At 39.7% G+C, this 143,064-nt stretch overlaps 2 protein-coding genes across 2 annotated transcripts; one reads left to right on the forward strand and one right to left on the reverse strand.

The window, feature by feature from the left end:
• The first annotated feature begins 3,836 nt into the window (after positions 1-3,836).
• Positions 3,837-17,600, forward strand: chpfb (chondroitin polymerizing factor b). The gene is given in 5 exon segments (XM_036569838.1): positions 3,837-4,173; positions 5,667-6,234; positions 15,158-15,175; positions 15,177-15,341; positions 15,921-17,600. Coding segments are annotated over 5 exon segments (2,331 nt in total). The 5' UTR covers positions 3,837-3,856; the 3' UTR covers positions 17,184-17,600.
• Positions 17,601-25,852: 8,252 nt separating this feature from the next.
• On the reverse strand, positions 25,853-117,520 carry asic4b (acid-sensing (proton-gated) ion channel family member 4b). The gene is made up of 10 exons (XM_036569839.1): positions 115,990-117,520; positions 54,157-54,301; positions 51,700-51,827; positions 49,218-49,371; positions 36,305-36,358; positions 34,612-34,765; positions 31,462-31,553; positions 31,159-31,238; positions 29,579-29,758; positions 25,853-26,612 (listed from the first exon to the last, which is right to left on the reverse strand). The coding sequence occupies exons 1-10, from the start codon at positions 116,863-116,865 to the stop codon at positions 26,505-26,507; spliced, it is 1,971 nt and encodes a 656-aa protein (XP_036425732.1). The 5' UTR covers positions 116,866-117,520; the 3' UTR covers positions 25,853-26,504.
• Positions 117,521-143,064: the final 25,544 nt, after the last annotated feature.

A 143,064-nucleotide genomic window follows, 5' to 3' on the forward strand; every position in this document is an offset into this window, starting at 1 on the left:
TGTCTCCTTCATTATGAAAGTGGATTATCTAACCTTGAAAATTTCAAACCAAAAGAAACAGGACCAAAAGAAATAATTCAAAATGAATGAAATCATTTTATATTAACCTTTTAATGTTTTTTTCTGTCTCTTGTAAAGTTACCATTCCAAAGAAGAGGTTATGTCATGAAAGCGACATGTCCTAAAACTGTATAAAAACAAACCATGTGTGCAAATGGGGGGGCATTTGTGAGGTGGGGGGTGCTTGGGGTGGCGTGGGTGCTGGTGTACAGGGAGGCTGTTTCACAGAGAAAACCGCTCATTGGACTAGCAGATGATTGGTAGCTCCACCATTCTCCTTGTTTCTAGAGCGGCAGTTTAAAATGGGATAATCAGAAGCAGACCCTCTACAGGAGGTGGCAGGCATTTGTACGTGAGAGAGAACAAGAGAGAGAGAGAGAGTCCACGTATATAAAATACAGTTAATAATAACACTAAACAAAACAGGACCTGACTTTCAGCTCAATAGCTCACTCACTAAATGGTAGAAGTCTTTCCACTGACCGAGGTAATGCTTTCTTTAATGACCAGTGGCCATGACCTGTAGCCTATGAGCCGGCTTTGGGTGCCAAGACTGGCACTGGGAGTTTCAAATAATCATTTAGTTTACCTATCTGGATATTTTGGAAAGATGGAAACTATTTTGGACTGTTAAAATTTAGTGTAACTACTTAAAATCACAATTTTGCCTCTGCTGTATTGACTAGACTTGAGGCCAACAGACTGAATCCCAACACATCATCATTAAGTTCTCAGCATGATGTTCAGTGCTTTTTAGAGTGTTTTTGAAAAGTGTGATCACTTCAGGCTGTATTCCTCGAAACCAGACAGGGATGCACTCACTTCCCATCTTGACAGATGGCCCTGCGCTGCCTCGAGGCAAACTATAAACTTTCCAGCTGCTTTCCAGGATATTTCCTTAGGCGAAGGACCATATTCGCTTTCTCTAAAGGCTAAATTACAGCGTTAAACACAGCACAGTGCTCAGCCCTCTTACTGCTCTGCACATGGCAGCAACTCGTCTATAAATGCACTTCTGCTATAAGGCTATGTTCACATTTTAATAAAAATACATCACATTTTCATAAAAATACATTTATTTGCCTAAAACTGACACAGATTTGATTTCTACGAATCTGTGTGAACACAAAAAAATTATATTTTTAAATCAGATTTGAACCACTTTCATATTGGCTATAGATCAAGGTACAGATCTGATACATGGTCCTGCAACCTTAAAGCTGCACTTTGTAAGACACCAAATTTGGGGCAAAATATGTAACAGCATGAAATGTGCAGAAAGACATTGTGTAATGTGGGTTGAATGTGATCTGTGGTGGTTGTGTTTATGAAAGGAGACAGATGGTAGCACTGGAAATTATCTGAGAATAATGGTTAGCCTGGTTTATCAAACAATAGAGAATGAACTTTAAAGCAAAAAAAGACACTTTTAGCAAAGTAATAGGCTAATATTAGTGAATTAGTCTGCTAACGTAAGCTATACATCTAAAACAGCTTCACACTTACCAGGGTACATGCATTATGTTACATTAGTAACGTTAAATTACACAACAGTAATAAGCTAGCTAGCAATCAGCCAACATAATGTATCTGTCCAGCATTAAAAAAGCCAATTTAGCATCACTCCTGAGTCCCTTCAGGTCAGAGAGCTGTTGTCACCTCTGAAAAGCCAAGCAATTGTTTATTCTGGTCTTAGCTCGAGCTCTGTCGCTCTCCTCTTCAGCTTGCCTGCTCTCAGTTCTATGCTCCTTTGCTTTGACCACAGGTGATGCTGCAGAGCATGACTGGGTTTGCTGTTTCGATTTCTCCATATTCAGCGATATCTCTCTTCCGTTCACTAACTTTCAGCACTATGAGCAACGCCCCCAGCAATGTTGCTAAAATACCCGGCCCATGTTGAGCTGGACCTTCTTTTTGGGTCTGTGTGTGTGACGTCAGTACATAAAGACGTCTGACGTGGTTTGCAAAACTCCCGCCAAATCTGACATGACAGCTCTGACTTTTGAATGAACATTTCAGGCTCTACAGCCCCTGTGTCAAACACGAGCCAGATCAGGCCGGCCATACAATCCTATCCGGCTCACAAAAGTATTTTCTATTAATATTAGCCAGTTTCACAGTATGCTGCACTACAGTCCCCAGCATGCACTGCAACGTAAAGTGCTCTGACTTACCTACCCCAACAACAATCTATGGGACACTGGTTACACCTCAGTTCTACACAATTCTGCACAGTTCCACACCAGCCTTACCACCAAACGTACCAGCTGCAGTTCAGCCTATATAAACACTTAACGTCAGCTCAGTAGTTCAGAAATTGAACCCAAGTCTTATTGAACTTGCAGCAAAGAAACAATGCCAGGTGTCTAGTTCAAGCAAATACAAGACCTGAGTCCTCTCTCTTTGAACGGAGAGACCAAAATACTCAAAACTGAAGGTCAAATTATTGTTTAAAAAAACATTTAAAAACACTGGTAAAATACGACAAAGTAAATTGTAGTATTTGGCTCCATAGCGCACAAAAAACGGGTTGCTCTGGCTACTGCGCTTGCGCAGATCTCCACAAGGAGAGGTCTTTCCACGCTCGCGGCGTAACCAGCAAGCTGACTCGTTCTTTTTATCAAAGGGCAGGACTTTCTCTGTAAACAGACGCCATGTTGAGCGTCACCCATTAAACTTTCTCATTGATTTTTATTTAGCGACTGCAGTCTCCTCTACGGAGCCCTGCTGGTGACATCTTGTATAAATAAAAATAATGCGTGGCCACGACTTAATCATCTCATTCCCCTGCCTTACTAAGTCGTGGCCACGCATTAGGATCTCGTTCCCACGTGTTAATAAGGCGTGGCCACGCATTATGTTTATTATGACTTAGTACGGTGTGGGAATGAGATCACGGCTTACTAAGTCGTGGCCATGCATTAGGATCTCATTTCCATGCCTTACTACATGGTGGCCACACCTTAGGATCTCGTTCCCACATTTTACTAAGTCATGGCCATGCATTATTTTTATTTATACAGAATGTCACCAGCGGGGCTCCGTACTCCTCCTTTATAAAGGCTCTGTTGTTACTGTTGCTGGTGTGAGCAGCGATGTTGATTCAACGTCATACGCTGAGCTAGGTGTTGAGAACATAATCCCTTATAGGAATTCCCCGTTAAGGGAATTCTTTTGATAGTAGGACATGAGAAATTCCGAGTTACTAACTTCAGTCAAACGCTGCCATTGTCTTAATGACTGCTTCGTGAACACCACACCACACCAGAATCCCGAGTTTCCCCACTTTGAAAACACGACATTGTCTACAATTTACAAGTACGGAGCCCTGATGATGACATCCTGTATAAATAAAAATAATGCGTGGCGACGCCTTATTAACGCGTGGGAACGAGATCCTAATGCGTGGCCACAGAGTCAGATCTCGTTCCCACACTTTACTGAGTCATGGCCATGACTTAATCATCTCATTCCCACGCCTTACTAAGTCGTGGCCACGCATTATTTTTATTTATACAGGATGTCACCAGCGGGGCTCCGTAACAAGTGCAGCTAACGCTAAATCCCTTTTGAGTGAGTAGGACAGTAGTGTGCCCTACACTGAGGGCGAGGTGCACTGCTCAATTGGGAACCGTACCGCTTTCCCCCGTGCGTGCTTCCGTCAGACGCCAGCGCACATGGCGTGACGTCAGGGCAGAGGCGGAGCCCCGAGCGGTGACACGTCAGAGAGCAGCGGGGCCGAGCTGCTGGGGAACGCTCGAGCTCCGTGTTTGTGTCTGGCGAGTCTCGCCGAAGCATGAGGCTATCGATGCTCATCGCGCTGGTGCGGCCCATGGGGCCGGTGATCGTGGGCATCTCTCTGGGCTTCACCCTCAGCCTGCTGAGCGTCACGTGGGTGGACGAGCCGTGCGACGGCGGTGGCGGCGGCGCGCTCGGAGCCACCGAGGGGATGCTGATGATGGCTCAAGCGGGCAGCCTGAAGGGGGCCCGCAAGCCCAACTCCATATCCACCGGGACGGCGGAGCACGGCGACGCTGGCGGAGAAGATTTCGAGCCCAGGATAGTCCCGTACAACAAACCGGCACAGCAGGGTCCTCCTAAAAAAGTTTTCAGGTATGCGAAGCGCCTCGAGCGCCTCCTCATCCACACCTCGAGTCCTCGGGCTTGTGGTTCGGTTTGGTTCTTTTTTTGGTTTCGTCCACACCCGTCTGCCGACCAAAGCCTGAGCCCACGCCTGAGCTGTGTGCGCTGTCTCTCTTTTTCAGAGGCTTTTTTTGTTCTTCACGCCTTTATAACTGTTTCAATCGCGCCCGTTAGTTATTGCAGACGTTTTAACTGCACCAGCAACCCCCCCACCCCCACCCCGTTCCCCGTTCCCCAGTGTATTGGTTTTTAATACGTTTTGATTCAGAGAGTTTTAATGTCCACTTTTCCTCCTGTTGTTCAGCTCAGCGCTCAGCTGTGCATTAAATAAGATGTTAGGGTTCCCTTTGCCAGCTCTCATATTTCTCCTTGTTTGAGGCACGAGGGACAGTTCAGAACGAGCACTGGTCAGGAGAGCTGCGTGACCATTCCACTCCCACTCCCAGTAGAGACAGAACCTTGATCCTTATCCTCGTTTCTCTCACGCACTGGCCTTCTAATGGTGTCATCGGGTCACATTAAGTGAGCTGTCAGTCATGGCTCAACGGTTTAGCAGTGGAAGCCTCCAACATGTGGTCTAAATATTGGATTCTGTTTACGTGGGCTTAATCAATCACTCTGAGCAGAGAAGAACGTAACAAAGAGACATCTGAGATATCGATCCGGAAGCGCCTGTCAAAATGTAAAAAGTTTTGCCAAAGCTGTTTTGCCAGTAATATGACTCATGCTGTTTGCTAAGAGGAAAAGGCCCATGCATGAAAAGTGTCAGAAAACAATGGGTACAACGTGTCAAAACAAGATAAAATTCCTTGTAATATGCAGAGCTGTTTACTTCCAGTGTACCGTGGGACTCAGTTGTTGCTGATATAACTCTGGAAGTTCGTTACTGTCGGTAGAAGAGAAGCTTTTTTTTTCTCCTTCTGTTTCTGACAGCAGTCTGTTAAAATTTCTTATCTTAATATCTGAAAATATTGACTTACTATGTTAAAATGTTGACTTACTTTCTTGAAATGTTGACATAGGATCTCAAAGTGATGACTTGCTATGTTGAATGTCTACGAAATAAATAATTATTTGGGGATAAAAAGTCATTATTTTGAGATAATAAGCCGAAAGTTCAAGAAAAGAAGTCGTTGTTTGAAGATACCAAGTCAAATTCTGACTTACTGCTGCCAGAAAAATCAGGAATGGGCCTCTATAAATAATTCCAGAAATAATAATTTTTCAGTTTCTGATTTTTTTTTTTTATTATTGGACAGATGATTCAATTTGACCAAATGTTTAGGAGATACTGGTGTTGAAACATTTATTAAAATGCTGTTTGAAAAAAAAAATACAACAGCTGCCCTTTACATTGTGTGAAACATTTTATGATGAATGGACCAAAAGAAAAGGTTCTTTCTATGACTTTTCTATTACTTTGTTAGTTTACATTTTTTTTGTTGTTATTTTTACCCTTTCAGGGCCAAATATGCCAGCACAGAGCTGGGGATCCGTGAACGTCTCTTTGTAGCAGTCATGACATCTAAGAACACCATGAACACACTGGCAGTGGCCGCCAACCGCACACTGAACCACCACCTGGAAGGCCGTCTCATCTTCTTCACCGGCACTCGCAACCGCAAAATCCCACATGGAATGTTTGTGGTCGCCCACGGTGACGAGCGTCCAGTGCTGAACATGTTTCAGACTGTGCATTACCTCCTGGAGCACCACATTACAGAGTACGATTGGTTCTACCTCGTCCAGGACGATACCTACACCCAGCCTGATAGGTTGAAGACGCTGGTGGACCACTTGAGCATGGACCACCAGCTCTACATGGGCCGCCCAGGGGAGTTCATTGGAGGTGAAGCACAGGGGAGGTACTGCCACGGTGAGTCCGGGTTTCTCCTGTCCAGGGCTTTGCTGCTGAAGCTCCGGCCCTTCCTGGAGCAGTGCCGGATGGACATCGTTAGCGTCAGGCCTGACGAGTGGCTGGGACGCTGCATCATTGATTACGCTGGCATTAGCTGTGTGGAGGAACATGAGGTAAGATGGATTGACTAATGTCACTATTGATTATATTAGTAATTGTGTAATCTGGTGATTATTTTGGAGAATAATCAAAGAATCTGTGTTTTCTGTTTGTTTGTGTGTGTGTGTGTGTGTGTGTGTGTAATTTTAAGGCAGTAAAAATAGTTTTCACTGAACAATAACATACGATGCAATGATGCCAAAATACTTAACTGAAAAAATAAAAAAGGCTGTTGAAAATACTTGGTGGTGCAACTGTCCAACCATATATGATGATTAAGTAAATGAATTTAAAAAATGCAATTTAATCCTTAATTTAAACTCAAAATAGAATGGCATGATATTATGTTTGAATACTTTTAAATAAAACCATGTTGCAAAATAAGGTAACTTTAAAAGTACTCAACTCACTGAAAAACCTTTGTCTGCAAGTTCTTACCTCCTCAAATGTCAGGCGGTACAACCTAAAACAAAGGACTTTTATTTTGATGTGCTTTTACAAAAGAGAGGTCAGGCTATTGTGTCATAAAGAAGATCCCAAGTGACCTTTATGGTGCAATGCCAAGGTCAGTAGCCCTTTCACTAATTTTGTAAAAAAATGTAATTTTGGAGTCATGAATGGTTAGAATGGTTCAATTTACCATGTCAGGTGGCATGACCTCAAGAAAACCCTGAAAATGTGTAATAAATGTATACATTTAGGTTTAAGGACAAAGGTGTCTAAGTAGATGCTTGTTTAAGTTGAAATTAGTCTGAAAAGTCAGGTGGCACAACTGACTCTAACCTTAACTGAAACAGGCAATTAAAAGCTCTGATAAACAGTATTTTTCCATATTACTCAAAGTGTTATAATAGCAGGAAGTAAATGACCTATACATTTTACATTTTTTGTGTACTGCCCCCTAACCACCTTTTGAGAATTACACTTTATTTGGTATAATCTTAGACGTCACAGAAATCACATCGATCACATTGATAATCGATCACAGCGAATCATAAGCTACCTTGTGTATAGTAACACTGACGTGGTGGTGGTGTGTTAGTGTGTGTTGTGCTGGTATGAGTGGATCAGACGCAGCAGTGCTGCTGGAGTTTTTAAACACTGTGTCCACTCACTGTCCACTCTATTAGACACACCTGCATTGCTGGTCCACCCTGTAGATGTATATACTATAGCTCATCTGCTGCTGCACAGTTTGTGTTGGTCATCCTCTAGTCCTTCATCAGTGGTCACAGGACACTGCCCACAGGACGCTGTTGACTGGACATTTTTGGTTGGTGGACTATTCTCAGTCCAGCAGTGACACTGAGGAGTTTTAAAACTCCAGCAGCGCTGCTGTGTCTGATCCACTCAGACCAGCACAACACCCACTAACACACCACCACCACGTCAGTGTGACTGCAGTGCTGAGAATGATCCACCACCCAAACAGTACCTCCTCTGTGAGGGTCTATGGGGGTCCTGACCACTGAAGAACAGGGTAAAAGGGGGCTAACAAAGTATGCAGAGAAACAGATGGACTACAGTCTGTAACTGTAGAACTACAAAGTGCACCTATATAGTAAGTGGAGCTGATAAAATGGACACTGAGTGTAGAAAAACGAGGTGGTCATAATGTTATGCCTGATTGGTGTATGTTCTAAGTAATGAGACCAAATCAGAATGGCTCAAATTACTTTCTGGGGTTGAAGTGACTCAGAGTCGTTGGTGACACCCAGAGTTTGTAGCAAGCATTTTGTGGCCAACTCATGAAAATTGGGCTCAACACAGCTCCAGATTTCACAACCAACTTAAGCTGAAAATAACAGAAATTTCCTGAAACTGGAGGCAGCGTGGAGAGACGGTAAATCTTTATTGTTAAATATCAGTAACAGCAATGAGAATGTAGCAAAGTGTGCAGGCTAACTAAAAATAAGCTGATTTTGTTATCTAACAGTTCATCCAGCTTGCTTGCCGTTGTTACATTAATGTTAGCTACCTGCCATCAAATATTTTGCAAGACAGCTACACATTTATTGTTATAACATTTATATGATACAATACACTTTTTTTGAAATTGCTAGTAGTCATTGAGTTTAAGGTGGAATGGGAGAATTTGAACAGGAAGCTGGTGAATTAGAAGCTGATTTCAGCTTCATGTTAACACTATAATTTAAATGCAAAACCTTTGATTAGCTGGCTAACAACCAGAAATCTAAGGTGTAGGCACCTCAGTTTGGTTCAGGCTGGAAAGCGGATAACGAGGATGAACCTGAAGAGAGAGATGTTGAACATGTACCTGGCCTTGTGGCAGCTTCTCAGTAACACTGTCTGTGGTCACATTTGTTAGCCAGCTAACCAAAGGTTTTGCATTTCTACCAGCCATATTGTTACACAAAGCTGAAGGCAGCTTCTAGATCACCGGCTTCTTGTTCGAATTTGGTGCAGCAGTTACAGTCAGTCTGTGCCCACCCATCCAGGTGGTAATGTTTGATGCAGAAGCTGTCAATCAATCTGCTGGGGTCCATGCCTTCACATCAGAATGGTAAAAGGCAAAAAAAGGAAAAACAAAACGCTCCTTTTAATGCCGCTTTTGGGGAAAAAAATGTAAGCTAATTGGAATATATATGAAATTGTTTGTAAAATATTTATTTTTCATAAATTATAAAAAAAAAAACTGATCTAAAATGAGAACAGATATAAACGCAAACGTATATGCAAATACATAAATGCACATTGTGTCCTTTTCAATAAGAATTTAATATTTTATTGACCAGGGTATCTTTTGGTTTGTCCATCTGAATTTACATGACCAAATCGTAAGGCAAATTATTCAGTAACTGCATGAAATAAATGTACATTTTTATTTTATTTATTTGTTTTTGTAAAAGCTCCCCTCAAAAATATTAACAGAACATGTGTTTTATGATCACACATATCGCTATATGCTTACAATTTACTGCTGAAAGCCAAAAATCTTAGATGCTCTTTGTATTATTTTATAAAAATAATTTTTACAGAGCAGATCACTGAAGAGACGCCATCTGTTTATAGTTTATAGCGCAGATTTGTGGAAAAATGGGTCGACTTTCAGTAGACAGAAAAATTCAGCTTCTTTTATTATAAGGGTTTAAAATTACATCACCCATCTATTTGACTGGAAAGAAGACAGTTACAGCTCTCATGCGACCCCCACCTTTTGAATGTAGCTTATGAAATATGAAATATGAAAGTTATGAAGAATATGACGAAGTGCGTTTTGGATCCACTGGTGGTTTCAAGGAGTTGAAAAGGTTAAAAAATTGTACTAAAAATCTTATTTGTCACTGACCCACATATGTGTCATCAGTACTAATACTGATATCGACCTGGTACCATGTTTGTTTACTCGTACTTATAAAAGTTCACCGCTACCTGCTGTGACGTAAGCCGACTGTACGCTGCTGCACTAATGAGCAAACGACTCAAGCTGGCAGTGAAGTGGGCTCTGCTCTCACAGAGAAGAGTTACTGACATGCTTTGGTGAGATCCTGCTGGTGTGGGTTACCTCTCTTTAAGTGATGTTCACCAAAGAGACTTGAGTGCTAACAGCTCACCTTTGGAAAACATTCAGATTGCAAATTAGCTCATCAATCCTGTAAATTTTAATCTATTATTTTTTGTTGTATTTTCCTACCCTTTAAATTCATCTTTTTCATCATCTTCCTTTATGGTCTATTTACACCAAGGAAAACATTTTTAGCCAAAAAAGCATAAGAATCTGAATGTAGTGGGAGCTTCACACCAAATCTGATGCCAAGAAGAAATGGACTCTTGAGAAGCAGCAATGATGAATTCATAATTTTTCTTTCAAGCACTGCAACTAAACGATGCACATACTTAGTTTACGTCATTGTTTTCGAGGCTCTGCTTCTGATGGTTGCTCTACTTGTTTTAAGAAGCATTCATAAGCGAGGGAAGCTAATAGTTTGTAGATATTAATGGGCATGACAGCTATAAAATATATATATATCAGTTATAGGTCTTTCACCTATATATTGGTTTTGCATTTTTACAGTCAACATGTTGCTTGTCGTTTAAGCTTTTGTGCCACATTACAAACAAGATTGACTGTTCTGCCGCCATACTGATATACACGTGTCTGATCTGCAACCATGACAACGGAATTCTGATTGGTCAGCCTAATTTTTTAATGCATCCATACCATGCAGAAAATCAAGCAGTTGTTGCACAGTTGTTGCACAGTTGTTGCACAGTTGTTGCACTGTTGTTGCACTGTTGCACAGCGTTGCAAGCCATCTCTTTGACACTCTGTGAAAGACAGCATAAAAATATATATATTTAAAAAAAACACTTTTTTGTGAACAAAAGCATTAATTTAATATTATTATAAACTATCAATTTTAATTTATTCTAACATTCAAAAATCAATGCGAATGAATCACCATTTTCAGTATTTATGAAAGGTGTAACAGTACAAAAAATTCCAAATTTTCTTTGATACGATACAGAGGTGTGTTAATTCAGTACATTTTTCAATACAGCAAAAATAAGGAGTGGCTGAAAATGTGTCTTGCATTAAAGGGGACTTTCCAAAATTTTCAAAATAATACAATTATTAAGATGTAAACAAAGTCATACAGAATGGTTTGATGTGAAACGCTCAGTTCCACGGTAACGGTCGTGGTGATTGGACCAAGAAGTCTGAAGAGTTTAATGGCTCTAAAAGCTACAGCACAGAAAATGTTTACACAGAATTGCTGAAAATATATTGCTTGAAGGCTGAGATGTTTTTAATGATAGGCCTAGTTTTTAATTTTAGACTTAAACAGGTTTTTAAATTCTTTCATGGCAGGAGAGGTACATACAGGGCAATGTGAGGTCGAAAATGTTTATTTTTCACATTTACCACTATTTTACTCTAACATTACAGATAAAAACTCAAATGTAGGTTCACTTGTCATTTTGTATAGTAAATAAAATATTTTTGTGCTGTAGAGATCACAACCCCCGTCACCACCACTGTAAAGAAATCTGACTTGGTAAGTTTCTTTAGAACAGAGCATTTCACATTAAATCACTTGTCTTTGTGTACATCTCTTAACTATAGAATTATGGAGAAGTTGTGAAAAATCGGTGGAGTTAGTCTTCAATATGTTTCCATTTTCAGTTTATTAGAGTACTCAACATTAATTACAACATAAATGATTGTTACATCCCAAACATTTATTAACTCTTAAGTTTAAGTTGTGCTAGTGTGTGTATAGTGAATGAAATGCCTACACTGCACTGTATCTTCAGAGCCTCCTCTGGCCGGACCAATTACTGAAGCACTTTCAATTCATTCTCTTCATGAGACTCGAATTAGCCATGGCTGAAGTAGCATGTACAGCGGTGTAGAGAAGACGTGAGCTGGACGGGCAGTAGAAGGAGAGCGTGCCTGCTTGTAACCTGGCATAGATCATCCTGCCCAGCTCCAAAAGCAGACCAGTGTAGATAAAGTAAACTTTTCATGTTGCTGGTTTCCCTGAGAGGACGGTGTTTATGTTGGTCACAAGTGACTTCATTTTTCAGCTTCAGCTCTCGGGTGTCAGCAGGAAACCACATTACCCAGGAGTCTCTGCCTCTTATGAGAGGGTGCCCTGTTTCGTGTCGAGATGCAGAAGGGGCACAGAGCTGATCCAGGTGATCAGCGCGGACTGTATTTTGGGCTTCAGTCCCAATTTCTGATACAGATGCGCTTGCTGACACGTAGTCATGTGATTGCGAAACTTCTGAAAAATTGCTTTTCCACGCATTGAGTCACATCCTCGCATTCACAGAACATGTCACGAGATGCACTGCGTTACGAATTGTTTACAGGGTGCTGTATTAAATGGGATTTGACGGTGTTGTGTTGGCTGGCTGCTCAAAGGATTATACCGACTCCACTGCTTTGGCATGGAGGCTTGAACCTTTGTGTTCTAAATAGCTTCCACCATTCGACTTGACTGCACTCTTAAAAATAAGGGTACCTAAAGGGTTCTTTGGAGCGACGCCAAAGAAGAAACAATTGTACTGATTCAAAGAACCCTTTAGTGTGAAGTTTTAAATGTTTTAAGAATGGATTTTTGTAAAACCTTTTTATTTAAAGCTTAAAGAATCTCCACACAATGTAAAGATTCTGTATTAATTAAAACCTTTTCTTAGCGCCATGCATCCAAGCCAAGAACTATTTAGGAACATTTTTATTTATTTTTAAAGACCACATATGCTACAATTTTGTTCTCGGCCTTTTTAAGGTCCACTTATGACATTTGTGAGACTTTAAGTACCAAAAATAGTCATTCATTTTTACATGGCCATCTCTTCTGTTCTTATCCCTTAAAGTTAAACAGGCTGTTTTTGTTACTGTGCCTTTACGACTGACTGATATATCGCTGTTGACCGAAGAAAACCTTGTATCTCCAAAATGGTAACTTTACAGGAGAAGAAAAAAACATACTTTACTTTTAATGTAAGTCAATGGAACCAGAATTCTTTCTAAGTCATTTTGGGCCATTTCTTTTAGTCCATTCATTGTGAAATGTACACACAATCTAATAGGCAACAGGCATTTTCAAATTATGTAAAAAAACTGAAAAATGACAAAAACGAAGATATGAAGTTTTCTTCCGACAGCAGTGATATGTAGATTATCTCTATTCTGATTGGCAGTCCTGACTAAAGCACCCCTTATAACTTCAGCATAAATGGGTAGAGCTAAACTGCTGTAGTCTGAATAGATGGATTTCCTGAATCTCCAAATTGTAAACTCTACAGGTGAACCTTCTTAATTTTCAATGAAAATTAATTTTCAATGAAAATTAAGGTAAAGACGATTGACTAAAAGTAATTTAGGAACATTTTAATTGGTTCATTCATACTACAACAAATTTTATTCAAAAAAGCAAAGTTAGCTTTCCATGACATGGCTCCTTTAATAGTGTAGATGCTCAACATGGCGCAATACCACTTTTTCTTTTCCGGTACTGATACCGAAACCTCGGGTATGGGTCAATACTGATCCGATCGTTTTGTTTTTTAGATAATTTTAACTGAAACACTTTGCTTAGGACAAACATCTAAAGGTAGGCTTGCTCAAATCATCAGGTTTTCTATGTCCTGCTCCTCACTCACATATCAGAGAAAGCGTGGTCTATATCTGCTCAACATGATCTATTCTTATGATATTTATTTTAGGTCTTGATCGTGTGGACAAGACACTACACACTTCATTTCATTAATTTATGGCCGTTATTAAACGAAAAACATTCAGTGATTTTTTTCGTTTATTGTTCATCACGATCTTTCCCTGTAGACATTGTCATATGCCAGTTAGGGAGGCACTGCCCAACCCTACTAAGCTCCACTCGTCATGTTTCACTGTTCATGAGATAACCAATCAAAAAAGTGCAAAAAATATCAGTCATCTCAGTGATGTTTTTAAACATTCAAATAGCAAGAAGTTTCCAATTGTTCTTTTTCTGCTTTCTGTAGAAATGGGGAACAGCATAGAAAAAATAAATGAGTTTAAAGATTAGGGATAAGGTTTAACTTTCAAGTGAACTGTTTTGGGTGGATTCCTGGTGTTTAATCAAAGCATTAATGATTATAAGGTCCGTAATGAACAAGCAAGCCTGGTTCAGTCAAAAACAGTGTTGTTGGCAACATGCAGAAATTGAGTGTCCAAGTCGAGTCTCGTGTCACTGGAGTGCAAGTTTGAATCAAATCTCAAGTCGTAGGGGTACAAGTTCATGTCGAGCCGTGAGTCCAGTTAAGTCAGTGGGGTTTTAGTCGAGTTTTGAGTCTTTGATTGATAATTTTAGTTTAGTTATCAGCTGTCAGCTTTAATAAATGTTGTAGACCTGCAAAAAAAAAAATGATCAAGCTAAACGTCCCATTTTTTTAAATGCAGGAAATGCACTAGTAGATATCCTGAACTAGCTCTCATAGTGAACACACAGCCCTTCACATTTCACCTGTTCATCCATCACGACAAAGACAGATACAGTTTACTGACAGTGATCCCAAACAAGGGTTTGGGATGACCCAATGCAGAATCACTGTTTCTCATTTGGAGAGGCAGCTGTCCATCTTGCAGAGACAGCAGATCACTGGCGGCGGACAGAGAGCCGTCACACTCCAGACAGTCTAAACTTTGTTTATTCCCACACACCGTGACATAAACGCAGTGAACCGAATGCAAGCATCTCATTTTGTTCCCGACCCCTCGCAGAGGTCTGGATCTGAAACTGAGCTTGTGAGCTGGATTACTGTAGCTGACTGACCGGCCCCTGGTGCGAGTCAGCCCGAAGCGAGTGGACTTCCTGCTCTCGGCAGGCTGGCCCGCCGAGAGTCGTTAAGTTAATTAGGGTGATTAGGATGAGACATTTAAAAACAGCATTACTGCTATCTCCAGGGGTTTTACTGACCGGGGCAGTTCTCAGGGCATAGCCATAAACCAACAACGAGACATGTTCCTGTTAGTCAGTAAGGCTGTAATTTAGCACATTGTCGCTGTTAGAAAACCCTGCAATTTTTTTGGTTTGTTTATTATTTTAGATTTTTACACAATTTGAAAATAAGAGCTGTTTTTTTTTTGAGTGAATATTTTATGACGACAAGACCAACTAAAATGTTAAAAATATTCTTAAAAATTATTAAGAATTTTTCCCTCTTCTGTAAAATTACAATTTCAAATATGATTTTTTTTGTTTGTTTTTGTAAGATAGCAATGAATTTAAATCTATGCAGTATAATATTTTTTTAATAAGAGTTTGATATAGACATTAACACTGTTTGTCCTCATAATGTCCTTATAGAGAAACTAATCTGTAAAAAAGGCCAGTACTTTTGAGATGCCACTCATTTATTGTATGTATATTGTATTGTATTATATTGTATTGTGTTGTGTTTATATGTTGTTTTGTATCACAGGGGCTTCATTATAATTACTTTCGAGATGGAGAAGAACGTGGACCTGAATGGAAAGGAGAGCCTGGACTTCCAGAATGCCCTCTCAGTCCATCCAGTGAGCAGCTCAGAGCAGATGTATCAACTGCACAGATACTTCACTGAAAGAGAGCTGCAGAAAACATATGAGGAGATCAAAAAACTACAAGTGAGGAGGACTAGTTCTGTTTCATCTCTCCCTTTATCACTAGCGCTGTCCCTCTTGAGTCATCTTTCTTCTTCTGTCCTTCTGATCCTCCCTTCTGCACTCTCAGCTCTGATTCCTCTCTGTCCCAACCTCTCTGACTTCATCATAAATTCAGTCATGCTTACTTGTCCTGCTCTCTTGCTCCTGTTCTCCTATATGTACACCTATATGAACACTTGCTAGAAAATATACTAGGGCAAGTGTCTAGGTGATCTCCCTACTCTAATACATCTTCTGAAGACTTGGCAGTCAACATATGAGTTGAATCAGGTGTTCTTCAGCAGGGAAATCACAAAAGTGGCCCTTAAAGGCATAAAATTGAATACCCTGGATAAAGCAAGTGGCTCGAGAATCTTGTTTCCACTGTTGGTGTTCAGTTATTGACTGTGTTACTCAAAAGCCTAAATTCCGTCTAGCTAATCAAGTCCAGTTTTCCGTTTCTTGAAGATTATTTCCAAGTTCCGACAGTGGAAACATGGCATCAGTAATGCCTCAGTTCCTCTGATAATTCTTAAATGTTTTGGTTTGTGTTTTCCCCAGGCAGAGATAAAGAACATTAGTCACGTGGCTGTGGACGGAAACAGGAGCGCTGTTTGGCCCGTCGGCATTCCGCCTCCCTTCCAGCCCAAGAGTCGCTTTGAGGTGCTTCGCTGGGACTACTTCACCGAGGAGCAGCTGTTCTCCTGTGCCGATGATTCTCCCAAGTGTCAGCTGAACGGGGCCGACCGCGAGGATGTGGCTGACGTCATCCAGGTGGCCGTAGCAGAGCTGAATAAGAAATACTCTCCTGTGTTACAGCTGAGCGCTCCACGGCTAGTCAACGGTTACCGCCGCTTTGATCCAACACGAGGAATGGAATACACTCTGGACTTGCAGCTTCAGGCCATGACTGAATCAGGCTATGGGCAAGCCATTGAGCATCGCGTCCACCTAGTGCGGCCCCTTAGCCAGGTGGAGATCATCCCCATGCCCTACGTTACTGAGGCCACCCGGGTACACGTGGTCCTTCCACTGACTAGCCCTAATCGACCTGTGGCACTGCACTTCTTGGACCTCTGCGCTTCCAACCTGTTTGAACAGGGCGAGAACGCCGTCCTCACCTTCCTGTTCTTGTATGAGCCTGCCGAAGCCCAGAAGGTGGGCACCACTGACGTATTTGCTGAAGTGAAGGCCAAAGTGGCTGCTGTGGAGCGCCGGTACCCCAACGTGAAGATACCATGGATTAGTGTGAAGACTGAGAATCCAGGCTTCTTGCGTGTCCTGGACATTGTCTCCAGGAAACACCCAGTGGACACACTCTTCCTCCTGGCCACAGCTGACACAGTGCTGAACTCTGAGTTCCTTAACCGCTGTCGGATGAATGCCATCAGCGGCTGGCAGGTCTTCTTCCCAGTCCACTTCCAGGACTTTGACCCTCATGTGGCCTTCCCAAACGGGCCTCCCCAGGCTACTCCAGACCTGGTGCGCGAGGCGGGACACTTTGACCGCTATGCCTTTGAAGAAGCATGCTTCTACAATGCTGACTACATGGCCGCTCGCACGCAGATGACCGCCGACACTCAGGAGAATGAGGAGCTGCTGGAGAACCTAGATGTGTATGACGTTTTTGTGCAGTACTCAGGCCTGCACGTCTTCCGTGCCGTGGAGCCGGCCCTGCGCCAGGCCTACCGCAACCGGACCTGCGACCCGCAGCTTAGTGAGGAAATGTTCCACCGCTGCCTCCAAAGCATCAATGAGGGTATAGGCTCCCGATCCCAGCTAGCCATGCTCATGTTCGAGCAGGAGCAAGGCAACAGCACTTGAGCTCTTTTCAGGAGTTGACAGGGCGGGAATCACAGACTGGCTTTGGGCTAGCGAGTATAACTGCTGCAAGGTTTCTACGAATCATCAGATATGCTAATAAACAGATGCTGGCCGTTCTTTAATGCAAGCCACTCTTCACCCAACCGATGAGCAGGTCAGAACTCTGCATTTGAGGGACTGCTGGAGTTTGAGAGTGTGTGAAAAGGAATGTCTCAGAGGTTCTAGTGGAGGACCTTCTCCATGGTGAACTGGTGACCCTGCCAGCAGTGAGAGGAATGGGGAATTAAACAAAAAATGTTTACAGCAAAACCAGAGACCTCATAAATGGTGGAAGCATCCAGTTCCAAGAATTTCCATAATGCCAGTGTATTTGAATCCACCCACATTAGAAATGTATTCCTGTCTCACACCCATACTTCCTTTTCCTGCTTGCTGTGCTTGTCGGGGGCAACCAGCTGAGTATAGCCTGTGTGCCTTTAAACGTTCTCCTTCACTCCTTCACAGTACCATGTATTTCACGACTTGTAAAGAATCTAAAACAAAAGTATTTTTCAGTGCAGTACTTCAAATTTGTCCATCTGTATGTGTGTGCATGTGTGCGCAGGTCTCATCACTCTAAACTCATGACTTTGTCATGATTTACATAACAAACTTCATAAATGCACACAAGATTTGAATGTATACATATCTGCATGTGTGTGTGCTGCGAGTGCCTCATGCTGACCTCTGTGGTACTGACATACTGATGCTGAATGAGATTAACTGTATTATGTAGGTCAGTATATATCTAAAAAAACATGTACAGTACTGACCACCAAAAGACCACCCTTCATATATTTAATTTCCAGTCACGATGCCCATTAAGTACTGTTAATTTTTCAGTATCAGGAAAAAAAAAAGAAAAAAGTATAATTAAAAGACAATTACACAAAAGCCCCACTAACTAAATATATCAGTTTCTGGGATATTTTTCACATCTCCAGAGTTCAGTCTTGGATGTTGGTTGCGTTTTCTGCTTCTCTCAATTCAAGTACTCTCAAACATATCAATTGATGTTGAGGTCTGGACTCTAGGATGGTCAGTTCATTGTTCTGAGAACACCAGCAGCTTCTTTGATTTGCAAATGTTATTCCTTCAGACTAGGGCTAAAAGATTAGTCATTTTATCTAATCTTTTAGATCATGATCAGGGGTGCCCAATCCTGGTCCTGGAGATCTACCACCCCGTAGAGTTTAGCTCCTAATGTAGCACACCTGATCCAGGTACTGAAAGCCTTTAGAGGCACCTGAGTATTAGAGCTAGCTAAGTGTTTTGGACCTGAGCTCTCCAGCGTGGTAGATCTCCAGAACCAGGATTGAGCATCACGGAGCTACAACAGCGCTTTAAAAATCCCAGACGCTGCAGGCACTGTACAGTCCCTCCTTATGACCATCGTCTGCCAACGTTGATGAAAACTCGTCAGAAAATAAATAAAGAGACAGAGCTGAACGCGTCTGTTGTATCAGGAGGAATAACGTTAGCGCGGTCGGCTAAGCGTTTGGGAAACTGAAACTGGAGCGGCAACACTCTGATAAACAGCACGAAGCGCTGTCACAACATTATAAACGTCACGTTTATCGTGTTTTAGTTTTGTTTCACATTTTTTACCTCAGTAACGACAGATAACGTTAGCTGTCTGGCTAATAAACTCGACTTTTTTGCTTACGTGTTTAAGTTTCAGCTGGGCGCGTATGGTCGGTTGCTAGGCAACAGACGTGACAGTTGATTGTCGACTTCGATCGAGGAAGTTCCTAACTTGAGATGCTAAGATAAGATTCCTACATAAAGATAACATTTGCTTCTACGGAGGTTACAAAAAAAGTTAATGACATTGCGTTCCCTCACAAAAAATTGCGTTCCCTCGCAAAATATATGCTTGTCAGACAGCAAGCAAACGTAGGAACAGAGGTGCCCAGCGACGTTGCCTACATTAGAGCTTTGTTTTCAGCATAGCTAACGTTAAAAGCTGTTTTCCCAGCTTCGCCAGTCTGTGCTGAGTTTATTCAGCACTGTACGAGGACACTCGACCTCAGTCTCAGTTTACAGTCACTATAATCATGTTTGATTTTGAGAAATGACACTGTGTGTTTATATTCCAATCCAAGATCAACGTAAATTCAACGAGCTGCTCCATGTCTGAGCTTAAGCAAAGCACAGCTTTTGCAAGCAATTGCAGACCGTTTGTATCGTAATGCAAAACATTTGCGAGGGAACAGTGTCATTCCATATGCTTCTGCAATACGAGTTTGTGAAAAACCTTATCTTGACCTGCTACATCAAGCCAAAAAATTCTAAGTTTCTGTAATTAAACCCCTGATTTCCTCAGAAATGAATAACTTGTACTTATGGGCTGTTTTGTCTCGAAACTGAATAAATGAAGGGTGGTCTCGGACTTTAGCACAGTACTGTATATATACTGTATGCAGCGTGTAGCCACTGCTGTTGTTGAAGTAGAGAGGACCTTTATTTTTCTAGGACTGACGATGCTGGTGTTAACAGCTGACAGGCCCTGTACATACAAAAGAATAAGAGCGTGTTGACTGTTATTTAACAATAATGATACAGTATGTGCAATATTAAGACCAAATTCTCAGTTTGTTTAATCAGTAGTGTATTTTATGTGCAATACAAAGTTTTATGAATATTCAAATACTTTTAAGATGCTAATTTATAATGGGATTTTTTACATGAACATGGTTTGGGGGAATTAAGCCAGTGTTCCCCAGTAGAACAACGCTAAATGCAAATAGGTATTATATTGAGAGCTCCTTTCAGGGGTTTATAGGCATACAACAGCTATTACCCCTTGTGCATGTAGGTCCTAAAGAAAAACATGCAGCGGTTATAAATGGCTCATTTTTAGCAAAGGCCTTCTCTCCAAACATCTCATCTTCAGCACACACGGTCCTGATGACTGCACTATTACTGGTCTTTCTGATGTAGCTCCACTAGTCTGGGTGGTATGAACCCATGTTATGTGCTACAGAACGTGTATTAGCAGCCTTTCACCTGCCTTCAGTAGTCGCTACATGATATGGGAAGAAATAGTGTAAAGAAATCATTTCACCATGAAAAATACACTGAGATCATATTGTATGTCAAAGACCATGTTAGCATGTTAGAGTCTGGAGAGCGATTTGTTTGACTTGTATTTTATTTGTGATAAAAATATAAATATCACATAAAAGTAACAGATGTGGTTTGTTGTTTTTGTAGTTTTAATACTGGTCACTAGGTGGCAGTAAAAGCAAATAGAACATTTCCCAGGCTTTCCTAGCATAGTTTAGTTTCCTCCATGCAGACAGTGCTCCCTCTGGCTGGTCCAAGACCAGTTACCTTTATTTAGTTTTTACCGTTTCATATAACAAAATTATCTTAAATTCACTACTAATATACACCACAGCTCATCACTGTCCTAAAACGCTTCACAGCTGTGTGGGGCCGTGTGGTGGTCTGGTGCTATTGAGGCTGGATTTACACCTTGGGATTGAGCCATCAACACGTCCTTCAGACCCTGTTGACAATCAGTTCACACCACAGGAAACTGGTGGAAAGCAACAAGCGTCAGTAATGTTACTGTACTAATGCAGCAGGGCAAACTGTTCTTCTTGTTTCTGATTTCTGTACAGCCAAATTAGCCAATACCTGACTTTCATCAGCCCCTTTTTAACCCAAAGCTCGAACAGTGTGGGCTAAACGAGCACATGAAACACATTATCACATTTCAGTACATTCTGTTTGCAAATGTCACAACATAAATAACTTTATTTGCTCTTTAAAGGGCCAACTGGCATTTTAAATGAGTGAAAAATATGCTGCCTGTTACAATAACCTGAATCAGATCATGTGTCAGGGTACAGTCACATGCAAACGTTTGAACACACCTGGTCAGATTACATATTTTCTTGATTTTCTGAGTGAAAATTTGACAGATCCAACTTAATTATGGCTTTTTTATGCAATTTCCACATCACATAGTTTCACATAAATAAATAAAACCTATATCGCTGCTGTCTGCGTTTTTGTCGTTTTCCAGTTTTTGACATAATTTGAAAATACCTGTTACCCTTTACATTGTTTGCAAATTTCATGATGAATGGACCAAAAGAAACGGCCCAAAATGATTGGAAAAAAGTCTGGTTCCGTTGACTTGCATTAAAAGTAAAGCAGGTTTTTCCTTTTCCTGTAAACTTACCATTTTGGAAATACGAGGTTTTCTTCCGACAACAGCGATATGTAAACTAATATCTCTCAATATTTTAAAGGGTCCATATCATATTGAAGACCAAACTTTTCTTGCTTTTTAATAAATAAAAGAATTTGAAATAATATGTAAACATTGCTTCAAAACCGTTCATTCCTTTATATATGGAAAATAAGCTGCAAAAATCCCTTATGAATTTATTGTTTCTGTGTTGTCATTACAATTGGAAATGCTAAATTGCCCCTAGGTGTGAATGTATATGTCTGTGTGTCAGCCCTGTGACGGACTGGCGACCTGTCCAGAGTGTTTCCTGTCTTCCGCCCAATGACTGCTGGGATAGGCTCCAGCTCCCCCCACAACCCAGAAGGATAAGCGGCTTAGAAAATGTGTGTGTGTGTGTGTTGTCATTAGATCGAACTCATTTACATATGTCCACCCTGTCCAGCCTACAGCAGTTTAGCGCCGCACACTCAACTGGAAGTTTTAAGGAGGGTTTCTGCTCTGAACGCTTTCTGAATGAGGCGGAATATGGGACAGCCAATCAGAACAGAGGTCGTTTACATGTATCAATCTTAAAGGCACAGTAGCAAAAACAGCCTGTTTAATTATAAGGGCCAAAGAGAGGTTGAAAAATGGTCATGTCAAAATAAATTAATGAATTATGACTCATGTCTGTCCTAACTTTAAGATAAACCCCAGAGCGTCTTAACTTCTGTATTAACCGTCAGTTTCTCTCGTTTTGTGCAGTGACAGGCAGCACAGTTCACTAATTAATTAACACAGCATAGTGACGCTACAGTGCTAACAGTGCTTTTGACTTGTGAGGTTTTTTTTCTAACAGTATTTTAAAACCCCAGACACTGCAGACTCAATCTCCACCGTCCCCACTTATTACCTTCGTGTGTTAATGTTGATGATGAAATATTACAGTGAGGAGACAGAGCTGAATGTGTGTCTGTTTATTAGGAGGAATAACGTTAGTGCGCTCGGCTAAAGCGTTTGGGGAAATGGAGACTGAAACTGAGGAGCGGCGACGCTCTGATAAACAGCAGGGGGCGCTGACACAACATTATTAACTTTCAGTTTATCGCACTTTAGTTTTATTCGACCTTCTTTACAGTAACGGTTACAGCTTTACAGCTTTATCAGTAACGGTTAGCTGTCTGACTAACAAACTTGATTACGTATTTGTGTTTCAGCTGTGAACGTATGGTCAGTTATTAGGTAAAAGACATGACAGTTGATGGTCGAATTAAGGAAGTTAAGATTTCCTAACTTCACATAAGATAAAATGCTGTAAGATAAAATGCAAAATCAACATTATATTATGAAGATGTGATGACAACAGTGTACACACAATGTGAGTGTATTACAACAGTAATACACTCACATCCTTCAAAAAACACATCCTTCACCAAGTTTTGACTGAGTTCTCTCTTTGAATACTCTTTCAACACGATCACAATCATCAGATTCATACACTCGCGGGGCACAACTAAGGATACAAAATGTTCCTCCACACATTGCATGCAATTACACATTTTCACCAGAGAGGTCTCCAAATCCCCAAATCTTACAAAGTGCCGCCTTAACCCTTTCCTTTTAGACTAGCTCGGGGGCGTCCTCTAGCATTTGACATGCCCAGAAGACATTATTGATCGACAATACTGTTTACTACAAATTCTCTGGTTATAAAGACTCTCAGTGTGTCCCAATTCAGGGGCTGCGTCCTTCGGAGGCTGCGTTTGAAGGCCAATTGTGTCACAGTGGCACGACTAGGCTGTCCATTTCGAATCCTCCTTTATACGCAGCCGAAAAATGTGTCCTTCTTTTCCATGACAACGAAGAATCCGACGGGTGGATCCTTCACCAGCCAACATATCCCGAGGTTCATTGCTTGCTGGTGAGGATTCGAGAACATAGTGTAAGCAGCTGAGGAGACACTTTTAAATATAAGTATAGGGTTTAAACTGAGGCGAGTAGCTAATAACACAAATGTAAATCTCATCAGTAGCCAATGGTGAAGCATCTCCATGTCTAATAATTAAAAAAATAAAACTAAAAATCAAAGTTTCTGGCTCTATTTTTAAAGAACTTAAGAAAAAGAACTTGACAGGAGCGGCGTTTCTTGGTGAGGGCGGGAACAACAGTGCTGTGACGCAAACAGGAAATCCGTCATAGAGCAGATCGTCTCATTTCCGGTTCAGTCTTTGTAGACCTCGTCCTTTGAAGGACACAGCCCCTGAATTGGGACACACTGTCTGTGTTTAGTGAGAATTTCAGCGCCTTCCCGGTCTCGTGCTTAATAGCGTGCCTTGGCAGGGCACTCACGTTAAGACACTCATTATTCGGAGTACCGCAGGTAACATGAGCTGCATCCAAAGCACCTCATGCTACCATATTAAATAGTAGGCCATTTCCTAATGTGTGGTATAGTAGTATGTAGTCTTGGGTGCTGCTATAATTACCTGCAAATAATGTTACAGGCAAATCCATTATGGTTTCATTGAACTGAATTGTTACTTGTCTTCCCATGATGAAATGGAGCGAGTATCCAAATAGTAGTTTTAGTATCTGAATACTAGCACTGTTAACTGAATACTCCAGTACCCATGAACATCCATATTTCACACCTCATTTCCAAGCGTATCTTTAGCAGATGTTACTGATACATAATGCTAGAAAAACAAATGAAATCCAGTAACTAAGACACCTTCCTCACAAGCTTCACAAATGACAGGGGAAAAAAGGCAGTTTATTCATTAATATTTTAATGCGTGTTCCCTATAAAATGGAATTAGAGTGACTTTCACATGTCCTTGGTTATACAAAAAAAGTGAATTGATTTACCATTTTTTGTCTCCTTTCTCATTTGAATAGAGATGACTGTCATGATGGCTGTATTCAGAGGCGATTTTGACCATACAGTGATTTCCCTTGGATTTTTCCACTGGCTGTTATCCGCGCCTGGCTCTCAGAGACAGGCACTGTAGGCTATTGTTCCATTCCCAGAAGCATGAAACAATGGAAAAGTAACATAATATGATTTAGCCGAACACTTCGCCAACTCGGAGAAACAGTGGCATTTTTTCTTTCCGATTGGGTTCGAAAAGAGGACTGTGTGTTTTTTTTTTTTTATCTGTTGAGAAGAATATTTTCTAAATGGTTCCTGGCGTAAAAAAGTCCAGTTCTAGGAGAAAAATAAAACTGTAATTGTTTTAGGATCTTTACATTATGTGGAGGTTCTTGCACATTGCATTTACACAAAGATTCTTTAAATAACCATCCACAGAAAGGTTTTTTTTGGGAACCAAAAATGGCATTTCCAAATAACCCATTTGGAACTTTATATCTTTAAAGGGAAATTCCAATGATTTTTCAAACTTTCTGCATAATTAAATCGTTAAGGTGTAAATAAAGCCATTCAGAGTGGTTTGGTGTGAAATGCTCAATTTTTAGAGAAACTTATCAAGTCAGAATTGTTCACAGTGGTGGTGATAGGAACCAGGTGTCTGCAGAGTTTGTCTTTAAAAGCTACTTCAAAGAAATTATTCCATGAAATGAGTAATGAGATATTTTGAGATAGGATTTTTGACTAAAACACCTTTTTTTAAATCCAAAGAGGTACATGCAGGTCCAAACACATGCACAGATAGACCCCTTTGGGGGCTTGAGCCCCTGTCCCTTTTGTGCTCACCCTGAGTAAGTGCCCTCTTGGTCAGCCTTGGTCAAGCAGAGAATTACAGTCTGTAATTGTAGAACTACAAAGTGCACCTATATAGTAAGTGGAGCTGATAAAATGGACAATGAGTGTAGAAACAAGGAGGTGGTCGTAATGTTATGCCTGATTGGTGTATAGTAGTTGTGTTTAATATGGCCAATCTTGAAGATCGGTTTCAGCAAGGCTCCGTTTAATTTCACCCCAGGAAGAGCTTGTGGCCCTTTTCCCCTTTGAGTGTCTACCCTCTAAAATGTCTTAGCAACGGCCTGTGCAGGGCAAAATAGTCCCTAAAGGAAAGGTTTACCACTAAACTTAATGAGTCTGAATTGTTCACAGCAGTCGTGATGGAAACCAGACATTCAAAGGATTTAATGCCTCTAAAAGCTACATCACAGAAAGTTACTACAGGAATGTTGCATGATGACTGAGATGTTGAGACGTTGGCATAAAACTCTATTTTTTTAAATGCGCTCATGACGGAAAAGTATATTAAGGCAAAATAGTTCCTAAAGTAAACTTTTTTTTTGTATTTAATTATTTTACCATTATTAACATTACATATGGAAAATGAGAAGACACATGTAGGTCACTGGTGATTTTGGGTAGTAAATAAAATGGTTATATTTGTGTGGTGGACGTAGTGACCCCTGGTTCTTATCACCACCACTGTAAAGAAATCAGACTCAGTAAGTTTCTCTACAATACGCCATTCTGCATCAATCCACTCTTAATAATTTTGTTTGCATCTTAACTATTAAAACGTGGTCATTTTGAAAAATCAGTGGAATTTCTTTTTGAGCATATTCACTATGAAATCATCAGCGTCGCTACACTTGTGAACATCTGCTTCCATGAGTGACGTGTCCAGTCTGTGCTCATCGTCTGCCCAGCAGGTGAAAAATAAGAAGAAACTGTGCTTGTGTGAGGTATTGAAGGTGATATGCAGACATGTGTCATGTCCATCACAAGAAGTCCCTCAAAGAAGACTGAACACCTTGTGTCACGTGAGATATTCAAGAATGTAACACCTACACATTGGCTTGCAGTGTAACTGGCACATGTGAAGCACACTGGGCTTGTTCTTCTGGTGCTAATGCAGGATGATGCTAATACCACTGTTTGCTGATGTAGTGGAGCCAGTTTGAGCCGGTTTGACCCACACCTGGACACATGCCAAGCACCCACTGAAAGGGGGCATTCAACGGCATGCGGTCCTCACGGGTTTGACTTTGGCTGCAGCTTTTATAGGTGAGAGATGTAAATGTAGCCTACGAATCAAGTGCATGGTTCCATCCAAGGGCCTAGAGTCCAGTGATAAATTATTGTAGATAGTGAGAAGACTAAGACAAAACTTCTTCTAGCAAGCAAAGTCCTGCTGTACAGCTGCCTGTGTATGGTGGTGGTTTGGCAATATCGAGGCTGGATATACGCCGTGTGCTTGAGCCATCATCACGTCCTTAGGGTCCTGTTGACAAAGAGGTTGCACTTCAGAAAACAGTCAGGACATGGTTGACATCTGCAAAAGCCAGAGACCACCCTTTATTTATTTAATTTTCAGGAAAATGGCCATTAATTAGAAGTTTATTTTTTAGGAGATATTTCGGTAACACTTTCTATGAATGTCACCTTTGCAAGCATCTATAAACACATTTATAACATATTATAATGTATTCATAAGGCATTATAAACATGGTTATAAAAATGTATGTTTAATTATGTTTAAAATGTCTTATGAATGCATTATAACATGTTATTGATGTGTTTATAGATGCTTACAAAGGTGACATTCATAGAAAGTGTTACCGATATTTCTTAGGAGAGTAGATATAATAAATCCACATTCATAAGGAAATGGAAAGTTCCTTAATATTAGAAGATACACTGTTAGAAGTAAAGGTTCTGTGCAGGTACATTTTTTGTTCATCAAGGTACAAACAATGCAGTTGTGGACCTTAAATATGTTTTTCCATGTGAAAAGTACATATTTGTACCTCATCATAATTACTAATGTTTTAAAACAGAACCAAAAATATAAAACCTAGAGACGGGATGTGTGGAGTTAATATAACTTAGAAAATAATAATTTTAATGGATTATGGTACAATTATGTTCCCTGACTAAAGGAACTGAGATGTACCATTGAGGGTTCCACCCCAGTGACAAGCGGGGAACTGATCCAGTGGCAGTTTAGTACCTTTTTCTCTGAGTGCATAGTGAAAGAAGGACTCCAAACAACCATGCAAGACAGACCACCTAAACTGACCCCAACAAATAAACAGGACTAACAGTAGAGAAAGGAGAAAATTCAGCTGCTTCAGATCTGAAAACATCCACAGGTGTTTCTGTCCATCCTTCCACTGTGAGAAGACGACTCAGCGCTATGGGTCTGAAAGGATGTGTAGCTTTTAAGAAGATTTTACTTAGAAAAAGTCCAGATCTCAACAACACTAAATGTGTTCGAAATTACTCAGATAATGAGAAGCAGAAAATGCAACCAACTTTGACTCAACTTTGAAAGTGTGGAAAAATGTCCCTGCAGATTTCTTTGAAAAACTGAAAGCAAATCTCTTGAAAAGAATAGAAGCTGTAATAAAGGCAAAAGGTGGACACACTAAATACTGAAAAATGGATAACTTGTACTTAATGGCCGTTTTGACTGGAAATACAATAAATGAAGGGTGGTCTCTGACTGTGCTGTACATTATTACCATAGAATTTATAAAAATGGAAAAAATTCATGGCTGCTTTTACTGCTTTTACACATGCTTTGTACACATTAGCTTCCGTTACTTGTTGTTAGGCACATTGTGTAGCTCCAGTGCAAAAAAAATCTAACTTCACATGCCAAACATGATTATTTAGATTTGGATTAAAGACAGAACTTCTGCAGTTTGACATGTTGCTGAATTACTGCTTTAGGCTGCTTTTTGGAGAATCTGTGCTTGACTTATTCTGCTTTAGGCAAACGTTCCAATGCCATTTGAATGAAAATATCCACTTTTTACTCTAAGGCATGCAGTTACTTGAAGAAATAAACTTATAAAACTTATAAAATATTCTATTTGAGATTGTAGGGACTGGACTGGTGGAGTAAAGTTTCAAAGACCTGAAAAGAACTATAGTGGAAACGTTGCGACAGTCTATGGTCACATTAATTTGTAATTTGTGAGTCAAAAATGATTTTTTAATTGTAAAACAAACAATCAAGCAAGCAAACAAACAAACAAAGCCTTTGAATAGGGCTGGGCGATAAACGATAACGAATTGCGAATCGCGAATTGATGATACTTTAGGTCAAACAAGACAAAAAAACACCGATTTCAGTTCTAACGTACCTGAAAGGAGGACTTTGTTTGCCTGGTGTGGTTCTTCCACCCCTCAAACTACTATGATAGAATACAGAAATCCAGTACTAAGCTGATGTTGCTGAGAAACTAAACAGTTTAAAACTCGTCACCAGACATCTAAAATGATCTGTTTTCTTTCTTAAATTATGAATATTACAAAAATTGCGGCCGTGCTTTTCCAGCTGGTAAAAACAGCCAACCAGAACCTTTTTCCCACTCTCCCATGACAGATCTGTGAAATGTTCCACTGTTTGGTGAGTGTTTGTCATGTTCTGACCATAAATAGTAGTTTAAAACAACAATCAGCCAACAATCAGGAGCAAAAATCAGCCTTCAAACTAAAAAATAATGCTTTCACATTTATATGTATATGCGATGTGTATCGATATCAACTAATATGAAATTTTGTTTATCGTGAGAACATTTTTGGCCATATCGCCCAGCCCTACCTTTGGAACATAAATAAGTTTAAGTGAAAACGGAATTCTGTTTATTGTTATTTCCCCAAAATTCTGGGTAATTCAATCATGGAAATGTAAACAAAGTCATTCAGGGTGTTTTGCTGGTACAGTGTAGAGAAACAGACTCTTTACTGATTTATTTACAGTGGTGGTGATAATAACCAGTGGTCTACAGCGCAAACATAGCTATTTTATTTGATCTGTCCAAAACAAGTTGTGAACCTACACGTCTTCTGACTTTCGTAAGTATTGTGTATGTATATGAACTTTTCTTTGGCTACTACTTTTCCTTACCTCAACCTACATGTACCTGTCTACAATATATGGATTTTAAAAATGACATTTTAGGCCAAAACCATTGTAACCTATTAAATGCTTGCTTATTAAAGGATGTCTGGTTCCCATCACCACTACTGTGAACAATTCTGACTCAGTTTCTGAAGAACAGAGCAATTCACATCAAACCACTCTAAATGACTTTGTTTACATCTTATCCACTTATTATTTACATAATTATTAATTATGCAAATAATCTGTGGATTTCCCCTTTAAGTACTTTCACTTAAGCAGAACTTTTAAGGCCTGCCTTTCACAGAGGAATTTTCCCAATTCTCTGCTCTTACCTTGGCTTTGACATCCTCTAGTCTGACTGTTGCGATGGTGCTAGCTGCTAGCTGAGCTCTAAGGTTCTGTTCTCGGAGGTTCTTTGTTCCCTGAATCTGGTTCTGAATCTGGTTCCTCTGGTTCTGTTGGTTTTGGTTCTTTTGTGGCCTCAGAAGTCTCTTGAGTCTGTACTTGACAACCTTGGAGTGAGAAAAAATATGACAGTAAGAAAACTGAGATAATCACAAGACCATGCAGAGACCGTACAGGAACTACTACACCAGAAGTAACGTCTCAAGAACAAGTAAAAGTATTTTTTTTTCAGTGCTGATCTTCTCCTTTTTGGACGCTTTTGATCTAAAATAAAATGCTGAAGCTTGAAAGTGAGAGATGTGAGCAATAGCAAGCTAGTTTAGGTGCTGAACCAACAGAATAGAATGAAACTAATGTCTTAAACCACAGGCTTATTATTCAGTTATAAATCCATCCATCATCTAAACCGCTTATCCTTCTGGGTCGCGGTGGGGTGCTGGAGCCTATCCCAGCTGTCATTGGGCGGAAGGCAGGATACACCCTGGACAGGTCGCCAGTCCATCGCAGGGCAGAAAGACAGACATACACAATCACACACACATTCACACCTAGGGGCAATTTAGCATGTCCAATCAGCCTGACTGCATGTCTTTGGACTGTGGGAGGAAACCGGAGTACCCGGAGGAAACCCACACAGACACGGGGAGAACATGCAAACTCCACACAGAAATGACCCTGATCACCCAGCCGGGAATTGAACCCAGGCCATTCTTGCTGTGAGGCGACAGCGCTACCCACTGCGCCACCGCTACCCACTGCGCCACCAGTTCTAAATGAAAACCTAAATTAAAAACTAAAACTAATTGCAGTTATTCAATAGCTGCTACCAAGATAGCATTAGATTAATCATAATTATTTAGTAGCTACTAAGAATTATTTATAAGCTACTAATACAAAAATGCAAGTAATATAAGTTATTACCCACACACTATAAAGTGAGTAGAACTAAAGGATATGGCACAAATCTGGTCCCAGTCTGGCCCAACTACATTATTGGTCCACAATATTCACGCCAGAATTGTCCCACAAATGTAGGCATGAGGCAAAACAGTATGAAGCTGTCCAAGATCTGGCCCTATTCTGGCCCGCATGCATGACATCTACCCAGTAGTCAACCAACACTCACATAGGAAAGCCAGAATCGGCCCAAAGCTTTCTGCTATCTGGGATGCTAAGTTGGTTGCATTTATTAGCATAGAGATCAGTAACTAGGATAGCAGTCAAGATTGGTTGACACCACAGGGATTTCCAATGGTTGCATGATATATTTGCGTAATGAATGCCAGGTGTTGTAGTGAAAGAATGTTCTCGAACAAAAACAATATAAAATTGTCAATTATGTCAATGAAGCATACAATCCTGTGCTACAGAATACTACAAAGCGTGATAAATCACATGAAATTATAGTTTTAAGTCGAAGTGCCCATTCAAATACATGTGCTCACTGGTTACAGCCTACCTCTGTACCACATGCTTTTCATTGGAGTGCAGGAATGATGGATTGTACCTCATAGATGTAATCAAGTATCTCCAATATTGTGAGAATGCTGGCTCCAATAAAGAGCCCCATCTGGCCTCCAATGTCTCCTGAATATCATAAGGACAAAAAGCAGGAAAGTGCTTTGTGAGACTGAAGGCAAAAGCATGTATGTTCTCAACCATTCAGTTTCCGTTCTTTACATGCACTTAGTAAGGCTTCGGTTCAAAGAACCGCATAAGGGGCTGTTTCTTTGAAGGCTTTATAAAAACATAAAAACATCTTGAGCAACATAAAAACATCTTGAGCGAGCATATATGTGACGAACCCTACCTAGCAGCCCGGCTATGTCGTACGCTTTCTTCTGCTCTATCGTCTCGTAGTTCAGAGCTTCAAAGTAGATGTCCAGTATGAGGAAGTTGTCTCTGTAATATCGGAGATAAGTGAGCAAAACAATAGCGACATTCAGTTTCCTGTTGGGCTGACAATATGGAAACAAGCTACTTATTGTTTGTGTTATATGAAAAGGGATTGTCTGTACCAGATACAGGGAGAAAATAATTAGCAGAAACAACATAATCTCATTTAAGGGCAGACTATTTAAAAAAAAGTGCTACTTCATTTGGCTTATGAATGGAGGAGCAAAAATTACATTTTCATTTTCAGTATTGCAATTTTACAAACAATAGTGGAGTAAATTGAGAAGGACATGATGTGATTATCAGAAAGGCTCTAACGGAGAGAAAAACAGCTCACAGTGCTGTGGACATGCTATGCAGGGTTTTGCTTTATTGCATGAAAACACAGTTAATTATTTTCAGGGACGGAGCGTTTCTATCATATTAACCAGCTAGAAGATGAGATGTTTCTATGTGTGCTGCTGAGAGTGAGTCTGAGTCTGTATGCTTGTCTGTATGTGCTTGTCTTTCTATACTTTTGAGGACTGTTGGCTGCTTTCCATAAAACATCTTCAGTAATTATATTAAGCTAAATGCATAAGGGATATACTTACAGCTGTACATTTAGATTTAAATTTTGTATCTGATAAAAACTGCAGTGCTGAATTATGGATTTTTTTCATTTTCCAATTAAGCATTTCTTTAAAGAGCTTTTAAGCAGGTAAAGGGGAATCTTAAAGGGCCCGTGTTCCACATTTTTCTTGATTTTTATGTTCTAGAAAATCACTCAGTAAATCACTTACTCAGTCTCTAACTCACTGACTCAATCACTCTCTCAATCAGTCACTCAATTACTCATTCCCCAATCACACACACACACACATCATCTAAACCGCTTATCCTTCTGGGTCGCGGTGGGGTGCTGGAGCCTATTCCACAATCACTCACTTACCAAATCACTTTCTGATTCACTCACTCACTCACTCACTCACTCACTCACTCACTGTCGGATTCACTCATTCAATCACTAAATCACTAACTCAGTCACTAGCTCACTCTCTCAATCACTCCCTCACCCAGTCACTCAGTTACTCACTGACTCACTCACTCAATCATGCAATCACTCAATCACTTGATCATTCACTCAGTCAATCATGCAGTCACTGAGTAACTCAATCACTCACTGATTCACTCAATCACTCTCTCCATCAGTCACTCAGTTACTCATTCACTCATTCACTCACTCACTCACTCACTTACTCAATCACTCCCCAATCACTCACTCAATAAATCACTTTCTGATTCACTTACTCGATCATGCATTCGCTCCATCACTTGATCATTCACTCAGCCAATCATGCAGTCACTGAGTAACTCAATCACTCACTCATTCACTCGATCACTCTCTCAATCACACATTCATCCAATCACTCTTTCAATCACTTAGTCACTAAATCATTCACTCAGTCACTCACTCAGTCGCTCAGGCACTCAATCACTCAATCACCCACTCAGTCACTCACTCAGTCACTCATACACTAACTCACTCATTCACTCACTCAGTCACTCATTCACTCACTCATTCACTCACTCAGTCACTCATTCAATCAGTCAGTCACTCATTCACTCACTCAATAACTCATTCACTCACTCATTTCCAGCAGGCTAAAGTAGCTTTTATTTCTTTATAAGAGAGCTGACACTGTGTCATAATTAGACAGAAACTCATGTAGAAAAAAGCGTTTGATGAAGTGTTTGCAGTGGAGCACAGTGGAACTGACTGTTAAATAAATTTGCTTCTCTTGCTCTTTTGATTCTCCTGCACAGTTTCACTGCAGCTCTAATCAGGTCCACCTGATTCTCACGTTCACTTTTGACTAAAGAGAACATGTGATGATGTGATGTAAGTAATCAAATCAAATTTGTTGTTAACAAATTTACTTAATTGTCAAATATTGTGAAAATAATACTTTTAGGCTGCAGTGTATGTATGTAGTCATATATAGTCATATACAAAAGTTTAAGCACACTGATCAGATTACATGTTTTGTTGATTTTCTAAGTGAAAGTAACAACACATCCTCTACAGTGAAGACAACAAAATATGGCATTTTTTGGCAAAGTGCACAATGTTTACTTATTTAATATATACTTCTGTTTAACATGTACTTTAAAATATTAAATTTATCATAAAATATTATGTTTTATCATTTTATTTTGTTTCAGTATGTTTAAAAAAATGGTAACACTTTCTATGAATGTCACCTTTGTAAGCATCTATAAACACATTCATAACATGTTATAATGCATTCATAAGACATTATAAACATAGCTATAAATATTTTTAAAAATGCATTACATGTTATAGCCATGTTTATTATGCATTATGAATTGTTAACATAATACATTATAAGTAATGGTCATAACAAATTATAAGTTGTATTTATCCGCTCTAAGTAAAGTGAAGCGTACTGTACTAAAGCCTCCTCCAGTGTTAAGAGTGAGGCTTCAAGTTGAAGTATTTACTGGAGGATTTACTGAAACACTAAAACATACACAATAAAGCACATTACAGGCTTCAAATGTCAGAGTTTAAACTAGTGCTGCCATCAGTGTTTTACCCAAAGTGGGAAAGGTAATGTACACCACCGTTAGTTTGGTATTTGTCTTTACTTTACACTCTCCAAGCTGGGACTTCTTTGGCACTGACATTATAACATGTCATTAACGCTATTTATAATGCATTATATTAACAATTCATAATGTATAATAAACATGGCTATAAAATGTTTTTCGGTGTAATTCTTTTTTATAATTTTTTATAACTATGTTTATAATGCCTTATGAATACATTATAACATGTTATAAATGTGTTTATAGATGCTTACAAAGGTGACATTCATAGAAAGTGTTACCAAAAAATAAAGTAATTATGTAAGCGTGTTCTCTCTCTAAATCAACAAAATCTGTAATTTGACCAGGGTGTGTATGCATTTGTGTGCGTGCGTGTGTGTGTGTGTGTGTGTGCGCGTGTGTGTGTTTGTGTGTGTGTGCGTGTGTGTGTGTGTGTGTGTTTACACCTCACCTGATATACTCCTCGGTTTTGTGGTATTTGCGGGACAGGTAGCGTGCAGACCCTTTGCTGGGGATTTTAACCATAGACAGCTCTTTGCCGTATCGAGTCACGTTACAGGGAGTTTCACATGGACACGAATCTCCTGTGTCCTTCTGCAGCAAAGCTTCATAACAACAAAAAGCATCTGAGACTCTATGTAGTTAAACACATTCAAGAAGAACCTGCTTATAGTCCTGTTCTAATATTCCCACCTGTACATTTTCACAGTAATCATACAGCTATTTCTCAAGATTCTCCCATACCTTAAAAGGAAACTTTTTTCATCATGTGTTTTGCTTTTTCTGATTTGTCTATATAAATCAAAGAAATCACATCTACTTTATATTAATCCCCCTCTTAGTAGTCGCAATATAGCACGCTAATACAGGGAGATTCACTCGAAAGAGGCCCCGAATATTCTGTTGTAACTCCCGTTAGGATGAAGCAATCTGAACCAAAAAATATGCCACATACTTTGACGTATGTGTAATTGATTGCATTACATGCGATGCTGGAAGTGATCTCCATATATGGAAGCTCCATATACTGAGGAACACATTGCACATTGTTTCGGTCAGATTGCTTTGTCCTAGCGAGAGTTATTACAGAATATTCGGGGCCTCTTTCGAGTGAATCTCCCAGTATTACATGCTAGCATGCCATATTTCAATCATTGAGATGTAAAGAAAGTCATTCACGGTTTTTTTTCATGTCAAATGCTCCATTCTAGAGAAATTTAAAGTCAGACTGTTCACAGTGGTGGCAATAGGAACCAGACATCCACCTCTAAAAGTTCCCTCACAGAACGTTGTGACATGAATATGTTGGCTGATGTCTGAGACATTATTTTTATGTGACAGTTTTGAAAAGGATTTGGGTCTAAAACATATTGTGGAGGTGGAGGTGTACGTGCAGGGCGTTGTGAGGCAAACTAGTCCCCAAAGCAAACTTACTTCATCAGATTCAGCACTATTTTACCATCATCAACATTACAAATAAAAGCTCAGACGACACATGTAAGTAAATAAAATCACTACCACTGCAAACAACATCCAGCCAGGCTAAAGTGCAGCCTCCACACTGCAGGGTTAGTTTTAACACAGTGCTTTTGGAAGTTTTTATTTACAGATTAATCAGAAATGTACAATAAATGTCATGTAAATAGAATCATCGTGATATTTGCTGATCTAATTTATGGTCAAAAATACATTTGCCACATTGGACGCCACCTCTGTTCACTAGTAATATGTATTTTGATGCCTATGTTATGCCTTTAGGTTTGAAAGCTCATCTCAAACAACAGCGTTGCACTGAATTGTGTTTTACATTGACTTGATAGATTTTCTGCCAAATGTTACAACCAGCCCCTCTCTCTGTTTCCATCTGTCCCACATATGGGGTAAGCTGTACCTTTTGCACTCACGCTGCTTTTAGCAGAATTTATTCCCAGTAATTTTGCACCATTTCTATTCGACCACTCATCAACAAACAAGGGAAAAATACAGTTAAGAGATTTTTAATATGACGGTGATGAAGGAGATGAGTGGGTGTTGAAACTTATAATTAGGCTAGGCCGTTAGCTTATGTGCTATCAGCTCTGGAGATCAGATGGTAACTCGTAATAAGCGAGGAAATAATAAATGAATCTTTTTTTTTATCTTACCGAGTGCCCTGTCAACACATTTCACTTTAGCTGGTGTGCAGATATCCGCACTTCCTGCAGAGAGAGAGAGAGAGACAGAGAGAGAGAGAGAGAGAGAGAGAGAGAGAGAGAGAGAGAGAGAGATCAGTATGAATAAATAAAAAAGAAGTAAGAAACTGTGGAACAGTGCAGAAAAGCTTGTCAATGGACTATTTTGCAAGTTTATGCTTTTAATGAACACAACGCATGAGAGGGAGTGCCTTCAGCTCGGGACACATCATTTTATACAACAATTGCAAAGTAAAGACAAGAGTACAGCAAAGCCGCTCTAAACCTGGAGCAGCACCAGGCTGACAATTTACAGGCACAGTGCGTTTCACTGAGCGATATCAGTGAGTAGTTGGTTCCCATGGAACATAGAGGAGGAAAAAAAACCCAATGTTTTTCTTCCTCTTTTTTGCCAGCAGCATTTAAAAATTTTGACCAGGTATTTCAAAACAATTATTTTCTCAAAATATTTACTTAGTAGTTCGAAAATAATTCATGTTTTTTCTTGAAATTATTAACTCATCATTTCAACAGTCAACATTTTGAGAGAATGTCATTATTTTGAGATACTAATTCAAACTTTTGAGAAAATGAGACCTTATTTTGAGATACTAAGTAACATTTTGAGAGAATAAGTCATTATTTTGATACACTAGCTCAAAACATTTGATAAAATGAGTCATTGTTTTGAGATACTAAGTAACAATTTGAGATAAAAATGTCATTATTTTGATATACTAATGCAAAATCTTGAGAAAATGAGTAATTATTTTGAGATACTAATTAACATTTTGAGAGAATATGTCATTATTTTGATATACTAACTCAAAATTTCAGAAAATGAGTCATTATTTTGAGATCCTCAAAAGCATTTTGAAACAATTTTTTGGGGACACTAAGTAACAATTTGAGAGAAAAAGTCATTATTTCAACATACTAATTCAAGATTTTGAGAAAATGAGTCATTATTTTGAGATACTAAGTAACATTTTGAGAGAATAAGTTGTTACTTTTATATACTAGCTCAACATTTTGAGACAATGAATCATTATTTTGAGATAAGTAACATTTTGAGAAAATGTCATTATTTTGATATACTAATGCAAAATCTTGAGAAAACGAGTCATTATTTTGATATACTAACTCAAAATTTCAGAAAATGAGTCCTTATTTTGAGATGCTAACTCAAAATTAAAAGAAAAATAAGTCATTTTTTGGGGATATGAAGTAACAATTTGAGAGAAAAAAGTCATTATTTTAACATACTAACTCAAGATTTTGAGAAAACAAGCCATTATTTTGAGTTATTTTAAAGAGCGTAGAAATATACCAACATGGTGTGTCATTGTATATCTATGCTACAAAGGTCCTGTCATTTGGGGCAAAAAGAATGTTGAAGATGGTAACACTTTCTATGAATGTCACCTTTGTAAGCATCTATATACACATTCATAACATGTTATAATGCGTTCATAAGGCATTATAATAAACATTATATAAACATGGCTATAAATATTTATAAAAATGCATTACATGTTATAGCCATGTTTATTATGCATTATGAATTGTTAACATAATACATTATAAGTACTTTTCATAACAAATTATAAGAGTTCATAAGTTGTATTTGTCCGCTCTAAGTAAAGTGAAGCGTACTGTACTAAAGCCTCCTCCAGTGTTCAGTGTGAGGCTTCAAGTTGAAGTATTTACTGAAGAATTTACTGAAACACTAAAACATTCACAGTAAAGCACATTACAGGCTTCAAATGTCAGAGTTTAAACTAGTGCTGCCATCAGTGTTTTACCCAATGTGGGAAAGGTAATGTACACCACCGTTAGTATGTTTTGTGCTTTGTGTTGAGAGTCTTCAGAAAATAAGCCCCAATTTCAGAAAATGTGTGAAAACACTTAAAAAAAAAACAACCTGTAAACATCTTTAGTTAACCCCAGGCCATGGTGGTAGAATGCTTCAGTGCTTTAATCCTTTAAATAGACTCAAGATAATATGATGACTTTTCATTCGTTGCTCACTCTGCTCACTTTTACCTCCCAAAACCATGTTCAGATCTATTTTCTGCCTGAATGTATTGATTTTACCCTTCAAATGGAGTCTGCTCAGGTATAAACCCACAGACATCACTTTAAATCCTTTGCGAAATGTCAAAGCCGGCCATCAATGATCAATCAAACAGAAAAAAAAACATAGTTAATCAGTCTAGTAGCTTGTTCGGTGCTTGTACGGGTGTATCAGACCCAGTGTTGTGGGGTTTGGACAAGTCAGTATCACTGCTAGGCTGAAAGCAGCGAACCACACAAAAATATCCAGCCAAGAGCAGCTCTGTTGTCAGAAACTGACCATTGATAAAGGGCCAGAGCATGATGCACCAGCAAAACACACACCACCATGACACTGCTGCTGGGAATGGTCCACCACCTAAATAATTTCTTCTCAGTGGTCAGCCTGTGTGATCCCTTATCATTGCTGGATGGAGTGGAGGGTGGCTGATGAGCTGTGCAGCAACAGATGAGCTGCAGTCAGTAAACCTAAAAAGTGCACCTACATGGTTGTAGTATCTCTGGTCAAACTACAGTATGGATTCTGTGCTGTCAGGTTCTTTACTTTTATACATTTATATTACACATGTGGTGTTTGGTGAACCCGCAGGGAGTAAAAGTGTGGAGGTGCTGTGTCCTTCACTCTGTTCTCCTCCTACATGGCCTGCTGCTAGTGTGTGTCTGTGTGTGTATGTGTTTGTATATGTGTATATGTGTGTGTGAGGGTGGACAACATGGACAGGCTGCTGACTGGCTACAGCTGCTAAAAGAGAACCCTACGCTGGACACTTGTGATATTTTAAACATCTGGTATTTTTACATGCATTGTTATGGATGTATTTATTTAAAAACCCAATAATGTGGTTGGTCCACCAGACCACTGAGTAACAAACATAGCAACACCACTTGTTTGGGTTTGTGTGTCCGGCAGGTTTCTGAGTGATCATATGTAGCATGTCTTAAATGGTAAGAAGTGTTCGAGCAAACAAGAAGTTATTATTTTGCATGGAAGAATGAAAATATTGATAATTAAATTTGTTGAGGAAAAAAGCCAAAAAAATTCTAAAGTAAAGACAATAACTGTACATTATTGTATATTTTAAATAAATATGTCAATAAATGAATTCTTTGGTGTTATACGTTACCTTTGCCATGGCACATCTCTACCTTAACTGGGAATTGCATGGATTTTTCAAAATTTCTGCATAATTCAATCATTGAGATGTAAAGAAAGTCATTCAGGGTGTTTTCATGTCAAATGCTCCATTCTAGAGAAGTCAGGTTGTTCACAGTGGTGGTGATAGGAACCAGACATCCACCTCTAAAAGCTCCTTCACAGAAAGTTGTGACATGAAACAGTTATGAATATGTTGCCTGATGTCTGAGACACTGTTTTTTATGAAAGTTTTGAGAAGGTTTTGGGTCTCAAACATATTTTTAAAGTTCAGGGTGGAGGGGTACATACGGGCCATTGTAAAGCAAACTAGTCCCCAAAACAAACTTACCTCAGATTTAGCACGATTTAGCACTATGTGATCACTACTTTGCATAAAAACTCAAAAGACACATGTAGGTAAATAAAATGGCTGCATTTGCGATGGAGACATTGCAACCCCTCGTTCCTATCACCACCACTGTAAGGACATCTGAGTCACTAAGTTTCTCAAGAGGGAAACATTTGACATGAAAACACTCTGAATGACTGTTCACGTGTTTTTTTAAAAGAATAGACATAGAATAGAAGGAAATCGGTGGATTCCCACTTTAAGTACCATCCAAGTTGTATTCTCTATTCTTTCCAGAGCATTAGGGGGCGCCCTGAGACTGAACTGCATCACTTCCTTTTACCAGAATGAATGAATAAATGAATTAATCAAAAAATACCCCGTGATGTTGGATATTCTCGGACTCACGCCTGCTCGAGCGGTTGGCCGGGAATCCTGGGTCTACCAAAATTAAGGACTGTGACTCCAAAGGTAAGTGCAAATACATCAACGTTTATTAAGTGAATTACAAAAAGGAAAAAGAAAAACTGCAAGAAAACGAAAAGAGAGTTCTCTCATAGAACAAGTACATAGAACTGTTCAGGACCTCAAACAGCCATTAGCTTGGTCCACTCTCTACTGCCCTGGCTCAACCTCAGCACAGGACCTTTTCGTTTCAAGGTCGAAAGACCGAAGAGACTTCCCTCACACTCTTGTTTCCAAAAAAAGGACCCCCCCCCTCACTGAGCTGACCTCCCTGTGTATTAACCCCACCCCAGGTTAAACCAATTAACACAAAGGGGAACTCAGCAAACATAAAGCAGTGTTTAGGTAATTACTCCCCACCCTGTTTAAAACTGACATATCATCAGATCTGTACACGTTCTACAGGTAAGTATACTTTTACGTGGCTTACAGTAAAAAAAAATCCTTTTTCTTTTCAGGATTGCTGACGATGGGATCACCCCCCCTCTCTCCGTATGGTTGTGGGCCCTTAAAACCTGGATAAAAGAGGATGATAACCTGCGCCGGCAGTTCCCCTAGGAGTCTTGACAGACCACATCAAGAGGTAAGTACTGTTATGTGAACATACATTGCACATGAGTGTATGGCTTCATCACATACCCCCTGGTAATTAGGGATCTTTAAGTGACCACTTAAAGCACACACAGGGAGAAGCAGTCCTAACATGGCTATATAGTCTCTTTTCTCATTTTTTACTGTGCTTTTATGATAACAAGATTATAAAGACATTGTTTTTGTTTTAAAAAAATCCAAAACAGTCAAAAATTTCTAATATTGTGAGTAATTATTTTCATGTTAGACATTGTGACGGTCAATAGATTCATTTACTTAATGATACAATTTCTGTTTCTTAGTTATTTGTTGTTTTATTGTACTCCTATTAACAAACATCAAGGATAAAAATGAGTGTTTATTGACATTTCTAGAACTCATACATTACAGCTCTTTTGCTCAAAAGCTGCTTGGTGTCTTCTCTCTCTCTCTCCGCTGCCATAACAACCGCAGTCTTTTCCAGAAGCTACTCTTCTCTCTGGTCTTTTCACTCATGTCCTTTGTGGTTTTCTCCTGCTTCTATTCCATCTTCTCTGTCTTCCTTTGCTTGTTGGATTCCTTCTTGCTCTCGTTCTCATCCCGGCATTCGTGCTTCAGCTTCTGCAGCAGCCTCTGTTTCCGCACAGCCACCACAGGAACCACTTTCTCCTTTCTCACTTTCTCCAGCTTATCTATCAGCTCTCATGATCTTCTTTTCATGCTCCAGCTTCCCAGCTTCAAGGCTGTGTATCTCTCAAGCGCTTCAGCACTTCTTCACCTTTCTCTTTTCTGCATTCCACTTTTTTCTAGCTGCTGTATCACCTCATTCTTCTCCAGCAGCTGATCTTTTAGCTGCTGATCCAGCTTCTGGATACGCTTCTACAAGGCGAAGTTCTTCCTTTGCGCAGCGTTGTACTCTGCACACTCTTTCTCTAGTGTTCCAGCACCTTTCCTGATCCTGTCATCTCGGCTTCCTCTCTCTTTTATTCTCTCGCTTTCTCTCTGGACAGTTCTTCTGATGCCATCTTTCTGGCTTAGTCCATCTGCAGGTCTTTTGCTTTGAGCTCTGCTGTTAGCTTTTTAGTCACTGACAACATGCACATCTCCTTGGCCTTCCACTGTTCTTGTTCCATGGTTTGTGGAGTGGCGGTGTGCGAAATACTCCCTGGTATTTTGGGAGGTCCCATGTTGGTTACCTATTCCAGAGTTGGCTGGCTGCTTACTCACTCACTATAGCGGATACCAGCTTCAACGGCAATAAAATGTTTGGTTTAACATTTTTGGAAATGCTCTTTTCTAGATGGGTAATGCACTCTACCACACAGGTGAGATCTTACACATCTCCTGTTGTGTCTTCGGTTTGAGAAATGAATAACAATTCACTCTTTCCTCCAAACTCTTGGATAATTGGGTAAGTTTTCAGATTTGCAAATATGCTGCGGCATATTGTTAAGTTTTTCAGAGGAATACCAGGCATAGTCGGTGCGGTTGGTGCATAATTCGTGGTTAGTATAGTGTAGCAGGTAACCCTTCTACGCTGTAGACTGGGGTTCAATCCCCGCCCTGGGTAAGCACCCTACACTATACCAATAAGAGTCCTTGGGCAAGACTCATAACTCTACCTTCGCCTACCTGTGTAAAAATGATCAAATTGTAAGTTGCTCTGGATAAGAGTGTCTGCTAAATACCGTAAATGTAAATGTAGTTACAGTTGCTACGCTATGAAGACCAATTTGCAACAGCGCCACCCTGAGGCAGACCAGTGCTGCATCGGTTAGTTAAGAATATCACAGGCAGAGTGAAGCAGGCTAAACAATAACTTTTCCTTGAATTTGCATGTTTTTACAGACAGCGTAAAAATCATAATTTTTAGGGGCTCCCAGAATTTGATTTTGAGACATTCGGTGAGTCCAAGAGGTTATCTCAGGACCCCCTTTATTTTGCACATTGCTATCTGCTTTCTCTCTTTCAACCTGTTCATCCTCTCAACTGGTTGTGCTGATGTAATTTATGTGCTCCTGAAGCCAGTTCAGACTCTTCTGAGCCTCCTTCCATGCATTCTGTATGCTGTTATCACTGCTGAGATGAGGAATCTTCTGCATGTAGTTATCCATATGTATTCTTAAGGCTTTTATGTAATCCCTTTTCATTTTTCTTTGATGTCTCTGCACTGAAAACATCACAAAGTTCAATTGCTTAAAGGAGAATTCCACCTTTTTAATATTTTTTTTAACATTTAATGGTGAAGATGTGAAAAAAGTCATTCAAAGGGTTTTGATGAAAAACAGAAAATTGCCATTCAAAGTGGTGGTGATAGAAACCAGACGTTTGAAGAGTTTCATGCCTCTAAAAGCTCCATCACAGAAAATTATAACATAAAATGATTGAGTACACGGCCTGATGACAGTGAGACATTGGTTTATGTCTTTCTTATATGTATTCATGTTGGAGGCATTTTACCATTTATCAATATTACATATACACCAATCAGGCATAACATTCTGACCACCTCCTTGTTTCTACGCTCATTGTCCATTTTATCAGCTCCACTAACTGTATAGGTGCACTTTGTAGTTCTACAGTTACAGACTGTAGTCCATCTGTTTCTCTGCATACTTTGTTAGCCCCCTTTTACCCTGTTCTTCAGTGGTCAGGACTCCCATGGACCCTCACAGAGCAGGTACTATTTGGGTGATGGATCATTCTCAGCACTGCAGTAACACTGACGTGGTGGTTGTGTGTTAGTGTGTGTTGTGCTGGTACGAGTGGATCAGACACAGCAGTGATGCTGGTCATTTTGAACAGTAAATAAAATGACTATATTTACAGTATAGATGTCACAACCCTTGGTTCCTATCACCACCACTGTAAAGAAATCTGAGTTTCCTTTTTTTTTTTCTACAATGAACCATTTCACATCAAAACACTCGGGCTGACTTTATATCTTAACGATTGAATTAGGGAGAAATTTTGAAATCATGAAAAGAAAATGTAGTGTGTAAGTTATAGTTTTAAATTTTGAATATGTTAATTTTTTCACACATTTTACACATTAGTATTTGAGAGACTATTTTGTGTGGAGCTCCAGGTCATTTCTATAGTCTTGTACAACCTGTACCACTGTAAAGCAAAGCAAGGGTTATCCAAGAAAGTTTAAGACCTTTTTCATATTTATGTGACATAACTATTAACATCAACCAGCCACAGTTTTCATTGTTCATTATATTAAATTTAGCAGTATGTTTGTGAGTCGCCATTTGATTTCATATTATACCACCACTACAATGATGCTATTTCCGATAGAGTCCATATGGGATTTGCAATGTTGTGTGCCAGTCTAACAAGCCAGACTTCTGACTGTCATAGGATGGTCTGATGTGTTTTTGTTTGTCAGTGTAGCAAAGAACTGCCTACTTCGTTAGAAAAAAGCCCACCTGACTGTCTTGCAAAGTAACCAACCAGACACTGCTGTTAAGGAAATAAAGTGGTTCTGTGCCAGCAAACATGCAGGGTTATCTCACTTACTAGCTTCTAAATGCTTTAGAGAAACATGTTGAAGAATGTTCTAAAGATGCAATGCAGTGGTATTACTTCACACAGGTATTCCTCTTTTTGGGGGGGATTTTTTTCCAATTTTCTCCCCAGTTTAGTCAGATCCAGTTCCGCCCACTAGTTAGGCCTTCCCCAATCACATGATACCCACCACTAAGAGGGCGAAGGCAAACCCAAGCTTTCTCCAAGGCATGTGAAGCCAGCTACCACATCTTTTTGAACTGCTGCCAATGCAACGTCATTGGACAGCTGAATGCGCTTGGAGGAGAGTTCTGTTATGTCAGCTAACAGATGCCTGCGCTGGCTAGCATCGTGCTGCGGGGAGTGGGAGGGCCATCCTCTCTTGGACTTCTGAATCTCCTGATGATAGGGTCAACGCTGACGGTTGCCCTTCACATGCCTATTCCACTACTATAAATAGTGCAAAACTGTGTTTCCCACTGGGCAGATAAAAACCAGTGCATAGAACTGCGTATGGATAGGCAGTCAGAATGCAACTGATATCCTAAAAATCCTTAAAGTTGTGGCAAGCTTAACATAAAATAGATATAAGAGGCTCTGTACCTCTGTGAGCAGCATATCTGAGGCTGATATTGGCAAGCTAACAATGGTGTATGTTCACTTTCGCATGCTGGGTTGCCAAATCTCACAGTTTGGTGTGAGATTCACAATTTTGGGTCTGTTCTCAAGCTGTCTTGCCACACCGCGCATCACAACTATTATTTGTTCTTTCTGCATAATGACATCTGGTTGGTTCATATTCTAACCTATTGAGAGGACACTGTCTGCATCTCCCACAGCTCTGCCCTTTTAAGTCAATACGGAGTGCGACATTTGCAGTTGGAGCGAAAAGTTAGGCTTTGATTTGAAAGTTAGGTTTATATATTGTCGTATCTCTGTGTATTAAACATTCTGTTTGATGTAAATAAAAAATAATCATTTTAAATAAAAAAAATGTAAATTTAAAACATTCAGCACCCCAACTTAAAATATCCTCCCATGTCACTGCACTACATCCTCGTTTTAATGGCGTTTTGGTGCTGTCTTGGTTCAAATTAAGTGGAGTTGAGGGGTCTACTCCATCAACTCCAAAACTCCCAAAAATACAGGATTGTGCATCACTGACCAAAGATGCAGGCTCCTTACTGCCCTCTGGTGGAGTAGCGTTCAGACAGCGTTCATGGGAATATATAATGTTAGAGAGAAGCTAATTTGCATATAAAAATTCCTAATTTACTGTTTGATTTTAAAATATTTCATGACTATGTTTGAATATTCAAACATTCTGACCCATCTCCAGTTCGTAGTGAAAATTAGAGCCAATAGATTTCATGTAAATATCAAAGAGACAAGACAAGTCTACACATAATATTTGGTGGGTTGCAAGGAAAAAACTGTACATGGGGGTCCTGATGTGAAATAAATTGGGAACCCCTAGTGGGTATACAGTGTATCCCTGTGCGTCATATACACCACTAGGTTGTAGGTGGTGTCTGGCCTCTTTTATCAAAGATATGTTCCACAATGCATAAATGAATAGATGAACTGTACAAATATCTGATTTGCAGTTCGTCCTGGAAGCTGTGAGCCGATTAATGTAGCTGCCCAAGTGACTCCTCTTCCAGAAACCATAAAAGTGGGAAAAGAACGACAGAGACAGAAGCAGTGAGGGAAGAGGTTGGCACTCTAAAAGCTTGATCGCCAATGAGATGTGTCGTGCTTATATAGGCTTTAGATGTGACTGGCAAGGAGCTTGAGGCTCATCTCTGCGGAAAGCTCATTTCACAAATGGCCCCGAAAATCCATTTCCAATGAACGACTTGACTGACAAGCGTGAGGATGATTGATGGAACTGCTGATGGTGTGTGCCAGTCAATAAGGGTGAATTTACAGATGAGACGTGCACTCTAAAAGCACTGAAACGACTGAGTCTACATGCACACAAAGTTTTTAATATAATGTCAGGACATCATGGGACATATGTGATGGCATGTATATGTCCCATGTGTAATATTAGGCACATGCTAGTATTTCGACACTTTAGATCACCATAATAGTGTAGTAGTGTCAGTGGTTAAACATGTACAACATGTTGGGGCTTGTGGTATACAGGTTATCTACAAACCTAATTCCCAGGAAGCTGGTACATTAAGTCAAATGCTAATAAAAACAAAAAGCAGTGATTAGTAAATTCTGTTAAACCTGTATCAAATTAAAAACAGTACAAAAACACAACATTTGACATTTTGTGAACTATATTGTTTTATTAATATTATTTTGTAAATATATGCTTATTCCATGTAATGCCTCCACACATACATACATACATACATACATCATCTAAACCGCTTATCCTTCTGGGTCACGGTAGGGTGCTGGAGCCTATCCCAGCTGTCATTGGGCAGAAGGCAGGATACACCCTGGACAGGTCGCCAGTCCATTGCAGGGCAGACAGACAGACAGACATACACATTCACACACACCTAGGGGCAATTCAGCATGTCCAATCGGCCATTCTTGCTCCGAGGCGACAGTGCTACCAACTGCGCCACCGTGCCACCCCGCAAGGCCTCCAATATATTCCAAAAACAGTTAGGAGAGGGCATGTTTACCTCTGTGTTCTACATCACATTTCCTTTTAATAAGATTTCATAAACTTTTGCGGGCTGAAGACTCACGCTGATTCAGTTTCATAAGCGGAACGTTTTACCATTCTTCTGTTATACAAGTCTTCAACTACACAGCTATACAGGGTCTTCAGTGTCATATTTTCACTTCAAAAGGCACCACGTTTTCAACAGTAGACAGGTAGGTCAGTCTAGCATCCGCACTCTCTGATTACACAGCCTTGCTGTTGTAACACATGCAGAGTGTTTCTTGCTGTTATGTTGAACTAAGCATGTTGCTCCAAAATGTGTGTATATCTTTCATGTTAATGGTGCAATCATCAGATGTGCAAGTAATCCCTGAACCCCCAAACCCCCCCATTCCATGACAGACTCTGGCTTTTGAACTTTATGCTGGTAACAATCTGGATGGCCCTTTTCTTCTAGAGAACATAACGTCCATACTGTTTATTTCCATTAACAATCTGAAAGATGGACTCTTCAGACCAGTCAAAGTACAGTCTTAACTTGCATTTGAGGATGCAGTGATAAAAATGCTCTTTGACAGCAGAAGCATGCCAGTTTTTAATGTAGTGGCTTCTCAGGGCATTCAGTTGTGTTTTTTTTTTTCAGCCCTGCTCTTTACGCATTTCTCTAGATTACCTAAATCTTTTGAGAATATCATGGACCAGAGAAGGTGAAATACCTAAAACCATAAAAACAACCAAATGCTTGTTGGGGAACGTTGTTCTTAAACGGTTGCAATATGTACTTGTACATTTTTGATAAAGTGGTAAACCTCAAACCATCCTTGCTCATAAAGGTCTAGGCCTTTTTTGGATGCTCCTCTTATACCTAAGCATCACCAATTTGAAAATATGTTCTGAATATTTAAGAATGTTTCTAGTTTTAAATTGCCCCTGTCCCAGCTTTTTTTGGGGTGTGGTGCACATCTACATTGATTTCACATCCTGTCCTTTTTGGGATGGAGTTTGTAAGTAGTTCTAAAAAAAAAAGATTTTGAATTAAATGTTTCTGGTATAATAAAGTTAAAATATTCATAATTGTGATTTAGAAGGAACTGTTTTGACCTGCTCTGTTGCATAAAGATGACAGCAAGTTTCCAGGCAAATATTTTCAAACATGCTATGTTGCGTGCCATTATCAAATCATACTACATAAGTAAAAACAAAACAATAGGAAGATTACGCACACATTAAGAAGAACAGAGGTAGATTAACCCAATAACTAACAGCTGAATGGACAGCTAAACATAAAGACGAAGAACACAAGCAAACCTAAAAACCCAAACCAACAAGAGCCCTAAACTAAGGTATACTGCCATGGCAGCAGGGAAAATGTTTATGGACTATTTATATCTTACCTTTGATGCCTTCATGCACAGAAGTAGACAGTTTGCAGATCACTGCTAACAACTATTTCTCTTTATTTGTGTTTGGCTTTGGAAATGAGTAACTTCTCCTTTATTGGGGTATTACATCTTGCTTTTACACACATCCTGCTTAGCTGCTTTAGCTAGCGGCTAAAAACACTGAACGTTTGGCCAAGGAAATGGCAAATGGTTGCTAAGCAGTGACTGGAGGAGAAAATGAAGCAGACATTTAGAAATGGTGTGGAGTCCTCATTTCCCAGGACATGTCCTCTTTTTGGGACATAAAAAATGCATCCCAACAGGATTTATAATTTGCCTAAAATGTCCAGGTTTGGGTTTGCCTCCTGCAGTCTGCCATGTGCTGCTGTCTGGCCCCCAGTATCCTCTTTTTTGAAAGCTAAAACATGGTCACTGTAACTCATTTTCACTAAGAAAATCTACAGAACGTTATTTGACCAAGGGTACCCAAACTTTAGTATGTGACTGTGTATATAATGAGTTTACTAAGCCTGACTCTAAATGTTCACTTCAGAATCCAGAAGGATTTTTTTCCCCTTTGTTTTAAAAATGCACTTTTCCTTTTTAGGAAAGCACTTTTCAGAATGAGGACTGTTGTGTTTGTCACTGTAGATTAGCTCCACTTCCTCTGGTCTTCATACAATGTCAGGATGTACACGCACAGAAACACACACACGCGCACACACACACACACACAAACACACACATTTAAAGGTGCACACCTGGCATGTGGATCATCCTGCAGTTGCACTCTCTCTGGACCTGTATGCTCTCGCAGTGCAGTCTGCAGGCACTCACGCTGTAGGTGTCGTATCCCGGGATGACAGGCTCAGATGATGCTCGACAGTTCCCCCATGGCTGTGGCAGGTACGACAGCTAGTGGGACGTTTACAGAAAAACACATTAAAAAGTGCTGGGTTAACAAAAGCGTTTGGCAAATTTCTTCACCAATAGCAATATCTCCTTTTTGTAGGTCCTCACAAGTATCACTGGAGGCAGTTTAAGTCCTCAAAAGCATATTAAACCAATATTGTGTGTGTGTCCCCGTGTACGCCTTGCAAAAGCCAAAGTTATGTGCTGTTGAAGTGCGCTGCAAAAATGATATACATAAAAACATCTTGAAGCTGCATTAAGTACGATTTTTATTCAAATTGAAAGATGTAACATTATTGTGTCAGGAAAAATAAACATGTGCTGCTGCGAGTCGCCCTGTAAAGCCTGAAATAATAATTTAGAAGGTGTCAGGCTTGATTTTGTGGTAATTTTTCAGACTACGTCATACGTCTTCACATATCAGCGTCACCCGCACAGAGTTAAAAAGAAGATCTGACTCAATGTTTAGGTGTCAGAATCAACGTTACACTAATGGCAATAGTCTATAATTCACTTACATCCTAGAAAGACATGTCCTTCACCAAGTTTTGACTGAGTTCTCTTTGAATTCTCTTTCAACGCGCTCTCAATCATCGGATTCACCCGCAGTGCATGCAGTTACACATTTCCACCAGAGAGGTCTCAAATCCATAAATCTTACATAATGCAGCTTCAGATCTAGCTAATAAATCTGAAAATTTTCATTAAGAAAATGTTGTCAGAATATTATATGATTATTTAATCTATTTCTGTACATTTTTACTTGTTTACGTTATTTCTTCTAATAATCTAATAATTATACTTGTTTCAAGAAATAATCCAGATACTTTTGCTTATTTCAAGAATTAATATTTGAAACAAGTGCAGTTATCTACCAATGGAAAACACTTTCACTAGTCAAAATGACAATCAAGCAAAATGTATAGAGATAGGTTAAATAACCTTGTAATATTCTTACAACAGTCTCATAATGTGAAATATTAGATCCTTGTAGTGTGATAGTTTGCCCAAATTTGCAGTTTACCCTTTACCCCAAAAGTATTCACTGCAAAAAAATAACATCTTAACAAGAAAAATGATCTCATATCCAGCCAAAAAAATCTCATTTTTGTCTTTAAGATTACTTGTCTTACAAAACATTGTGAGTGTAAGATTATTTTATTTATTTAGCTTTATCAGTACTAAAAGTGGCCTTATTTTAAGTAATTCCTGGCACAAAAAAAGCACAAATGTCTTTCATCAAGTTGTGATAATTATGTCAATAGTTATGATATTAATCATTTTATTTGTTTAAGAAGTAACCTCCTCTTACATTGTGTTACTTCAAGGATTTTGAGATACACTGCAAAAAAGGCCATTCACAAAAACGGGAAAAATGGAAAATTATATTACATATACACACCGTCGTTATTGCACAAAATGTCCAGTTTTCATGTTTTTATTTTTTTGTGCATAATTTGAAGACCTCTGCATTATGTTAAAAAAATCATGATCCCTGGGACAATAGAAATGTTCTAAAATTACTTGGACAAAAATGCTCCGTTAAACATGATGAGTGTGTTTACCTTCTCTTGTAAAGTTACCATTTTGGAGATATGAGATTTTACTTCCAACAGCAACGACATACAAGTTTTACTTAGTAAGATTTCTTGAAAAAAGCAATAAAAACTGGTTCTTCACTCCCTAAATGTCTAAAAACTAGTATGAAAATATGTAAATAGGGTATTTTAAATGTGTCATAATGATGTAAGTTTCTGTTTCCATGCACGATAATAAGACACAAAGACTCTAAGTCTATTTCTTTCACCTTCAAGGATGAAGTGACATTGGGCCTCATTTACTGACCGTTCTTGAGAAGAAATTTCTTTTTGAATCATGAAGATTCTGACCTTCACCAATTATTTCCTATTTGGGATTTGTTCTTAGGGAAGAACAGAATCTACACACTCAAGAGCACAAAGATGTGAACAGTTCTGTGCTTTAAGAACACATCATGAATCTTTTCTTAGGACCTTTCTCAAGAACAGATTTATTGAAAAACGTATTGGTGAAAATTGATGAATGAGGCCCATTACGTTAACCTAAAAATATAATGTAATCTCAGATAGATTTCTTTTGATTCTTGTGATTTATGATATTTCATGACTGTATGCTTGAGTGCAAATCTTACAGAAACAGACTTTAACCCGTAAACGAGTTGAGTGACTACATTTGAGGTATAAGGGAAATTTCTGAACTATCACTTTAATACCATTTCAATGATACGCTAGTATGATACTCAGTGCTCTTATGTTCCCTTATCAGATGCATGTTCTTATTCCTGGATCATACCCTCTGTTCCTGGCAGGATACGAAGGTCTGGAATCCTGGAGAAACTCCGAAACCCAGCTGGTGAATATAGGGAGGCTCGTCCTGGCTGTGGATCTGAACACGAATCCCTGCCTCCAGAGTTGTCTCGTCTGAGCAGAAAGGGATGGCAAGTAAACATCTATCTGTGCATTTTCTCATATGTACAATTTCTAGATAATGTTTTGTGTGGTCAGACTTTAATGGGATACCAATTTTTCCTTGCTTTTTTGAAATGAAAGACTTTGGTGTGGCATCTAAACATTGTTAAAGTTTAAAAATGGACTATTTCGAGGCAGTCATGGACTTGAGGTTAGGGAACCAGCTCTGTGACTGGAAGGTCGCCAGTTTGATCCCCTAAGCCGTCAGGATATGACTGAAGTGCCCTTGAGTAAGGCACCTAACCCCAACTGCTCCCCGGGTGCTGTGGATAGGCCTGCCCACTGCTCTGGGCAAGTGTACTCACTGCCCCCTAGTGTGTATGTGGGTGTTTCACTGCACAGGTGGGTTAAATGAGGAGGTGAAATTTCTCTGTTGTGGGACTAATAAGGGTCACTTAAATTACTTGTCAGTCCACATATGAAAACTGTTGTTTTTGTGATGATATAAAAACCGATGCATTTGCATTGACACTGTATGGATAAAGTATTGGGACACCTACACATTAAACCTACAAGAGCTTTTATGAATCCCATTCTAAATCAAAAAGCATTGACATGGATAACAGCTTCCACTCTTCTGGGAAGCTTTCTGACAGATTTTGGAGAGTGTCTGTGCGAATTTTTGCCCATTCATCCAGAACAGTATTTGTGAGGTCGGACACTGATGTTGGATGAGAGAGCCTGGCTCACAATCTCTGTTCTAGTTCATCCCAAAGTGTTTGATGGGGTTGAGGTCAGAGTCTGTGCAGGCCAGACAAGTTATTCCACACCAAACTCACCCAGCCAGGCCTTTATGAACCTTGCTTTGTGCACTGGGGCTCAGTCATGCTGGAACAGGAAAGGTTCTTCCCCAAACTGTTCCCACAAAGTTGGAAGTGTACAACTGTCCAAAATATCTTGGTCTGCTGAAGCATGAAAGTTTCCCTCCACTGGAACTAAGGGGTCTAGACCAGCCCCTGAAAAACAACCCCATAGATTTATCCCTCCTCCACCATACTTTACAGTTGGCACAGTGCAGTCAGGCAGGTAACGTTCTCCTGGCATTCAACAAACCCAGACTCGTCCATCAGACTGACAGATAGAGAAAAGTGATTCGTCACTGCACAGAATATGTTTCCACTGCTCCAGAGTCCAGTGGTGGTGTGCTTTGTATTACTTCATCCAACACTTGTCATTATGCTTGGTGAGGTAAGGCTTGCATGCAGCTGCTTGGCTATGGAAACCCAATGCTGTGAAGCTCCCAGCTCAGTTTTTGTGCTGATGTTAATTCCAGAGGAGGTTTGGGTCTCTGCAGTTATTGATCAGCAGAGCGTTGGTGACTTTTACGCACTGTGCCTCAGCACTCGGCGACCCGCTCTGTAACTTTACGTGGTCTGACACTTCATGGCTGAGTTGCTGTGGTTCCTAAACGCTTCCCCTTCTTAATAATACCACTCACAGTTGATCGTGGAAAATCTAGGAGGGAAGAAATTTTGCGAACTGACTTGTTGCAACAACAATATCCTATTACAGCACCACACTCGAACTCAGTGAACTCTTTAGAGCGACCCATTCTTTCACTTGTAAAGGCAGACTGCATGGCTAGGTGCTTGATTTTATACACGTGTGGCAATGGGATTGAATGAAACACCTGAATTCAAGCATTAAGCAGTGTGTTCCAATAGTTTTGTCCATATAGTGTATATGCCTATTTAGCCTATTGCAGTTTAGCCCTGCCCATTCACACTAAAGATATAGGCCAATACAGGGCAGCCAATCAGAACAAAGCTCATTTACATATACCAGTCTTAAAGGCACAGTAATAAAAATAGCCCTTTAATTCTAATTCAGCTGTTTAATTGTAGGGTATAAGGACAGATTGGACACTTTCCACCAACTTCATTACACTGGCCACTTTATGAGCTCCACTTACCTTATAGATTTATTGACTGTTGCCCATCTGTTGTCATATGCAATCTGTCTCCTCACTCACCATTGTCAGATTTGTGGTCAGTGTCTGATATCAGCTTTCTGCCCATTTTACATGTACACAGTTAATTTAAACTCCACAAGCCTATCAGTGAGTGCAGATTTCTCTTCCTCACACTCACAACTACTTACCTTTGATATTAGTTTCATAGTAGTCATTCAATAATTCATAATAGTTACTAGATATTTCGAGGTATAAAAATTTGCTGAATAATAATAAGTGTGTAACACTAAAAATTGGAATAATAAGCTTTTAGAGGAATAGGGTTGGGCCATTTTTAGTTAAGGTAAAAGTACTTGTGGCTTTACTCACTAGTCTCTCTCCAGATAGGGAGGTACTCGTCTTGTTGTATGTCCAGCATCAGCTCCAGGCCGTTCCCCATGCCCCCCTGGCGCGTCCTCTTTGCAGACGTCTTGTTCCCGTTGAATGTGTAGCACTTTCCATAGCGAGTGTACACCTACAGTTCAGAAACACACAAAGTATGTCGTCATGTTACACGCACGCAGCCACTTTGCTTGCTTTTCATCTTTTGTAGGACCAATTTGAAGACTGTTTGAAGTTTAAGTGGGTTTTGTTGTGGCATAAAAGGCTCTGTAGACATCAGACACACATTTACCAATGATCCAATGTCAGGAAGATGGGTAAAAAAGAAAAGACAACATTACCTTCTGTCATGTTTGTGTAATCTGGGTGATAAACCCACATGGAGGTTTGGTCAGTGCACCTGCACTTTAGTCTAATTCGAGTGCACTCTGTTCACTGGCACTGGATGCTATGTGCTTATGTTATCAGAGAGGGAAAGACAATGCTCCACTGTTCTATTAATGTAGTTTTGGCCAAGAAGGACCATAAACACTTATGTAACGTTCCTCTCTGTCACTTTTATGGTATTGTGCTGACCACAGACACACACAGCCTCGCCCTGTTCTTTTGTGATGGAGGCCTTATGCGTACAGATCTAATCACACTAGAAAATGTTCTCTACTGCAGATGGGAGAAATTGAAGAGGAGGCTCAAATTCATCATGATGTATGATCTCCCTCTATAAGACTTGCTGCAAAGTGAGCACATATTGCATACCTCTCACTAAAGCATTGTGCTTGTAAATATTGTAAAGGGTCTGCGTTTAAAAGCTATTACAATTTTACAATTGCCATAGATCTACTGCCACGTTCCACTTCTTTCTGGTGGCTCAGGGACAATTACAAAGCTCATAGACACATCTGGTGGCCTTGTCAGCTTGCTCTGTTTGATGGGCTATTTTAAGGCTTTGTCAGAAATGCTGTCTTGTTTCAAAGTCAAAGGTCAGTGTCTGATTGACTTAATGGCTGGACAAACAAGTCCCATGCTTCATGGGTTATGACACAGTGCACTCACATTTTGTTAGAAGCCTAACTTTTAGCTGCATCTTGCTGGTGCGCAGTTAGAGACTGTGACCCACCTCCTGCCATGAAAGGCTTGTGTTAGCAATTCACCAGCCCTTCATTTGTGGTGGGGTTTTGATCATAGAACTGCTCTTAGCTGGATATTTCTTGCGTGCTGGTTTGGGTTTTTTATATTTTTACCTCGTTTTTCCTTCAATTTCGTCACGGTCAGTTCCACCTGCTGGGTAGGTCTACTCATCACAAATGCTACCAAGCTGGGAGTGATGTCTAACATATGCTTCCTCTGAGACACAGGAAGCATCACTGCTGCGTAGCAATGTCATTTGATGGCTCAACATGCTTGGAGGAGAACACTAATTGAATTCAGTCAACAACGGGTGCACTGCAAAGTAGCTGAATTCTTTAATTAGAAGGCCCTTAGCCCTTACCCTTCAGTTTTGCGCGTTCACGACTGGGGTAGGGTGTCCTGATTTTTGTTGAGATGGAGGGGTAGTGCACAGTTTTAGGACTATGTGGCCCTCCAAATGGAAGGTCTGTAGAGGCACACTCCACACAGTGTTATTAGAAAAGGCAAGACGGCTGAACAAGCAACAAAAAAACCCACAAATGTGAGAATTTTCTCCGTTAAAAATTATGACAACCATTGTATTTTCGTAGTTTAATGCTGCTTCAATGTGTTATGGTGCTTTTCTTCATAAGCAAGCATAAAAATGGCAGTAGTTCCACCTTAAGTGGTGCGGCAGTTACATTTTGGCACTTTACAGGTTGGAACTGCTGCACTATTTATGGTGGAACGGGAAAATTCAAACAACATGCTGGAAAATATCTGACTTCAGCTTCATGTCACTGAAGAATTAGAGGTGGGTTATAAGAAATAATTGTCACCCCGCCTCTTTGATGGCATATGATGTCCTAAATGTAACTAAATCCCAGCAGTGAGGAGCTGAACTTTACCCTCCTCTGCTGTCACAGCAGACTGGCAGGGTCGCCTACAGAGCAGCGCTAGTAGCTGTTAATGAAGTAATGCTCTTTTTATTTGAGGGTCTCATTTTGTAACGTTTGAGGCATGGAGGCGGGATGCAAATGCGAGTTTTTATTGAAATGAGAGTCCATAATGAAAACAAAACAAAACAAAACCAAACTACAAGTGCAACAAGCAAACAAGAGACAAGATTACATTCACAATGCAAGACGAAGACTGAACAAACACAGGGGTATAAATACACAGAGGGGAAATGAGACACACCTGGGACTAATGAGGGGCGGAGCTACAAGCAGGTGGAACAGATAACAAGGGGGCAGGACCAGGGAGGAGACACAGAGCAACAACAAAAGCACATGGTACAAGAAAACAAAAGACACATGGCTACAACAGAGGGGAAGAAACAGACACTCAGAGGGAGAAAAGAAGGAATCCGTGACACATTTCATAGTGAAGATTTTAACCACTACCTCTTGTAACTCAGTTTTACGGGGCAAGGTGACAGTCGAAACAAGGGGTGTGGGGAAAAAATAAGACATCGGATTGGGTCAAAGTTTACATCTCTACAGACTGTCATACGTATTATATGTGTCTTGTGTATTAAATATGTGAATAGGTTTCCAGATCCATTCTGGGAAGACCCCCCAAACATCTGTGCACAGGCCTATATAACAGCCTCCTCTGGAAAGGCTTTCCACTGGGACTTGACTGCAGGGATTCACTTCCATTCAGCCTCAAAAGCATCAGTGAGGTCAGTTGCTGATGTTAGTCGAGAAGGCCTGGCTCACAGTCAGCATTCCAGTTCATCCCAGTAGTGTTGGATGGGGTTGAGGTCAGGACTTGGTGCAGTCCAGATAAGGCCTTCCACACCAAAGTAGAAATACTAAGTAGGTGTTTCTAATAAAATGGCCAACAAGAGAAATTTGGTTTGGGACATTCGGATTGATTGTGTTAGCTATCGACTGTATATGAGAAGATCTGAATCAACCCTGTGTCCTTTTTTTCCACTGATAGGCTTAAATTATTTTCAAAGCAGACTTTCCACTGACGGTGTCATTTTGATTAAGCTTAATCTGTGTCCAAAAACCTGGAACCCTGGCTGTTGACACACAAAATCAGCTGCCGCCGCTACTTCACCTTGGATTTATGCTGACTGTACGAGCCGTGAAAGATAGTCAAAAGTTGCCTGCCCTATCTGATGTGCCTTCCTCCACGTGAGGCGGGGTTTGTACCTCAGCAGATGTTAAATCCCATCAGCGCTAAGCCAGAGTGAAGCAGATGGGATTAGACCCTGGGCCCTGCAGGGGCGAGAGAGTATCTCTACAGCACACTTTAAGCATACTGAACACACACACACACACACACACGCACCCTGCTCTCCTCCTCCGTCTCTTTGCCTGTCACTCCATCTCACTTTCTACAGCCTTCATGGGGTGTTGTGGGGAGGGTGTCCTTCTCTAAAACCAAAAATTGAGAAAGAGGTAGATCACGACTCTCCCAGCGGACCACTGGACGGCGTGTTAAGTTGTTTGCAAGCTCTCTAACATCAAGAGACTTCCCCCGAGGGCTGTGGAGAAAGCCAAGTTCACTGTAATGCTCGTAGGAAGAGTGCTGTGTTTTTAATGTCTAGTTGCTGTTTGTTACTAGTAGTACCTGATACCCATGTAAAATAAACAACTGCCCTTTCCCAAAGTCCACACTTGCTTTTTGTGGTCTTTCTTAAGCGCATGCTTAGATGTACATATGTGTGCATTTAGCACAAATGTGCAAGTATTTATTAAGATCGCATTTGTGCAGTTATGTGTCTTACTCTGACCAATGTTGACCAGTTTCCATCTGCTAGCTAGGTCTTTCCTTTCAATCCTACAGTGCTACCCAGCTGGGAAGGGCAGCTGCATCTTTTCAAACTGCCGCTAATCAGCTGGACATCACTGGACGGCTCAGTGAACTTGGAGAAGAAGGCTAACTGCCAATTCTGTTACATAGGCTAATAGACACCAGCATTAGCTAGCACTGCACTGAGTAATGGGAGGAGAGGGAGAACCATCATAACCATCCAGAGAGAACAAGGCCAGTTATGCTGTGTCATGGATGGCTGTGGCATCACCTCACAATCTCCTGATGATTGGGCCAACACTTTGACCTGGCATGTCAAACTGGGTTCCTTCCAGGCCACAACTCTGCAGAGATTAGCATTTCCCTTGTCTAATGCGCTGAATTCAGTTTATGAACAACCTTGCTAATTAGCTTATAACCTTGATCAAGTGTGTTTCATAAGAAGAGGCAGAACAGGTCTGCAGTGCTCAGACTGCCACTTCAGGCTTGTAAAGTTCCTGGACAATTTTCTGCACAGTTTTCTTACTATAGTCAGTGGACAGGTAGCTGCACTCACAATGCAGTCTAAGGTACATAGATGTTAAAAGTATATTTAGAAATTTGTTTTCATGTCAGAAAATGGTTGCTGAAAACATGTGAAGAGACCGTGAACTATAGAACTGAGCTGTGAAATTAGACCATTAAACTGTTTTTCATAATTTTGGTGATTTTTGGGGGGGCCTGAAATCATGGCTCGACGACTGGAGCCATACTTAGCATGACCCCTCCCCCAGCTCTATAATGTTATAAAAACTAGAGTGCATTAGTATCAGTTGTTCTTCCTCTCAATAGCAAAATAGTTTTTCTTTTTGCCTAAGTTAAGCTTGTCAGTAATACCTGTTGCTAACTTCCATAAATGGAAGAAAAAAAATGACCATTCTTTTGGAGACAGAGAGGAACGAGGTTGATTCGCGGGTAGGTCAGTGTCCTCTGACTCTGAACTGGATTCTGGCTCTGGCGGCTCAAACGTAAATGGCTGTACAGTCCAATAAAGCTGCTAGACAGAGCCTCCATTTTTCAGGTCGTAGTGGTGTGAGAAGGGCTTAGAGAGCTGAGGGAGGCTGCACTGGAATGAAAGTGATTTCAGTGTGTTTGTGTGTCGGCTGAAGCACTGCTAGCAGCTTCATTCCAACCCAAGAAAGGGTTTGCTGCCCATCCTTGCTAATGGATATACTAATGTTAGTACAAAGCCGAAGCTCATTTTTAGTTAATGTTGTGCTGTAACCTGAACTGGCCATTGTTTATTCAAAATACACAAAAACTTCAGCAGTAAAATATAGACACTTATAGTAGACCTTGAAATATTACATGAATACTTGAAATATTCAAAATTTAAATGCCCCCAGGAGCTCAGTATTTTAAACCTACCTACTTGTGTGAACTAGACACCTGGCATCCTTTTCTTTGCTGCAAGTTCATTAAGACTTGGGCTCAGTGTATGAGCTGCGTTAGGTGTTTATGTTGTTTGATTGCAGCTGAAATGCTGCTAGTGTGTTTGGTGATATGACTGGTGTGGAATTGCGTAGAACTGCGTAGAACTGAGGTGTAACGCTGTCCCATAGATTGTTGTTTGGAGTAGGAGAGTCAGAAGGCACATTACATTGCAGTGCATGCTGGGGACTGTAGTGCAGCGCACTGTGAAACGGGCTAATATTAATAGAACATCAGTATACATTTGTGGGATAGGATGAAGTCACAGGCCTGTTCTGGCCCACCAGCCTCGTGTTTGACACATAGGACTTGTTGTCCCACTAAATAGCCTACTTCTCTGGATTTTAACTTGCTTCCCCCACCTTTCAAACAACATATTAGAATTTCACCACTGCACTGTTCTTAGTCTATTGCCACTTTGGTGCACACTAAGATTTACTCGTTTGAGGAATAGGATGTATTTGGACACTGAACAACGCATGAAAACACACACAAGTACACACAGGGCTCAATTTGCCATCCCCTCATTAAAAAACAGAAACCCCAACTTCCGTCACCTTTGGATTAAAGTGATTTCACTTGAGATCTCTATTATCGATATTACTTGCTGTGGTGTGCTGTTCTTAGAATCACACATGCAACCCTTTCATTCTCCAGACATAACAAGATGAGTTCTATTTTTCTTTTTTCTCTCCAGAGTAAACTGTTCTGATTTGGCTAAATGCCTTTAGCAGAGGAGTTTTGCTTGGGGTGTAGAAACAGAAATGACTGCAGTGCAGTTCATTGCTTATTGTTGAGCCATCTACAGCACATTCTTAAGAGCCTTTCATGATGCAAAGAACCCTTTAATCATGCTTAGGGTTCTTTGAGTGTTCATGGTTCTTTATAGGACCATTTTTTTCGCTAAAGAATTTTTGAAGAACCATTTTTTTTAAGTGTAGGTCACTGACTCCTTCACACACACACATATATACATATCCCTCACTTTGGGCTGCCAGGTTGCGAGGCCTTCTGCGTATGTTTTGTAGTTGTGAGTTATATTTTTCTTTTCCTAAGCAGTGGCTCACTTAGTGTCATTGTTTATCTGGGTCTAACTATTGCTCATGTCTTCTGGTTTGTCTCTATATGGAAATGCCTGTGTTTCACCCAAGTGTCTCTTTGATGACTCATGTTTTGAACTGTGACAATGACTCTGAACGTGAATCCTGTCTCTCAACTCCACCCCTTACAGTTACGAAGCACAACATGGATGCAAGAGTGAATTAAACAGGTTCCAATACTTTTACCATTAGAACAGTCAAACAGGGTCTAACGCTTAACGTTAGAACAGTCAAACAGGGTCTAACGCTTAACATTAGAACAGTCAAACAAGATCTAACGCTTAACGTTAGAACAGTCAAACAGGGTCTAACGCTTAACGTTAGAACAGTCAAACAGGGTCTAACGCTTAACGTTAGAACAGTCAAACAGGATCTAACGCTTAACATTAGAACAGTCAAACAGGGTCTAACGCTTAACGTTAGAACAGTCAAACAGGGTCTAACGCTTAACGTTAGAACAGTCAAACAGGGTCTAACGCTTAACATTAGAACAGTCAAACAGGATCTAACGCTTAACGTTAGAACAGTCAAACAGGGTCTAACGCTTAACGTTAGAACAGTCAAACAGGGTCTAACGCTTAACATTAGAACAGTCAAACAGGGTCTAACGCTTAACGTTAGAACAGTCAAACAGGGTCTAACGCTTAACATTAGAACAGTCAAACAGGGTCTAACGCTTAACACTAGAACAGTCAAACGGGGTCTAACACTTAACATTAGAACAGTCAAACAGGGTCTAACACTTAACATTAGAACAGCCAAAAAGGGTCTAACACTTAACATTAGAACAGTCAAACTGGGTCTAACGCTTAACATTAGAACAGTCAAACAGGGTCTAACGCTTAACACTAGAACAGTCAAACAGGGTCTAACGCTTAACATTAGAACAGCCAAACAGGATCTATCGCTTAACATTAGAACAGTCAAACAGGGTCTAACGCTTAACATTAGAACAGTCAAACAGGGTCTAAGGCTTAACATTAGAACAGTCAAACTGGGTCTAACGCTTAACATTAGAACAGTCAAACAGGGTCTAACGCTTAACCTTAGAACAGTCAAACAGGGTCTAACGTTTAACATTAGAACAGTCAAACAAGATCTAACGCTTAACATTAGAACAGCCAAAAAGGGTCTAACACTTAACATTAGAACAGTCAAACTGGGTCTAACGCTTAACGTTAGAACAGCCAAACGGGGTCTAACGCTTAACGTTAGAACAGTCAAACAGGGTCTAACGCTTAACATAAGAACAGTCAAACAGGGTCTAATGCTTAACATTAGAACAGTCAAACTGGGTCTAACACTTAACATTAGAACAGTCAAACAGGATCTAACGCCTAACATTAGAACAGTCAAACAGGGTCTAACGCTTAACATTAGAACAGCCAAAAAAGGTCTAACACGTAACATTAGAACAGTCAAACAGGGTCTAACGCTTAACATTAGAACAGCCAAAAAAGGTCTACACGTAACATTAGAACAGTCAAACAGGGTCTAACGCTTAACATTAGAACAGTCAAACAGGGTCTAAGCCTAACTTAGAACAGTCAAACAGGGTCTAACGCTAACATTAGAACAGCCAAAAAGGTCTAACACGTAACATTAGAACAGTCAAACAGGGTCTAACGCTTAACATTAGAACAGCCAAAAAAGGTCTAACACGTAACATTAGAACAGTCAAACAGGGTCTAACGCTTAACATTAGAACAGTCAAACAGGGTCTAACACTTAACATTAGAACAGTCAAACAGGGTCTAACGCTTAACATTAGAACAGTCAAACTGGGTCTAACACTTAACATTAGAACAGTCAAACAGGGTCTAACGCTTAACACTAGAACAGTCAAACAGGATCTAACACTTAACATTAGAACAGTCAAACAGGGTCTAACACTTAACATTAGAACAGTCAAACAGGGTCTAACGCTTAACACTAGAACAGTCAAACAGGATCTAACGCTTAACATTAGAACAGCCAAACAGGGTCTAAAGCTTAACATTAGAACAGTCAAACAGGGTCTAACGCTTAACATTAGAACAGTCAAACAGGGTCTAACACTTAACATTAGAACAGTCAAACTGGGTCTAACGCTTAACATTAGAACAGTCAAACAGGGTCTAACGCTTAACAATAGAACAGTCAAACAGGGTCTAACGCTTAACATTAGAACAGTCAAACAGGGTCTAACGCTTAACATTAGAACAGTCAAACAGGATCTAACGCTTAACATTAGAACAGTCAAACAGGGTCTAACGCTTAACCTTAGAACAGTCAAACAGGATCCAACGCTTAACATTAGAACAGTCAAACAAGATCTAACGCTTAACATTAGAACAGCCAAAAAGGGTCTAACACTTAACATTAGAACAGTCAAACTGGGTCTAACGCTTAACGTTAGAACAGCCAAACGGGGTCTAACGCTTAACGTTAGAACAGTCAAACAGGGTCTAACGCTTAACATAAGAACAGTCAAACAGGGTCTAACGCTTAACATTAGAACAGTCAAACTGGGTCTAACACTTAACATTAGAACAGTCAAACAGGGTCTAACGCTTAACATTAGAACAGTCAAACAGGGTCTAACGCTTAACATTAGAACAGCCAAAAAAGGTCTAACACTTAACATTAGAACAGTCAAACAGGGTCTAACACTTAACATTAGAACAGTCAAACAGGGTCTAACGCTTAACATTAGAACAGCCAAAAAGGGTCTAACACTTAACATTCGAACAGTCAAACAAGGTTTAACGCTTAACATTAGAACAGCCCAACGGGGTCTATTGCTTAACGTTAGAACAGTCAAACAGGGTCTAACGTTTAATATTAGAACAGTCAAACAGGGTCTAACGCTTAACGTTAGAACAGTCAAACAGGGTCTAACATTTAATATTAGAACAGTCAAACGGGGTCTAACACTTAACATTAGAACAGTCAAACAGGGTCTAACACTTAACATTAGAACAGTCAAAATCTACAGGGCAGAATTTCAGTCCCATTCTGCCATGGAGTATGAAGAGTATCGTCATACCATCTCATGCACACATGAATAAAGCAATAATTTCTCATGCAAAGAGCAGAACATGAGGAGAAGTCTGCGCCCGCCTCATCTTCATGTAACTGGCATGCAAAAGAATCAGTGATGTATTTTTTATGAGTTAGCCTAACCTGCTAACTACCATATCAAAGAGATGAAGTGGGGAGGGGAACGAGGGAGAGAAAACGAGAGTGTAAGTGTGCATTTAACGGTAATTCCCTCTGACAGTAGACTTATGCGGGGTTTGTATTTATGCCTGGGGTAACGTTCGTTACCCTTGCCGAGTCATTTTGTTCTCACTTCGCAAGCATGGCGCGGATGGTAAACATCCGGATTGCGTGGGTTTCTGCCACAAACGTGAAAAGTGTATAGGAGAAGCACGCACACCTCCACACACTACACCAGGCATTCAGTGGCCCTTCAGCCATAACTGGACAGTCATCACAGCCTCTCGTGTCTTACAGGTGGACGGTCCATCAGCCCTCAACAGCAACTGACCTGTCATATCTCATCATACTGAAGGCCCTGTGTGAAGGTGACCAGCACCGGAACTTAGAGGATGTCAGCTGGTATAAGAATGAGTGACTCCAAAACAGCTTGTTTATGACTGAAGATTGGATCGTTCTTCAGTTTCCCATTTCTGCATACTTTCATGCTTGAGACGCAAATATCATTCAGAATAGTTTGATGTGAAATGGTACATTGTAGAGAAATTGCTGACTCAGATTTCTTTACAGTGGTGGTAGGATAGGAACTGGGAGTCACAATGATATTTCAAACATAGAGTTGGGCAAAAAAAAACTTTGAAAAAGTAGAGATGGCTGAATACTGAATACAGTCTCCTAAACATATTCTGTTACAATACATAAAAATGTATCATTCAGAATACATTTAGAATCCATAGTGACAGGCAAATGGGAAAAACTAAAAACTTAAAAAAAAACCTCTTCAAAGGGCCATTTCACTTATTTTTTTTTAATTATGCATAATTAAACTGTTAAAATGTAAGCAAAGTCATTCAGAGTGGTTTGATGTGAAATGCTCCACTGTAGAGAAACTTACTGAATCAGAATTTTTCACAGTGGTGCTGATAGGAACCAGACATCTGCAGCATTTAATGCCTTTAGAAGCTCCCTCACAAAAAGTGATTTACTACTATTTTACCACTATTAACATTAGATATAAAAACTCAGAAGACACGTGTGGGGTCACTGATTGTTTTGGATAGCAGATGATTGTAAAGAAGTAAAAAGGCAATATGCTTTTTTACAATCAGACCACTTTAAATAAATTAATTTAATTTAAATTTAATTAAATTAAATTAGATAACAGTGTGTTTTTTTGAAGACTGGAACTGGCCTCTACATGAAGTTGTGCTTTGTAGATTTTGAGTGTGACTCCATTAGTTAGTAGACACACTTACTGAACTTATTGTCATTGAATTTAAATTAGAAAGTTTATTTGACTCGTGAATCAAAGAATCAGTTGAATCAAACATTTGATTAATTAAAATGGACCATCCAAAAGAATCAGTTTGATAAAACGGAATCAAACTTCACATCAGTGTTTAAGTTAATGCTATAGACTTTCAAAAAGAAATTCAAAAGACAATCTTTTATGGTACAGTCGTGTGCAAAAGTTTTGGCGTCCTGAGTCAAGCCAGGTTGGTTACTTTTTGAAGTTAAAATACTTCTAATCATTGTTCTCTTTGCACGTTTTCTATTTTCTGTTTTATTTTTTTCCAATACATGAAACTCAAAAACTCATAAATATAAACTGTGCACTAAAATTCGCAGAAAAATGCCAAATTTATGTTCTCTCTGTGTTATTTTCACTTAGTGATTCGACTCGAGTGTTCATACTTTTGAATACAACTGTATAATCTCATGACATCACAAACAAGCACCTTAAAAGACACCCTTCTTCAATTTGCTTTTCTCTGTAGACCAGCTTTCAATCATTATGTGACAATTAATATAAGTGGACAGTTCAAATGAATCAATTTGCCAAACTGAGTCGTCCCATCTCTAGAAGGTAGTGAGGGGAGGGCGGCGCTTTGGGGGAGAAGAACGAGCTGTGGTGGCTAATGCAGAGTGGCAGTACCGTACTCGAGAGATTACGTGTGTTCTTGTGTGTTCACCGTGCACAGGAGACATCGCTGCTGCCAACAGGCCTGCCGCAGGCGGCTTGTTGTTTCTGAATGAGCTCCCTTGTTTTTAATTAATGCTCCACTTTAGTTAACACAATAGCCCATTCCTCCAGCTTTCAATCTCTCCCTCACCCCCCAGGCTTTCCACTTCAGTCTAATTCATTTCATACAAGTTAAAGTAACGTCTTTCAAATGTCCTTCTAAATGTTAACAGTCAAATACTTTCTGAGTTGCTTTTTCAAAATCTGGATCACGAGTCTTTACAGACTCGCAAGACGGCAGTCTAAATCTGAGCCACAAAGGCAGCAAGTTTTATTCCAGGTTGGAACACTGGACACAGTAATCAGGGCCAGATTTGTAAAACAGTGGTAACTGGCACCCCAGGAAATAAGAGCTATTCATAAAGTTACCGTGGCGGTGTTTAGCTCCAAGGCCAGCTCTAAGGATTTTCTGGGGGGCTTCCCATCTTGCTAACTAATATCAATGAGTGTGTTTACATGCACTTAATAATCTGATAACTGCAAAAAATCCGATTTTGTCAGTAATTTTTTCAATGCATTTACACGTACTTGGGTAATCAGATAATGGGAAAACTTCAGGTCTACGTGAGTCAGCCAGTAATCAGATTTCTGCTTTGCAACCTGCAAATAAACTTACAGAATATGTTTTTAAGTGGAGTCACTTTAGCAGAAAATACGAATATACATCACCTAGAAAATGAACAAAATGTAATTATTCATTTCCTCAAGCATATTTTTGTTTTCAGCTTTGCTCCAAAAGTGTTTTGCTGCCATCTCGCGGTGCTGTGTTAAACGCTGCTTGCAGTTTCCAGGACAGCGCTCAGTTTCTGCACATGCGCAGACTGAGAGAACTGAAAGAAATCAGAGTAAGGGTACACCTGCACTGAAAAACCTGTTTACTGAGCTAAAATCCAGCTCTCTAGGCCTTAATCTAGAAATCGGATTATGCTGTATACATGACCACTTGAATAATCCGATACGTGCTAAAATCCAATAGTGATCAGATTATTAAGTGCATGTAAATGCACTCAGTGAGAATCATCAACCAGCAAATGAAGGGATTCACCTTTGCAGACGGTGTTGTTGTTATGCTGTTCAGCTGATGGTGATGTTAACCACACGGAATACAAAGATGTTTTAATTTCTGTTTCATCTTTGGAAATGGTTAGAAAACAACATTCTTCAGTAGGCATCTGCTACAGGCACATCCCATCACCATGTCTGGGGTTTTACATTCAAAATCTGGCATGCTGGTTAAACTGAAGACTTGATAGGGCAAGAAAACGAGGCGGGGCTCAATTCATCAATGAATGCAGTAAAATTAAATAAATTATTCACATGTAATTAGAATCGTAACATGTCCAATTGCTTCTCACTCATTTGAATTCCAAGTTAAACCTACTTCCCCCACACGGGGATTCTGTCACATAGCCTCCCTATAACTGAACTAGCGATGTCCCTGATATTTACAAACAGCTTTCTGAAATAAATGAGATTACTTTGACATAAGGGACCTTCAACTAATTTGTTCCATTTAAAATACTGTTATGAAGCAAGTACATACAACTTATAAGGCATAGCCATTCCATCTTTCCAAATGTCAGCATAATTACACCTATCATTAACAAAGCCCAGAAGGGATTCATGTGAAAAGCTTTACTGTACAGAAACTTAGTGACCCACTTAGTAACAGGAGCTGTGATGTCTACAACAAAATATAGCAATTTTATTTACTATTCAAAACAGCCAGTGAACCTACTAGTCTTATGTGTTTTTATAGGTGATGCTGGTAATAGTGACATAGTAGTAGAATAGTGGTAATGGTAAAATGGGGGTAGTGGTAAAATAGTGGTGAAATAATGGTAATGTTTTTTTTTTTTTTCTGGGACTATTTTGCCTTACAGCGCCCTGCAGGTACCACTCCACTATGAATGGATTTTTAAAAAATCTCAGAACTACAGTAAAACAGTGTCTCAGTCATCAGGCAGTGTTTTCATAATCATTTCATGTAATAACTTTCTGTGCTTATAGAGGCAATAAACTCTTCAGACGTCTGGTTCCTATCACCACCACTGTGAACTATTCTGACTCAGTAAGTTTCTCCAAAATGGAGCATTTCACATCAAACTACTTTGAATGACTTTGTCAATAATTGGTGGAGCTCCTGTTTATGTGATGATTTCATTCAAATTTTCCCGTGTACATTCTATTTTAATGATCAGGTTCTGTTAAGGAACACTGCAGAAATCAAACCACATAATTAGCTGTTCCTGTGTTCAGCCACACAAGTCTCCTTAATAGTGGTGGTACTTCTGTTCTTTAAAGGCGCAGTATATGATTTCAATGCAAAACCAATAGGTCATTGTAGCGACAGTTTGCTAACCCACAACCTAGCTAACGTTAGTCATATTACTTGCTGTGCTGCTGTCCACTCTAATGTTATATCAAGGTATTTGTACAACGTCTGCGAACGGTTTTATGGCCACAAAGATCATAAAAAAAAAGTTTGCCAGCCCAGCGTCTTTTTCCTCGGCAATGCGCATCCATGAATTTGGGGGGCTGAGCTTTTGAAGGAGCACTGAAGAAAGGGGTGTGTTTGTTTTGCTGTTGAGTTCAAATATCAAAAATCATTCTCCAGATCATTTACTGTGCCTTTAACTCAAGTAAAAAAACATCAAACTGATATATCGTGTTCTGTCTTATAAACTCCATTACTGGGGAATGTAATAAGCAGAAAAATACCTTTAAGTAGGGTTGAGTGGTAACAAAATACATGTAATGACACTGTAGTCAGGATAAAAAAGGGTAACTATATTCTGTTACAGGTACAAAAAAAAACAGTAATCTGATTACAAGTGCATTACAAAATAGATTGATTACATTCAAACCGCAACTTTGCAGAGATTTTTGAAAAGTTTTTAGTGTTTTTGTGTGGACAAGCAAAACATCTCGCCATTAACTTTCGCATGTCTGTAGCTGTTTTCATTTACTGAGTACACAAAAATCTGTGACTGATTATGGGTTGTTTCTGTGTGCTCAGCAATTTTGAAGTGATTTGGGAGCTGATAGCTGAAGTTTTTGATTGAATTTCACTTCACTTTTTCATTAAACCCTACTGAGGTGTCAGAATGTACTGCAGTCAGTTCTCGTAAAAGGGGCGTCACCTTGACTGCAAATATAAAAAACACCTCAGTGATTCTGAAGATACATTAATTAATGAACATTAACCAAAGGCAAGGCAAGTTTATTTATACAGCACCTTTCAAAAAAAGTAATTATCAACTGATTTGTATGTATAGGTTTCAGCATTTTTCATAATTTTAAGCTGAAAATAAATGGGTAAATTAATAAATGATTAATTAAAAAAAGTTAAACAGGGTAACTCAAGTTTATGGAACAGCAGTAGCAGTTTATGGAAGACGGAATGAAAAATGAATGAAAAGAAAAGGTACATAACAATTATGGATGGGCAAAAAAGGAGCAATAATTTGTTTAAAAAATATACAAAAGGAGAAACTGACAATGGGTGTAAAATACATATATATTTGTCTGTTAGGTTAGTCACGGCAAAATTGACCTCACTAAAATTTTGATCATAGTTACGGCCCTGGATCCAATACTTTTGCTCACTTGAAAAAAGTCTGTATTCAAACAAAAGCTGCCATGGTCCGAGTTGTTTAACACATCTAGATGTAAATATCAGAAAATAAAAGCTAAAATTCTGATCTATCGTCTCACATTCATCTTTTGATCTCAAACTCAAATGTCTTTAGTATATAGCAAAAACAAAAGAATTGGCCTTGCCATTCCAGCACTTTAGGAGGAGACTGTCTGTTTACAAAAACTGAGCTGTGCAGTATAATTTTGCATTAGGTTAAATGCAGATTTTGCCAGTGTTCTGCAAAGTTTGTCCAAACCTTGAAACAGTTGCTACAAAAGGATGCATTGGTAGACAGCACAATGGACAGGTCAGTTCCGATGTGTAACCTTTGAAAATGAACATCCTTTGAAACGGTTCCACTCTAGAAGCGCCCGCATCTGCAGACAGAACTGCTGTACGTAATACAAGCACCATTTTCAGAGTCGTGAGGAGCGCTGGCTTTCTCCCGTGATTTGATATCTATTCTCTGACTCCGGAGAGAGGGAGCGTTCAAGGACTGCATAACGCTCAGGCTGCGTTAGCGTCTCTGGCGTGCTTTCACACTGTGTAAATTGAATATTACCTCGGTGAATATGTCTCCTTTGTGGTGTAAGAAAAACTGGCTCGCGGTTACATGCAAAGCTATTCGGTCTCACACAAAAGGCAATTTCCAAAAGTGGTTCTCACTCGAGTGCCGGTTTGATAAAAGGACGCACACACACACACACACACACACACACACACATGTGCACACTTCCACACATACACACACATAACCTTATCCTTTGCCTTCTGCTCCTTCTGCTCAAATGCCCAAAGGAGATGTGATATGTAATGCAGTGGTAGATCCATACCATGTTCACTGAAGCTCCAAGGCAGCTGTGTTCTGTTCACCAATCGCATGACTGCCTCCAAGTCAATAGAAAGAGAGGTATTTCTCTCTGTATCTCTCTCTTTGTCTGTATATCTATACTTCTGGCTACTTCAAACCGAGTCAATGTAAAATATGCACTTTTTTTTATAAAAAGCTACCGTCATAAGGTTAATCTAAGTCCACTATTTACTGTGCAAAGGTCAGAGGCCTCCCTTCATTTGTTCAATTTCCAGTCGAAACAGCCCTTAAGTACAAGTTATTCATATTTTCAGGAGATTTTTCTGATGAGATATAAAATTATTCACTTGCATGAGGAAGGAGAAACCAAAACTGGAGCTCAACAAAATGTGTTAAAAATGTAGAGAAAATGAGACTCATAACAATCATGCAAGACCACCAGAACTGTCCCCATCAGATAAACAGAACTTAACCCCGTAAATAGCCAGGCCCAAAGTTATGTCACACACTTCTATAACCTAAGAATGGCTCAACCAGTTCGCACTGAACTCCCTGTAGTTACTGAATAATAAGGCTCAGTATGTAATCACCCTGGGGTTTTAAGATCTTTGAGAAAGAGGAGAAAATCAAGCTGCTTCATGAGGAAACACCACAGATGTTTCTGTCCCATCTTTCCACTGTGAGAAGACAATCCAACACTATGGGTCTATAGCTGAAAGAGCATTTGCAAATCAAACAAAGAAGCTGCTGGTGTTCTCAAAACAATGAACTGACCACCCCAGAGTCCAGACCTCAACATCATTATATGTGTTTGGGATTACTTGGACTGTGAGAAACAGAAAGTGCAACTGTAACCTGACAGAATGAGTCAGATGCGTACGGTTAAAAAAGGCAAAAGAGGCTTAACTAGTTGGATCGTGATCCAGAGTCATCGTCAAAAAACAGACAAGATGTACAGAAAAATAAAAACATAACACCAGGCAAACAAAGTCCAAAAGGGATCAGGCAAAAAGGCAACGTCAAAAATACAGAAGATCAGTCAATACCAGAAATAACCAAAACCTCACAATGAACTAGTCTAAAAACCCGGGCTTTATACTAACACTAACTAGACTTGTGATCAAAACTACAGGTGAAACAGATCAGTATTCTGGTGAAAGGGAACAGTTATTGGAGTGCGGTGGAGGGTCAGCAGTCACGTGATCCCCCAGAGGGTTCTGGGAGATGGAGTCCTTGGAAGCCTCAGAGCCAGAGGGATGCATGGCAGCAACCAACTTCTAAGACTGGACTTTGGAAATGTGAAAAAATATCCCTGCAGATTTCTTTAAAAAACTGAAAGCAAATCATCTGAGAAGAATGGAAGCTGTACTAGCTGAGATAACTAACAAGGGTAGATGCAGTAAATGTTGAACAAATTGATATTACTGTATATTTAGTTGTTAAGTCTTGTCGTCAGAAACTGACCACTGATGAAGGGCTAGAAAATCGCTAACACAGATCTGTGTAAATAGATAGGCTACAGTTTTAAGCTTGGATGGTAATGTTGACATGATGACAAAATGTTAATGCCAATGACAAGTTTGAAATTATTTCACATTGTTTGATGTGCTGCTAGTTAAATTCACACCGCAAGTCAAAACAGCTGTTTAGATTTTCTTGTAATTGCTTGTAAGGGGCTTGTAAGGGGCCCATGCCCATAAAACCCATGGGACGATCCAGACCTGGATGACACTATGCATTCAGGCAGGAGTTTTCCTGGCATCTGCCAAACCCAGATTCATCCGCCACATTGCCAGATGGTGAAGTGCGAGTCATGACTCCAGAGAATGAGTCCTGCCACACTGTGTTTTTCACCACTCTAGCCAATGCTTGGCATTGCACATGGTGATCTTAGGCTTGTGTGCGGCTGCCTAGCATGGAAACCCAATCCATGAAGCTCCCAAAGAGCGCTGATATTGCTTCCAGAGGTAGTTCGGAACTCGGTAGTGACTGTTACAGCTGAGGATAGATGATTTCTATGTGCTACACTCTACAGCATTCAATAGTCCTGTTCTGCATGGTCTACTGCTTAGTGGATGAGCTGGTGTTGCTTCCAGATGTTTTCATTTCACAATAACAACACTAACGATTGACCAGGGCAGCTATAGCGGCACAGAAATGTGAAGAACTGACTTGTTAGATAGGCCTTACAACAGTGCCACACTAAAAGTAGTGACCTCTTGAGGACAATCCATTCTAGTGGTGAAGATTTTCTGGTTGTGTGCTTGATTTTATGCACTAGTTAGTGGCTATTTCAGCCACGCCCACTAACCTGTGGTGTGTATGTCTAGGCAGTCATATCTATGAGTGTATAAATCTCTTTTTGAGAGTCAGGCTGTGTGTGTATGTGTGTTTGTTTAGACTCCCATGAGCTCACATTCACCTGTTTCATTTTCTTTTTGAGTGCGTTCAGAGCTAATGACGGCGTGGTATCTGCTCAGCCTCGCTCTCTCTCCCCGCTCCCTCTAACTCACGCTGGGGACAATCAATGCACCACATCATACTTTAATAATCAGCCTGATTGATCTCCCGTCGAGTTCCTGACCTCCGCGTCTCGCCGGCATCCTGACTCACGTGGACCACCCTGCTTTCATCAGACTCCCCCGCTGTCCTGTTTCTCTCTGCTCTACAGTGCATTCATACAGAGTTTTCATTATTATTCATTTCCAGACAGCATTTGAAATACACAAGGTGCCAGATGAAATCTTGATAGGAAAAATGTGTCACTGTATCAAACCATGCTGACTTAAATCAGCATCAGCATCATACTTTTCTTCTTACATGAACATTCACATATTGGGACCAGGGGTCCATGATACATCAGCGGTTGATATGTAATTCACCACTAAATGGAAAATGGAAAATTTGCATTATTATTGGCCGATACTGACATTTCACCCGATATCTGTAACTGCTTATCAGACTTACTGGGATTTCATAGCCATTTTGAGATTGTTGTGGACTAAAATCCTTGAGTTTGCAGCGTCATTTCTCAAAATTTGCAGCAATATTTTTAAGTAGGGGGTAAAAATTAGTTAAGATTTTGACATTTATTTAACTTTGAGCTTTTTAAATATGGCCTAGTCAGTTCCTGTTAAAACAAATAAGAAAATTAAGTGTATCACTTCGCCCTGTCTTTAGCTGAAATGTATGATGGTAAACATAATCAGCTCTCCATGTCTTCACACTTATTTACAGTAAGTGTGGCCAAGAACAACTTATTTGGACAGGTAAGGGACGTTTGACTGATCTCACTTTAAAGCTACTAAGTGTTTCAAATAAAACTACTTTTAAAGATGTTTTCAATCCAGCATCTATATTGCTATGAAAGGCTCAGTCACAGCACAAAGAGCAGGCAACTGCTTGCAAAAGACATGGAGAAGCATTTACAGATGTGCAAATCGTGATAGTTGCGGCTAAGGTAGCTTAGACTGCAGCTTGCCAGCATGTTACAAAGAAGCTGCACACTTCCTTTTGAAAGTGCTTCACAGATTTACATGTTTGTAGTCAATCAGCCAAGACAAGTTTGGTGTCCAAATTCACTTCTTTAATTCAAAACTGGAGCTATGAGTCTAGTGTTGCTAACAAACACTGGAAATCAATAGTCACCCAAATCTTTTTTGTAAATACATGTCAAAAATATAGGTACAATATGACTTACTTTGAGCTAGAAAACTGAACAAACCTTCACTGTACAGCTGAACACCGCAGGCAGACACTGAGTGTCTTTACATGCACTCAATAATCCGATCATAATCAGATTTCTGCAGTTTTCTGATTATTCAAATGGGCATGTAAACACCATACTCTGATCTAGAAATCCAATAAAGAGAGCTGGATTTCAGCTCAGTAATCAGATTTCTCAGTGCATGTAAACTCTTACTCTGATTTCTTTCGGATTTCTCAGTCTGCACATGAGCAAAAACAGACTACTGTACCAGAAATAAGCAAAACACTTTTGGAGCGACACTGAAACCGACTACATGCTTGATGAAATGGAGCATTTAAATATTCTTCATCTTCCAGATGATGTATGTTCATATTTTCAGGTAAGGTGATGTTTTTGAAAAAAAAGTTGTGGCATGAAGTTTGAGTTTTACTTAAGTTTACTTCACATCTTCTTCTGTCAGTTTATTGGCTGGTTGCAAAGAAGAAATCTGTTTACTGTCTGTCTCATGCAGACCCAGAGTTTCCCCATTATCTGATTACTCAAGTGCGTATAAACACGTTGATCGGATTACTGATAAAATCTGATTTTCTGCAGTTATCAGACTATTAAGCGCATGTAAACACACTCATTGTAGATGACAGATATTGTGCCGAATTCCAACACAATACAGTATGGTACTAGTAGAGTAATCAACATGGTATGATGGTAAGTGCTAGTGGCAAACACAAGTGGAAATTTGGCCAAAATCCTAAAACAGCATTAGTAGTGTAGCTAAATGGCCTTGATAGGCAACAAATCATTCCAACAATGTGAGCATTTTTCAGTTAGACTAGCTAACAAATTAAGCAGAAAGAACTCCATTTGTACTTGTACACTCTACACAGCAGCTCAGACATTCAGTGACAGGAGAGAGAGTGGGAGAGAGAGAGAGAGAGAAGGAATAGCTCTATCATCAATTCACTCTCAAAAGCCCAGTTTCACTTGTACAAAACAGTGAAACTTTTAAGTAATTAAAGAAGAATTCTACTGATTCTTCAAAATTTCTGCATAATTAAAAGGCCCATATCATGGAAAACTGAATTTTCCTCATCATTTTGAAAGAAAAGCGTTTGATGTGGTATGTAAGCATTGTGAAAGTTTAAAATCATACCATTCACTCCCCAGTCCATGGATTTCATATAAGGGAAACTGTACAAACAGCCCAATTTGGGATTCATCGTTTTTGTGATGTCTTAAAAACCAACACATTGGCATTTATCCGTCTATTCTACAGCAGTTTAGCCCCGCCCATTCACACTGAAGTTACAGGAACTGTTTCAGCACAGACTGCCTTTTAAACCAGACAAAAGACAGGGCAGCCAATCAGAACAGAGGTCATTTACGTATGTAAGTCTTAAAGGGGAACTCCACTGATTTAGCAAAATTACTTAATCAATCAATGGTTTAGATGTAAACAAAATCATTCAGCGTGGTTTGGTGTGAAATGCACCTTTCTAAATTTACAGAGTCACAATTGTTCACCGTTGTAGTACTTGGAACCAGATGTTAACCATTAGCTTACAACAGACTGTCTAAAGTAGGCCACGCAATAAAATAACTAAAAAATCTACCTCGATTTTGCTTACATCTAAACCATTGAACAATTATGTAATTTTGTAAAATCGGTGGAGTTCCCCTTTAAAGACACAGTAAGAAAACAACCTGTTTAATTTTAAGGGGTAAGCTGACAATGAAAAATGGCCATAAAAAAATAATTATTGCTGTTGGTGGAACATAAAACCATACAAATGTCATAAGTGGACCTCAGAGGGAAAAAATAAAATATATGAAAAATGGAGGACATGAGCCCTTTAAATAAGCTGGTGCCACACTGAGAACCTATCACAGTAGTAGTAGTGGCAAGCAGGACCGAAGCAACACCTAACTATCACCACCTGTTAATGGTACTGAGGCATGCGTATACAATAAACATGTTTCTATTATTCTGGCCACCCTAATTTTGGTGACGTTGCTGTCCAAAAAAAATGTATCTCCATTTTGCCTATATCATTTACACAGAGCAGCCGTGCTTTACCTTGTGTGAACATGTCATGACTAACGGACCAATAGAAATGCTCTAAAATTGCTTTACATCATCTCTTTACATTAGCGTCCATTTAAAGTTTAGAAATTGTTTTGCATGGACACTAAAGATTATTATAGTCTATAAGCCTTTGGAGAATCCGCCCAAATCAGCTTTATACTTAAAGGGGAATTCCACCATTTTTCCCAAATATCTATATAATTCAATCTGTAAGATTGCAGTAATTGATTTCTGCAAAAGTGTTGAAAAGTGGATGGAATTCCCCTTTAATGTTAGGGAGAATTGAAACATAGCTGCAGTCACAAGCACAAAGATGCTTTAGTTACAGGCATATTGTGAGCCAGCAAAGCCCTGTGTGTGACCTCATATTCGGCGAAGGCTCAGCGCTCGCTCTCCTTCAACAAATCATCGGAGCTGTCTCGAAGATGGTGATAATTCAGCTATCAATCTGTCCATATCTGTCACAGAACAAAGTGAATGGGCTATTACTGAGTTTATGATTTGAGCTGCTTTATGGAGACATGTCCACAGACATGCACTCACACTCACACAGTCATCTGCTCTCAGTGGCTTTTATGTCTCAAAGGACAATCATTGATCCCAAGAAAGCAGGAACACATACACGGTATCGTGGAAAATATGTCTGCTATTTTTCATTTGCTCACTTCTAGTTTGTGTGTGTGTGTGAGTGTGTGTGTGTGTGTGTTTCCTGCCCTTGAGCAGGATGTTTCGAGTACGTACTCCTAAGTAGCCTTGGGCTGAAAGGCTGAGAATGCAGGGACTCTGAGGCAGATGCTGTGAAAGAGCTGTAGGGCCCGTCATCTGCTCACTTTTTGTTTTTAAAGAGTAGAACCTCTATTACTGAGTCCAATTAGCATCGGACAGAGCAGAGGCCTGGACTTAAAGATCCGATTCTGACCGGTTTACGCGTCTGTAGCAGGTTTACTTGTTGTCTCAGATGCACTCGTGTTTGAGGTTGGAGAGACACTGGCCTGTCCAAGCTCTGGACATGGCAGCTGTTGCTAGGATGGACAGCACAATAGCAAAAATACCATTCAGCCTAATAAAATACTGCAGTGCATGATTCACTTTTTGCCAAAGTACCTTAATGTAGAGTATGTTTTTCGTTTCAAATGTGTATTTTGAAAATGTACGCAGTCAGGATATATCGGGTATACTTCCTGCCTTGAAGTTTTGGACAAACATGAAACAATCAAGACCACTCTTAATTTACAGTCCAAATCATCATTTGGTACAAGATATTCGTTTACGAGGAGGAGGAGATTAACCTCTTAACATTCCAGGCTTATTACATACTAAGGCTTCTGATTCATTAACTACAGGGCTAAAATGCAAGTTAATGAACCTTTTCTTAGGTTACTGAAGTGTGTAATAAAACTTAGGCCGCAGGCGAGCCCAGTTTTATTACATGCTTCCATGATGGCTTGGTAAGGGGTTAAAAGTGAGGGGAAAGGAAAATAGGTGAAAAAAATAGGAGTTTCCAAAACTGAAGATCCAAAAAATGATTAAAAAATGTGACTCCTAACAACCATGTAAGCCCTGAGAGACCACCAAAACTGCCCCCATCAGATAAGCAGCACTTAAAGCTTTCATCTTTGAGAGAGAGGAGAAAATCCAGCTGCTTCAGATCTGAAAACATCCACAGGTGTTTCTGTCCATCCTTCCACTGTGAGAAGACGACTCAGCGCTATGGGTCTGAAAGGATGTGTAGCTGTCAAGAAGACAAGAAAGAATTTGAAAATCAAACAAAGAAGCTGCTGGAGTTCTCAGAACAATGGACTGACCACCTCAGAGTCCAGACTTCAGTAACACTGAATGTGTTTGGGATTACTTGGATTGTGAGAAGCAGAAAATGAAAATACAACCAACTTCTAAGACTGAACTTTGTATCTACATAATAATATACAGATTTTCCTGCTGGTGTTATATTTAGTTACTTCTTTGTCATCTTCTGTTGTATGTTCTGCATTTTACTGACGCGGAAAATGTATAATTTACACTTAATGGTCATTTTAACTTGAAATTACTGAGGCTGCTCTCTGACTTGAACTATATCATATTAACGTCATGACAAAAACAGAAAGAGCAAAGTTGTTGCCTCAAGCTACATCAGTGCTAAAATGGACAGACAACTAGAGACGCTTTAGATCTCAACAAAATAGATAAGCCACAAAGCTTGCTGTCTGGTATCAACCAGAGGAGGATGGGTTCCCCTTTTGAGTCTTGGTTCCTCTCAAGTCTTCTTCCTCTTGCTCTAAGGGAGTTTTTCCTTGCCACTGTCGCCATTGGTGATGCTCACGGGGACTCGGACCTGGATTTTTCTGTAAAGCTGCTTTGTGACAACACCTGTTGTAAAAAGCGTTATATAAATAGACTTTGACTTGACTTGACTTGACAAAATATGAGATGATTCATGGGTGAATGCTGTGGTTGTAAGGCAGTGTGAGATTAAACAAAACGTGTACAGTGTGACTCAGGCATGCTGACAAAAGTTGAGTTGTGCGCTGTAATTTCTTGTTAGGTTGAATGAGATTTTTTGCCAGCGTTCATTTGACATCTCAATGCTTCATTCAGAAATGCTGTATTTCATAGCAATTGTTGCTGGGTTGAACAGGCTTTACAGAAGACTGGTAAATATCCCATTCAAACTAGGGGGAAATTATAGATATACTTTGTATAGAGATCCTAGACCAAAGGTATCGGATCTGGACTGATACTAACCTTATTAAACAAATCAGACGTGTCTGATACTTATTTAATATCATCTCTAAAGCTGCGTTTACATAGACAGGCGATGGCAAACAGGATTTCCAATGAAGTCGCAACAGAATAGTCTGCCACCGCAAGCAGAAACGGTCTGCAGACTGCACCAGTGAGCAGAACATCTGTCACAAGTTCAGTTTTCCCAACTTTTGACTGCAGCAGTGAAATATACCGGATGTTGTACCGGACGCCAAATGTCGTTGAATTCCAGACAAACTCAGATTCTAAAGCAAAATCAAAGACCACAGAACGTCCTCCTGCCCTTTTGCACCTTAAATAAAACTTAAATAAAGGTCTACACTGCTAAAGCTCTCCTCTGATACCGCTGTGAGATGCAGAATGATGTTTTCTTAAAGCTAAGGTGAATGTAGCATTAGCCGCATTTGCTTTTCACTTGAAGCACGTTATTTCAAAATGTGATAAACATTAAAAACACTTTCTGTGTTTATTAACGTAACAGAAAGCTTATAATAATTATGAACGATCATATTAGAGGCAAATGTCTTTGTTTAAAGAAATGAATTTAGCAAGTGGGAAATCTGTAACATGGTTTCTCTTTGGGTCATAATAAAAGTCAGGAAAACTTGTACTGTATCAGCTTCGTGAGCGAAAAACTATTTCATGTGTTTGCATTATTTTCAATTTCACGTAGGCTAAAAAGTTATAGTTAAATTAAATTCAAATTATGTGGTTAAATATGAAATGAATAATAAAGATGCCTCTTTTTAAAAATCCTTAGTTTAAAAGTCAGCTAATAAGACAATCAGCACCACTCATTCTGGCTAATGACAAACATGTCTGCAGTTTGAAGGTACTTTATGCTGCTAATTTTGAAAAGCAAAAGTTTTGTGGGGTGAACAAACTTTATTGTTGCACTGAAATATTTACACTGGAATTATAATTACTGTTTATTTTGCTGTTGCATTATGAAGATCCATATATTGAAATATTTCATTCTTGCTTTTCATTTTTATTACTATTTTGCTCTAGTTACAGCCTCTTGTTAGACAGTAAAGTATACAGAATTTAAATAAAATAAATAAAAGCATTGATAACGGATCGGTACTTGGTATCAGCCGATACCCAGAATTCAGGTATTGGAATCAGTATTGGAAGAGAAAAACTTGGGATCAAGGCATCTCTAGTTGCTACAAAACACTGCATTTCCCGTTTACAGTGCTGTGCTGCCACGCTGGACCATGTTTTTGTAGCTGACCGAAATTAGGCTGGTTTGAAACGATTTGTCACCATAACAACAAAATACTAGACCAAATCTATCATAACAACATGAATTTTCACACACATTTTCTAAACCGCTTATGCTTCTGGGTTGTGGGGGAGCTGGAGCCTATCCCAGCAGTCATTGGGCGGAAGGCAGGAAACACCTTGGACAGGTCACCAGTCCATACAGACAGACATATACATCCACACTCACATTCACACCTAGGGGCAATTTAGCTTGTCCAATTGGCCTGACTGCATGTCTTTGGGAGGAAACCGGAGTACCCAGAGGAAACCCATGCAGACATGGGGAGAACATCCACACAGAATGGACCCTGGTTGCTGTGAGGCGACAGCACTACCTACTGCGCCACCATGCTGAGCTACAAGTTCTTGTTAGGTTGAATGTGATTTTTTTTTTTAAATGTTCTGTAAAGCTTGTCCAACCTAGCAACAGTTTCTACAGAAGAATGCATTTGAGCATTGACAAGTCAATAAGCACCTGGCAGAACACATGACCTGAAAAACATGACCTGGAAAACTTTTTCTGAAAGGTTTACTCTCTCAGATGCATTTGCAGGTTCTTATTTGAGGTTGATGAGAAATTAAGTTGTGCATCGAAATGTAGTTGTGCCTAAATTCATAATCAGGATATGCTCAGAGTGACAGAATGATCGAACGCAACACATCACAGCAAGCTGTGCCATGAGAGAGAGAGAGAGAGAGAGAGAGAGAGAGAGAGAGAGAGAGAGCCATTCACTCTCTCTCCCCCTTCTCTCTCTCACTCTCTCTCCTTGCCCTTCCGGTGACTCCACACTCAGCTCCACACTCAGAATGTCATTGTATTTTCACTCCTCATGTTTCTTTGCTACCCTGCTTGTGAGTGTGCGTGCATGCAAGTGTGTGTGCAGTCTCGGCATATCAGCGCATAACCAGATCCCTCGACTCCAGCACACGTCAACACAACAAAATGTCTTGACTGCAGCACATTTTCACTACTACACTGATCGCACCAGAGACTTCCTCCATTCCAGCAAATAAATTGCATAAATTTGGCAGTTTTGCATCGACCACACACGTGTACACACACACTGTAAGACACCAAACAGCGCAATGTCACAGTCCGTGGGGACCAGCCAATCACGAGACAGCTCTGACACATGTGACATCACAGAGGTCAGAGGTTATGAGAGATGTCAGCAGTTCTATCCAAGCTTTGGGCACAAACATGAAAGAATGAGATATCCCACAAATCCCTACATCTCCATATCAGTGCTGTTGTAAAACCTCCTGTATTCAAAACATTAACTTTACAAAAGAAAACAAAGTTCATTTGACCTTTTTTTTACAAGTCTCATAATAAACATAATTCAGTCATTGAGATGTAAAATAAGTCATTCAGATACACTCTTTCTTTACAGTGGTGGCGATAGGAACCAGGGGTCTCAATGTCTACAACGCAAATATAGCCATTTTAGTACTGCTCAAGAGGACTGGTTAACCTGCACATGTCTGATCTTTAAATGTCAAGTCAAGTCAAGTTAAGTCAGGCTTTATTGTCATTCCAGCTCTATACAAGTACACAGTGAAACGAAACAACATTCCTCCAGGACGATGGTGCAACACAGGAACACAAGTGCGAGACAATACAATAAACACAGTGCAGACAATACAGTACAATAAATAAACACGAAAGACTTACAATAAATACAAAACAGGACGCGGGCAGTACATGGTACTGAGAGTATGTGGAGCTGTGCAAAGGAGGATGTAACATAGTATGACATATTAGCAGCTTAGCAGATAACTTAGCATATATGAGCAAAGCAGTCACTGAGGAAGAAACCAGAGCAGCAATATACAGTATACAGTATTTGACTGATACAGTAATTCTAGCAGCTAACATTGGAAAGGTGAAGTACAATGTGCAAAAATGCAAAGTAAAATATGTATGTAATGTAAATCGCTGTTGTCAGAAGAAAACCTTGTATCTCCAAAATGGCAACTTTACAGGAGAAGGAAAAAACACACTTTACTTTTAATGACTTTTTTCCAAGTAACTTTAGGTCATTTCTTTTAGTCCATTCATCATGAAATTTACACACTATGTAAGGGCAACAGGCGTTTTCAAATTATGTCAAAAACTGAAAAATGTCAAAAATGGAGATAAGAGGTTTTCTTCCGACAACAGCGAAATGTAAATGTAAAATACTAGTAAATCTGAAAAAAAAAGTTTTCTTTGGGAGCTATTTTGCCTCACAATATCCTGCATATACCTCTCCACCAAATTATTGTAAAGCAATGTCTCAGGCGTCAGGCAGCGTACTCATTACCATTATATGTAATAGCTTTCTATCAGGCAGCTTATAGAGGCGAGGCATTAAATGCTTTGGGCATTTGGTTCCTATCACCACCACTGTGAACATTCTGACTCAGTGAGTTTTTCTAGATCAGAGAATTTCACATCAAACCACTTTGAATAACTTTGTTTATGTTTTAATGATTTAATTATGCCAAAGCTTTAAAAATTGATTTAATTTCCTTTTTGAAGTCGTGAACATGAAATGGAAATACAGATTTTCCTTGCATATTGTGATGCTAGTTCCTGGTGATGTAATCAAAACTCAAAACATTTTTTAAGGTGGGCAAAAGCTACAACACTTCAGTCACAGATTAAGTGAAAAAAATAACTGTGTTTTAAATGATATGATGAATCGTGCTTAAAGCTACACTACGCATATTTTGGTGATTTGGTGACCTCTCTGGTGAAAATGTGTAACTACATGTAACATGCGGAAGAGCATTTTATAACCTGGATTGTGCTCCAGACCCCTTCCCTGAGTGGATGAATCTGATGATTGTGAGCATTAAGAGAGTATTTAAAGAGAGCTCAGCTAAAACTTGGGGTAGGATATGAATAATGTTGATTTTGCATTTGAGACCTAAACATTGAGCCAGACCTTCTTTTTGAGCCTGTTCGTTTGACATTAATGTGTAAAAAAGCGTAAGACGTGGTCCGAAAAATCCGACCCAATGCCTGAATTATTATTTCCAGCTTTACAGGGTGGCCCGCAGCGGCTCACACACACCATATTCTAGCTTTTTTTTTCTTCATATAAGAATAATGCTATTCTTTCAATTTTAACAAAAATATGACATAGTGCAGCTTTAATGTGACCAGGAACATTAAAAACAGAGATGCAGTCTTGAGGTAGAGACTCAAAATCAAGTTGCATTTGTGTTACATGTTGACTGACAGCTCACATTCCTTTATTCCTTGGATTAGCTGTTATGCTAGCTGGCTAGAATACTTGCTTACTAGCAAACAATTCAAGTTGTTTGGCAGCTGATAATAATAAGGCTAAACTAAAACTCTGTGCTAAAGGTTTTAGACTCAGCTTGCACCCACACACAATTGATTCAAGACTCGACTTAGACTCGCAGGAAGAGACTAGTGAACATCTCGAGTAAAAAACGTCCATTTTGATTTCATGCTAATGTAACTACATTCTATCCAGGTAACTTGGGTCATTTCTGCTGGCCCATTCATCATGAAATGTTCACACAATGCAACTGTATTATGAGGTTTTGAATGTAACAACAGTAAATCGCTGCTGTCGGAAGAAAACGTTGTATCTCCATTTTTGTCGTTTTTCAGTTTTTGACATAATTTGAAAATGCCTTTTGCCTTTCACATTGTATGTAAATTTCATGATGAATGGACCAAAAGAAACGTCTCAAAATGACTTTGAAAAAAGTCTGGCTCCATAGACTTACATTAAAAGTGAAGTAGGTTTTTTCCAAGTCCTGTAAAGTTACGATTCTGGAGATACAAGGTTTTCTTCCGACAACAGCGACATGTATATTTCATCCTTTAAGCACTTCAGACGCTTGAAGATCATTTCAGAAGTTTTGTCTAGAAGGAAGCAGGCTGTGTCAGTCTGGGTGAAATCTCTTATGGTTGGTGAAATGCGTCTGAATGCTGAAGAGCCATTTCTCTGCGATTATGACAATGACACTTCTGAGCTCTTGAAGTTGGGCGTAATTTCTGCCTCAGAGGACGCCAACATGTGTCATGCAGAACTTCACACTGTCAGACTGCCTAATGGGTTATTTACTTAGTTGTCAGATGAGAAAATAGTTGAAACAGAGTGAGGGGCAAGCAAGAATCGCAGGACAAATACACTATCTACAACGAGATAAAGGAAACACTTTGTGTGGATCAATTATTGATGGGAGTGCAGTCAGTCAGGCTTACCAGATTAAAGGAATAATTGGACTGAGAGAGTGAAAGCAAAGCAAGACTTCAGTGTCACGATAGGAGATTTATTTTTTTATTTATTTTAAGCTCACTCAAAATTTAGATATGACTACTGTGTAATGGTGCCTGTATAGCAGTGGTTGCCAACCTGGTCCTTGGGGCCTCCCAGCATTCCACATCTGTCCTTCAACCCTATCAACTGGGTTGGAGGCAAAATTGTGGATCATCTGGGTTGGGGGCAAAAATGTGGATCATCTGGGTTGGAAGAAAAAGTGTGGATCATCTGGGTTGGGAGCAAAATTAGGATCATCTGGGTTGGGAGCAAAATTAGGATCATCTGGGTTGGTAACAAAATTAGGATCATCTGGGTTGGGAGCAAAATTAGGATCATCTGGGTTGGGAGCAAAATTAGGATCATCTGGGTTGGGAGCAAAATTAGGATCATCTGGGTTGGTAACAAAATTAGGATCATCTGGGTTGGGAGCAAAATTAGGATCATCTGGGTTGGGAGCAAAATTAGGATCATCTGGGTTGGGGGCAAAAATGTGGATCATCTGGGTTGGGAACAAAATTAGGATCATCTGGGTTGGGAACAAAATTAGGATCATCTGGGTTGGGAACAAAATTAGGATCATCTGGGTTGGGGGCAAAAATGTGGATCATCTGGGTTGGGGGCAAAAATGTGGATCATCTGGGTTGGTAACAAAATTAGGATCATCTGGGTTGGGAGCAAAATTAGGATCATCTGGGTTGGGGGCAAAAATGTGGATCATCTGGGTTGGGAGCAAAATTAGGATCATCTGGGTTGGGAGCAAAATTAGGATCATCTGGGTTGGGGGCAAAATTAGGATCATCTGGGTTGGGGGCAAAAATGTGGATCATCTGGGCTGGAAGCAAAAATGTGAATCATCTGGGTTGGGGCAAAAATGTGGATCATCTGGGTTGGAAGAAAAAGTGTGGATCATCTGGGTTGGGAGCAAAATTAGGATCATCTGGGTTGGGGGCAAAAATGTGGATCTTCTGGGTTGGAGCAAAAAGGTGGATCATCTGGGTTGGGAGCAAAAAGGTGGATCATCTGGGTTTGGAGCAAAAATGTGGATCATCTGGGCTGGGAGCAAAAGCGTGGGAGTATTATACCCTAGAAACATCTCTATAGTGAAGTTGACTACTATGATCTTGCCAGAGGGAAACAAATAGAATTTTACATTGAACACTCTTATTCATAAATTAATCTGAATTTAAATATAAATTCATATTTACCTGCCTAGTTACTACAACAGCTGACAGTATATCACAGTGGGTATTTGCTAATTAACCAGAGACTTACCTTTTAAAGCACTAGACATAGTTATCTAGAGCACATGGCTGATGGCTGCATGTTCTTATCATTTTTTTCTTTACCATGGTCAACTCACTAGCTAGGTAAATTGTCAAAGTCCTTGTTGGAAAGTCTGTCCACTCTGAAGCCATCTTGGCAACACACCAGGACAGTTATTTCCACTACATACAAGACCAGGCTCCTATTTCTTTGAATGTGGACAGAGATATGAACCAGAAACTAAAAGCCGTGTTAATATTTCAAAAACATATTTGAATGCACTGGTAAAACATGACAAAACTGAATAAACAGTTTGTATCATTTGGCTCGAACATTGCACAAAAAAAGGGTCCGCATGTTCTGGCTACCACCCATATGCATATCTCCACAATGAGGCAGAGCTTTTCTTGCTTGAGGCTTTACCAGCAAGCCAATTGGCTCTTTTTATTGAAAGAATTTCCTTGTAAACGGACACCATGTCAAGCCTTCCAAGCTTCCCAATTTTTTTTTTCAATCAATGAGCTGTCTCTTCCTCCTTTCTAACATCTCTGGTGTTAGCTTATGCTAGGAACTAGCACAGCTCAGGGAAACTCCAACAATCTGCAGAAACATTTGAGCAGTCTAATGATGTGTTTGGTGTCCTTTGTCCTTTATTAGAAGAACACAAGATAACATTTTGTAACATTTTCATTCAGAGGACCTTTTTTTTTATTTATTTAATTTATTTAATTTTATTTTTTTCAATTTTTACCCGATTTTCTCCCCAATTTAGTCGTCTCCAATTCCACCCGCTAGTTAGGACTCGCCCAGTCACACACGACGCTATCAATGCTAGGAGGGTGAAGGCTAACACAGCCTTCCTCCGAGACCTGTGAAGCCAACCACCGCTTCTTTTCGAGCTGCCCCTCACACAACGTCACTAGACAGCCGAACGCGCTCGGAGGAAAGCGCCAACCGGCAGATCTGTTACGTCAGACGCCTGCGCTGACTAGCATCGCGCTGAGTGATGGGGGGAGAAAGGCAGCCATCCCATCCACCCAGAGAGAGCGAGGCCAATTGTGCTTCCTTGGACTTCCGGCTACGGACGGCTGTAGCATCACCAGGGATCGAATTCGCGATCTCCTGATGATAGGGCCAACGCTTAGATGGTTGCACAACTCGGGAGCCCCAGAGGACCTTTTTTGAGCGGTCAGAAATTTGGGGAGCTGGATCCCCAGTGAGCGAACCTAGGCCATTCCTGACCCCCCCATAGCTGCTGTATATGTGTACCGACTACCCATCACATGTCATGTACAGTTTGCCAACTGCATTCGTTGGTCAGTTTCTGACCACACAATCGCTGGTCATGACATGTTATGTGAGTAGTGGACCACCTTTAACACAGCATTGACACGGTAGACATGGTAGTGGCTTGATGGGACCAGTACAAGTATATGTGGCACAGTGTTAGCATCACTTTTAGGTTGAGAGTGGCCCACTACTAAAAATATTCAGCCAAGGGTAGCTCTGTAGTCACAAACTGACCAAAAGGATAGAGATTGGCTAACACAAATTGTTCAGCAACAGACTGGCTACTATCTCCTACTGTGTGTAACTGTACACAGTTGGAGTTACTGTGTAATATCATAGTTTCTTATGGTGAATATAAAAATAAAGAGCAATATGAGACTCTAAAGCATGTAGACATGAACCCACAAATTCTATACTGTGGATAAAACACAAACATTGCATTGACATGTCATGCCAAGTTTTTGCTATTCTAGGGTTTCAGTCACGTGATTTTTCTGTTGTGGCTGCCATATTTGGGACCGAATTTCTGGCTTTGCTGCTTCACACGAACGTAACTAGAGGTGAAAGATGGCTAAAATTACTCTCCTTACATTGGAAGAGAAAAAACGCTACCTCATCAAATTCCATGATATAGGCTGAGATCCTTATACAGTTTCCCCCTGAACTCCTGGTCCCACTTAAACTGACAGAAAAGCTGCCAAATTAGTGTTTTCCTGATATATTCATCTCATATTCAGCCCCTCTCCCTATTCTGGAGAGTCTCTCACAGCATTTAAAAGCACAGAGGCCCACCGGCTCTTCACGTCAGGGTGGGTAAAGGATCCCATGATGTTGCATAAAGAGGAGATAAACTCTGTCATTATAGGAGGGTAACGACATCAGCTAATTAACACAGATGTGAACAATGCTAGCCTTTAGATAACTTTAGCTGATGTTAACAGCCGAGAGATAAACCGTCGTCACCCTAACGGAGCTGCAGACAGCCGGTATAACTTTACTCTCTGTTTCTGGAGATTTAAATGATGTTTGAATGGAGGAACTTTAACGTTAAATATCAGACTGAATGTTGTGGTTCGGAAAACGATGTTGTGTTTCAACAAACGTGATTCTGTAAGTTTGCTAGTTCAGTTAGTTCAGAGTTCAGCTCCAGTCCTGAAACCTTCACTGCATAACTGTGGTTTCCTGGTTAAAATACCTGATATTATTAGCTAATTTATCCTTCTTGAGCTGAATGAGGTGTGAACAGCAGAGAAACACTAAACCATACAGTGCAGGGGCTCCAAGCCTGGAGTCTGAAACACTGAATTAAAGGTCTGTGCGTCTGTCGTGATTCTCGGCTTCTGACGCGTCTTGCAGGTGAATCATTTACAAGGCACAGCGAATTGAAGGCATTGTGCTGGCGCAGTCACTCTGATTCGGTCCTCAAAATGGCGGTGACTATACAGTATGACGTCACACGAAACACAAGAATTGACAAACCCTGCCAGCACAGAGACCCTCGTATTTGCTTCATATTTCTAATATGCTTGAACCTGAACTGCTGATTAATGAGGCGGTTCCATTTAGGGGTGTGAATGTTTGAACAAGCTTCAGCAAACAAGTCGTCAAGAGTCTAACCTGGAAAACAAGCTCTTAACCAGGAAGCAGAGTGTCTACTCATATTCAGGCTATTTACACAGACAAAGTCAGCATCACTTCAGATAATACACAACTCATCTTCCATCAAGAGAAGTTCAGTCGAGTGCAGGCGTTAGAGCTATTTTTCAATTCCTCAACAAGCTTCAACTACATGGTGAAGAGTCATCAACACACACGCAGGAACACCGCTCACAAATGCAGCAATTAGATGACTTTAAAATGCTGAGTGAAAGCAGCTTGGTGATGCGCTTTGATGTGGGCTGGTGATTTAGCGTTAGGCGGCCCATGCTGAGGCAGGGCGAAGAGTTCGGCTCCTGATCTCTCCGTCCTCCAGCCTCCTCGTGTCCCTGCTATTTACATGTTGCTGAGTAAGGGGGGAACGCTGCATTCATGCCAAAGCAACTTCAAAAAAAAAGCCCCAACGATTTCACCGCCGGTTCGGAAACATAATCTCTAAATCCTGTTACTATACCCGGCTTGGGCTTTGAAGTGGGCGGCGAACGCGATCCAGCAGCCGTCATCATTACGCCTCCTTTAACCACGGCAGAACTGAAGGAAGTGGGGTGGGGGGGCATTGCAGAATCACCCCAGACACGTTTGACATTTAATTTTGGTGGAAGTGTCTTTAAGAGTCTCTCAAAGGAGATTTCTTTGTCTATTTGTACCAATAATTCCAAATAATCCCAAATTCTACCAGCTGTTCATGGGCTGATAGGATGACAGGCACTAAAGACTACACTGAACGTGAAGGTGAAAATCTATTCTAAATTCAAAATCCAAATCCACCCCATACATTTCAATGAACACCCCAAGAAGGCACAAAAGCATTCATTCATAGCAACTGTTGCTAAATTGGGTGAGCTTTGCAGAACATTGGCAAAGATCCCATTGACCCTAATATGAAAGTGAAGAGCGCTGTGTGTACAGTCAATAAATAACGTTTCCATGTTAAGATGAGCATGTTAGCAGAGTGGAGCGGCAGACATTTCCACTCCTCGCTCAAAGCGTTTCTGTGTTTTACAGCTCTGACTCCGCTCCAGGTTTTCTATTTCTAGCTCCTTGTGCACACATCAGAGAAAGCCACTCCATGTGATCCATATATTTATTTTATGTCTTGAATATATGGACAAGACAACACGCACTACATTTCACAAATTATATAATTTACATCTGTTATTACATGAAAAACTAGTTAAACCTTTTTGTGCTTTCGGAAGGGAGGCTTGAAGCGACGGACCAATCTACAAATCTGCTGATGGTAACATTTATAGTGCTCTTCTTCATCATTCTTGCAGCAAAATGGACGACACAAGACCGACTCTGCGTAATGTCTGTGGAACTTTTTTGTGATCGGTGAGAATTTCCAGTATGTAGGTCTGCTGAACAGCTCCACAGTGCAGACGCTGTGCATGAACGACTGTTGTGTGCGAGCTTTTGCAGACTATAGCACGCCATGTGCTACTCTGGATTCGTGAAGGGTGCTGGAGGCAGAAGAATTGTGTGCAGAGCCATTTTAACCTTATTTTCACACCAAACACAAACAAAATCTCACCAAACTAAAGCTGGCCACTTTGCAGTGGCTTCAAAGCCAGACTTTTCAGTCCTTTTCTCCAAAAGCCAAGCTTTTCAGCTCACCAGTCTGTCACTGCTGCTGCTCATCCCTTCTCTCTCTCTCTCTCTCTCTCTCTCTCTCTCTCTCTCTCTGTTCTTTTTAAAGGCACTCACACTGCATCAGCTGGATCTCTTTCAGGGCAGCATGAGCTCCTGAGCCAAGAGGGACAGAGCTCGTTGCTCCACCTCCCCATCACCGCCCCCACTCCCCTTGATCGGAATAGGAGGTGGTGCCCAGGAGGCAGGGATCAGGAATCGCGCGCTGTCCACCACTCCCTTGTGGTTCACCTTCTCTCCCCGCTGTCTTTGTGGGGTAACGTCCTCGCTTGGGGTTTGGGCCCCACCTTCCTGTCGGCTCTCACGGCCATTATCGGGTCCCGGGGGATGGGCACATGGCGCACAGACAGTGCTGCGTCACTCAGGTTAGTCAGTGTGGAAAAAAGGACTGTCTGGCTCGTAGGATGGAGTGACACTGGACCAGTTTCAGAGCGAGAAAGAACACTGATGCTCTGAACACTGATGCAAAAATCATGTCACTCTGCTCCCACTCCCCACCACTCACACACTCTAGTTAACAAAGCTAAGCTATGCTATCGTAGCTAATCCAAACTAGGCTGGTTGTACACAAAAGAACGGGCCACTGTGCCTACCATGCTAAGACGCTCATAGGTTGATGGGACAACTGAATGTAAAATTGAAAACCAATTCAAAATTCAAATCAATTCAAAATGAAAATCCACTCCATACATTTCAGTGACCACCCTAAGAGAGAACAAAAGCATTCTTCATAGCAGTTGTTGCTAGGTTGGTTGAGATATTCAGAACATTAGCAAAAATCGGATAAATTGTAGTGTCACTATAAAACGCTGCATTTCTAGGTTACAATGCTACATTACTAAGCAGGCTGATGTGGTTGTAGCTAGTCAAAACTAGGCAGTCTGTACACTGCAATCAAGAACTGGCCACTATGCTAACCATGCTAAGCTGTCCAAGGGCTGATGGGACGACAGGCAGACTTAGCTGAATGTAAAGGTGAAAATCAACTCAAAATTTGAAATATAAATCAATGCAAAATCAAATTCCACTCCATATTTTCAGTTAATACTGTTTAAGGTATTTATTGACCTATGTATGCTCTGCCAACAAAACTGTCATAGCAGCTGTTTCTAGGTTGAACATGGTTTACTAGCAAAAATCTCACTGAACCTAATCAAAAAATGAATGCACTGTGTGTCTGAGTTTCCAATTTAAAATGCTGCGCTACTGGACTGGACAGTTGCTGTAAAGTAGGCAGGTTTTCAATGAACAATGAACCGGCCACCATGCTAATGTTAGATCAATTACGAGAGAAAAAGAAACTGATCCATCCTAATACATCTGCTGTCCTTATAACGCACTCCAAGTTTCTTTTGAGGTCGAATGGGATCTTTGCCAACATTCTATAAAGCTTGTCCAACCCCACAGCAGCTGCTATGAAATGGATAGGTCAACTGCATCACACACCTAATAAATTGATCTTGAACTGGTAGAACCGAACTGACCCCTAGTTTTCTTCGAAGCTTTACTGAATGCAGCTTCCATGATGGATTGATGATGGATGGACCTCGTCTTCTTTCAGAGCGTTCTTCCACATCTTTCCCTCATCTCTCCGAATCAGATTTCATTTGAATCACACTTTCACAGATGTCCCAGGGATATTACAGTAGCCTGCCGGATGAATAGCTGGTGGGAGAAAGCCAGTGGGTGTTTGGCCATGTGTGCAAAACCATATCCCATCTCCCTGAGAGACTCTTCTCTTTCCATAATCTGCGCCTTTCTCCACTCCTTCGCCTCAATTACAGATATTCTTTTCAAATGAGGGGAAATTATACTTCATACTTTCCATCAACTATCTTGGGCTGGAAGTTTGAGGTTTCATTTGGAGAACACCCTACGAGTTCCGGTGTGTTTCCGATCCTGATCACGCTGAGAAGAGGCCTTTCATTTCATACCCTTGGTTGGAATGCATCCTATCAACTGCGATTTACCGTTCTTAATTAAACGGTGGGGTTCTGAACTCTTTATAATTCAGGTTTTGAGCTAATTATGAACTAAGGATGTTTCAGAGCACAGATATGTTCACCCACTGAAACACAGACACACTCCCACGCACACACACAAGGAGTGGCATGGGCACCCATTCCGTGCTGCGTGAGATACTCAACACTCTACCACGGGATGCTTTCAGTGTGGGTACACAACTCGAGGAGGCAGCTGCAGTGCCATTATTGAGCCTCCAGGCCAAAAGTGAGTCAGAACCCCGGGCCAGATCAGCATACCTTCACGCAAAACCACAAGCGTTAGCCCACCCGTGTGAAACTAACCTAGTAGTTCATACTTTTCACTGATTTAACACACCTAATGCAAATGGACTACTTGCACAATGTAGCGTGATGTATATCCCCCTTCTGTACAGCACATCTGTTTACTTCTGGTTTGTGTTTATATTTTTACTATTTTCACATCTGTAGTTTTCTCCTTCACCATTTCTACCATTTTATACACATTTTTCTTTATTTTCACTGTTTTTTCATTGTTTCTTGCATGTATGTAAACCACCTTTAGTCTTTTTTTGGAATTTTTTTCCAAGAGCAACATTAGACAGTCTTCTCAGTGTAGCAATAAACATTAGCCTGACTAAGAGATTCATTGTGGCTCTTTTGCAAGCCTTTCTTAAACAATTATGTTGGAACTTGGTGAAGCCGCAGCAAAGGCGAACAAAAGCGAATATCACACATAAACCGTGAGACTTGACAGCCATGTTAATTTGTGAGTCAGGCTACCATTGGTACTGCACTGAGACGGCTATCTAACATTGTTCTCTGAAAAAAAATGAACAATCTAAACAGTTTGCATGCTATATACACAAAAAACAAACACCGAAAGTAAAGAAATATATACAGTTGTTAGCAAACGTTTGGGCGGCCCAGGTCAAATTCCATGTTTTGTTGATTTTCTATGTGAAAATAACTACGTATCTTCTACACACTTTCACACATTTTAATGCTCAAATACCGTTTATTTTTATATTGAAAAAAATATAGATCTTATACATCACACATATATCTTTGTATCACACACATATGTGCACATAAACTGGGTGATTCAAAAAGATTCATCTGATTTCAAAGTGCCATATTTTTACGACCGTGAGGCACCTAGGAACCAATCACATTCCAATTGAAAGAGGGGGTCATAGAGTTTCTGACTGTCACTGGAAGATGTCTCCCTTCAGTCTGAGAGGAGATGAGACCCCTGAGCAGAAAGCGTTCTGCGTTCTCCACTTCAATAAGAGTGAATCTGTCATAACTGTGCAACGTGATTTTCGTCAGCAGTGAACCTCCAGTCAATGTCAGTTTTTGACATAATTTGAAAATACCTGTTGGTCTTCACACACACACACACACACACACACACACATAAATAAATAAATATATATATATATATATATATATATATAATATATATATATATATATATTATTTTAGTTTGCTTTATTTTAGTTTGTTCCCTGTAGAAACTCAACAAAACATGTAATTTGACCGAAGGCATTCAAACTTTTGCAAACAACTGTATACAAAATGGATGTAAACATAACAAAAAACAATGGAATCTACAGATGCGTATGGAGCAGCTGACAAGCATTAAGTGGAAGTAAACAGATGTGTTGTTTGGAAAGAGGATATACATCATGCTACAAATATGCAAGCATGCAAGTAGCTCATAAATAACTTGTTGACAAGCCTTTCCTTTGTCGAAGTGGGAATGCTCACTCAGGGAAAACATAAAGGCCCAATGTACACAAAACAACTTTAAGAATCTCAGAGTGGCTGTACTGCTAACTCTACACAACATTCTTCACTGCAACCCATTTAATTGATGTACTGGAGCACACACTACACAACTGAGCACACACAGTGCTCACAAAACTCATGAGGAAACTTTGGGTCATTGACATAACATTCATTTTTGTGTCCAAGTTCATTATTTTCCCAAAAAATAATTTAATAAACATGACATATATCAAATTATTCAACAGTACCTCATTTATTTGAAACAATGTTCGGTGCATCTAAACATGTCAGGTGGTGCAACTGTCCAACCATGTATCACTATTGTTGGAAGAAAACTTTGTTTCTCCAAAATGGTAACTTTACAGGAGAAGAAAAAACCTACTTTACTTTTATTGTAAGTTAATGGAACCAGATTTTTTTCTAAGTCATTTTGGGTCGTTTCTTTTGGTCCATTCTTCATGAAATTTACAAACAATGTAAAGGGCAACACGCATTTTCAAATTATGTCAAAAACTGAAAACCAACAAAAATAGAGATACAAGGTTTTCTTCCGACAGCAGCGATATGTTAATTAAGTAAACTTAAAAAAAGTAATTTAGTTATATAGAATTCTACATAAAATTGTTTGTCATGATTTTATATTTGAAAACTTAATAAAAAATAAAAACCATGTTGCAAGGAAACTTTAAGGAACTCAGTGAACTCACGTTCTTACTTGCTCTAATGTCAGGTAGCACAACCAAACACAAAGGACTTTTATTTTGACATGCTTGATGATAATTTTTGAGTCATGTTTAGATAGGGTTAGTTTACCAAGTCAGATGGTATGACCTCAGGAAAACCACGAAAAGGTGTAATTATAATTTACAAACTGAGAATTCAGTCTTCAGAATTTCACCACTAAATATGAGTGTAAAGCTGAGCAGCACTATATTTACTGCAGAAAACGGTAACCTGGCATGTGATATTATCTTAATTCTTGTCAATATATTGGTAACACTTTCTATGAATGTCACATTTGTAAGCATCTACAAACACATTCATAACATGTTATAATGCATTAATAAGGCTTCGTAAACATGGCTATAAATATTTATAAAAATGCATTACATGTTATAGCCATGCTTATTATGCATTATGAATTGTTAACATAATGCATTAAAAGTACTGTTCATAACAAATTATAAGAGATCATAAGTCGTATTTGTCCACTCTAAGTAAAGTGAAGCGTACTGTACTAAAGCCTCCTCCAGTGTTCAGAGTGAGGCTTCAAGTTGAAGTATTTACTGAAGAATATACTGAAACACTGAAACATACACAGTAAAGCACATTACAGGCTTCAAATGTCAGAGTTTAAACTAGAGCTGCCATCAGTGTTTTACCCAATGTGGGAAAGGTAATGTACACCACCGTTAGTTTGGTACTAATCTAACACTGCATATCTAATAGAATGCTAGCAAAAATTAGCATTACTGTAGTGTAGTGTAGTGTTACAAAGTGAAGGGTTCTAGCACTTGATGTTAGAACCAGTGAGGGAACAAATTACAATGACAACACTCTACTATCTTGCCTATCTAAGAAAAGCACATTGTAGCAATAATTCTAGGCTGGACAGCCTGTTTGGAGCATCTGAATATTCAGGACTGAAGCCCTGAAGATGCAGCTCTAACAGCACCAGCAGTAAGAAATAAAATATTGGAAATCCCAGGGTGTAAATAAACTTTGTATTTGTCTTTACACTCTCCAAGCTGGGACTTACTTCTTTGGCACTGACAGTATAACATGTTATTAACACTACTTATAATGCATTATGTTAACAATTCATAATGTATAATAAACATGGCTAAATGGAATGTCATGTTTGTAAGCATCTATAAACACATTTATAACATGTTATAATGTATTCATAAGGCATTATAAACATAGTTATAAATATTTATAAAAAAGAATTACACTGAAATACACTTTATAGCCATGTTTATTATACATTATGAATTGTTAATATAATGCATTATAAGTAGTGTTAATAACATGTTATAATGTCAGTGCCAAAGAAGTCAGTCCCAGCTTGGAGAGTGTAAAGTAAAGACAAATACCAAGCTAACGGTGGTATACATGCCTTATGAATGCATTATAACATGTTATAAATGTTTCTTATTATATCTATTTCTTATTTTTATATTGTTGTAAACTTATTATAAGATTATTTAACCTATTTCTAGACATTGAAAATTTAAATTATTGCACTAAATTGGCAGATAATTTGGCTTGTTTTAAGCATATTTCTTACAACAAGCAAAATTATCTGCCACTATAGTGAGACAATTCCACTGATTTTTCAAAATATCTGCATAATTGAGTGTTGAAATGCTAAATAATGACATTTCTAGAGAAGCTTGCCGAGTCAGAATTGTTCACAGTGGTGGTGAAACCAGATGAGTTTAAAGCCTAAGAGTTAAAAGCTACTTCATGCAGAGTTATAACATTAAATAGTTATGAATGCACTGCCTGATGTCTGAGAGATTGTTTTACTATAAAAGATTGAGATAATCTTTTGGCCTGAAACGCACAAGCAGGTCACTGCAAGGCAAAACATTTCCCAACAAAAACGTATGTTTTCAGATTTATCACTATTTTACAATCACCAGATTTACATATAAAAACTCTGAAGACACATGTAAGTTCACTGGTGGTCACCCCGGTTCCTATCACCACCACTATAAAGTCGGCATCAGTAAGTTTCTCTACACCATCTGCACCATTTCACATCAAACCACTCAGCATGACTTTATCCTCATTGTTCTCCTCAGACTGGGTCTTAAAACAAACATTCCTCTGTACAGATGATATTGTAGATTATATTTTTGTTGATGATTTTTTTTTAACTGACGACTGCAGAACTGCAGAACTCATCAGACAGTGGATCATGTGTGTGCGAGGCAAAATGTTCCAGTGAGAGAAACGCTTTGTGACAGAATTGCGAAAACAGTTCAGGGCAGATGAAATTTTTACATAATACGTTTTTTTTTTCCACACTGGTGGGATATTCGGAAGGAAATAGAGAAAAGATATAAGAAAAAAAACCCTTGTCACATTAGGCAGGGACTCCAGCGATGCATTTCTAATTTGTGTATAGATGGAAACACAGCAGTCAAAGGACTTTTAAATGTGGCATTTACACTTCAGGCCTTCGATCCAAAAGCAAACAAAACTCCTATTAGCATTCTGAAAATGACAAGCACATCACACACAAACAGGTGCATAAAAGCACACACACACACACACACACACACACACACACACACACAACCACAAAGGGAGAATACATTTGAAATGCTTAATAATGTGTGTGTGTGTGTGTGTGTGTGTGTGTGTGTGTGTGTGTGTTTCCTAAAAAATCTATACATTTTAAGGTGACTGAGCTGATTGTTGACTGCCATACGTCATATATGCTTCATATCGCTGCTGTCAGAAGAAAACTTCGTGGTCTATAATTTGAGGGTTGAGGCTGGACTAGCTCAGGCCCCTTTGGGGTGACTATTAAAAATAAATTAATAAATAAAAGAAAAATAATGTGACTGATCTAGAAATTGTGTATTAATGGTACTATAATGGAGTTAATTAATAACATTATTATTAATATAGTTTGGTACTATGTGTGTATGCATGTATATATAAGTATATGGGTATGTGTATGTGTATGTGCATAAATATTTTTTATTTATTTATTTATTTAGTTTTTTAAAGTTAGATTGCATGTTCTGCCAATTTTATTTTCTATTCATTTAGGTGTTTTATCTATTTCCTATTTGTATTTGTACTTATGTTTATTATCACTGTTTTATTATATTGCTTTGAGTGGAGTAGAGAGACAAGGACGGGTCTTTTAATGAAAAGGATGTAGGAAACCAAAACAAGGAGTTGTCTTTTATTAGTTTATACTATACTGTGTTGTCATTGTTGAACATATAAATGTGTGAATGTTCAAAAAAGAAGAAAACCTCGTATCTCCAGGTTTCGGTTTTTGACATAATTTGAAAATGCCTGTTGTCCTTTACATTGTATGTAAATTTCATGATGAACAGACTAAAACAAATGATCCAAAATGACTTGGAAAAACGTCTGGGTTCCATTGACTTTCATTAAAAGTAAAGTAGGTTTTTTCCTTCTCCTGTAAAGTTACCATTTTGGAGATACGAGGTTTTGTCCTGACAGCAGAGATAAGTGAGGTAGTGTGCAGGTTTGAATATTTTGAAAATAGACACCAGATCATATTTTTTAGATTTTATTCAACATTTCAAGTATGCTGGGAACAACAAGAACACATATAATTACCATCTTTTTAAAGAAATCTTATTCATAGTATTCAATTGCATCATTAAGAACGCTCACTGCCATGCAGGTGGACTGTGCTCTTATATAGCTTGTCTGCAGGTGGATGAAGTCAAAATAGACCAAAATGACCATGAAGGATGTGAACACTTTAGATGCAGTTTTTTCTCCAGAAAACTCCAAGATTAGAAGATTAGCCGGATTGGTAGGCTGGATCCGTATAACCTGTAAATTCCTCAAGTTCTGTAAGTTCCAATGCATGAGATTTTACAAAAACGAATGAAAATGGCTACTAAACCTGCCAAAGCTCTTAAATAATAAAGACAATTAAGCAAGAGTTGGCAAATTATTACTCAGCCCCTAAAGTGTCCTGGTGAAAAAAGTCATTGCTTACACTTGCAATAGTTTTGCATTCCATCAGAAATGTTTTGTGTTCCCTTGCAAAATTCACTGCATTCAAAAAACGTTTGCGGGAGCAAAAATTATCGTGCTGGAATACAATATCATTACCTTTTTTATTCTACAGCTCATTACAGGCTCCATATCTTATTCAACAGCTCATTTTTAAAAATAACGTTTTTTCGGAGCTAGCAACTTTTGGATCCCTAAATAACCTTTTAATAGATGGTTCTTTAATGAAGCATGTTTGTAAATGAGATCTGCGACTGTGAAGAACCTTCTTTAAAAAATGTAACCTCACATATCATAATGCTTTCATACTAATAAAAATATTTCTCCTAGATCCATGTTTCTAAGCCACGAATGCTTAAGAGTCTCTATTTTTAAGAGTTCACCGCTATTTTTCATTTGAAAATAGCAGCTGACCTTCACACTGTTTTAACATTTTGTGGTGATTGGGCTGATGGAAATGTTCCAAAATTACTTGGAGACAAATCTTGTTCCATTAACTTCCATTCAAAGTTAAGAACCTTTTTCCTTCTACTGTAAAGTTACCATTCTGGGGATACAAGTTTTAGTACCAGCAGCGACAGTGTGTTTTATGCAGACTGTGTGCTCATTTATTTAGAAATGTATTTGAACCAACTTTGTGATGTTTGCAGTGGAGACAAATCAAAGGAAAGTGGAAAGAGATTACATAAAAGACCCAAGAATTAAGGATTACCACATGCAGAAGATTCCTCATCTCAGCAGCGATAACGACATACAGAATGCACGGAAGGAGGCTCAAAAGAGTCTAACTGGCTTCAGGAGCACAGACATCACATCAACCAATTGCTAGAAACTGAGAGGATGAACAGGTTGAAAGAGAGAAACCAGACAGAAATGATTAGAAACCTGGGAAGACCACATGATAAGAACAGTGGAAGACCACGGAGGTATGCCTGTTGTCATCGATTGAGAAGCTGAGAGCAGAGCTAAAAGCAAAAGACCTGCAGATGGACCAAGCCAGAAAGATGGATTCAGAAGAACTGTCCAGCGGGAGGATAAAGGAGAGAGAGAGTGCAGAGAGAATGAATGCAGAGAACAGAACTGCACAAAGGAAGACCTTCGCCTTGAGGAAGCTGGAATACTGTAATCAACAGCTCAACAATCAGCTGCTAGAGAAGGATCAGGTGATACAGCAGCTAGAAAAGAAGTGGAATGCAGAAAAGAGAAAGGTGAAGAAGGCAATCAAGGGGTCAAACAAGCTTCGCTCAAAAATTCTGAAGCGCTTGAGAGATACACGGCCTTAAGGCAGCAGAAGCTGGAGGGGCTGGAACATGAAAAGATCATGAGAGCTGATAGTTAAGCTGGAGAAAGTGAAGAAGGAGAAAGAAGGTACCATCCTCTCAGCGGTTCCTGTGGTGGACGTGAGGAAACAGAGGCTGCTGCAGGAGCTGAAGCAGAAGCGAGAGTGTCCGAATGAGAACGTGAGCAAGAAGGAATCCAACAGGAAAAGGAAGGCTGAGAAGACAGAAAGAAGCAGAAGACCACAAAGGACATGAGTGGAAGGACTAGTGAGAAAAGTAGCTTCCGTAAAAGATTGTGTTTGATGCAGCAGCGGATAGTCTTATTGAAAAATCAGTAACAGCATCAATAAACACTCAATTTTGATGATCATTTCTTAAAGGCCTACAATAAAATAACAATAAAACAACAAATAACAACAGAAACAACTCAGAAACAGAAACTGTATATGTTAATAAATAAACATGTTGAACATCAAAGTGTCTAATATGAAAATAACTGTTCAAAAAGAAATTGAAGTGTTGATTTTTGACTATTTGTATAAATAAGAACAAAGCCTTTCATAATCCTGGTGTCATGAAAATACATTAAATTAATTACATTAAGTAAAAATATATTTTTAAAGCTTACAGGTGAAATATAGTGCTGCTTTTGACTGTATGGTTGTATGTGTGGTCAAAATATTTTAAAATATTTAGCCTAATTAGCCTAATAATTGTGGTGGTAATTTTGTGAGCAAAAAGCACAAACAGGGCAAATGTTTCTCCACTGAACACTTATATATGTAACAAAGCTGTAAAGGTTGAATTACTGCACTATAAACGGTTTTGTCTTCTTCACAGCAACAGCACAGTTTAAATGAATGACATTCCTTGGTGATAGAATGGTTTAGTGCAATTAATTATTATCTTAAATTATTTTTACGAGTTTATAGGTAATGGGGTTTTAGACATTAAGCTTTACATCGTGCCTGAAAACACCCCTTACCCGTGATACAATCATAGTAATTCAAGGCCTGTCATGACTTGTTTTATTACAGCACAATCGCAAGGGACAGTTTTTTGAGAGGACGTTGATAAAACAGTGTGAAAAATATACATTTTTAAAACTTATACTTTAATTATTAAGACTATTAAAAAAATATTCAGACCTTAGATATTTAAAAGGATTGTTTTATGATCGGTTTAAATCCAAGGCATTAATTGAGACAGTAATAAGCTCAATATATACAAAATCATCATTTATATGGTACTACAGGGAGGTGTTTATCCCAAACCCTTACCCCTACATTTCAGCTTGTGAAAATAAAAAAAAACATTGTTTTGTATTTTATAAAGTTGTTTTTTTAATTTTAATTTATTTTAAAGTGGAGTTGGATGATTAAAATCTATCGTGTTCAATTTAATTAATTGAAAATCTTTATTAATTAAATTAAAAATAGTAAATTGTAATTACCAAAACACAAAGAGTTTTAGTCCATAGGCGGAGCTTTATTTTAGCCACGCCCCTGCACTTTAGAGCAGGAAGTGGGACTGCATCCCTGTCCCTCATGGCCACATGGTGAGTAGTTAGATCCAATTATTTCGAAGTAGATGTGTCTCAAAGTATGAAAATCATTAAAAATTGTCATTACTGAAACACATTAAGTAATTAAGTAAACTTACAACTGTTCAAAGCTGTGTTTGCTACTCATTCACTGGTTAGCGTTTTTTAATTTTGCTCATAATTTGCAAAAATTTTCACTATCAAAACAGTTATTATGGAAACAACTGGCTTACACTTTGTTACAGCCATGAATGTTTTGATAGTGACAAAAGTGAATGTTCAACCCTTTGTTTTAATGAAATAAACACATTTAAGGTATATGGTCACTCAAAGCTAAATGATTTTAGTCTGAAGTCCAAGTCAGTTAAAAGTACAAAATGTCTTTTCAGCCCATTTCGGTCAGTTCAGTAAAATGATCCATCGATATACACCATCACACCCTGTGGACCTGCCTGGACCCAACAGTCTGTCGTTGGAGCTGAGGTGTGTTTTGTGGCTCATAAAGGAATCAGTGCGTGAATAACTTCCTGAGGCTTCTAACTTTGCTTAAGTTGTCTGCCCTTACACTTGAATGGCTTATTGAGCGGCTCTAGGCATTGAAGACGCAGAGAGTGTTTTATCGTACCGACAGCAACAGACACTGCTGCCTCCTTTTTAGCATACATTACACGCATATGTACACACACACACACACAAACACACACACAGCCCCAGACGGTTTGAATGAGATGGTTCCAAATGGTGAAGCAGAAGATAAGCAACCACATTGAATATGACCCAGTGTCCTGAATGTAAAAGAGCCTTAGATCATAGACTTCTAGCCAAAGACCTCAATCTGCTGAAGTTGCACATGTAAATTTTATACTGGAAAGCTCGATGATATTGTGGAAAGCTGCATGTGAACATGGTTAAAAACGCACTCTGCATGCCAAAGCGTTTGTGTCAAACCGTGTACCGCTATCCAAAAGAGAAAAGATGCTGCCTTCAGCCTGCAGCTGTCATTATTAGATGCAATCTGCTCTAATTTCCAACCAATCATGGGCCTGTAGCATTATTCAGATTACTAAAGACTCATTTATCATACTGGAAACAGCAGAATAAAGATTGAAGGCAATGGCAAAATATTTTTTATGTTATATTAATTTTGATCTATCTATCTATTTTTGATCTATCTATCTATCTATCTATCTATCTATCTATCTATCTATCTATCATGTAGTATGCAAAGGTTTTAATACACCTGGTCAAATTACATGTTTTGTTGATTTTTCGACTTCCTCTAAATCAGGGGTGCCTGATCTGGTCCTGCAGATCTACCACCCTACACAGTTTAGCTCCAACCCTAATCTAACACACCTGTTCCAGGTAATCAAGGCCTTCAGGGGCCTATATGAGCCAGGTGTGCTGGATCTGAACTCTCCAGGGTGGTAGATCTCCAGGACCGGGATTGAGCACCCCTGATCTATAGTGAGCACACTTAAATATGGTCTCTAAATTTGACATTTCTGTTTTTTTGCTAAGTTTAACATATTGGAAAAAATGTTAAACACAAAATATAAAATGTGCCATAACTTATACTCAGGTCATATTTTGGTTTTTTTTTTTCCTAATATGTAAGATCCAATATCTATCTATCTATCTATCTATCTATCTATCTATCTATCTATCTATCTATGGGTCACAAATGAAAGGAATAGTGAATAAAGTGTTATGAAAAGTGATGTCAAATACATCAATCCAGAATCTCCCATTGGCATTTAATTGGTTTGATCGGGTGACTGTGAAGGCCACAGCGTATGATTTATATCATTTTCATTTTCATCATACCATCCAGTGGCCCCTTTGCGCTCTGTTGATGTCGTCTTGGAAGAGACCACTCCCATCAGGATAGAAATATTTCATCGTATGATAAACCTGATCTGTCAGAATAACTCTGTATTGATTTTCACTTACTCGTCCCTCTAGGTTAACAAGTGCACCCAAACCATGCCCCCCACAGTACAACAGAGCTACTGGACCCCCTCTCTGTATGGGTCGAGCAGTCAGGCCTGTACTGTCCTCTTGGTGTACACCACACATGCACTCTCCCACTTGTGGAGAATATGGTAAAGGATGATTCTTCTGATCATATCACTTTTTCCACATTTCTGTAGACCAGTGTCTATGGTTCTAGCACCACTGTACTCTCAAATGAGCTTAGATTTTTTCTTGTTATGATCTTAATCCAAAATCGAGGTCGGCTGGACCTGCTCAGAACTATATATGTCACAGAGGATGGCAGGATGGCAATTGCTACATTATATCATGAAGTAAAGTTATATTGTATGGAAGCATCAGCATTTGTTATGTTTCTCCACTGATTTATTCAGGTTTCTCCTGTAATTCGTCACCCAACTGTATCCATCCATCCATCCATCCATCCATCCAGCCATGGTTATTAAGCTTTCCAACAGGCACTTTTTTCTACAAGCCATGCAAAGCAAGCATTTCTAAATAACATTAGAAAAAAAAGCACTTAAATAAACGGATGTGGCCATTTTTCCCCAGATAAAGGAGTTAAATTCAGCATTATTTGGAGATTTGAACATACTCTATCTGAAAACCACTTCATCTCCTGTGACTCATGAGGATTTTCTGAGTTTGGCAACTCACTCGAAGAGCATTCTTATCAATAGCATCGTAGAGGATGTGAAGCTGAACAAACAAAAAAACAATCTGGTCCGGAAAGAAAGCTGGAGAACGCACGTCATCAACACACACGTCAAAATCCGCACAAACATTCCAGCAAATCAGACTATAAGTGTCCAATTAAGCTCGAATGTTAGTGAAGAGCGTCTGATTCTGCAGGAGAATAGGAAATAAATATAAAATTCAGCCTTTGTCAGGGCTAAGCTAATTTAGTTGAGAACATTCAGAGAGGGCTGAGTGGTTTGCCAACATCTAGCACTCGAGCATTAGTCATCAGCTGTCTGAGACTACCACGTCCGGTGGAAGGAGATTTCACTGCTGAAGTTAAAAGCCTGAAAGCTTGGCTCCTCCAATTGTTTCAACCAGCAAGCTGCAATCGAAGACTTTCTGGGCACCCAGGGCCCCAGACAATGTGACTGAAAAGACAAAATGAAGAAATAACAATGCTGCATGTTACTGTGGCAATCCTGCGGTGATAATTCTGCTAGTATATGTAATGTGTGCTTTAATTGATTTGCTGGCTGGTTCTTTTGCAGAGGGTATCATTAAGGCAAGACAATGATACGGCGCTGATACTGGCAATTAAATACAGTATGGTCAGTTGAGAATACTGGTACCATAAAGCAAATTCAGATGTTCATGTGTACGACTTTATAAATATATACGTGCACAACACTTTAGCAACGTGGGACCACAAGCCATAGTAAAAATGCAAAATCTCTAAAACCAATATTTTGAGCGGAGGCAATAATAGTGGGTGACATGCCAGCTGAAATTTTTGGTAAGGTATTATAATATCATATTATGCCACACATAAGTGCATTGTGCCATTGTCCATCAGCTGTGTCAGACAACCATGCTACATCAGACAGGGCCTGGTCCCCACATCAAGTCAAGAACATGCTGTTAACAACGTGAATGACTGTAATGTTAACCAGCCTCTAGTGTCTGATGCCCATACAAATTCATATGTGAAAAATTTAGCACCACTTTTGCTGAGCCAGAGAAGTTGCTGCATACTTACACTTGCACACAATTGGTTTATTATTGGTATTATAATTGGTTTATTAAGACTTATGCTAAAGTTTGAACGGCCCCCAGGAGAGTAAATAACAGCACAATTAATTCAAATGCATTTCATTTACATGATGTATTTTATGAATCTGTAAAAAATGAATCATTTCGATTTTTTTGAAATTATACAGAAGCCTATGCACTTGCACTGTTAACACTGTTAAAACTAAAACTCCCACCATGGTGAGGCTGTACTTTAGCCTGCTAGTTCTCACTGGGAGTTGTTAATGTGCTATGTAATGGTGCTATTTTAGAGGCACTAATAGAGAATGACTATAATAAGACAGGCGTGAATTCTGTGATTTAGACACAACTCAGTAGTTGAAAAACATTCATGATGGATGTTTTCAAGATTCTTCAAGGTAAATCTCAAGAAATATTGCTGTCAAAATTATACTAATGAACTAGAACTCGCTCTTAAATGAACTGTAACTCAGACCTCGAGACCTAAAGCTACACTATGTAAGGTTTGGGGATTTGGAGACCTCTCTGGTGGAAATGTGTAATTGCATGCAATGTGTGGAAGAACATCTTGTACCATTGTTTGTGCTTTGGTTGAAAGAGGACTCAAAGAGAGCTTGGAAGTCAAAACATGGTGAAGAACGTGTTCCAAGGATGTAAGTAAAAACTATTCTCTCACTATATCTTTATCAGAATTGTTTTAATTTTGCATTAGTCCATAGTCCATTGTAATATTGGTAATATTGGTATGGGAATACAAGAAGGTGAGCATTGCAGTTAACTGTCTGGTTCCAGCTGGCATGTGTAAAAATTTAACAAGTTAAAATGCTCGGCAACTATGAAATTATGTATATATTGCTTATTGTCTGTCAGTCCTGCTAAACACAAATTAAACATCAATATCACGGTGTGTACCGACGACATTGGTGTCAATACTGACAATATATTGTACAGCATTAATAGGGAGAAACAGAAAGGAGAGAGAGCTCAGAGCTGAATGTGTTGGTGCTACATCAGATCTATAGCATAAGTGGACATGTACTTATCAGAGTACTTGAAAGGTAATTAGTTAAATCCATGTGATATGAGCACCAGGACAGAGTCATCCATTACTTCCCTGGCTTGGGAGAGCTTTGATTAATGTTTTACACGACTTTCACTAATTTATGCAGCTCCACTGTGGAAAATCAAACACGCGAAAATCATTACGGTGCCAAAGGACAGCGGTGGGAGCGGGGGTCGATCCGCATTTCGAGTTTCTGACGACCTCCAGGGGGGTTCGCTTGTTGCTTTGTTTGCCTCCAAGGTTGTTGTGCGTGGTCATTATTTACAGAACAGATTACTGCAAGCACCCATGCACACAAATACATGCACCTGGCTCACATCTGAAGGGACACAATGAGTTTTTCTAATGAGTAAGAGCACAAACGCTTGGGACTGTTCCACAATCTCAATTGATTTTTATAGCTCCCACTACAATATCAGTTGCAACATCATATCATTTGACTCCTTGGTAATCTGTGTGACTTCCCAGGTAACTGAACTACATTTCCCTTGAGGAAAAAAAAAGCAAGCAGCCCACTCAAAAGCACACCATCCTGGCCTTATCGACTTTTGGCCTTTATTAAACGATATTAAGCTGTGCAAATGAGTCAGTGTGCTATTTACTCAGTCTAGTTTGGCTGCTGACAGCTTGGAGGAGACTAAAAATGAGAGAAAGCATTTTCCCTGCAATAAACCTCTGTCTCTCTTTATATCTTCATACATTCACTGTCCACGTCATCAGAATCACTGGCCGCTTCATGAGGCACTATATAGGTGTGCAACCACAGGCTGTAGTCCCTCTGTTGTCATTTGCCAGCCTTCCTTTCCACCAGCCGTCACTGGTCAGTTTTTAAACCACAGGACCACTGTTGACTAGAATATCAAAGATGAGGACTTGACTTAACAACCCGAGTCGCATACTGAGTGACATAAGAATCAGCAAGAACTTTCTCTTAACTGAATCGTGACTCAGACTCAAGACCTAAAGCTACACTATGTAAGATTTGGGGATTTGGTGACCTCTATGGTGGAAATGTGTAATTGCATGCAACATGTTTGTACCATGGACTGTGCTTCAGACCCCTTCATCAAGCAGATGAATCTGATGATTGCGAGCACGCTAAAAGAGAACTCGGTCGAAACTTGGTGAAGGACGTGTCTACCGAGCACAGAAGTGAACTGACTACTATTGTCATCATATCTTCAGCAGAATAGTTTTTATTTTGCATTTGAGACCTAAACATTGAGCTGGACCTTCTTTTTAAAGTCTTTGCAAGTCGTATGATCCTAAAAACGTCTACCGCAGCTCACAGCACCATCAGGTCCAATATAGCATTAAAAAAAATGAGCCTACAAAGTGCTACAAGCTATGGTGTTTAAACAAAAGAGGCAAAACAGCTTGAAACAGTTGGCTAGCATGAACTTTGGATAGCAAGTAAACTACCTAGTGCCCTTGCTAATTTAGCATTATGGTAAACAGGTCAACCTACACTAAAGACACATTCTGTTTATGTAGTTGTTGTAGTTAATAAAAAGTGAAACGCTGTTGTGAAATATGGAGTGATAGTTCGATTAGATATTTATCATCACTAGGTTTCCTAAGTTTTGCCTTCACCTGCCCAACTTAGGCACACATGTTTCATTACTACAGCAACCAATATATGAGATAATGAGCAAATGTGACAGTCATGCATATCAGATTTGGTCACTTAAAATCTGCAACCGGTCTAAAAAGACAGTTACAAGAAACAAATCCAATTTGCTCAGCAGCACGAAGAATGCCTTATAGATTATTACTAGATTACCTTTAAAACTTCAGCTGGACTAGCTATTATGCCAGCTAGCACAATTGCTATCCAAACTACAGATCACCTTTTAAAACTGTATTTCGCTGCTGTTGGAAGAAAACCTCATATCTCCAAAAGTCAACTGAACCAGACTTTTTTCCAAGTCATTTTGGGCCGTTTATTGTGGTCCATTCATCATGAAATTTACACACAATGTAAAGGGCAACAGGTGCTTTGAAATTATGTCCAAAACTGAAAAATTACAAAAATGGAGATACAAGGTTTTCTTCCGACAGCAGCGATTTACTGCTTGGGGTGTTTTAGTTCTGCCCTTCAGACTGAAGGGTTTTCTATTATGAAAGCCTTGTTATTTGAAGCTGGGTTGAACCTGACAGGCTTTTAGTGGGCTTTATTTTTGTACAGTGCAACTACACAACAGAGACGTTCACTACAGCAGTGACACTGACATCCCAGTAGAAAATATTATTGCTTGAATGTTTCGCTTTGAGGGCTCAGGAGATTTAATAGTGATTCTCCTAAAATCCCTCTGGAAAACAGCATTAGACAAAAAGAAGACATGAGACGTAGGACAGACAAAGGAGAGATAAGAGTTCAGTTGCAGATACATGAGCTTTGCTATCTTGGCTAATCTGAGCACAATGTGTGACTTTATTGAAATCTCTAAAACTCAAGAGGAGACAGAGGAGAAATATCTGAGGAACTTAAAAGTCTCCTTTGTCTTTCCATCTGATGTCATTGTTGTCTAGGAGAAACTACACACCTTTGCAAAAAAAGAAGCATACTTAAGTACCTTGATAAAATACATGAAGTATATAGAGAATAATAAGTACATTTTTAAATGCATCTATATCAAAATAGAAAAATAGAAAATAGATGCATTGAAATCATTTTTTTCTGACAGAATAAGGGTACGAATACATTTTTTTACTATTCTCCGATATCGAGTCAATACCATAATGAATCACCTTACATAGAATTAAGTAGTAGTTAAAGTATGTTTCATAGTTTTGATCCCTGCTCCTCATCTGTAGCACAGTGACAGCAGGGATCACATCTGAGGCTAATCCGAGGAGCTCACGTTTTGAGTTTTGAAGTCTTTTTGGCTGGTTGAGTTGTAGCTGAATATCCTCTAAAGCAAGACACACACCAGGCAATTTTAGAAATGTTGTTCTCTGGTGACTCACACTTCACAAAAACACTCCATGCTACATGAAACACAGCCCCTAGAGACAGCTCTGTCTATATTTCAAATAAATTTCAAATAAAGCTGTTTCATTTAGAATAACATACTGCGCACCGAGTACCGAGCAAACACGCTGAGAAACTGAGCTACAGCAGCTCGGCTAACCACACTGTGCGCTGAAATATACACAGTAGGTTAATACAGTTTCTCTGCGACCTATTTTACAAAGACAATGGTAAAATATGACAGTATTAATGTTTATATCTTGCATAGATGGATGATAGCAAATGCCAACTTTTTTCAACTTTCAAACTTTTTTGCTAGCCTGTGTGTCTCCACCTATATCGGGGAAGTGGTTGTGATTTTGTTTGTGTGTTTTTAAAAACAGGCTAAAACCACACGGTGTATATGTGGTGGGAATTTGACAAGTGGGAATGTTTTAAGTGGCTGGCAACTTTGTGTCCGACCACCACAGAGTCACTAACACTGTCTGAGCAGACCCTCATGTACTGCCAGCTTGAGTCATTTGTTTATTAGTGTCGCAGTGTACACTCAGGTTAGCTGCATTAGCTAGCTATGCTACATTAGTTACCTGGGTTAGTATCAGCTGTTATTGGGTGGTAGTATCGGTGAAGAGTATGAGAAAATAAGCACAATATCACACCAATACCTGATACCAGTATCGGTACAGATGTATCCCTGATGGAAATACATCTAAAGTAAACTTTTCTGTGTTTGTTGAAAAGTATTTTTCAAAATGATACCTTATTATGTTGTAAGGAAATTCCTAAAAAATGCTAAAGCATACTTAAAAGTATATTTTTGTTATCAACTGTGTATTATACTGAAGTATATTTTAAAGCAGTGACTTTTAAAGTATGCTTTAGTACATTTTAGTTGCAATATAACTCAAACTAGCAATCAAATATAATGGTACACCCAGGCGTTTACATTTAAAATATTTTCAAGTGTGGTAGAATTTGTGTCTTACAATCAGTTAGCTTTATTGTAACATCAGTTGTTCCAATTTACAATAGAAAAGCATGTTTTTCTACATTATTAAACATAAGTTAAGTGGTTGTAAGTTGGGCTACATGATTCCTAATATTATATTTAAGTTTGTACTTAATTGTTTTATAAAAGTGCTCTTAAATACATGTTTTTATTTGTTGAAGGTATTAAGTGTATTTAGTGATACTAAAATCTAATTTAGCATTTAATTTCATTTTAAAATGCATTTAAGTGCATTTTAGTTGCAGTATGTCTAATAAGTAGCGCTGAAGTGTATCAGTGCATCCAGTAGTGTACTGTATTTATAATATATTTCAAGTGTAATAACAGTTATGTCTACATACTTACTTACATGCAGTCTACTTAAGTGCAACTTAAATGCATTTAACATGTACTTAATTATAGCGTTATTAAAAAGAAATTATACAGTTGTCATGTTATTTCAAAATAATGCTTTTAGTAAAACGTTTAAAGTGCAAACATTAAAAATATGTACTTTTCATGTTACACTTTTGAAAAGTACACTTAAATGCATTTTTCTTTCACAAGGGCAGAGATATTAACCCCATTTCAAAGTAGCCATTAAATGCCTTAAAACCCACTTGCCTTAGAGGTCTCTCAGTTGAACTACATTTTTCTGTAATAAGCTGGATTTTGTGAACTGGATTTCCATCATTGTCGGTGAGTGAAGTGAGCGAGCAAGTCAACATTTGAAAATGCTAAATACTATTTTAAATGGTAGCAACAACAATATAATCTTTTTATTATCAACAAGGCTCCAGTTGTGCTTATGTTGTCTTGGCGTGGTCATCTTCGTGAAGATGTGTCAGTTGTTTTCACAGCAGGAGGTTCTCACCCCTCCCCTTTCGCTCATCATTGCTCGCTAACAGCTCAACACAGAGTCACAACATTTTGCTCACAGAGAGCCCACAGTGTCCTCGTTAATCTAATAACAGAGTTGTGGGGGGAATATTTTCACTTGATTTTATTAATTAAAAATGCAAGTCAATTTCCATTACACTGGTGGAATGGCCACTATGGGTCAGGCAGAAAGAGCCTAAGGACATCTCTGTTTTGATTGTTCTTTCCTGTGGGATGGTAGTGGCATGTGTGGAGCTAGTATGAGTTTATCAGGCACAGCTGTGTTGCTGTGGGGTTTGTACACATGTCAGTGTCACTGCTAGGCTCAGCGTGGTCCACCACCCAAAAATAATCAGTCTAGGGACATTCTGTGCTCGGAAACTGACCACTGATGAAGGGCCGGAGGATGGAACACAAAGCGTTCATTAACAGATGGGCTACAGTCTCTAACTGTACACCAGTAAGGTGTTTCTCATAAACTGGCCGGTGAGGGTACACAAGAAATGTGAAAGCTTTTAAAATGTCTGGAATCAGCTCCAACATATTCACCAGATCAGCATGGCTCTGCAGGGCTAGCACTCCACCTGAAACCAGAAGGTATCTGGCTGTGGGCAAGACTGATGTCCCTGCTGTGTCGTTCCCTCTCTGCCCACTGCTGTTGTGCCCTTGAGCAAGCCACTTTAGCTTGTGTTGTTCCTAGAGTGCTACAACATAAACTGCTGCCCCTGATAGCCCATGGGCCTGCCATACCTTAATTAAGTTTTAAAAAGTAATCCATAGACAATGCATGGAAAGCTAACAAATGTATCTGGATAAACATGGATTTATATTTTAGGAGCCCGAGAGAGTGCGCCGGAGAGAAGAGCTGTCCTTAACCCAACCACCGAATGCCTTTCCATTCCGATCATGTTCAAGTAAATCTAATCCTGACAGGTGTCTTGCTGGGGATTTAGGAATAATAAGACAATACAGAGAGAATATGTCACAGACAAGATTTCATGGAGTGTCTCTGAATTGAACATTACATCCAAACAGATCCAAACAATGAATGACAAAATCTCATACCAGCATAATCCTGAGAGGATGAACAGTATAAAAAATATAACAGATGCTAGACAAGGCTGTAAGGCATCAAGGCCAAACCATTCACTCAAATAAGCATGAGGCACCATACATATAGTATTTTCATGAAAACATTATAGCTGGAGTTGTTGCTACAAATTGTGGAATTTAATAATCCATTACGTTCAGCTTCACTGAGGTGTCATTCACTTATGAAGGAGCCATGCATGTCATTTCGATAAGGTCAATTTACCAAGAACTGCAGCGTTAGGATAGAAAAGGCTGAACTGGAGCTATGTTGAATTTTTAACTTCGAACCAGTAGTGTAGTAACACTTGGTAACACTTTACTTGAACCCTGCTAAATAACAATACACATCAAGGCGTCTGTCATGACAGTTATCTGTAATTATCACATGGTACTATTATATGACTGAACATAATCTGTCATGATGACTCATTACAGCATGTTTATAGCATAGTTATGCCAATGTTATGTAGCAGATGCAGATTTCTGACAGTTTCTGGTGGTTGCAACATACATCGCACTATATATTTACAAAATAAAAACCATTTTAGATGCTTAACTTAAATCTATTTTTGTAGGTCAACGGTGACAAATTATTCTTTTAATGTCCCTTCACTTTTTTCACTTTTCAGTACGAAATAAACAAGCAAATTAAATCTGAAACATTTCTATTGTGCAAAATATTAAAAATAAATCCGAACAGTGTAGATAAACTTATGTCATTGTTGCTTTCTAACATTTGTACAGGCTCCTGAATGTAACTACTGCACCATTTAAGGTGGAATAAGAATTTTCAATAAAAAAGCACCTTATTTATTTGTCTCATATTTATTTGTGTCATCCCATATACTTCTGCCTCTAACTGTCAGTCACTATTGGAAATTGGAAAATATGCACAGTGGCGCAGTGGGTAGCGCTGTTGCCTCACAGCAAGAAGGGCCTGGGTTCGGTTCCCTGATCAGGTGACAAGGGTCCTTTCTGTGTGGAGTTTGTATGTTCTCCCCGTGTCTGCGTGGGTTTCCTCCCACAGTCCAAAGACATGCAGTCAGGCTGACTGGACATGCTAAATTGGCCCCAAGGTGTGAATGTATATGTCTATGGACAGAGACCCAGGAGGATAAGCGATTCAGAACATGTGTGTGCATGCATTTATACTATCAGTACCAGCTGATCCACAGTTTGTTTTGCACACAAGGCCCCGAGACCACAGCGTCGTCTGATGCAGAGGTACGAGAGGAATAGTGGCAATCGGTCTGGCGTCTACATTAGGCTAAGGCTAACCCCAAAAAGCCAGTTGTTCCTTTCTGCCCGCTGCCTCAAAAACGATACCTTAGGTGAAACAGACTGGACAGCCCTGAGGTGATTGAGAGACGGCTGCGTTTTTTGCTTTTTTATTTTCATTTGAAACATGCCTGAAACATCTCTGACTTAGCCACTCAGCTAAAGAGGCTGACGTTAGCATGGGTTTGCACTGTTTGTACGTCACAATATCTGAACATATTTGTGGCATACCGGCATAGCGGTTATGACAAAACTCATACTGGAGGAAGAATTTCGACAGGTATACAAGATGAACCAGTAAATTGCCCACTACTAGTAGCAAAGTTCAAGTACTGTGTTACCTAAAATGTCCCTCTAAGCTCAGACTTTGTTATCCTGGTGATGCTTCTAGCTTAAAATCCTAACAACAAGAGCAAAGCACACCACACTCTTTCCATCTACAAGGAGTCTGAAAGCCTGCTTAGAAACCACAGTGAGCTGCTCAGAGATCGCAAAAAGGTAGGGGTGGTAAAATGACAATGTGTATCGTTATCATGATAAATTACTTCAGAGTATGTCACAATATGCATATTGTGGATATCATCAGTACTTAAAGAACACTAAAGCACTACATATTTCATTACAAAGAGAGCCCAAAAACAAAATAAAATGTCTTCAAGTATTGTGACAGTGTGTTTTTTCCATATCACCCACCCCTATAAAAAGGTAACCCTCTCTAATCTAATGCAAGGTTTTTGCAGGAATTTGCACCAGATGTGTTACATAGCATAGTACCACACGCTTCACTTTCACAGGCTGTGCACGGAACTTGAAGACAGTTTGAGGTGCGTTTCTCCTCCTAGTTGATTCAGTTAATGCAGGAATCGTGTCCCCTGTCCATCTCCTGCATATTTCATCAGTTCTGTGGCCAAAATAACATTCGGCGTCACGAGAGACAGACTGTGATATAACAGAATAAGAAAGAGGATGGAGAGAAAAGAAAAATAGAGCGCTGCCAAGAGAGTTCAAGCCACAGAAGTGAGACAGCAAAAATACACAGGTGCCTAATGGCTTCTGTATTCTCTCAGCTTGCGCTTCTACATTTGGCATGTAGGTTCATGTCAGTGTCAAGGTTCCAGCTACCGTACAAAAAGAGAAGATGAAACTGGAATGGGACTCAGAGGCACTGGGGGAAAAGCTTCTCACCAACTCAATGCATAATTTTGTCAGGCTGCTTGTTCAGTGTTTTGCGGAATCAAGCAGGAAACTCCCCTGACGTGAGCACAGAGTGTAAAGGTGCATTTGAACAGTCTGTAAACCTGTGAATTTCTTAAGTTTACCACAAAGAAGTTGCAGATGAACAGCTTATAAAGCTACACAGTACTGTGCAAAAGTCAGAGGTCACTTTCGTTTATTTCATTTCTAGTCAAAACAGCCATTAAGTGCAATCAGCATTAGGAAAAAAGGCAGAAAACATATTTAACAGAAAATTACACGGAAGCTTCAACGACCAAATATATCATTTTCAGTATTAAGTGTGTTGAGCCTTTGCCTTTATTACAACTTCCATTCTTTTTGGGAAACTTGCTTTAGGTGTTTTAAAGAAATCTGCAGGGATACTTTTCCACACTTCCAAAGTTCAGTCTTAGACATTGGTTGTGTTTTCTGTTTTTGCAATCCAGGTAGTAGAGGTTAATTATACAGGCTTTTTTTTCTTTGGTTATCTAATCTCCTTAGAAAGTCAATAACTTATACTTAATGGAAATTAAATAAATCGCTGTTGTTGGAAGAAAACTTTGTATCTCCATTTTTGAGTTTTTCTGTTTTTGACATAATTTCAAAATACCTATTACTCTTTAAATTCTATGTAAATTTCATGATAAATTGACCAAAAGAAACGGCCCAAAATGACTTGGAAAGACATCTGGTTCCATTGACTTACATTACAAGTAAAGTAGGTTTTTCCCTTCTCCTGTAAAGTTACCATTTTGGGAAGTGAAGCGAAATGAAGGTCTCTGACTTTTGCACAGTGTTGTAAATAGTAGTAAACAGTGGTAAATAGTGTTTACCTACATTTATGAGGCACATTTTCTGATACCACATAAACACAGTAGACAAAGCTGATGTTTGTATATTATTGTGGATATATATAGTCTGAAAGGGATATATTTACTGTTATATATTTACCCATTGCTGATGGCCACCAGAACACAAAAACTGGAAATTACATTTTGTTGACATGACAATTTTCCAACTTTAAGACCGTCTGAACGCACCATAAGTATCTCTGCCAACTGTAGATCAAGAGGTCTTAGAACCTACTAACAATAGCACCTGTCCACCTACACCAACAACAGCGAGAAACACCAAACCCCCATAGACAATCGGGCTGTGCGGTACTCACCACGCTGAAGTCATGAACAGAACAATTCTGCCCACTGAAGTTGCAGCTCTTCAGCATGTCCTCCAGTTGGTGGCCCGTGCGTTGGAAGATGTCCAGCATGTCGGGAGGTGGGTACTGCAGCTCGCCCGGTCGATGGCCGCCTCGGCTCTTAGGCGGCAGCCCTGTGAGGTTAGCCAGGTGGTAGATGTCGGCGTCCGTAAGTGCCGAAAAGCGAAAGCGGTTGACGTTGCAGAGGGTGACAGCAGGAAAGGTGAGCTCACGCCGGCTCTCCTCACCCAGGGCAGCCAGGTGCGGGTGCTCCAGGTAGGCGACGGCACTCCGGGTTGCTTGATACAAGAAGAGCGCCAGCGACATCATCAGGGCCAGGGCCCACAAGGTCTGCCGCATTCCTACTCGCCCTGACCTTGAGGTCCCTAAAGCATGAGCCAGGCCATGTAGGGATGAGGAGCTAGCAAAGGCAGCCAGGTCTGCTACACCTCCTCCTCTAGGCCGGCCTAGGCGCTCGTCCAGTGGGCCTGTGCTGTCTTGCTTGGACGGGGTCGCCTTGGCCTCATCTCCCTCGGCGAACTTGACTTTGCAGACAAACTGGATGGGCATGTGGCTCGCCAGGTCTGTACTTGCAGAGCCTTCCAGCGAAGGCTCTGGACACTCCTGCTGCTCTCCCCTCTTCACCTGCTGCACGTCCAGCGTAGCTGCAAGATCACTTTTAATATCCGTCACTGCTATCCGTCTGTCTCCCTCTACACCGGTCTCACCTTTCGCAAGTATCCTACTTGTTACAGCAGTACTTTCTCTGCACTTGAACACTTTTACCCTCTTCTTTTGCCTCTCTTTTGCCCAACTCTGGCCTCTCTTATGTCCTTTCTTCTCTCTCATTTACAGTTAGACGGTCTCTCACGACACCTTCTCCTCACGTTCTCTTCCTTTCCTCCATATCCTCGTCTTCTTTCTGTAGTTCTGGAACTCCAGCGAAGAGCCGAAGGTACTCAACCGATAAGGGAGAGCGAAAGCACGAAGCGAGAAAAGCCTCGTACAAAGTGAAGAGGCGCCTGGTCCAGTGCGTCAGCTGCGAGGATGCTTTAGGCTCCAGAGTTGGAGTGCAAGTGTAAGCTGGAGACATGCAGAGAGAGAGAGAGAGAGAGAGGGAGAGAGAGAGGGAGAGAAGTGAGCGGCTGCTTTGCTTGTCAACTCAGCTCCACATCTCTCTTCTGCTGCTCTCTGCCTCTGACGTCGCCACTGCCCAAAGTCCTCTCACACTCACATTGACTGAGAGAGAACAAGAGCAAGAGACACAGGGAGAGAGAGAGAAAGATAGAGAGAGCAAGAAAGAGAGTTAGGATAGAGAGAGAGCAAGCGAGCGAGAGGGACAGACCGAGTGATGACTAGCAGCGCTCTCTAAGCACGGCAGACCGGCGCACAGTGGAGAACTCCTCTCAAGGACCAGATAGAGAGGAGAAGAGGGAGGGGAGAGGAGGAGTGGAGGGGAAGGAAGGGAAAGGAGAAAAGAAGGAGAGTTATTTAATATTACATGAGGGGAGCGGGCCGGGATTATTTCCCCCTCAGTGGAGAAGACCTCACCCACCTCCAACGGGGCTTTTATTTCCCAAGCAGCAGCAGGTTATAACATCCACTTAGAGGTCTCTCGATCTCTTCTTCTCACATGTGCACACATTGTTTCCTGTACACCTCTGTCTGTCTCTCTCGCTTTTCTCTCGCTCCCCAGCCTGAACGCCTGGAGTCAAGCAGGCAGGTGCATGTGTGTGTGTGTGTGTGTGTGTGTGTGCATGTGTAGATGCGCATGAACAGAAAAATGACTTCATTAAATGGTGTGTTAAACACTATTTTGTGTGGCGTATATGTGCGTATCAGGGTTGCACAATACTGTGGAAAAAGCTGAATTGCGATGTTTAGATTTCGTCATTAATATTGAGAAACACTCCCAGAAAAAATTTACTAAACTGTCACTGGGGCAGTTCTTCTACTGCCACTGGGGTGTTACCCTCAAGGGTACATCTCATTGAAATTATATTTTCTAAGTTGTTTTGACTCCACACACCCCGTCTCGTCTCCAGGGTTTCTACCTGGAAAAACTTATTTAAGGTGCACAATTGGACCTTAAAACCACTGTTGTACCTTTGAGGGAACATTTACATTGTTTGTACCTGAATGTAAAGTGTACCTGCATGGTACCTTTATTTCTGACAGTGTACCCAAAAAAATGAGTCCCAGATAAACTACTCGCATATCATTCTTATTATGTAAAACGGGAATTACAAGAGATTTTTTTTGCGCAGTTAAATCATTAAGGTGTAAACAAAGTCATTCAGAGTTGGATGTAAAATGTGCCATTCTAGAGAAACTTCACATTGTTGGTGAAAGAAACTTGCAGTCTTAAGCATTTAATGCTTCTAAAATCTCCCTCACAGAAAGTTTTTATATTAAATGGTTACAGATATATTGCTTAAAGCCTAAAACATTGTTTTACGATGGTTCCGAGAAGATTTTAGCTCAAAATGTACTTTTTAAACACATTCATGGTGGAGACGTACATGCAGGGCCTTGTCAGGCAAAATAGGCGCCAAAGAAACCTTTTTTCTTTTTTTAGAGGCAAAGCACCTCAGGGAAATGGCTTGTACCTCACTCACTCACTCATGTTTAGCAGGCTAAACATTTTCCACAAGGGGGCAGAGTCTAACCCTAACCTCAGTTGACGGCTAATGGCCATGCTAACCTTGCTCACTCACTCACTCACTCACTCACATTTAGCAGGCTAAACATTTTCCACAAGGGGGAGCTTTAGCATTCGATGCTTCATAAGAGCAATGCTTCGTCACTGCATTCCAGCTGGTGGGAAAGTTACACTTCCCAATAAGTAGGCATGTTTTCTCTTCCTTCCACCATCCTGACCAATCGTTGAGAACATTCATCGTCACCAAGATTCTAGACTGCACATACATGTATGCTGGAAGGCAACCTCCTTTCTTCTCCTCACTTTACTCTCTCTTTTGGTTTCTGGACTGGTTGTAAAATAATTATTTTTTAATAATTATTATTTTTTAGAGTTATTTTAGTTCTTTTACGCTGGCAACCCATATTCATATTCATGTTAACACCAGTAAGGTATTTCAAATATCTGGCAGTATTTGTGCTGTTTTCTAAAGTTTCCTGCCCCTCTGCAAGGCTGAGAGGCTGGTCAGCTGATGATGAGACCTGCACAGACACAATAACACAGTCAATGTCCTGCCCACACACGCTAGGTAATTACACCCGTACACGGGTTTATTTTGACAATGACTTCTTTTTTCCTGAAGCCTTTTTCTCTTGCTTTGACTGTGAAAGTGTAAGAAAAGCGAGAGCAGCATGGATGCTAAAAGGCTGGCCTGCTAACCACAATTTGTCCTTTGTCATCAAAATATTGTAGTACTTTTCAAAAAACCTGGTTGTTTTTTTTATTTTTTCCATTGACTTTTCTGCAAAACAGCTGGATTTGGCTGAGCTTCAGAGTCCTGCCCAAATATCCCGTTTCAATCAGAAATCCATCACGTTAAGGAAGAAATATGCATTCTGATTTCCAATTCACACTGACTTTAAGGTGATACTTCAGTATTTTGGTTACATCTGCACAACATGGACAAAATGCCACACTGCAATTATATGCCTACATACTACGATTGTGATATACCTTCCAATATACTGAAAACATATTAGTGAATCCCTAATGTAGTGTTCTTAATGATGGCCTGTGTCATTTTTTGACCAAAATGATAATTGTTTGTTGGATCATGTAAATGCCTATATTAACCCTCTAAGGTCAACAATATCATATGTGACATCAAAGGACGTTGTACATTAAAGAATAAATATCTTGTGAATGTTTCATGCTACACATGCTGTTATTTTGCCCGGAAGCGTTGTTCCATCAACAAGTCAGGAACACAGCCTCTGATTGGCTGACAGACTCAACCCAAGGCCTCAGTTGACCGCTAATAGCCATGCTAACAACAACTCACAGAAGTGATTCAGTGTTGGATTTGATTTTTGGTTTTGATATTTGATTTATTTTACATAGTCTCCAAAAAGACAGTGCAGTTCAAGTCTGGATTACAAAGCTTCTGAAAAGCATATGATCGCGCCAGAGCCCTCATTGGAACAGCACAGCGCTACCCTTCTGGGGAAAAAAAATAAAAGTCTCCAGCGTGCAGCATTCCCGAGATTTATTCTTTTATGTATGACGTCCTTTGATGTTGCATACAACATAGTCGACCTAAGGGGGTTAAGCGGTGAACTGTGACAGTTAGCGCTAGGCTTTCAGGGTGGGCCATAAATGTCAAAATCCAACCAAAAAACAAGGGAAAACTACCTCCACGATTATGCTAATTTCTGCGCGCACCCCTATGGGATTTAATAGTGTGTCAGTGCTACGCTTCATATTAACATTTTTCATGTCATTTGAAGCTTATAAAAAACATTCTATATTTAATTTAAAGCCTGTAACATATATTGGGCCTTATTCACCAACATCTTCCTAAGTCTTTTCTTGAGAAAGGTTTTAAGAAGAAGCTTAGATCAGATTCATGACGTGTTCTTAAACCGCAGAACTGATAACAGCTCTTACCTAAGAACAAATCCCAAATAAGAAAACATTGGTGTCAGTTGGTGAATGAAGCCTATTAACATTACATTTTATATTGGAGAAGATTTACAGTGACTCTTTCAGTAAAGAGTCATGGCACAGAGCTGCTGCCCCTGTTTTCCATTTCAGAAACCCATTGAAATCCATTGGTTAAGCCAGTGGTTCTCAAACCTGTCTGGAGTCACCCAGACAGTCCATATTTTTGCTTTAATAAACTGCCACATGAACTGTCTGTTAAGGGAAATAACTCCAAATGATCTGCTGTTATAGAGTATTTATTGTGCCTCATGGCTGTTTGTGTCTAAGAAGCAGAGGGCAGAAGGAAAAGTAGTTCCTATCCCACATTTTCATTTCCTATCATCAATTTTTGTACCTTTTCACCATCAATTTAAAAATATTGATGCAGATTCACTTTACTGGTTAAAGAAAACACCAGTGTCCATACTGTCATGCGAGGATCGATTCCCAAAAAGAAATGTCAGGATTGAAAATATTGATATTTCAGTATCGATCCACCCACCTCTCTGTCTGGGGGACCCTGAGGACTGGTTTGTGAATCACTGGTTTTGGCTGTTGTGTGTACTTGCAGTCAGTTGTGACTTTTCCTTCCATCTCTTTTATAAAAATTTTGAAAGAAATTAAAATAAAATTAATATTGTGAAATTTTTTACACTTGGATGAGATGAAAACTTGTTTTATCGATAAAAAAGAAATGTGGAAACACTGATGCAAACAAATTTTGGTTAAGTGAAGGGGGACAACAACTTCATTACATGGGCCGCTGCCTGTTCCACCGGGTGTCTACATTGCCCTGTGACTACATGTTCCACTGGCCACGCCGATAAGCGACAGATTCTGTCACAAATTCAGTTTTCACAAACTTTTTCCTGTCAACAACCTCAGTAGAATAAACTGAATGCTGATTTTTTATTTTTTTTTCCACAAACATGGATACTGGATGGTTGTAGTTGATGTCCAGGCCTACCCATTCATGCACATCAGCTCCTGAACTTCAACATAAACACATTTTTAGAAACATTAGCCAGTGTTTAAAACAAGGTAACAATAGTAGCCATCGCCCTGCACACAGGCAGAAACGGCAACAATGCTTTTCACCATGGCCACAATTACATGGCTTCATGTTGCTGTGCACTGTTTACCATAGGCCAGTTCTGCTATGAGGTGCAAAATGGTGGTTTTTCAGTGCCAACATGCAAACAGAGCATTAGGGCTACAACCATGTATGGCTGACAGAGGGCTGTCAAAAATAATAGAGGTTCAGAACCGTCCATTGTATACGCCACACAAAGTGAGTCAAATGAGTCACATCCTCTTTGGAATTCAGTACTTGATGGAAACACTGATAAATTCACATTTTCTGACTTTTTGGAAGTTTGCTTAAATGTAGGGAACTTTTGAATTGAAACCCTGCTAGTGACATATCTAGGACTTCCAGAGAGCCTAGAGTAATGTTTTCCTTTGCAAAATTGGTCCCACTCATTGTAAATCAATACATGGCTGATTGAGTCTGCTGTCAGTTCCTAATTATGTTAGTGGCTCATCTGACACGTTAGGCCTTCAGTCCAGATCCTGAAGCCCTCACCAATGCGACAACTGGCTCTACCTACATACAAATGAAATTTTTGAGACAATGGGATAATTTTCCCTTGGGCATCTCAAAAATTAAGTACAAACATGTTTTTTATTGAATAAAAATGAACTAAAAATTACTGTATTTTTTAGTTCTCAGATATGATTAGACTCTGAGGCTTCCACATTACCTATATCCATCCAAACACCCATAGAACATGTGTGAGTCAGCACCCAATAAAACATTCAGTGATTGCTTAGAGGCTCATTAACATATTGCACACTCATGCGATATCGGAACTGCAATGTCATGATAATGATTAAAGAATGATATTGTGCATCCCTAGTGCATGTGTACCGTATACATGACTGTGTGTGTGTGCGTGAGGAAGATGGAGAGCGTGGCACGGAGAGACTAATGGTCTAGGTAATGAAGACTGAGAGAAGTGTAACGAGCACTGGGTGACTCCTGATGATCAATCTCCCTCTCAGGCGGAGACTGACAGTCTATTGATCAGACGAGCGCGTGAACGCAGTGATTGAGGACCCTGACCCCACTGCTCTGTCTGTAAAACACACGAACAGACGCACACGCCGATCAGAGAAACGGTCAGCGGCTGGATGTGTTTATTCTCTGCTGAACGCATCCCATCACAAGCACGTTTATGCCCTCCATTCATCAGAAATGATAGATGTCTATAAGGCCCACCATACAAAAGGGCACATACCAATCCATTAGGGCTTTTCTCGGGTAAATGTGAGGCTGTCCCACGTGTCACCCACCCTGTATATTTCAGGAGATCGAAAGAGCGGCCGGACTTGTCCCCTGTGTCAAGAGGTAGAAGAGAGAGATTTGAAGCCATGTTATTTCTTCATGCTCTGAACATAACATTCTGTGTTACAAGCAGCCCCTAAGTGCCTTTATACAACTCAGAGCTAACAGGGAAGGAAACCCCCCGGGGAACAAGAAGAGAACATGACGCATGATTGGCGTTTTTCTTTACTTACAGCGGACCACTTTACTTTTTCAACACACTGCAAGCCGTTTACCTGGAAACTGTCTTTAGGCCTCATGGTGTGAAATATCATGAATACAGGCTATTTACATTCAGTTGTGAATATACTAGGCCTACGCATATCTGAGTTGCTGAGTGGATTTCTTTTTTTCATAGCAACTGACCACAACGGTGCAGGTGATGAAATTCTCAAGTCATACGTTTCAGTTTCCAGATCACTGCAAATTAAACAGCCTGGTGAGGTTTAACAAAAAGGCAAACACTGAAACTGGTCAGGTTGTGTTTCTAAGAATGTTTGATTCCTCCTCCTCTGTCTCGTAATTGATGATTTTCTCCATAGCAGCCCTGGTACTCTGCCAGACCAGCCCAACCTGGACAGTGACTCCACATTTACAATCCATTGACCTCGCAAGTCATGCATCATTCTGTAGTCGGCATCATGCCCATATAAGGAACTCTAAGGCTATCTAAGGCAGTTTTTTTCTAAGGGAAAAATGAGTGCCTTTTCTGAAAATCAGTATAGTTGTTCCCTGTGGTAAACAAAAATGTTCCAAACTCAATACATTATGACCCGTGTACATTTTTCCCCGCTGAGTTCTTCTGAATTACAAGGTCGTTTAGCAGAATCGAGTGCAGACTGCCATTAAAACAAAAAAGGACATATCAAATACCAAGAAATTCATGTTAACATTTCAAAGATTCTACTTTACATTCAAACTAATATGCTGATCATGGAATTTGTGTTAATTCTGACCCAAAAAACAAGATGCACAATAATAGCATAGATACAAGTAACAATATTAATAGATTTTGTAATGTACATCTTTCTATTAAATTAGAAAGGGACGCTAAGTAGAAGCATTTTCACTAGTGGTCAGACTTTTGAACCCCACTCAATGTTTAAGAAATTGGATTTTTCTGAGGGTCAAGGGTGTTCATTTGTGTCCATAGCTATATGAAGGACCCAATAAAGATTTATTGAGTCATAAGGCCTGCATAATGGGCCCCATTGTGATTCCATCATGCCTTTAATTTTCTGTCTCACTGCAGTTTTTAGCTAATCAACAACAATGAAGAAAACCTCCAAATTGCAAATTCATTTTCTGCCTGCAGGCAAATTCTAACGAAAAAGAAGGGGCAAAGCCAAGAGAGCCTCACTTCCCCATCCCCTATCACCCCTTTGCTGCTTCACCAGCCTCCACTTTTTAGAGAAGGCTTTCCACATGATTTTAGAGTGTGTTTGCGGATTTGTGTCCATTCAGACTCGCAATCAACTTTCCATTTCGTCCCAAAAGTGTTCACTGGGGTTGAGTTCAGGGCTCTGTACAGGCCACTGGAGTTACTCCTCACCAAACTCGTCAATTCATGTCTTTATGGACCTCACTTTGTGCCCAGGGCTCAGTCGTGTTTGAACAGGAAAGGGTCCTCCCCAAACTGCTGCCATAAAGTTTGTAGAATATAACCGTCTTAATATCTTTGTATGCTGAACCATGGAACCAAGGGGCCAAGCACAAACCCTGAAAAACAGCCCCAGCTCATTATCCCTCCTCCACCAAACTTTACTGCTGGCACTATGCATTCCGATGGGCAGGTCTTGGCATTTATCAAACTCAGATAGTGATGCGTGATACATCACTCCAGATAACACATTTCCACTGCTCATTGCAGATAGTGATTTTAGGCTTATGTGCAACTGTTCTTGCATTGAGTTTGCATGGCTGTGTGCTTGATTTTATACACCTGTTAGCAATGGGTGTGGCTGAATCGCCTGAATCCACTAATTAGGATGGGTGTCCATATAATTTTGGCCCAGTAGAGTATTTAGACGATTTACAACTAATGAAAAATAGTCGTTGCGAATACATTTCTTTCAGCACTTCGTTGGGTGGGTTGTATTATCCAGTTCTGATTTTTAGCTGGATGCTTCCACACTCCCAGACTACACACATGAGCAGAGCGACATTCAAGTTCTTCACATCTAAAAAAGCTGAAGAATTTTCCCTAAGAATAGTTGAGTAGGCCACGCTTCCCCTGTAACTGCTTTCTGGCCACTATAGGTCACTCGAAAGGTTTGAGATCCTCTCAGTGACTGAAGACACTTTTAATATTTATAAAGACATCTAAGAAGCTGAAGAAGCGCAGTCTGTCATGTGTCTTTACAGCGTGGTGTACCACAGTGAAGAGAAGCACGTTAGCATGCAACAAAAGCCCCTGACAACGCTGAGGGAATCTTCAAGTCTCACCGACTTTCTCATGAATTATTAAACCCCCCTCAGGTAATGACACTGCCAGCCACAGACTCAGAGAGAGAGAGAAAGGAAGAAAGAGGGAGAGGTTGAGAAAGATTTGAGATGAAAGTAAGTGCTGTGCGACTTCTCCTCAGAGCTGCCCCGACGCTGTTTCACTCATGGCTCCTCCACGCCTCCATCTCGCCGCGTGGCTCTGAGTGACAGGCTAATTGGGCTGCGCTTCACTGAGGAGCCATAAAACCCAAACACAACCGCCGGCTTAGCCGCAGTTGCTTCTCCACCAACACCTGTTCTGAAGCACATCCGCCATAATTAACAGTAACACACAGCTCTGAAACTTAAGAGTTTCAAAACAGTTTCACAGTGGATTCAAAAAAGCACTTTTTAAATGTTGTAGCTCAGGTTCACTCAATTTCTACTACATTCCCCATTAAAAACATCAAAACAGGGGCCTGGCTACACAGGTGGCACAGGGTGGCTGCTGCTACCCATAAAATAAGCCTTAGCACCTTAACTCTGACCTTAGAATAAATAAAATATTAAGGCTGGAAAACAGTATAAATTATTAATCCTGATTAATCACATTAGTTTGTGTTGGGGCTAACCCGAATAATTAGAACACTCGAGAATTTGTTCTTTTGTTGGCATTTCTCTCCTAGTATAGTATTCCTCTTCTGGGCCTCGTCTTTTGCTAGTGCTTTAGGCTCTAGGACTCTATACTAAACACAATTCTTGAGAATTTGGAGTTAGAGGCTTATATATCACTGTTTTTGACAAAAATTTTATCATTAAACCAGGAAAAAAGTTAAAGTAAACAATGTAAAAGTAGGCTATGAAAATCATGTCATGTGGTAGCAGTCCACACAACATTTTTTGGAATACAGCAATTTTTGACTGTGAAATATTAATAAAAAAGTTGTATCTTTGCCACGATCACATCAGTTCCCACATCAACACTGTATGTCAATTTGATTCAAAACCAACATTTTTAAATACAGGGTGATTCAAAAAGATTAATCCTATTTCAAAGCGCCATATTTTTACAATCATGAGGCGTCTAGAAACCAATCACATACCAACTGAAAGAGGGGGGTCACCGGAAGATGGCTCCCTTCAGTCTGAGAGGAGATGAGACCCCATGAGCAGAAAGCGTTCTGTGTTTCCCACTTCAATAAGAGTGAATCCGTCATAACTGTGCAGTGTGATTTTCGGTGGCAGTGAACCTCCAACAGCTCAGAGCGTTCGTCGTTGGTTCCACAACACTGGATGATCTCCGAAATCGCACTGAAAGAGCCACGAGTGCAGCGACACCCGACATGCTCAATCCAGTATGGGATGAATTTGACTATGGTGTTGATGTTGTCCGTACAGCTGGAGGAGGTTCATACTGAGACCTTGTAAAATACATAATAAACTTTACACACCCTGTGTATTCTAAGATATTAATTATAATTTGATATACACTACAAATACAATTCGTTTTTTAACTTATCCATAATATTCTGTCACGTCAAGTGACTTGATGAAGAGTGACGGCATTGAAACCTTTAGAGGAGAAAAGACTGAAAGCTGGTTTTGTTCAGTTCTGATAATTTGTTGTTAGCTCTCCACTGAACTGGTCAGCCTTCTCTAATGAGGGCAGAATACAATCCAATTACAGAGAATATAGAAAATATACTAGATAAGAGTAAATGATAACCAATGGTGCAGCCGGAGGCGGCGGTGCAACTGGGCCTGGCAGTGAAGTGCTGCCAGTAACGGGTCTCCCAGTGCAGTTTGTTTCCTACTGCAGTGCTTGAACGATGCTTACCAAACAGCTCAGTTAATACACTGTTATACTCTACATCTATGAAGCACTGATTATGACAAAAGGCTGCGAAAGGGCTTTGCAGGAATGTCACCTTTTGCAATGACACTTGCTGCCGCTGAAGACTGTCTGGATGGATCAAGTCCATCTTCACTGTTGTAGGCCACTCCTGGTTCACAATCTCAATGAGCCTCTGTATCACCTCGTCACATTGCAGTGTATAAAAGCGTGGCGTCTCCTTGTGTTTCACTGCAGTTGTTGTCCATGTTTTTTCCCTGTCAAGCATCGGTTGAACTCTCCAGTGTCTCCAGTGTTAAGCCTGGGAAGAAGAAGTTCAGTTTTGGTGGGCTTAGCTGGCATTTTTCTTTATTAACCTTTAAGCCTGTAGGCTGAATGGTCTCCTTCACTAAGTCTCAAGTCATGTATTTGTTGGGTTTTGCCAAGCACAAGGATGTCACCTATGTAGACAACAGTGCTGTCACAACAGTGCAGTGCTATCCCCACAGCAGCTCTGACATCTTTCACTGGGGCTGACGTAATTCCAAATGGGAGGCATCTGAAGCAGTATCTGCCTAGCAGCGTGACAAATGTGGTCACCCTACCACCTGGAGTCTGTTGGTGTTTTTTCATTGGAGTGAGCTGAGGCTTTTAAGTTAGGCTATCATAGATAGACTCTGACATTACAGAAGTGTCTGCACCAGAGTCTATTTTGAACTGAAGACTGATGTGCTCCCTATGGTCAGTGTAGTGCACCATGCTGGCTCATCTTCTGTAAAAAAAGTATGCTTTTGTCCGATAAAAGGACTCCAAAAAAAAAACACACATTTTTTCACTGTTTTCTATGACACTTTGTTATCTCTTGCACTTTATTTTCCTCCACTTCATGCCTTTCTTTATAGACATACACCTCTGATTCATTATGATTGCGTCCACATTTACTGCACTTTGCTACTCTTTTTGTCCATGTTTGCCGTGTTGCTAGCTTTCTGTCCTTCTGTATGCCTTTGTCACTCATGTGATCAGAGCCACTAACTTGCTCTGTGTTCTGAGCTTTCACCAGTTCAATGCCTTGTCATTTCTATTGCTATGCATAGCATGAGATCGCTGTGCATTTGCAGCTTCTGCGATAACTGTTTGTCATGAATTTCAGTCACTGGCCAATCTCTTCTGAGCTCCAAAGTCACAGTTTCCATAGAACTGTCTTACAAAGGCTCTCGCCTCAGTTTTACACTCTGGAGTGGAACTTTGCTCGTTCATAGATCATGTTGTGTTTGAGATTTAAATGTTCAGTGAATGTCTCGATCCCCCTTCAGCGTCCAAAGTGAAGGACTTAAATATGTGCTCTGCCTCTGCTCCAATGGAATAGATTAGAGCACTCATCTGATCTTCTCCATCATGATCAGCAAGCTTGCTCACAACCCTGCACCTCGCAAACTGCTGTCTCCAGTCTGGCCATACATCAGGTTTTGAAAAGTCAAAGGGCCCCGGTGGGTAGAACTTTGCCATGGTGACAAAAACACAGTAAAAGTGACCTACGAGCTCCAAAGTGGTGCGACCATCTAAACGTTGGCTCTATTGTCAGGCGATTGCGAGTTCAATGCTAGCCAGTGCAGGCATCTGTTAGCCGATGTAACAGAACTGGAGGTTGACGCTTTCCTCTTAGTGAGTCCAGTTGTCCAATGACGTGTTAGCAGCAGTTTGAAAAGACGCAGTGGCTCGCTTCGCAGGTCTCAGAGGAAGCCTGTGTTAGCGTTCACCCTCCTAGCACTGGTGGTACTGTGTGACTGGGGGAGTCCTAACTAGTGGGTTGAATTGGGAAGAAAATCAATTATAGAAAGAATTATACATAATCTACACTTCTGACACCATGTGACGTTTGTGGACTGTTATTCAAATGACCAGGCATTTGAGTTGACTATCCACAAACGTTTTAAATATTCTTTTGCACAGTTCTGTAACATAGCCACCGTGTAGCCACCTCTAGTGGTCAGTAAACACCCCAAAGAGGTTGAATTCAAACCAAGTGGTGATAATACTTTACGTGACACACTTGTATTCAAGTAAACCGCCATTGCTGGTCCGGAATGTGATTATGTTATGTACTTTTTTGATCCTACAAAGGAAATTTGTCATTTTGCTGCCTAACTATGCCCAATCTGGGAGCAGCACAGCATCGCCAGCAGAGCAGTGCCGCCTGGGGTAGTGAGCGGTTAGGTGCCTTGCCCAAGGGCACAACCAGGTATACCAGTCGTGGGATATGAACTCACAGCCTTCCGGTTGATGGCTCACTTCTACCACTAGGCTACCGGCCACCCCAGTTTAAACAGTGGAAGGTAAGTAGTCATAGGAAACTTTAGAAGTGTTCAAATTCATCGGTAGGTTGATCTGTAAAAATGCCTGAGAAATGCAGAGCGAGAGTGTGAGATCAGACCTAATTGCGTGAGTCTCACAGCCGATGCGCAAGAGTTGACAGCCCTGTCTTGAAATCTGCATGAATGTTAGCAAGCATTAGCTTACACAAGCTTAACATTAACATTAGTTATCATCCGTGCTCTTTGAGTGAACTGGCTGTTCATTATTCAGTGTATTCAGTCTCCTGTTGGATTAAATTATACATTGCACGAATAAACTGCATGAGCTGTTAGTTACCTAACAAACTTTAGCTGTTCCAGTGCTTGCCAGTGTATCTATTTCAGTTTGCAGGTGATTGAGAGAAACGGTGGAAGAGGAGTCTGAGACAGAGATGATAGAGACCTAGTAGATAGGAAGGAGGATGCATTGGAGGGAGAGGAGGCTGAAATGAAGGGAGAAGAGACTGATGTGGAGGCAGAACAGATTGATGTGCAGAGGAAGATGGAAGTTTAATATGAGCTCAGCAGTGTTACAGTATTAAGACCTATGGAGAAGATATTCGAATACAGTAATATCATTATTAGGCCATCCATTTTGCACCAAAGCACATTTTGTAGATCCAGCTTTGACTTATACATAATTAGATAATGCCTTTGCACCACTTGTGCAACCACATGCCTAAAATCCTGGACACACCACTACATTAAAAGACATAAATATAAATGTCATTTGAAAGTATGCCAATGTCATTACTCTGAGCAGGCTAACTACTGTGTTTATGAGCCGAAATGGATTCCATTGATTGCATGTGATTCCATAATTGAGGTGCTTTTTGTATCATACAAATATTACATTTTTGAATATGTGTGTGTTTAAGTGAAAGTAAAAGACATTTAAACATAGATGAAGTCCTTCACAACAACTATGTGCATGTTTCAGATAAATAACATTAATGAAAGCTATCTACAACACTTAGAAAACAGCATTTTTACCTATCACAGCCCACATAACCACACTTTACCTTCAGATCATAATCAGTATAATACCTCAAAAATGTTATTGTGTGAATCTGTTTAACATCTCAGGCTGAAAATATCCTTTTTTCTTGAGTGAGCTGTTGTATCGCTGTTGTCGGAAAAAAATCTCGTATCTCCAAAATGGAAACTTTACAGGAGAAGGAAAAAACCTACTTTACTTCTAATGTAAGTCAATAGAACCAGAATTTTTTCCAAGTCATTTTGGGTCATTTATTTTAGTCTATTCATCATGAAATTTACACACAATGTAAAGTGCAAGAGGCTTTTTCAAATTATGTCAAAAACTGTAAAACGACAAAAATGGAGATACAAGGTTTTCATCCGACAACAGTGCTGACAAATGTACATTATAATTGTATCCCAGAGCATTCACTGAACCCTAAACGCCACCCATATGTTTATCCCATATATGGAATATTCTATATCACATGTCAAACAAGATGTTGCATCATCCAAATTTCCCAACAATCAAGGGAATAAGAAAGAAAGTAGGTTTACTCATTTTTTCCTTAATTTTCAGTGATGTTGTGACATTGACTGATGAGGTCATTTTAAAAAAATACAACTCTGTTATCTACATTACAGTCTGAAAGTAAATATTAATTTAAATTAAAAAAAAAAAAACATTTTAAGTAAATCATTACAGTGTTGTTAATTTCTTCATGCCATTAGCATGGATTGCTAGTTAACAGCATTGTGTGTATTTGCTAATCCTAGGCTAAAACTCAACCCTGTTACTTTCACTGGTGGTCAGTTTTGAGTATTAAGCACTATGACAAGGATCAACGTACAAGTGCATTAATATTTATCTTTGCACATATTGTTTTTTAGTTGCACAGTCCTCATTCACCAACCGTTCACCAATGTTTTCATATTTCGGATTTGTTCTTAGGTAAGTCCAGAATCTACACACACTTAAGAGCACAATGGTGTGAACAGTTGTGGGATATTGGTGAATGAGGCCCACTGATCTGCAACCTTAGTTATCATTAGATATCATACTAAAATGCATATTAACAAATGCCGTCTACATAAAACTACCTGCAATTTAGCTGTTTGTCCAAAACTTTTCAGCTTCAGTAATGAAATAAAAAATATCACCACCGCTCAGATGATCAGGACAGTGACTATTTAAATTAGATGTTTCTCTGCAACACGTTTCACATCTCTTATAATACTTATTCTGACTAATTTAATGCCAGTCCCATTTCCATTGCAGGTTTGTAGTGCTCGGAGACAACTGATAAGTACTGAACAGTTGTTTTCCAAACAGTTATTTGACTTAAAACAGGTGATTCAGCATAATTTGAACTTGTCAAAGATGGAGAAGGTAAGAGAAAATATTACAAATGGGAAACAATTCTAAAATACATTTACTTTAAATGAAGCAGTACCTTGGCTTTCAGCTCTGCTCTGTTGTGATTTTGTCAGCAAAGAAATCTTGTTAAAAATAAGAGATGTTGTTCCTGAGATGTTTGATGTTTTCTTAGATGCAATGTTAAAAAATGTTTACTTTTTAAGAGCTGCAAGGTGGCTGTTATGGTGGCTGTCTAGCCCTTTCTTAAGGATACTTTTCCAGATTGCAGGGTTCTGACAGTGTGCTTTTGAGCTAGGGTTGGGTAATATGATGATATTTACTGTTATCGTGACAAATTAAAAATCAATACATCACAATATGTTTTTCTGAGCATATTGTGGATGTGATCAGTACATTTTATTACAAAGGTTCCATTACAAAGAGAGCATAATTAGGCCTGTTTCAATGGAACTATAATGGATTTATGCAGTTTGAAAAATGTTGAATAAAGACAGCTGGACAATGACAGTTTTTAAATGTGACATTTTCCAACTGATGAGTCCCAACTCAGCAAACCTCAGAAAAACTGAGTAAAAACTGAGTATCTGAATAAAACCTTTAAAAAATTTTTAAACTTTCATTTTTTTGACATAATTTGAAAATAACAGCTGGCGTTTATACAAACCCATTTCAAATAAGTTGGGACAGTAAGTAAAACGTAAATAAAAGCACAAAGCAGTGATTTATAAATCTACTTTGACCTGTAAGTTGGGACGGGGGCAATTTAAGAATAGGAACATTGTGAAATGTTCAAAAAACATTTTAATGATACTGATTATACAGGAGCGTCCAGGAAAGGCCTAGTCTTTTATAAGCAAGCATGGCTGGACGCTCATCACTTAAATCAAAAAATACATCAGCAAAAAACCCAAAAGTTTAAAAATATCTTTCCTCAATGTGGGACTGCAAGGATTTTAGTTATTTCACCCTCAACAGTGCATAGTATCATAAAAAGATTCAGGAAATCTGGAGAAACCTGTGTGTGTAAAGATCAAGGCCAAAAACTCAACTGCCTGTGCCTGTAACCTTCGACTGAATTAAAAAAAACAGAATACTTCTGTGATGGACGTCACTTTATGGGCTTGGGAATAATTCACAAATCATTGTCAATAAACTCTGTACAGAGTACAGAAACGCCGCCGACTTCTCTGAGCTTGAGCTTATCTGAGTCACAATGGAAATAAGTGAAGGCACCATTAGTGCTAAACACATTTTGGAGCAACATATGCTACCATTAGATAATGTCTTTTTCAGGGATGTCCATGCTTATTTCAGCATGACAACACTAAGCCACACTCTGCATGTTACAACAGCTTGACTGTGTAATCAGAGAGTGTGGGAGCTAGACTGGCCACAGTCCAGATCTGTCTCCATTTAAAATTGTGTGCAAAATACACAATAAGGGATCCATACGGTTGCACAGCTTAAGACTTATATAACAGAAGGAAGGATCAGTTTGTGTCTTCAGTCCTGAAATGTTTATTAAGTTCTGTTAAAAGGAAAGGTGATGTAACACAGTGGTAAAAGTGCTCCTGTCCCAACCTTTTTGTAACATGTTACAGCCATTAAATTTGGAATGAGCATGTTTTTACAATGAAACAATGCATGTCATAAGGTAAAACATAAAATATTGTGTTTTTTAACTATTTTCAATTTTAATTAGGTCAAACAGAATTAACTAATCACTTCTTTCTGTTTTTTTTAAGTATTTCACATACTGTCCCAACTTTTTTGGAACTGGGCTCGAACTTGTGCTAATTTCATAACAAACCAACCACTATAAACAGTCTACATTGACTCTAAATAAGACTTCGTTACATTAACTTACACTGAAAGTGAATAAGGTTACTTTTCTGGAGACAATACCGTGTATTGAGAAAACGCTTTGAAGCATTGTGATGTTACATTTGTGGCGTACCGCCTACCTCCAGTTTGAGCCATTGTCTCTAAAGTCAGTGAGCATTTTAAAACAGTTTTCCCTGTTGCTGTGACATTCGTGTTGTTTTTGGATCACTTCTCCTGTACAGTTAGCAGGGCTATACAGCTTCAATGACTTCAGTTCTGACAGAGCTTTCATCATTCGACACGGAGAGGCGAGGGCGAGATGAAGAGTAAGGAGAGATGGGGCGCGAGAGCGGGTGACAAAAAGAGAGAGCAGACTGGTGTCTCCTGCTGTGAGAAAACGGATCACACTTGTGTGGTGCCACCTGGTGAAATGTCAGACACAAACATGCACGCTGGTATGTTAGCAATCCTATCTTTGTGGTGTTTTTGCCCCCAATTTTTCAGGATTTTTAAAAGGGATTCCACTGTTTTTTCAAAGTATCCGCATTATAAAATCAATGTGTAGGTGAGGTTTGATATGAAATGCACTACTCTATAGAAATTTATAGAAAGTGCAATCCCTCTAAAGTCACTGACAAGAAATGGTGATGAATGCGCTGCCTGATGCTATTTACAATAGTACTGTGTGGTGAAACTGTTGCTTGCTAAGGTACTGCAACAGCATGGTACCTGCTACTAGAACAGTGCCAGGCTCCAGTGAGAAGCACCTATAGATACACATACCTAGATGCTGCGTTGGGTCCAGCCAGGCACGTCAACGGTGCCGCCATTTTGTGGCGGTCAACATTGCTGCTGGACCGCATCCAGTACCATTACAGAGTGGCGGTTTAAGAAAAATACTGTCCAAAATTATACTTTTTCAGGAATATTGCACTCAGAAAGCAGGATAGGATTATATAATGGAGGGAACGCAGTGATCCATCCTCATGTTTGTGTGATGCGTATTGTTTGTGTGGTGTTTGTGTAGATATGGCCGTGTGGTTGGTGAGGCACAGAGAACCTGTTGATGTGATTGTTTCTCCTCTGGTTTTATATTAAGCTTATTTCTTTTAATAGTCTATTCAGGTGATCGTAACTTTATATAGTAGTTTTTCATTTACAGTGATGGTTAAAGCTTTGTAGCTCAGTAAGTTATAGCATTCCTTAATCCGTGTAGATATTCATAATAAATTAACTTCAACATCTTCTTACATGACCCTGAAGTTAGCTTCTTATTCACAAGCTTCTTGTTAGAATTTTCCACTTCCACCTTAAATGGTGCAGCTTCAGGCACCAGAAAGTTTTTACGTGTATTAAGATTAGAAGTGATTCACTCATTGATGGATTTGCTGATGTGTGTGAGATTATGTTCCTACCAAAGCACTAAACTCAGTTTTTAACGTCAGGTGTAGACTGAATACTTTCCTGCTGGTCTGGACGGCTAATTATCACAATCAGTTATTAAAGAAATAAAAGCTACTGAGAACAGTCTGTGCAGCCTGGATTAATCTCTGTCTGAGGATTATAACAAACCAAATTTGGCGAAAGTTGGTTGAGTAATAAGGAAGTCGTGGCTGATTTAATCCTGAGACTCATTGTTTCTCAATACAAGTGAACTTGTTCACAAGCGGATCTTGACCTCTCCAACATGGCGGACGCACAGACGCATCGCCTCAGATAGAGAACAACAGACGACATGGCATCTAGGTATGTATATCTATGGAGGCAGCATTAGGGCCAATGAGAGCCATAGGAAGTGGCATGAGTCCCACAATTGACTCCCTTGGTTCGGCATCACATTTAGCGGAGTGGCTGCTTGACCACACCTCATGTTTGGCTCTAGTGGTGTTGCTGTGGGCTTCATGCTGCCTCTCGTCGGGCCTTAAGCTCATTCGTGACGGACAAAGCTAAGCTGCTATGTAGCGCACTACAAAGTGCCTTCCTTCAGATGTAATAAAAAAAGTCTGGGTTTTATATGAACTCTGCACTATGCTAACACATTTGATATAAATATCAGTCTATACAATCATAGTAATCCAAGAGGCCTGAACTGTTTTTGGGTGCAGGGGATCTTTAATGGGTCGCTAAAACAGAGAAAAATGTACATGTTTAGAGTAAGTGTATGCAGAATGAATACATTCGCTGTATTTTCAGCCATTATATCTCCTGCCTGTTGTGCTTGATGAGCACTGAATCTCAACTATAGTTTGACTATGTGCATGACACAATTGGTTACCACGCAGCATATCAACAATCTGATTGGTTGCCACTCAGTTATTTTACATAAATTTCATCCAGAACAAGCGAGAGCAGAAGAAACTGAGAAATCATGGCTGTGCAGCAGCTGTTTGGTAAATAAGCATATCGTTTCTCTCTCCACACTGTAGTACACAATCTGTTTAATGCAAATTACACACAAAATTCAAATGAAAGAAACTGTTAAATTAATGTCGCTGTGTACACAACATATGTGCATTAAAATTTCCGCATTCCAAACTTCTAATGTAATCCCGCATCCCTGCTTCTGGAGTGTTGTGTCTGAATCCTACACCTAAACCAACCATAACCTTGACCTCAGTATGCAAAATCACATCCTTTATTTCACCCAAAAAAAAAAAACTAGCCACAGTATCCAAGCTTTCCCATCATCTTGGGGGCACTTGCAAAGCTAAATACATGGTCACACAATACCCACAGATCAGTCAGGTAGAGAGGCTAACATTTAGAATAAGTGACCCATCTCTTCTCAGACTGGTCTGCCTGTAAAAGTGAAATCAATGTAAAATCACGAGAAAATACATCATTAGCATGACTCTGATTGCAGTTTGGCTTTTGCCAAGTTTAAGCGACTCATGCTGCTGGTGTCCAATGCCAAGGTGGTGTGCAGCGTTTTGATTGAGAAATATACATTTGGAGGATGAAATGAAGCACAAAATATCTGAAGTATTTGCATGTACAGTTAAAAGGACATAAGAAATAATTAATACGGTCATGGTTACACATAGAAAGCACTGGGTTTGTGTTAATTAAAAGCCCAGCTAACGGGGACATCCTTTGAATATTAGCATATTAACTGCTTTAGTCTGGTAGTTAACATACTCTACTGGGAACTTAATTAATGTTGCAAACAAGTCCATTATATGTTTTGAGATGATGCTAATGGTTTCCCAGCCTTTAAAGCTGTTCTGAGAACACCCTGATAACATCATTAGTTAAGTCAGGGTAACACAACACAGCGTTTACCCCAATTTAAGCCCTGATTCTCAGTCTGTCTGAGTCTGAGCTGGTCGGCTCTAGTCTGCAGATTTTTGGGTCAGTCGGAGTCGACAGTTGGAGAGAGAATCGAGTCGTGTTTGAGGGGCGCAGACTCAGATTTTTGGCCTCCCAATCGCGTTTCAGACCAGTCAGAGTTTATCAAACATGTTTGATTTTTCGACCCTGAGCGAAATCTAGTGTAAACTGATCAACGACTCAATCTGAACGGATTCCTGCAACACAGCAACACAGTAAGACATCTGAGAAAACACAGTCAGCAGGTTGCATTCATTTGTCTGTACTCAGGTTTAAAGATCCACTGCAATTAACTGAACGGTGGGGGAAAAAATCTAACAAATAACAAAGTTAATCAGTGGAAATCAACAAGTATTCATTCTTGACAGTCATCTTACATGCAGCCCTTTAACATATCAGGCTGCCTGGCGGAAGCCGTCTATCTGTCTACAGCAGGATCAAACGCCAGTGAATCGGCTTTTATTCCTGGGCTAGGTGGATGAGGTTTGTTAGCCCGGTGCCTCTCCAAAATAGAGGTGTTTCATATTTATGCAAATGGTCTCTGTTTATCGGCCCGCCTCAGGCAGCCAGGTCTTTAATGAGATGGTGAATGCCATTGTTGACGCTCGCAATGAGGAAAAAATAAAAAAAGGGAGGGGTAGGGGAGGGAAATATATGAATATATTAACTCGGAAATCAACATTCACCATGCGGTCCAATTTAGCCGCAGGCACACTGTTCGTCTTTTCATGTAGGGATGTGTGCATGCTCTACCCCTCAAAGACTCGAAACTCCGTCTGAAATACGATGGTTTGTTTGATGCTTTAAATTGAGACATTTTTATGCTCCTCTTCCCTTCTCTGCGAAATCAAGCACATTTTGGAGCTTGCCAGTGATAGCAACAGCAATTTGTAATATCAGTGAGCTGCAATTTAACAAGCCTTTGTCCTTTCTTCACTCTATAATGAGGAAATAGTGGAAAACATTGGAAATAGAATGTATCTGCATTTAAGACGGTTATGCAGAGAAACAAATAATACATTAAAACAACAAACTAACAAATAACCTATGTTCAAATTGTCAAAACAGCCAAATGACACCCTTGTTCCATTTAACGGGCCTATATGCAACGGATAACATGCTTAGCTAAGTGTTAAAAGGGCTGTACCTACATTTTTCATAAATTTTTACATGGTTTTATATACAAAAACAGTCATATTTCAGCTTCACACAACAGTTTTCCAGCTTCTCTTTACCCCTTAAACGTATAAGATATACTGCACTGTGTGAAAGTTTACAGCCACCATTTATTTGTTCAATTTCCATTCAAAGCGGCCAAGTACAAGTTAAATTTTCGACATCTGGGAAAAAAACAAAAAACATATTTGACAGAAAATTACATTAATTATAAAAATTTTTTTTTGGCATTTAGTGTGTCCACTCTTTGCCTTTATTACAGCTGTCATTCTTTTCAGCAGACTTGCTTTCAGTTTCTCAAAAAAAATAGCAGGGATATTTTTCCACACCTGTAAAGTTCAGTCTAAGAAGTTGGTTGCATTTTCTGCTTCTCAGGGTTTTTTTGGATCTGAAGCAAAAGTGGAGCTTGTTCTTCTCCTGTCTTTTAAAGATGAAAGCTTTTTACTGCAAAAATTGTATCTTGTCAAGTAAAATTAACTTAAATCAAGTCAGTAAATCTAAAATTTCTCCTGTTGAGATTGTTGTAAGCTTATTTTAAGATTATTTAACTTATTTTCAAACATTATTTCTTGTTTAAGTGATTTTAGTAAATTCATCTCACTATATTGGCAGATAATATTGCTTGTTTTATGAAACGTGCTTGACATCAGCCAAATTATCTGCCAATATAGTAAGATAATTTTTCTTGATAAAATGACTTAAAACAGATACAAAAAGTCCAGAAATATGCGAGATAATCTTATAATAAATGCACAACCATCTCAAAATAATAAATATTACATAGATCGACTAGAACTAAGATAATTTCACTTGACGAGATATTATTTTTTGCAGTGTAAGCACTGTTTATCTGATAGGAGCAGTTTTGGTGGTCTTCCAGGTGTTGCATGGTTGTTAGTTGTCCCATTTTCTCTGTATCTATTAACCCCATTTTCCCACTTATTTTCCTTTAATTTTCAGCTTCCTTATGCAAGTGGATTATGTTATATCTACTTTCCTCTGAAAAAGCTCCTGAAAAATGAACAACTTGTACTCAATGGCCAATTCTGACTAGAAATCAAATAAATGAAGGGTGGTTTCTGACTTTTACACAGTACTGAATTTATGTACTGTAGCAATATTTACCTAAGTGAGGACAAATTCATTTTTCATTATTCAGGCTTTTTAAAATCAGCCACATGTCTTGTATTTCCCAGTCTGTTCCAATTCCTTAGCACAACAATTTGCTGTGATAGCGAAAGTCTCAGAGGACGGACACTCTACAGTATAGGCTCGTGTGTTTCACATTGGTACCTTACACTCATCCAGATGTGCATGTAATAGTCCATTCTGCCACCCCAGAGTGACATCATTTCCACCTTTGCATGCCCCTGCATCCCAGTGCACATCAGCATTCCTGAGGCAAGGTTACAGTGGAGGAGACGAGAACCATGACTTGTTTTTGATTTGTATGAGTGTGTCCAGAGCAGGACTGGAGATGTTCCCCAGGGTTCCCTGCTAGATGAGGCACTTTCGCTTCATGCTGGGTAGGTGGGTTTGCTCTGGCACATTCCGTCTATCAAACTGAGCTGTGTGCTGTAGAGCCTGAGAGATGATGCTTTACTTTAGACAGAGTGGAGGGTGAAATTGCCGTGCCATTATGGCTGTCTGCGGTGAGCTGGCCTTTGCTACACTTCAGTTACCAAGAGAGAGTCGCATAATGTTGTGTTTGTGAAAGTATGCGCTTACTATTCAGGTACTTTCAAACTTCAAGTCCGGAAAAGTTAGAACAGTTTGTGCAATGCTAATAAAAACCGAAAGCAGTGACTAGTAGATTGTTTATTGTTTGACCTGTGCTGAAAACAGTACAAAACCATTATACTTAATGTTTTATCTTAGGAAGTTTATCCTTTTGTTTTTGCAAAGTGCTCCTATATGGTAAACGGAGCTGATAAAATAGACTATATACATTCGCTGTTGTCTGTAACTTTACATAAGAAGGAAAAAACTTACTTTACTTTTAATGTAAGTCAATGGAACCAGACATTTTTCCAAGTCATTTTTAGTCATTTCTTTTGGTCCATTCATCATAAAATTTACATACAATGTAAAGGGTAACAGGCATTTTCACATTTTGTGCAAAACTGGAAAACGAAAAAAATGGAGATACAAGGTTTTCTTCCGACAGCAGTGATAAATATATATATATATATATATATATATATATATATATATATATATATATATATATTACCATATAGGTGCACTTTGTAGTTCAACAATTACAGACTGTAGTCCATCTGTTTCTCTGCATACTTTGTTAGCCCCCTTTTACCTTGATCTTCAGTGTTCAGGACCCCCACAGGACCCCCCATAGAGCAGATATTATTTGGGATGGTGGTTCATTCTCAGCACTGCAGTAACACTGACGTGGTGGTGGTGTGTTGGTGTGTGTTTTGCGCAGGTCTGAGTGGATCAGACACAGCAGTGCTGCTGGAGTTTTTAAACACCTCAGTGTCACTGCTGGACTGAGAAAAGTCCACCAACCAAAAATATCCAGCCTAAAGCATCCTGTGGGCAGCGTCCTGTGACCACTGATGAAGGACTGGAGGATGACCAACAAAAACTGTGCAGCAGCAGATGAGCTACTGTCTACATTACATCTACAAGGTGGACTGACAAGGTAAGTGTGCCTAATAGAGTGGACAGTGAGTGTTTAAAAACTCCAGCATCACTGCTGTGTCAGATCCACTCGTACCAGTGCAACACATGCTAACACACCGCCACATCAGTGTTACTGCAGTGCTGAGAATGATTGACCACCCAAATAGTACCTGTTCTGTATCCAATTGTAGAAGTACACAGTGCTCCTGTATGGTAAGTGGGTTAAAATGGACAATGAGTGTAGAAACAAGGAGGTGTTCCTAATAAAGTGGTCAGTGAGTGTATTTCTTTTATATTATATGGCAACCATACGTTTTAAGTTGCATTAGGCCACATTAGGCTATGAAAAGGTACAAATATGTACCTTTTCTCTGGGAAAAATGTATTTAAGGTACACAGTTGGACCTTTGAGGCTACATTTATATTGTTTATACTTTGAAAAAAAAAAATGGACCCGCACAGAACCTTTTTTCTGACAGTGTATTATTTTCTTTTGGTTCATGTCTCTGTTTGAATGCGCCCTCCTTCAGCGTGGGTCGCGAGAGCTCTACAGAGAGAAGGAGAAACAGAGCCTGGCATGTCTAAGTTGGCTGCTTAATGTCCTCCTGTCTGCTTTTGTTTTGTTTTCTAGTGGAGTCAGAGTGCCTGTTTATTAGTGCCTGTAGATTAAAACTACAGTGTGACCACATCTCTCTTGGTCCTCCATTGTTATTGCAGCATTCCGATGCCAAAAGTCAACCAGAAACCTTACAACTTCTCAGGACTTGAGCTCATCTAAAATGTACCGATGCACACTGAAATTGTGCCAAGGAACGGTTTGAGAAGGGAAAGTCAGTGTCTTAGATGGGCTCAGTCAGAGACCAGGCCTCAGTCCCATGGAAAAACCTGTGAAATGATCTAAATCGTCCTGAACACAGGGGATCATGAGGCAATTTGAAAGAGCTTGAAAAAGCCCAGGTGTTCACTGCAAAAAATGGTATCTTGGCAAAAGTGAAAATATTTTAAAAACAGCTGAGATATCTAATATTTCTCATGTTGAGATTGTTGTAAGCTTATTATATGACTATTTAACTTATTTAAAGATGCTTTGCTTGTTTAAGTCATTTTATCAAGTACAATTATCTCAATATACACTCTTAGAAATAAAGGTTCTGTGCAGGTACATTTTTTGTTTATCGAGGGTCAAACAATTTAAATGTTCCCTCAAAGGTACAACAGTGGTTTTAAGGTCCAGTCGTGTTTCTCCCAGGTGAAAAGTCTGTATTTGTACCTTTTCATAACCGAATGTTTTAAAACAGATCAATAAAATAAAAAGCCTGGAGACGAGACGGGGTGTGGAGTCAGTACGACTTAGAAAATATCATTTCAATGGATTATGGTACAGTTATGTTCCCTGACAGTTTAGTACCTTTATTTCTGAGAGTGTATTGGCAGATAATTTTACTTGTTTTCGGAAATATGCATGAAAATATGCAGCAGAGTGTGATATTTCTACTTGATAATATTTCTTGAATCAAGTACAAATGTCTAGAAATATATGATTTTACAATATTCCTATATCCATCTCAAAATTGGAAAAATATCAGATTTATTGATTCGGTTTAAGATTATTTTACTTGACACGATACCATTATTAAGGACGTTGTCAGATCAAAAGCTCATTTCTCCAACATGATAACTTTACAGGAGAAGGAAAAAACATACCCTACTTTTAATGTAAGTCAATGGAACCAGACTTTTTTTGAAGTCATTTTGGGTCATTTCTGTTGATCCATTCATCATGAAATTTATAAACAACTTATGGGACCACAGGTCCTTTCAAATTATGCCAAAAATTGAAAAACGACAAAAATGGAGATACAAGGTTTTGGTCCGACAGCAGTGGTATACAAAGACGTACTGCTATAACAAATGCAAAAGATTCCTCAACAAAGTATTAGTTGTGCAGTGCAGTTCTCTGTGTAATTTTGTCAGCTGCCAGTTTACATTAAATGTGAAATGTCTGACATGATTTATTTTTCTGGTTTTGCATCTCAAAAAGCTGCATTTGCTGTAAAGGTGTGTAGACTTTTGTGTATTCACTATATCTACCAGGTATCC

The sequence above is a fragment of the Colossoma macropomum genome, unplaced genomic scaffold (assembly GCF_904425465.1).
Source record: "Colossoma macropomum unplaced genomic scaffold, Colossoma_macropomum, whole genome shotgun sequence".
In the NCBI taxonomy this organism is placed as follows: Eukaryota; Metazoa; Chordata; class Actinopteri; order Characiformes; family Serrasalmidae; genus Colossoma; species Colossoma macropomum.

Excerpts from the sequence above, each read along its gene's own strand:
- asic4b (XM_036569839.1), bottom strand. The coding sequence starts at position 116,865 with ATGAGAGAGAAGAAAGGACATAAGAGAGGCCAGAGTTGGGCAAAAGAG. Across the intron at positions 49,372-51,699 it reads TATCCTGCCAGGAACAGAGG|CTGTCGTACCTGCCACAGCC; the intron begins GTATGATCCAGG and ends ACGTCCCACTAG. Across the intron at positions 36,359-49,217 it reads CAGGATGATCCACATGCCAG|GAAGTGCGGATATCTGCACA; the intron begins GTGTGCACCTTT and ends CTCTCTCTGCAG.